Here is a 144,179-nt window from a genome sequence, read left to right on the forward strand (position 1 = left end):
CGAAGGCACGCCCAAGTACTTTGTCTACCACTGGTTGGTGTCCCTGAATGCAGCTACTTATGATACGATTTGCAGTGTAAATTGTGACAACATAAAAAATATAGGTGAAATGTACTAATTCCCACAAGCGCTTCACTATCTACTGCAGCAAGAGGTAGCCACAGCAACCGTACACCTGTTGTGAAGAAGTGATTAGTAGAATGTAAATATGGTATTATCTAGCGCTGTTTAAGCTCCCATATAAATTCACAACGTGTACGTGATAAGTAAAGAATTATACTTATATTAGTATATATAGGCTTGTCCTTTAACGTTGGATACAGTATTCAATCATAAAAGACAAAACAAAAGAATATACATAGTGTGATACTGTTATACCAATCTCTAGTCTAAAGAATAAAGCATTATCCATTACTCAAACAACTATTGTAACATTCTTCTCATTTTCAGAGGATTCCAAGTTCCTATGTAGACGCACTTACAATCAGAATAAATATTGTCAGCTTGTATAAAAATCAATCTTTAAGATGACCCCTTCTGGTAATCCACTTACAAGATATATTCCTGATTGTGAACCTCAAAAGGTATCTTTCAAAAATATTTACATAATTTTCCCACCCATCAGTAGAAAAAAAAATAATAACAAAAGTATGAATAACAAGAAAAAAATCCTTCTTTTTATAAAATGATAAAAGCATCTATTCATACATGATAAAGTCTGATTTCAATAAGATAAAAGGATAAGTAAAAATCCAATTCACTCCTACCAGACTTTATCTGCTAGGTGATCGCAGATAAAAAAGATCTTTTGCAGTCCGGACAAACTGGAATCAATCAGCCAAGTTAGATGTTCTTAGTAGGAGACAATGGATGTCTACTTGTCAGCTTGATGTAGCACTCGACCAACGTGTTTTGACCCGGTGGTCTTTCTAATAAGTAATAACAAGTGGAGCCCTGATATGTTTATAGTCTCCTAATCCCGATCACATGATCGGAACTAACCAATACAAATCTATCTCTCAACAATTCACATAAAATTATACATTCAAAATACACATTTCAAATAGAATATAAAAAATGTCTTTAGTCATGTAGTTACATATAGTAAGCCGTGCTGCCCTCCAATCTTAGGAACTCCCTACCCCATCTCACTCGAATCTCCCTCAACCCACAATCCTATAAACACTCACTCAAAACTCACCTTTACAAGCTCGCCTATCCTACCACTGTCACGGTTCTCAAACAGAAGTACAGCTAGGAGTCATGAATTCGGTGAAAACACTCTGTGTTTATTTGCAGAGAGGTGATAACAACAGGTAATAAGGAGCAGTGATAAATACCAGGTTCCAGCTGATGCAGCAAGTAGCATGAATGTCCAGAAACAATCAGGTAAGGACAACAGGAAATGACATCACAGGATGGGACAACAATAACCAGCAATGACTGCTGGGAGGATCAGGTATATATAAGGGGAATGAGACACACCCAGGTGCATGAGATAATTAGTGAACATACAGGTTAACTCCTTAAGCACAAGAATAATGCACGATAGCAGCACCTCTGGTGAAAAGAGGTACTGCTGGAACACAAAATAGAAATACAAATAATAGAATGACAAAAAGGCAGGAGCTGCCATGCAAGGCAGCATGTAATGCATACGCTGTAGGCAGATCATGACAGTACCCCCTCCCTTAAGGGCGGATTCCAGACGCCCAATTACCAAAAATGTCTGAAATCATCGGAATCATAGTCCAGAATTGGGGGGCCAGCAGAAAAGTCCTCGTCCATGGGTGGATGAGCAAAGGAGACTATGCCAGCTGCCAGTTCAAGCTCTGTAGACCTTGCTCTCTTCTTTCGCTTTTTCTTTTTTAGAGAATTCCCTGGAACAGCAGTTTGAACCAATTGGGTGGAGCACAAAGAAATCTCTAGGCCAGGTGAGATGGGTGGACCTGCTGACAATACAGAGGCCCCGTAACAAGGCATAGCGGGAGGTGTTGGTGAAAACTTGTTGATCACTGCCCCGACAAATAGTGGTAAGTCAGATAGGGTGGGGTGATTAGTCTCAATCAAAGGGTTCGCCCATTCCATAGCCTCTCCTCTAAAATTTGTTAATAAAAACAAAACTTGCCTCTTTGGGTCACTGACAAGGCTAGGTACTGAGGGGAAATAAGAAGCACCAAACCTCAGTAGAGCACTAAATTGAGAAAGGTGCCCCTCAAAGGTAGGTGGCAGCTCAGACTTGGAACCCTTGGCAACGGATGGTTCGGACTTGGCAGCAGGCTTGACAGGAGACCCGGACTGGGCGGCAGGCTTGGCAGCAGGCTTGACAGTGGGCCCGGACTGGGCGGCTGGCTTGGCAGCGGGCCCGGACTGGGCGGAAGGCTTGGCAGCGGGCCCGGACTGGGCGGAAGGCTTGGCAGCGGGCCCGGACTGGGCGGAAGGCTTGGGAGCTGGCCCGGACTGGGCGGAAGGCTTGGGAGCTGGCCCGGACTGGGCGGAAGGCTTGGGAGCTGGCCCGGACTGGGCGGCAGGCTTGGGAGCTGGCCCGGACTGGGCGGCAGGCTTGGGAGCTGGCCCGGACTGGGCGGCAGGCTTGGGAGCTGGCCCGGACTGGGCGGCAGGCTTGGGAGCTGGCCCGGACTGGGCGGCAGGCTTGGGAGCTGGCCCGGACTGGGCGGCAGGCTTGGGAGCTGGCCCGGACTGGGCGGCAGGCTTGGGAGCTGGCCCGGACTGGGCGGCAGGCTTGGGAGCTGGCCCGGACTGGGCGGCAGGCTTGGGAGCTGGCCCGGACTGGGCGGCAGGCTTGCCAGCACTTTGAGAAGCCTGAGGGCAGACAGCACTTTGAGAAGCCTGAGGGCAGACAGCACTTTGAGAAGCCTGAGGGCAGACAGCACTTTGAGAAGCCTGAGGGCAGACAGCACTTTGAGAAGCCTGAGGGCAGACAGCACTTTGAGAAGCCTGAGGGCAGACAGCACTTTGAGAAGCCTGAGGGCAGACAGCACTTTGAGAAGCCTGAGGGCAGACAGCACTTTGAGAAGCCTGAGGGCAGACAGAGTTGGCTGGGTCAAATCAACAGCATTAGATTTCAGTGAAACCATCTCTGATAGTCTCCTGAGTGGGTCCAAAAGCAAAGCGGAAAATCCGGCCAGCTGGGAGCGCAACAATATAATGTCCATTTGTAAGGTTTGTAGCAGGGGTAATTCCATGATAGGTAAAACAGACATGTTGCAAAAGACAAATGAAAACTTGATTGCAGCAAAAAGGTCCCAGAATAAAACAAAACTTTCACCTGACTCCAAAGCTGTTTTTTGGGCTGGTTATACTGTCACGGTTCTCAAACAGAAGTACAGCTAGGAGTCATGAATTCGGTGAAAACACTCTGTGTTTATTTGCAGAGAGGTGATAACAACAGGTAATAAGGAGCAGTGATAAATACCAGGTTCCAGCTGATGCAGCAAGTAGCATGAATGTCCAGAAACAATCAGGTAAGGACAACAGGAAATGACATCACAGGATGGGACAACAATAACCAGCAATGACTGCTGGGAGGATCAGGTATATATAAGGGGAATGAGACACACCCAGGTGCATGAGATAATTAGTGAACATACAGGTTAACTCCTTAAGCACAAGAATAATGCACGATAGCAGCACCTCTGGTGAAAAGAGGTACTGCTGGAACACAAAATAGAAATACAAATAATAGAATGACAAAAAGGCAGGAGCTGCCATGCAAGGCAGCATGTAATGCATACGCTGTAGGCAGATCATGACAACCACCTTCATGACCATCTTATTCATCACCTCCTCTTCCTCGCCTGCCATCTCCATCTTCTCCCAGTTGGTCCTACTGTCTCTCACACCCCCCCCCCTCCCTCTAGAATGTAAGCTCCCGCTGGCAGGGTCCTCTCTACCTATTGTCCCATGTGTGTCCACTGTCTGACTCCCTCCTACGTCCGGTCATGTATTTTGCTGAACTCCTTGTGAGTCCCCATAGCATTACTCACACTCATCTGTGCTACTTATGTGTATTACCTCATATATTTGTGACTTGCTTACTGTATTCGGCGCTACGGAATCTGTGGAAACAAATAAATCAAAATAGTATTAACAGAGGCTGTAAGCTTCTTGATTATCCACATCCTTCAGTTTTGCCCCCTCCCAATGTAGCAAATAGGTCCTTTTTCATTTATATTTTATTAAGTATGGACCCAGACTACATGGTTTATGGCAAAGAAGCCATAGCAAATTATATCATGAGACTCAATTCACCCAGCTCTGTTCAAAAGAACTTAAGATCAATACTAAACAGATTGTTCACTTTGAGCTGCAGTAGTTGATATGACACAGTGCTGTAAGGCTTCAGGTAACTGGGGGTCCCAGGTGAGTGAGGCAGGGAGGTGTCCAGAAGTGGACAAACCTTACAACTTTTTAAGGGTATTATTCGATAAAAGGGAAGGGAAATGTAACTAAATAATGTTTAGAAATATTTTAAATGAACCATATATTCCATAATATAATTCTATAATTTCAGTTTGGCAACACAAATTCCAGATGGTCTATTAATTAGTAACAGTGGGTTCTAAAATTAACATAACATCTGAACAGTTGTCAAACAAATATAAAACCAACAAGGGACAGCAAAATACAAATTCACTTATACATCAGTCTTTAGTAAACCTAAAAGTTAAACTGATGGTCTTTTAGCCTAAATATTATGTTTTCATTTACCTTTTTCACTCCTAAAACAAATTATTTACATCCATGTAATAAAGATATAACTTTGCGTAAACTTGCTCTGTTCATGCTCGGAAACAGACTATACGTCAGTGAATGCAAATCATCTTCAAATGACACTTCTGACAACCTATGACTTGAAGGGCAGAACGGGGGAGGGAAGGGGCACATAGTCAATGTTCAGTAAGTGTGTGCCATGGTTCAAAGCTCTAACATCCGTCTGATTCAGCTCTGGGCATCTCTCAGGGACGGGATTTTCAGCCGTATCACTTGCACCATCTAGAGGGCAGATGTAAGTGCCGATTACTAGTGATGATGGTCGCGCATGCATGCTAGAACATGTATTTTTATTAATGTTTATATTATTAACAGCTGTTAATGTATTTATTATTTATTTATTTTGGTGCGTTCTGATGGGACTTTATATATACATATACATATGCATTGTATATATGCTGCAGTGTGTTGTGTCTGTCTGCATATTGCCGTATAGACAAAGCGCACCCATATTCAACCAGGGCCATCTTAACAACATTATGGGCACCCGGGCAAAGCAGTGCACCGGGGCCCCTAGATATAGATATAGATATATAGAAATAGAGATAGATATATGTACTTGCTCAGTGACCCTTGTAGGTTTTTTTTTTGCAGGCTTTTTCTTTATTCTCATTAAGAGCCGTGCCTATGGGGCCCCCTTGCCCATGGGGCCCCCGGGCAGCTGCCCATCGTGCCCAATGGAAAAGATGGCCCTGTATTCAACTAGAAACTTTTCTTGAGGGACTCTTGAACTTGAATACGAGCGTACCTGTGTGCAATTTCCGTCCAATTTTAAAAAAAAACGCAAATTGCGTTTACTTTACTTTCGTTGATGAACCACTTTCTAGAATAAAGGTTACATTTACAAAAGTAAAGGAAACACCTGCTTTAAACAAAATCATAATTTTAACCTTTATAACTTAAAATATTGTGATAATTTTATACTACATAAATATTTGACCATAATTTAAATCCACTCATCAAATATTCTACATAGATACTTTGCTGCTTATGCGGATTTTTGGGCAAAATGGGTGTAAAGTTCTCTTAAAAAAAAAGAGCATGGAAAATAGCGTATTTCCGCCCAAATGCAAAGTCGTACAATCTCGAGATGCGTTCACCACTGCATCAGCAGCAAATGCACCTGGCTTATGACAAGTCATCAGCGTATACTTGTGGATGTTGTGTAGCAGGTGCAAAAGACATGCCTCCCGACAGTCGTATATGCGTGTTTCTGCAGTTCTACATGAGCCGCATTTGCACAAATACGCCTTAACTGTACTCAGCCAACAATAGTGCACCCCTATCATTCCCAGCCGCACCTCTCCAGGCACAGGCAGGAGTAAGTGCCAATATCACACAATGCTGCATAGGCGCATATGCAAGCTCCCATTCATGAGCATGCTCAGAGCGATTTCATGCAAGATATGCTACACAAACTGGCATACATTCCTCTCTCATAGGCAAACTGAGGGAGGGTTCCTAGTGCCTGGAAACTCCCCTCCAAGCCGGGGCACTGTATAATTGAGGTGCCTGGACCCTGCCCGCGCTTCACACGGCTCTGCTCGAAAAGAGAGAGCTGCATGCACCTGACAGTAGAGCATGCAGCATTACCCATGTATATTATGGGGATAGGAAGAGTTGGAGAGCAGCCAACCACTGTCTAATATTATAGCCACACCCCCATGCATGCTGGTCACGCCCACTGGCGGCGTAGTGTGGAAACCCCCCTCTACAAATCCTGCGTTTGCCCCTGCCTCTGTTTCAGCCCCATTATGACAAGGTTTCTCATGGAAATTAGCTATTTGTACGAGTTCAGATCATGAAGAACATGTCTACTTTGATATTACAGGGTTAAAATTAAAACCTTCTACATTACACTAGAAAACATGACATATAAGTGATTCATCTCTCTCAATAAATCATTGTAGGTTCATACATAAAATTTAGTCCGCAAAAAAAGTGTCTCAAAGATGAAAGTCTGACCTGTAGTATTAATGTAAATGTCACCTCCGGTTTTCAAACCTATTAAAATACTGTAAGATTTAAAATGCTAGTGAAAACAGCAAGCCATACAAAAAGCATTACAGAGGCAGAGGATGATGCACATGCATCTTCAATTAGAGTGGAGTTGCTTTTCTGTCTGACTTATTCTGTTTTTCTTCCTTTGAAAGCCACATAATATTACATAAGTCTCCAGCAGAGGAGCAGATCACCCACACGTTGACTGAGAAAAAATATTTAGATTAACTTTCAGCCTGTGGAGTGCCGACTATCCAAAATCCTTTGAGAAGACAAGACACTTGTAAGGTAACGTAGTGACTACTCTTGGAAATACTGTAGGCAGCTTGGCTTGTGCAACAGACCTTCTATAAAAATAAAGACTTATATATTATAGAGCCAGTGAAGCCACATTTTGAGAAATATATATACACACGCACACTCAGTATAAATAAATATATATATATATATATATATATATATATATATATATGCTGTGGATGTATATATATATATATATATATATATATATATATATATATATATTTATATATACACAGTGTTTAGATAGATAGATCGGTAGATAGATAGATAGATAGATAGATAGATAGATGGATGGATAGATAAATAGATTTTATTGTGTATTATAGAGCTAACTCACTAAATATATCTATTATGCTCTCCTTCACTCCCTTGTAAGCAGGTTGTCATATTAGAAGGGAGGGGCTTCTCTAATTAAACACGCAGACAGTGACTGACAGTTTGGCAGCCTTGCTTTGCAGATATGCACTTTATGGATGGCTTAATTCAAATAATTATAGTTGCAGTTTTTTGACCTGTATCAGATCCCATCAGGATATTGTCTTAAATATAGATGTTCAATGTAGATTTGTATTGGATTAAGGAGACAATAGATTATATTTTTAAATAGAAATGTAGTAGAATGTCAGGTTAATAGGGAACAATGTATTTTACCTTCATGGTTAATATCACACATGTCAAATTCTATTAGCTCCTTTCTGGGAGATCCAGGACTGGAGCTCCAGGGTCCAGGAGAGGGGAGGAGCCTGATGACACAAGCATGTCATCGTGGCTCCACCTTCTAGGGCAATGGGCACTGGGCAAGCTTTGAATGGGCCACGGTCTGTGAGGCAGAAGTGCTAACCACTAGGCCACTGTGCTGCCATATGTATATATATATATATACAAGATAACCCGTGCATGATACTCATGCATTCTAGTCAAATCAAGCTGCTTAAGGTGTTAAAAAGGTTCTTGTCATGCATTTGGGCCATAGCCCAGGCCTCAACCACCAACCACTCCCCACTGTCACCCCCGGCAACCACCAACCACTCCCAACTGTCACTTCTCCTTCAAGAAATATATATATATTTTTTTTAAATCTTTATAAACACTTTTAACAATTAACAAATTAAATCAACAAATTAAAAACATCTTAGTATACCAAATTTCAGCCCTTTCTGAATTTTGTTTTCCACACACACTAAGAATTTAGTAGGTCAGTGTATAACTCCGCCCAGTAGGTGGCGCTGCAGCTTGGTTTTATTTTTTCCACACTCAGACAGACTAACACACGCCACTAGACATTTATATTATAGATATATATATATATATATATATATATATATATATATATATATATATATATATATAATATATATATGACAGGCGCAACCTCTCTAACTAATTGGTGCTCCTGCCGACTTCCAAAATTAGGAGCAATCATACAAATCACCCAGAGACGGAAAATCACAGGACTATAACATTTTAGCTCATGAAAGAATTGAATATATCATACAACCACATTTTGGAGTCCATCTTTGTTTGTTTTTCAAGTGTAAAATTACTCTGCTCTTGCGTAAATACCAAACAAGTAGCACTTACATTCCTCAATTAATCAGACCCTGAATGCTTTACTCAAATATCGCCTGTAAGTACCTAGTGAAAAAAAATCTACAGAGACCACAATGGCAGAAGGTACAATCTTTTGCATTGCATTCAGACAAGTTGACATTATAAAGCATTATTCTATCACATCTGACATGTTGCATGCATGGCAAAAAATCACATTTTATCTTCATGACAGTTCAAACCTCTTCATCCACGTCTGAATAACATAGCTTATCAGGAAGGGCAGTATCGCCTCTCACCTTACGTAAGCAAGCAAAAATCCAAAAACCATTATCTTTATAAATAGGACAGCATTTCCTTAGACACCATAACGTTATTGAACCACAATACTTGTTGTCTTGTAACACCTTCTACCTCAACGGTTGTATTTACAATATCTGTAGCGTATGTAAATAATTGCTACTTGCCACATTCAATAAAACTGTTGTTTGATGCATACACATTGATGTTATTTAAATAGCAAGGACCATGCAAGATTACCTGTTTCTGACTATCGCAAGTTGTATTGCATAAGGAGGAGAAAGGCTATTAGAGTTGTGAGATGATATGTTACTTACCACTGTGGGTTAAGTCTGAAAGGAAGCAACCAATGGGGATGAGGTGGGAGTGTCCGTGGAAAATATATATCAATGAGGGGAAGAGGGAGAGAGCTTCCTGTTTCCTGGATCTGGATACCTACCCACTCACCCGGTTTTAGGCATGTTTATAAGATTTAATTTCCCTTACATGCAGAACGAGGTATCGACTAGTAGGAGGGCATTGCAGTCAGATTTTTGGTAAGCATACGGTACTTACGTGTTGGCACTGAGCATTGGTTCCCTCGAGGTCATCAGACTCGTTGATGCTCTTTTAAGGAGTATCAGGTTTTGCCTAGTAAGGGCATAATTGGTTGAGTCCAGAGGGTATATAGTTAACTTATGGTGCTGTAATAGTACCGGCCAATAGATAAGGTTTTAACCTGGGTCGGTGGAAATGAGACAATCTTCCACCTTATTGGTTGATGCGGGTTTAGCTGGCTGCCCTGCTCTTCGCCCCCTACTAAAGGTCCATTTTTAATATAAATAAAATAAAAGTAAAAAGTAATAATAAAAATAAAAAGGTGACTTTTTTCTTCCAAACTTAAGTTGGTATCCGTCTCTTTATTTATGGTTCATAAGTGGGGGACTTTAACGGGAAGGGTAGGTTGCATAGGAGGATTAATCAACTCTATGCATTTTACTGTATCTGTTTAAATTAAAATAAATGAAACATTCTTTTAAATTTAAAGCTGAAAATGAGCCTGATAAAATATGTAACATAAATGACGCTACAAATGCAGTCTTCATTTTCCATGTGTCCAAGCTAACTTGGCTTCTCAGTAACCCCTTGCCTTTTACAGATTTGGTTTACACCACACATAATGGTTTTTGGATTTATTTTTTTTCTAAAAAATGTGTGTTTGTAATGAAACCATTTAGCAGCCTGTTCTTTTCTTAGAACATGTCCAAGAAGCTTTTAACACTCAGCTTCTATCTGATCAAGTTCAGATTGTCAGAAGATGAACTCCATATGTAGACAGGATCTCAATAATTACACAGCATGTTGGCATCAACTAGGAAACACAGTCGTAGTTGTTTCTTTTCCAAACTGTTATTGTAGCAGTATCAGACTTCGGTCTTTGGTAATTAGGCATACCTGATAAAATATTACGATTTTATGGTTGCCGTTGCAAATCACAGGCAAGAAGCCCACAGTTTAATTTCAAAGAAAACTACATCCACAATATTAATATTATCTACAGAACATGTGCTTGTATTATCGTGCAGTATTCAACAATCTAATATAATCAACGTGCCAACATGAACATTTTTCACAGTGCAATTTCCATGGCTAAATAAGTGTGTTAAATTAGTGCAACAACAAGTTTATTTTAGCACACTGGTACAGAGCAGAGGGAATACTTAGCTCACTATTTGTGAGATTGAATATAAACACCATATAGATCCATGTGGCATTTTATCGCTCATAGGTCTTATTGATTTTACTAGTTACTAATGAAAAGATGGATTCTCAGAGTTATTGATCAAAGTGGTATCCTCCATTGTGTGTACATTTTTATCTTATCACTCAGTACGATGCTAGTATAAACAGGAACAGATTAAAGAGAAAAATTAACCCTGTATAACACAATCATTACTTAATAACTTCCTAGTTTTGAACCGAGACTCTGTCCCGCCAGACTGATGCGAAACAGACACAAACTCCACTTATCTGTATCCCATTGCCAGTAAATTAGGCAGACAATATAAATAATCAAACACATACAAATGTTACTCATACTCTTCTGAATGCAGAGGTGACTTTTCAAGACTAAAGTGTTCAACGCCCAAACATGTTTATAAGGAAAGCTTTTGGGAATTTCTCCAAGACTTTTATTGCTCAAAGTTCTTTGTTTTAAAATTTTAACGAGTCTGAGGAATTAGTGTGATTCATGCTTAATCATTAATCGCAAGTTCAGAATGGGGGAAACCAACTTGGTATGATAAAGACTGGTGTGATGAGGTTTGGTAGTGTATACAATGTGTTATGTGCAGGTCCAAAATAAATACTTAAAAAAGGCGTGTCAAATACTGTCGCCAATATTACAATTCAAATGTATTTGAAATGATTATGTTTGGAACCAATTTAAAGTTATGAAATCATAACATATCATAACAGTTTGTCTGAGAAGTCTAACTTAGATTAAAATTGCTCTTATGTGACATAAAATGTAATATAAATCCAAAGTAAACTGTAAGCATCATTTTTCAGGAAGAGCTCTGTAAATATTTGTAATTTCAATAGTACTGTAAATTAAATCATACTTGCCTGCCATCACTTATCCTACAGTAGTAAAACAGCAATTGAAATGTTTAGTTGTCAATAACGACACATGGGGAGAAGAAAGGGAAGAAGGGAAAGAAGGAGTATTTTTTACTATATACAATATATAACATAAAATGTTTTTATTTTAATTTAAACAGTTTTTTTAAAAAAAATTAAGTGTTATTTTGTTTTGGTAATTATATGGATTCCATTGTAGCTCATCTGCTGTTGCCTTATCTTCCACTGTCTGTCTAATATGATGACTTGGGCTGGGCACAGAGTACAGTGTTTTCAGATGATTATCGGGCCTGTCACCCAATAAATGACTGTTCGGACAGATATTGCATTATTGTGTGCACTGCAACGAAGAACGATTATTGTTAAAAAGCTCATTGTATCATTTAATTTGATCTTTAATCTGGACTAAAAGTCTCATTCAACGATGGAACATTCTTGTTTCAATCCTGCAGTGTGTATGCACTCATGATCAGGATCTCCATAGAGTTTACAGACTCATGATCTTTTCAGTCGATGGTTCTGACAGATGTAGAGCACAGATCTGAAGGTAAATCTTGATGTTACATATTATAGACAGTAAAACCTGTATGTGTATAGAACTGTTTTAAAGTATATATATATATATATATATATATATATATATATATATATATATACGTACATATCTATATATATATATATATATATATATATATATATATACACATATATATATATATATATATATATATATGCAAAGGTGGGTAAATTATCCACGGTGACATTTACAATACACATCTATACAATACACATCTATATACACACTTCTATATATATATATATATATATATATATATATATATACATATATAAATATATATGTATATATACGTACATATCTATATATATATATATATGCAAAGGTGGGTAAATTATCCACGGTGACATTTACAATACACATCTATACAATACACATCCATATACACACTTCTATATATATATATATATATATATATATATATATATACATACATATATAAATATATATATATATATACGTACATATATATATATATATATATATATATATATGTGTGTGTGTGTGTATATAGATGTGTATTGTATAGATGTGTATTGTATAGGTCACCGTGGATAATTTACCCACCTTTGCGTATCTCCTATAGACCATACATGTGTATTGAACAAGTTAATTTGTTTTTCCTTTATTCCAAGTCTATAATTCTTGAAAGTGCACCAAGTAAACCACACCTTTTGTATCAATAGTATTCATTTTTCAACAATATCCATAAAAATGGATGTAGAAAAAAAAGAGCAGCATAAATTCTTAATCAAGTCACATATTTAACATTTAACCTGGCTTCTGCATTCTGACATTACTTTTTCATATACTTGTTACAAATCATTTTTCTCCAGTTTCTTAATTTTTTTCATAACATCACTGATGTTTGCCCTTAATTCTGTAAAATACTCATCCAACTTTTCCATCTTTTCGACCACACCTTTTCCCATCACTGGAAGGACTACAAATATTACTGTGTGTTGCATCCTTCTCTCCTTGTGAACTTTCAGCAGATATGACAATGGTATCAATATGAGGAAAGGCAACACATATTTATTATATTGAACAAAGAAACTGAACACCAGTTCATTTCTACCAGAGGTCCAACTGTCATTTGCTCACTGCTTGAAATTACTTTATGTTGGGGTCCCTGTTGGCTTTTCTCCTGCATGCTCCCGTGCTGGTCCATAGCATCTGTAGGCGCCAATTTGTTATTATAACGGAACACGGTGCTCTTTACATTGTATAAAGGTTTTACAAGGATTTATTACCTTCTTTATGCTCCAATTTTCTTTCTCCAATTTCTACCTCTGTTATTTCTTGTTTTACATACACTACAGCTTCTTCCATTTTAACTTTATCAGTAGCTACGCAGAACACTTCATCGTGCATTCTTATTTCTGTAATTAGATGTAACAATTTATTAATCATACTAATCGTTACTTTTTACCCTAAATTATTAACACCGTTCACTAACGTGTTTCAAACATATGTAATAACCACTTGTAATACGCACTTTTTTTTATGTTTATTTCAGATTCTCAAAAACCTCCTTTGTTCTTTATTAAGTCACAACCAGCGTTTTTGTATTTGGAATTTTGTCCTTTTTGTCCAAAGTTTATTCCTTATTTGATTTAGGAGCTTTTGCATTATTACTTCTTTTCTTTCATTAACTTTTTTGGTATTTTCTCTTTTGAAAATCCTAGTCATACTGGTCCAGCATTCTCACCATCATCTCCATTTCTCTTGGGTTCATTGGCTTTGCTCTTTTTATGTCCGTTAATTGCATTTCTTCCTCTCCAACTCAATCCCCCTTCACTCCTTTATCACTTCAGTTAATTTTTTCCAGTACCTGTCCACCATCCGCCACCTTTCTTGTACCTCTGTCGCCAGACTGGCTCCTCTCTAAATTTTTAGAGACACAGACATGGGCATTCGCAGTTGGTATGGACCAATCTTGGCAGTTAAAGGTACTGAATGAAGCATTGTGGGTGAACCTTCATTCGTGTATAATAACCTCCTGTTTGCTGATATGTCAGAATAATTTACTCATAACTTTACGTAGAATACGAAGGGATACTATGAAGGTGTTACCTGCTTTCATAGCTATTACAGCAAGGTACATACTTTATAGCACAAGAATTTCTGTAATGTTCCTTGACTTGTGCGTATGTTAAATATGACTACATCATTTTTGTTCATGTTAACTGGAACGTTTGTATGCGTTTTTGTGGTATGTATGTTAATCAGCTGGTATAAGTGTGTTTATTATAGGGATGTGTGTTTTGGGTTTTGGGTTTTGGGTTCTGATTACCTTCAGGCTTTGGTTCTAATGGGTTTTGCCATGATTTTGTTTTTTTTTTTTTTAAAAGCATAAAAACTGCTAAAATCCAGATTTTTGGTTACAGCAGGATCAGTGGACTTAAACAGCAGTACCACTGGACTTATATGGCAGGATCAGTGAACTTATATAGCAGTACCACTGGACTTATACGGCAGGATCAGTGGACTTAAACAGCAGTACCACTGGACTTATACGACAGGATCAGTGAACTTATATAGCAGTACCACTGGACTTATACGGCAGGATCAGTGAACCTATATAGCAGTACCACTGGACTTATACGGCAGGATCAGTGGACTTAAACAGCAGTACCACTGGACTTATACGGCAGGATCAGTGGACTTATATAGCAGCACAGCACAGGACAGCACCACTGGATTTAAATGGCTGTACCACTGGACTGGACACAGGACAGCACCACTGGAATTATGGCAGCACCACCACTGGACTGAGCAGGACAGAGCACAGGACAGCACCACTGGACTGAGCAGGACAGCACCACTGGACTGAGCAGGACAGCACCACTGGACTGAGCAGGACAGAGCACAGGACACCACCACTGGACTGAGCAGGACAGAGCACTGGACAGCACCACTGGACTGAGCAAGACAGAGCACAGGACAGCACCACTAATGAGCAGGACAGAGGACATCACTAACACACCCTCCCTCTTCCCTCTCCAATGCCCGAGTGAAGATGGCGGCGGCAAGCGGGGGAATACTATGAATCCGGATCTCGCGAGATCCGACGGCGGGTTGATGACTTTTTTTCTCGTTCTGAGTTTTGCGATCGGCGGGAATACCCGAACAGTGCTCGGATCAGGCTCGGATCGGCACTGTTCGGGGGTGTTCGGATTTGACAAATCCGGACCCATTCATCTCTAGTTTATTATTGATAGACATTCATGTAGCCAACCTTTTTTTTTTTTAAATATGACAATATACTGTATATGTTTTTTCTTTGTAGAAAATATATTGCCAGTGCATCTGACCAAAATGTGGGAGAAACTTCATTGAGGCCTACAGATCCCAGTCCTGCCTGTAGAAAACTAAACTACTACTAAACTACTCAAGCAGGCAGAAGAGGAGTGTGGCTATGGAAGAACTTATGAAAGCATGCCTTCCACATTACCCCAGAGCAAATGTAGAGTGGACAAAGGGGAAGATACGGAACCTTAAGACTGTATTAAAAATAGAATTAAACAAGATAAAGGCCTCCAAAAAATCTGGGGCAGTGGCTGAGGATGTATATGTTCCAAAGCTGTGGTACTTTGACTCCTTCACTTCACTCGTGATGAGGAAATTGCTAGTCCGTCCACCTGCAAGAGGGAGATGGACAGCAGTTCACCATCTGAAGTACTGCAAACAGATATCATACCGCCAAGTGGAGCAGTAAGTGAAACATACAACATTTTAAATGCTTATAATTTTTATTCTCTTAAATGAACCTCACAATACAGTTTGCAAGCACACAATGCTAATGTCCATACATTACACAATGTCATTCTGCCATGGCACAGCACCCTCACCATTAAAATATTTTAAATGGGCCTCCCTGTTTAATTTTGCCATGTGACTAGCATTTCTCATCTAGCCTGACTCTAGTAGTGTCAACCCAACAACTAATGATAGCCAAAGTATGTCCTCCACATATGAATAAGGCCCAGAGCAAATACAGGGAAGTCTTTAAAATGCATTGTTTTCTCCTCCTCAGTCCCTCCGTTAGCATACACATGCAATAGAATAGAGAGAGAGAGAATCGCATATAGTGTAGTAGTTTTTAATACATCACACACTCACATTTTCGAAGGGCATAAAGTTCATGTAAAGGTTTCATTTGTATCCGTGCCACAATAGTCCTCTGTGCGCTGTGTGCGGAAACAATGATAGGCCTTTCCCCCGCAGATCGTTGGCTGCCTGTGAGACACACTGCTACTGATACAGCCATGAATAAAGAATGTACCAAAACATCCTCCAAGAGCAACTTCTCCCAGCCATCCAAGAACAGTTTGTTGACGAACAATGCCTTTACCAGTACCTTGCCATAAGGCAAAGTGATAACTAAGTGGCTCTGGGAAGAAAACTCCCCAGACCCTAATCACATTGAGAACTTGTGGTCAATCCTCAAGAGGCAGGTGGACAAACAAAACCCTACAAATTCTGACAAACTCCAAGCATTGATTAGGCAAGAAGGGGCAGCCATCAGTCAGTACGTGGTCCAGAAGTGGACTGACAGCTAGCAGGGTGAATTGCAGAGGTCTTCAAAAAGAAGGGTCAACAAATATTGACTCTTTGCATAAACATAATGTGTCAATAAAAGCCTTTGACACTTAAGAGATTAAGTAATTTTACTTCAGTATACCATAGCAACATCTGACAAAAAGGTCTAAAAACACTGAAGCAGCAAACTTTGTGAAAAGCAATATTTGTGTCATTCTCAAAACCTTTGGCCATGTCTGAATAATTAGAAATTGGTCCTTTTTTTTATTTTTTTTTACAAAGTTGGCAAACCACTGTACTGTGTGTGACCATATCCATTAGGACTAGATGATTATTATGTCATCTTTTATAGATGTTATTCAAAATTATTGTTGTTTTTTTATGTTTTCCATTCATGCAACAATAATATTTCTTGTGAACATTAACAGGATCAAAGCATGGCTTCTTCTTTGATCCAAATAACAGGAAGTGTTTGGGAAAGATTAAACATCATTCTTGTGTATTTTAGCCTTTCCAATAAAAATTACAATAGTACAGAAATTGTCTGGAATGTTGTTTTCTAAAAGAATTTGGGCTTTATCTTAAGGATAGAGGCAAAGGAATACATTTAAAATTATGAACAAGGACTCTCAAACTACATTATAAATAACTAAGACTTTGCAAGTTATCCAAAGTGAAGGAATACTCTTTGGTTGCTAAAAAAAAATGCGTTTGTAAAAGGGATCATAGTTTTCTAAACATTCCTAACCCACTAGTGAAACCATAAATTGATAGTCACTAATATTAGCTTAACTATTCCATAACTTATTTATTTAAATATAGCATTATTGATGTGAGCATTTATGCACTGAACATCTCCTTCATTGACAATTCCCTCCTTACTGGTCTTTCCCAAATCAGACTCTCATCCCTATCATCATCATCATCATCATCATCAGCTATTTATATAGCGCTACTAATTCCGCAGCGCTGTACAGAGAACTCACTCACATCAGTCCCTGCCCCATAGGAGCTTACAATCTAAATTCCCTAACATACACACACACACACACACACACACAGAGACTAGGGTCAATTTGAGCACTGCCTCTTTGAACTGTATTACTATTAACCATTATCTGCATCTGTGGCGTCCTGAGATATCCATGCTATAACTGCCATGCCCTGCTGATTTGTACTTGTTGCCTTACCATTTACTGCATCCTAAACCTATGTAACCTGTGTTATAAATAAACCACTTTGTTCCACTTACACCCACTCAGTGGTCTTCATATTGTGAATTCTGACAATAAGACTTTCCTCTGGTCTTCAACCCTTCAAGTGTTCTCTGAAAACCCACTTCTTCAGGCAAGCTTATATAATTCCTCAACCATCCTCTTAACCTCCATAGGTTACCCTATTACCACCCTTAACAGCGTTCACATAAGACAATAGCCCTCTGACTCATGACCACCATTGTGACTGGATCATATAGCCTTCTAAGCACTTTTACCTTTGCATTCTGGCTGGACCAATATGCAATATTTAGCACTTAAGCTCATGTATCAAACGCCCATTGTCCCATAGATTGCAATCTTGCAAGAAGGGCATTCTTATCTCTCTGTCTGTCTGTTTTATCCAGTATTGTTTGATTACTGTGATCGTTCCCAATTGTATAGTGCTACAGAATTTGCTGACGCTAAATAAATGTTGATGATTAAGATCTATTTTGGGTGATTAGGGGAGATTTCCCAAAACAAAAAATCTGCGAACCTGTAACTCCTTTTTATTTTTTATTTGCCCACCATGGTGCACAGCCACTTTGCCATCTTTGAAAATACCCCCTTTTTATGTAGGTTTGCAGACACACTTCAAAACAGTAAAACTGTCACATCAGAGTCCGGGCTTCGGCCATTTTATGACCACACCCATTATTCATCAAACATTTTCCGGTTTTGTGCTAAAATCCTGCTCTTCATTTATGGCTTATATTAATCATGAGAGTGAGAGGACATTAGGATTGTTTTGTCACTTATGTAACCTTTGTGAAGGTTTCTATTACATTGGTTGAAGTGCACCGACAAATGCGCTTTCTAGTGATCTGGAAGATGTACATTATGGGCCTGAGTCATTAAGGAAAGTAAGGCCAAAAAAGGAGTAAATGTTCTCCGGGACAAACCATGTTACAATGCAAGGGGTGCAAATTAGTTTATTATTTTACACATAAGATAAGTAGTGGCTGTTTTTTAATCTAGCACACAAATACTTGATAGCTTTATTTTTACACTGAAATTTAAACTGCCCTATCCTAACTATATATCTGCCCCCACATTTTAAATTTATCTCCCCCTCCAATGCAACATGGTTTTGCCCAGGTGTAAAGTTACTCCTTTTTTATGCTTTGCTCTACTTAATGACTCAGGCCCTATAAGTATAACTCCCAAACTCTGGACATCAGAGATAACTTTGAAGTTAAGTATTTTTGTAAATACTTAACTTCAAGGCTGAAAAAGCTGTCCTTCAGCAAATCAGAGAACAACCCGTAAAAAGTGCCTTCTCTACTCATTCATTTCATTTAAATAATGCAATCCCATCAATTGACATCTCACTTCTGCACTTCAGTGCAAAACTTGGCATAACCATGCCCCAAGGAATTTCCTTGATTTGACAAGTTTCTCCCATCAGGACTGTGAGGATACCACCCTTAACTGGGATGGCAGTTACCCTCTGTGGGATTCAACTCACTCGGATAGACCAGAATATATCCAAAAGAAGACTTCATTATGACAGCACAACACCACAAAACATTCACAAGTTACAGGGTAAATGGTAGCATGTATCCTCCAGCAGCCTCTTGCAGTCAGCACTCCAAAGTAATAATCTCTTTCTCTTTCAGGGTCTTATCCTCCCGCAATATTACCACTACCGATTAGCAAAACAGTTAGGGTGTCCCCCAGCCTGGGATTCTGGCTCACACCGCCCCTGTCCTTGTAGGGTTTCCTCCAGCGGCACCACGATGCCTGGCCCAGAGTCCTTTTCACTGATGTCTTGTACACCAGGATCCTTCAAACTAGAATAGTTCCCCTGGCATTCTCCTCGCCCTATATTATTTTCTGTATCCACAGGAAGTAGGGTCAAATGTCTCAAACCTCCTCTTTACAGAAGGGGTCTCCCAGTCAACACTTTAGCTGCTAGACATACTGTTCCTGTTATCTTGATTATACAATAGAATGGCTTGACTCAATTAGCTGTTTTGGCTGGATACACTACACATGGGGTTACAATAGTACATCAAGGAATGACACTGCACGCTTACATGGAACAATAAGACTTTTGACACATTATATCAGCAGTGTTACACAATATAAGTCTGTGATACCTTTTGATACAATTACATTTATATTGATACATATTGATACATTTCCCCATGCTATTTCAACCAATATATTACTGTGGAGGCACATTGCATATCATTAGAAGTTCTAACCTCATTACCTCTCAGGTTACCTGTTGACCTAGCTAATTAACATGGGCTGCCAACTAGTTAACTCAGACATTGTTCTGATTTCAAACCAAATCTCAGCTGCCCCTCATAACAATGGACATTGGAGACAAATGGTAATTACATTAGCTAGCACAAGCAAAATGACTGCTGCTGTTCGGTTATTTTCACACAGTATGGCAATATTCTTTATATTTATACTACATACAATATCGCAGGTAATAGTATGGGCAAAATGTACCTAATAACATGAAATCATAATACACATAATACACCGATGCTCTGGTGTATATACTTAGACTGGGCGAAGGATTAAAAAGTACATTAAACCGTGAGAAACGGGTGATGAATACAAAGTTCTCAGTCCAGTAGCAACCTGTTTCCTCACAAGGACTTTTGCACCCCAGCAGATGTCCCTATCTTGGTCCTCAAAACAATGTTCGTCGACATAAAACAGGATTAATCTACATAAAAAAAAAAGTGTTTTAACTTCTCAAAAGACTATTCTGAGTTTTTTCACTGTTGTGGTTTCTAAATGAGCCTTAATGACATTTTGCAAAGAAATTTAATACAACCAATCATTCCCTTCTTAAGCACCTCTCACCATCACCACCTCAAGCTTTTAAAAACAGCCTAAACTCTTGCTATTACCTTCTTGCTAGCCAATCCTATTACATTCTTTCTGACTTTATAAAGTCTGAGTCAACACCCATAACTATATAAGCCCACGCCTATAAAAGTGAAAATGTTCCTTAAAAAATGTATTTAATGTAATAATTAACAAGGAAAGAAAAAATTAATTTCTTTGTTAGATAGAAAAGTAATTTGTTTACTGAATTTTATGCAAACTGAATTTTGTCAGTTTCGTAGATGTGTAAGGTTCCAATGATACCCAATCTTTGAGTTCCACATTTGGTTTGCCATTGCAAGGGACTGCCACTACTCTATCCATGGGTACATTTTTATAGATAGAACTGAAACAAAGACTAGGGGCTAGATTTACTAAGCTGCGGGTTTGAAAAAGTGGGGATGTTGCCCATAGCAACCAATCAGATTCTAGCTTTCATTTATTTAGTACCTTCTACAAAATGATAGCTAGAATCTGATTGGTTGCTATAGGCAACATCCCCAATTTTTTAAAACCCGCAGCTTAGTAAATCTAGCCCTAGATATTTTAATACTTTTATAATATGGAGTGCTGATTTAGCAAAACCAAAATTCTCAAATAGTGACTGCATTACTTGCATTCTATAACACTGATGTTTTATTGTGGAGTTAGCTAACTTAAGAAGAGGTGGAAGTGGACAAGTTATGATGATATAACATTGGAGAATATGGTGTACAAAGACTGACAATCCTAATGAGTTACAGAAAAGATAAAGGAAATTCTCTTTTATTGAATTTCTCCTATCTGTTTTATTAGCATTTTTGTCTTGTGACTTTATGCTAAACTAGGATCTCTCATTTTTCTGTTATTAACAAGTCCTCTTAACATTCACCGGACTGCTACCTGTGAAAATGATGATGTTTGAGGGCTGGTTGTGGGTATGACTGGTCCCCTATAGAGAGTGTATTTATTTCAGCGGTGAAGTGATGAAGATCAGGGGGTAAATGTATCAATGCCCGGATTCTTCAACTCTGGCGAGATCGGCGTCTACAGCGCCTAAATTTAAAGTGGTGCTGCCTTGTAAAGGGAAGTTTCCCTTTACAAGGCAGCGCCGCTTTAAATTTAAGCGCTGAAGACGCCGATCTTGCCGGAGTTGAAGAATCCGGGCATTGATACATTTACCCCCAGAACTATTCTCTGGGCCAGTAATTTCTAGTTATTCAGCAACATATTAGGATCTGTTAAAAAAATATCACCTTTTTACCTACACCAATAAGCCGCAGCATAAAACCATAAAACCATCTGCCTAATACTGCGTAGATCCTCTTCGTTCCACCAAAACACCTCTGACCCAATGAGGCATGGTCTCTGAGGCTGTCCTATGGTATCTGGATGTTAGCAGCAGATCCTTTATGTCCTCCAAGTTGTTAGCCCCCTCCATGGCTCAGACTTGTTTTTCCAACACATAACCCAGATGCTCTATCGGATTGATATCTTGGGAACTTGGAGACCATTCCTGAACATTTTTTGCAGTGTGACAGGGCGCATTATCCTGCTGAAAGAGGCCACTGCCATCAGGGAATACCATTGCCATGGAGGGGTGTACTTGGTCTGCAACAACGTTTAGATAGGTGGTATCATCATAATCATCATCATCATCTATTTGTATAGCGCCACTAATTCCGCAGCACTGTATAGAGGACTTGCTCACATCAGACCCTGGCCCAATGAAGCTTACAGTCTGTATTCCCTAACACACACACAGACAGACCAAGAGAGACTAAACTCAATTAAATAGCAGCCAATTAACCTGCTAGTATGTTTTCGGAGTGTGGGAAGAAACAGGAGCACCCAAAGGAAACCCACAGGGAGAACATACAAACTCCACAAAGAAAAGGCCATGATCAGGAATCAAACTTATGACCCCAATGCTGTGAGGCAGAAGTGCTAACCACCAAGCCACTGTGCTGCCCCACCTATGATATGGGTTGTATGTCTCAAAGTAACATTCACATGAATGCCAGGACCCAAGGTTTCCCAGCAGAACATTGCCCAGAGCATCACACTGAATCTGCCGGATTAGCTTCTTCCTGTAGTGCATCCTGGTGCCATCTTTCACCCAGGTAAACAATGCACATGCACACGGCCGTCCACGTGATGTAAAAGAACATATGATTTTTCAGACCAGGCCACTTTCTTCCATTCCTTCATGGTCCAGTTGTGGTGCTCACGTGCCCATTGTAGATGCTTTCAATGGTGGACAGGGGTCAGCATGGGCACTGTGAAAGGTCTGCGGCTATGCAGCCCCAAGCTGCGATGCACTTTGTGTTGTGACACCTTTTTATCATAGCCATAACTTTTTCAACAATTTGTGCTTCAGTAGCTCCTCTGTGGGTTTGGACCAGACGGGATAGCCTTACTTTTGCCCATTTTTCCTGCTTCCAGCACATCAACCTCAAGAACTATCTGTTCACTTGCTGCCTAATATATCCCACCCCTTTACACGTGCCATTGTAACGAGATAACCAATGTTGTTCACTTAACTTGTCACTGGTATGTTATATATATATTGACATTAAATGTAATCTAAGAAGTTCATTGGTAAATTGTCTGATTTCCACAGTATCTAAAAACTAAACTGATCTAAAACAGTCAATAAATCTTTACTGCTTTACATGGTCTAGCTGAGACCTGAAAGATGACACAAATTAGCAGCAGAGAGGTAAAATGTTTATGCCCATGGGAAGACTTAGATTTGCTAAATTACATGAGGCTAGTGATGGCACCTGTTTATTTGGTAAAATAGCATGTAATGTTTTCTTCTTTCCACTATTTCAGCAGGAAATATGGTAGCAAGGGTCACTAACTAGAACAAATCACCATGTTAATTACATGGTCAGTAACCACTGAGACTCTAGGGAGCACAGCTCTGCAACCTCTTCTAATGTGTACTATAGAAGAGTGGATGTACAGTCATTATACATTATTTACACATGTAATGTAATGTCAATGTCTTGTAAAACTATATCAGTGAGGAGCTGCAAGTATTACTTATAATCAGAAACTTATAAACAGGATGGGGTTTATTGAAAGGAATAAGACGTGCTGGATAAAGAGCCATGTCTGCCTGTACCTGAAAATGATAATGGTTTATTTATTACTGTTGTTGTAATGCCAATCAAAACTTGTTTTGTTGTGATTGCCATTACTCTCACTTAATTAGTACAAAAATATGAATTGCTCTCTTCAAATCCATATCTTCATATAGCTTCAGTTTAGTATGCATGGTAGAGATGAGCAAAATATTTTGGTAAAAATGAAGTATCTCCAGGTACCAGTCTTTCGCAGCTACTGAATGTCATCCTAAAAAACTTTTGAATTTGAAATAGTTTTTTTTAAATGTTGTGGTTCAAATTGTATTTTTAAATATATACTTTTAAAATGCTTTTTTAAACATTTTATACCGTATTAAGATGAATTTTAAATTTTTTTAACCTACTAACTGAACTATTAAATTTCACATAGCTCAAACTGAATTTAGGGCTCTTGCTAATCTGTAATCCTCTTGTTTACCAGGAAGGAGGGGGGGGGGAATGCAGAGGCAGGCAGCTGAAAGTGTGAGAATCCAGGATCGAGGAGCTGAGGCAGGCAGCTGAAAGTGTGAGAGTCCAGGAAGAGGGAGCAGAGGCAGGCAGCTGAAAGTGTGAGAGTCCAGGAAGGGGGAGCAGAGGCAGGCAGCTGAAAGTGTGAGAGTCCAGGAAGGGGGAGCAGAGGCAGGCAGCTGAAAGTGTGAGAGTCCAGGAAGGGGGAGCAGAGGCAGACAGCTGAAAGTGTGGGAGTCCAGGAAGGAGGGGGGGAACAGAGGCAGGCAGCTGAAAGTGTGAGAGTCCAGGAAGGGGGAGCAGAGGCAGGCAGTTGAAAGTGTGGGAGTCCAGGAAGGAGGGGGGGGAGCAGAGGCAGGCAGCTGAAAGTGTGAGAGTCCAGGAAGGAGAGGGGGTGCAGAGGCAGGCAGCTGAAAGTGTTATAGTCCAGGAAGGAGGGGGGTACAGAGGCAGGCAGCTGAAAGTGTGAGAGTCCAGGAAGGAGGGGTTGGGAGTGCAGAGGCAGCAGCTGAAAGTGAGAGTCCAGGAAGGAGGAGCCAAGAAAGAACGGAGTGGCAGTTTGGATAGGTATCATCGAGAGAGTGGAGGAAATTGGGGAAACCAGTCTAACTGGGCCCTGCTATAGAGAGAGAGAGCTTCCAAAGCCCAGAGGATCCAGTAACAGAGTGTATCCAGTGCCACTGTCCAGAGTGTATCCTACTTCCAGATGATATCCAGAATACAGATCATGTCCAGCGTCTGTGGTATCCAGAAAGTGTCTACTTCCCAGGAGCACGACAGTCCCAGGAATAGAGAGTTGGTAAACCCCCTGTGACTATGTGAGTACCTGTATTCCTTACTATTGCTGCTGATATAGAGTTTCCTTTAGTTTATTTTAGTTTTTAGACAGCCTTACCCATCTGAACCCATCTTCCATTAAAGTTAGCCAAAATTATTAGCATACTTGGAGTTTTTAATACTAATACAGTGACCTAGCTATCTTGGGCTGGGTCACTAGGCCACCTGCATTTTTTTCCCTTTAAAATAGGCTGCTGAGTTGAGTCTTGCTACTTGATGGAAAGCTGCCTCTGTTCTTTCTTTGAGGTCTGGGAAAGATAAATGGCGTGTCAAAAAGAGAATAGCAAACACACTACAAACATGACTCATGGGCAAGAAGGGTGCATAACCTTCTAGGAAACAAAACAAGATTCTACAGAAGAATGTCTAACAAAGAAGACACTCATAAAGGAGTGAAGAGTTCAGAGACAATGTAACTCAGCATGTACCCAACAACCACCAGCAATTAGCATGAAAAATTACCTTAACATGTAAATGAGAAGATAGAATGCAAAAATTATTTACCAGCATTCATCAAACGAAAATCTAAAATTGTATGCATGATATACTGTGCATTTTTATTTCATAATCAGTATGTCAATGATGATAAATAATTGAATCTATATATACTCATGTTTAAAAAATGTAGTTGTATGAGAATGGGCGTAGTAGCGACCTGTGTGATGTCGCTAGTCAACCTATTCTCATTGATAACGAACTGATAGATCTTGAAGAGTCATGCCACAAGAAGCAAGTAGGGACATGAAAACGAGAGAAAGATATCTGGAGTAGAGATTGAACTGAGCGGTGTAATAAGGCTAAGGATTAAGCTGAAAATCCATGTAACCTTTTGACAGATATCTAATTTGTTAAGGTGGGGCTACCTTGTGATAAGTGAGGTAAGTGAAGAAAACAATCTGTGTCGTGGTGCATCATATATGTAGGATCAGTAGATACAAATGATTCCATTGGTGCCACTTATGTTCTTTATAAATACCTGCTTTTCATATAATTTATAAATTATCTCCTTATCAATACCATTAGAAAACATTTAGAGTACTTTAACTATAAATTGAAGTTAATTGAAGTAATGGAAAAAAAATATATGGAAAGGACATTAATTGTCCTAGCCAATATGATCAACAATAATGTATTCCTTTTCATTAATGTATTATTATTATTATTATTATTTTTATTATCATCATTTTAACCAGTGATGTCACACGTGAATTATTGAACAAGTAACATTAGAGGGCATATACACACAGATTAAGACATTAAGGCAAAGTGTGTATTGCAAGTAGTGTATGCAGTGCCTGAGCTGTTATTAGAGTATGAAAAAAATATATTTTCTGATTATGCTCAATGAGAACGCTTAGCTACTTTCAATTTGTGTAAGATAATAAATTCTTAGGGCTTGAGTCATTAATGAGAGCAAGGTGTAACATACATACAATATCTCTATTAGTGTTAGAGTATGTGGATGTAATCTCCCCTCCCCCCAAACCTGGCTGGCTCCCAAGGGTTGAGTGAGAGAGAAAGAGAATCCACCGTCAGAGGCGGACCATCCAACGCTGTCTTGGGTACTGGAGGATACCCAAGGAACAAGGACAGAGCAAGTGAGTGTGACCAGAAAGGAGGTAGGAATGGCCATTGTTGGGACCATTACCATACCTTGGGGAGCCAATGGGAGGTTGAAAGGAGGGCAACCACATCCACTGAACCAGCAAGTGAGAGGACAAGTCACTGTGAGGGCGAGTACAATGTGAACAAGTGCTACGGAGTCAGTCAGTGGCAAAGAAGGCAACCACAGCATAGAGAGATTATAGGAGATGAGAAGGACCACAAATCCCTTAGAACGTTTACTTCATGAAGAAAAGACTCTCTCTCTCTTAAGTATGCCACAGACCGTGACCAAGTTGTGGCATTAGCATTCTCTCTGAGGGGCCTAGTAAACACCAAGGATGAGAGTATCCAATTGCATAAACCTGAAGTTCCAATCCCCAAGGAGTTGTCCCCCAGTACTGTTCACCCAAGGTGTCTCCCAGCACTGTTCAACCCGAGGTATCTCCAAGCATTATTCAGCTTGAGGTATCTCCCAGCACTGTGTCTCTTAGCACTGTTTGGTTAGTTGTGCCATTTAGTGCTGTTTAGTCAGTGGTGCCTCATAGTGCTGCTCGGTCACTAATGCCTCATGGCGCTGGTTGGTCAGAGACGCTTTACAGTGCTACTACTAGTCGAAGTCCAGTTGTAAGGGTGTCTGACCGGAGGTGTTTCAAGTGGACACTTGCTCAGAATTAAAATGCGCTGCACACATGGGGTAACCAAGAGTTTGCAAAGGACTATTTGGCAATTAGACTCAGAGGCCAAACAGTGAAGGGAGTGGCTGCCATAGCGCTAAAGCTGCCAAATCCACTTATCCTGGGGTGAGACTTTCCACTCTTTAAAGAGGTTCTCTATAAACAAGTCCAGCCAAGCATGTCAGCAACTGAATCAATTGTAGGAAGTCTGGTCTTAAAAGAACTGCCCAAGAAGTCACAGGGCCTGGACCTAGATCATTGGAAACTGGCAACCCAGAATGAGATCTTGGGGGTCACATCCGTACTGCCACAAAAGTGTCACTGTTCACGGATGCCTGGATAGTTGGAGCTGGTGACGTTGAGCATGTGGCCGACTCGCCTATTGGTGAGGGTATAGACTGGTCTAATTATCCAGAACTGTTGAATGTGCCAGACTTTGCACATGACCAGAGAAAAGATGTAACTTTACAGCATGTCTTCAAGTTACCTAGTAATATTGGAGATATTGCAAGAACTGTCTACTTGGCAGGCTGCATGCCATCTTATGTGGTCAAAAATAAACTATTGTTTCGAGTTGCTGCTGTGAAGGGAAGAATGTATAACAATTGGTAGTTCCACAAGTCCATTTACTATTAGTGCTAGAAGCTGCAAACGCTCTTTATGTATCAACTGGCATGTAAACTTACCAAAATGAGAGCACAGAAACTGTTAATAACGTATGTTGATTTATTTTACGAACATGGTATAGCGTGGTATGTGACCTGAAATATGTGTTTTAGAGAATAGGCAGAACAAGTGATGTACACAACATAATTTGCAAGAAAGAAGAAAAATATGCTCCCATTAAAATGTAAATAGTGAATGTCCAACATTTTATTTGTTAATGTTGCATTCCAGGTGTTGACGTTTAATAATAGGATGAAGATGATAATCATTCATTTCCGCATACTACAGTCAGTTGGGATGCGATTAATACGAAACTGAATCATAATCTTAGCAATATGTAAATAAATGTAATTCATTTATTTTAGTTAATATAAAATATAATTAGGATAAAAAGGAAAGCGCTCTCTTAGATAAATGCAGCACCTCTTAGAACGATCAAATTACAATAATGGAGAGGGCGCAAATATACAGTGACTGAGTATGATGTTTATAGCTCTTTCATGAGCAGGTGATCCTACACGGAGGGAAGACTACATCGTTCACGGAGGACACAAATGCACCGAGTCCCGGGACTTCTCTAGGGTTTTGTAGGGTAAGAGAATATTATATAATTTATATTTTTTTTGTTTGGCTTATCGGCATTTGCAAACTGAAAACTGCCCTTGTGCATCCTGTATCACCTGCTCATGAAAGAGCTATAAACATCATACTCAGTCACTGTATATTTGCGCCCTCTCCATTATTGTAATAAAATATAATGTAGTAAAGAAGCTAATTAATGTTTTCAACATATTAATTATATCGAATTTGGTCTCATTCTGTTTGCAACTGAATGAGAACGTTTCCGGTAGTATTTATATCTAGTTATAACTGATATTACTTTTCATACACCAAACAGCAACTCCAGAGATATCATAAAAGAAACAGTTAATACAGGTCTTGAGGCACAAGCCTGAGGAATGACCTCTAGCCACGCATGGAAAGATGACCCCCAACTCAAGGAACAATGGCCAGAGGAAACAACCAATGGGGTAAGTTCTTAGGAGGTCATGGCCCATCGACCAATGAATGTGGACCTTAATACTTTAGCTGTGTATCTTTGTGATTTCACTGCTTTTTATAACTGCACAGTGTATAAATTGTTCACCTAGGGCTTTGGAATCCAGAGAGTTTTGATAGAAGCTTGTGTCAGTGCCGACTGCGCAAGCGTATGCATGCACTACTTTTCCTGAAATCTATTTTGCAAATAAAACTCTTGTGCTTTGGAACAGAAAGCGATCGCATCATAGAATCTTTATTGCATATAATTCATACAGATGTATCAGCGGTGTGACCTGTCTGCATGATTAGTTAAGGTTATACCGTAGAATAAACTTATGTTAAAACATTTCTGTCTTTAGAACTGACTTTGTCTTTTAATTGTTACATAGTGTATACTGAATGAGGAAGTAGTTTAATGTCTCATAAACCTTTTAAGTGGTACATAATTTGTACTTGTCAAGGCATGTAAGACAGCTCATGGCTGTGTTCTTGAGATGTGATTATTGAAAAAGTGAGCAAAGTAATCAGTATAACTGCCAGTGTTAGATATAAAACATAGATGCAAATTAGGCTAAATAAATATAAATTCCTAGCTATTCTACTATTCAGTGTGTCAGTGAGGTTGTCTCCATAGCAGCAGAAAACCCTATCCACTACTGATGAATTCCAGTAACAGTGAAACATTGTTTCAGTAAGATTCTCTAATGTTTTTTTTTTATAACAATGAGAAGGGTAAGGGAGATTTATAAGCTTATGTGTAGCTTCAGTGGAGGAAATATCAGAGGGTGAGGATTGATGCGAGGATAGACTATATAAATGATGAACCCTCCTTAGCTTATTTCAAACCACTTTCAATCAAAGAGGACTTTGCAGCCCTTAAAAGCTAGTGAAAGAGTTTGTTAAAGCAGTGAGGGCAAAAGTTAAAGCTGACTTGGTGCAATATGCCCAGCACTTGAGAAGAATCTCCGCAATCTAAGCTAACCAAACTTTACAATCATTGCACTATGGAAGACTCTCTTACTGACATGTGCATGCTTCTGAGAGATTCAACAGCCCATATAACATTGGATGGTGCCCACAGATTTCCATTTCTGATACACAACAAAAAACACAATATATAAAATGAATAATAATAATAAATATGATATAAAACACAATATATAAAACAAGAGTCTTACACTTAAGTGCAAAAGGTTTGGACTCTTCCACTCTCAAAATTACTCTGAATTACTCAGGATTCATTAAATAAAATGTGCATCAGTTAACAGTGATTAAATACTTAACATGTCTTGCTATTCATTATCAGCTGATTAAGCAAAAAAAAAAAACCCAAACATTGTGCTGCCTAAATATTGATGTTTTTGTTGAGACGTCTTAAGCAGTACCAGCATGTTCTTCCCACATTTTAGATAGGAGCATATTTCTATGGCATTCAGTGTGACAAGTTTTTCCCTCAGTTCCCACAGCTGGCTAGTGTTTGAAATTCCAGCCACATGAACTCATATCGGAATACATGGACAAATGTGCTTAGCATAACCTGAAGCTGATGTGTCTGATGACAGAGTAATGGGCAAAGCTCTCAGCTACTTTCTCTCTGTTTGTAAATGTTCTGCTACTTACATATTTCCTACAATATTCTGGTGATTAACTGACTATGACTATAGTCAAAATAATAGCCCATTATAGTTGCAAAATAATCTTTTTTAAAATAGGTTGACTTTCCTCTCATTGTATTGTTCCACATTTTTGTGACTGAAGTTCTTTATCACAAACAGGATATATTAAGTGACATTTATTGGTGTCTTGCGTTCGAGATTTATTGAATAAAATTTACCAACCAGCTATTGTCTGCTGTAATAGTTTGAGTGACCCGTTAATCCAACGGTTGTTTTATTGAAGCAAATAAGTGGCAATAAACTTTTTTTTCGTACAAAGACTATCTGCAATCATTGGCTACATACAATTTCTAGTAGAGGATAGATTTACCTGATACAAGCAAAAAAATATATGCGTTGCTCATTCATAGGTGTTGCATGGAGACAAACGGAACCCTCCCCCCATTTCCACATCACAGGCCAACATCAGCAGATTTATATTGTGCAGTGTGAATGACAAGAGAGGCCATAAGCTAAATGCACTTAAAACCATGTGTGTGTATGTCCTGTCATAGCCCCTTGGCCGGCCTCGTGGCAGCACAGTGGTTTAGTGTATAACTTGCTAGCATTAGAATTATTCCCTATAGTGGTAGCCATAGAGCTGTGGTCTCACCGCCTCCATGGCAGGGATGTTATGTTTTGGTGTGACAACCTCGGAGTGGTGCAGGCGATGAACCTCATTGCCCGCATTTAACTTTCTGCATAGACTGGTTCTACCTTGTCTAAAACACGATATCACATTCCTTGCACGACACGTTCACTGTAACGGTGTAGCCCAGTGGTTCCCAAAGTGTGCGCCATGGCTCCCAGGGGTGCTGCGGCTCTGTCATAGGGGTGTCGTGGCCAAGAAGAAAAGAAAAGAAAAAAACCTTACCAATCCAGCGGCACCTGGGACCCATCATCCTCCTCCCTCCTCGCTTCTCACTGAATGGCGAGCGTGACGTCATCACGTCCGACATATTCAGTGAGAAGCGGCGGGAGAGAGGAGGATGCTGGATCCCGGGAGCTGCCAGATTGGTAAGAAGACAGAAGAAATAGAAGAAAGAAGGCCAAGTATGGTAATTAAAGAAAGGGGCGGGGAAATGGTGATAGGATACCGCAATGAAGGAGCAAAAGAATGAAGGAGGGGGCAGAGTGAGAATGAAGAGGGGCAAAGTGAGGATGAAGAGGGGCAGAGTGAGGATAAAGAGGGGCAGAGTGACGATGAAAATGGGCAGAGTAAGGATGAAGTGGGCACAGAGTATGGGGATGAAGGAGGGCACAGAGTATATGGATTAAGGGGGCACAGAGTGTGGATGAAGGGGGCAAAGAGTGTGTGGATGAAGGAGGGGTGCTTTGAAAAAATTATGGAGAATCTAAGGGTGCCACAAACTGAAAAAGTTTGGGAACCACTGGTGTAACCAATGTACTCTCCAATTTAAATTTTTGGCCACTTTAGGGATTTAGCCCCTTGCGCAGACCTGATCAGTATCCCCTGCCATCCCCCTTATGTTTGGCAGATGGTTGAGCCAGCATAAGAGGACTTGCAGAGGAGTCATTGGCTATCCCCACCAGGAGGGCTTACCGAGCACCTGGCACCATTGGTTAAACTTCCTGGGATCCAGGTTTCCCAGTGCCTGAGACAGAAGAAATTACATGTCAGAATTCAGTTGGCTTTCATATCAAAGAGGGGCAACGGAAACTGCTATGACTGCCATACTTGCAGGCATCTCATTCATGTACCGCCTACAAGGTAGTGTGGATCCCACAAAGTCATTCCAGATAACAAAGGCCCTCAGAGGATGGGCTAAGATCCTCCCAACAGGGATGGATAAGAGGAGACCCATAGATAGAGACATCTTGACCCATCTGATTCGCGCTTTGCTAGCAACAGCAATGGATGAGTATTCATCATCATCATTATCATCATTTATTTATATAGCACCAACATATACCATAGCGCTTTACAATTGGGGACAAACACAGTAAACTAATAATTGAGTATTAATCACTTCTATTCAGCACTGCCTTTAACCTTATTTTTAATGGAGCGTTCCAGGTCAGCGAGTACAGTTGCGCTGCACTGTTAGCTAGGAACACAAGTATTTCCTCTTAAGAGAAGAATTAACTTTAGGGTGGAAATTTTATGGGACAAAATTAAATACCTGTGAGAATATGAACGACTATATAGACAAGATCTTGTCAATAGCTCAGCAATTAGTGTCTGTGGGAGCACCGGTGGATGAGGAGGAGGTTGCCTTGGCAATGTTGCAGAATTTAACGCCAGAAGTTAATTTCCTTGTAGTAGCTTTAGAGTCAAATTATACTACTCTGGCTACAGAAATGTAATGTAAGGGCTAAACTGCTGCAATTCCAACAACAAATTCCCGTCGACATTAATGCTAAAAGTTCTTCATTACTCACAAAAGGTACAAAGTCCAAAATGCCCAAGTACAAGTGCTTTACATTTCACAAAATGGGACACAAAGCACCAGAGTGCCGACTGAGAGGTGCAAACAGCGTGACAAGCCAAATGAGTCAGCATTAAACATTGAAGACAGTCACATAAAGGACTGCTGGTATATGGACTCAGGAGCTACTAAACACTTCAGCTGCAACCAAGAGCAGTTCACTTCAATAAAATCATGTGAACCCATATTTGTAAAAAGAATAGGAGACAAAGTCCTTACTGCCACAAATATTGGGACAATCACAGTGCACCTAAGCAGAAAAGATGACAAAGGTGACATCACAAACATCCAATATGTTCTATATGTACCAGATTTGGGAACCAACCTTATCGCCATAAGTGTTCTTGAGAGAAAAGATTACAAAGTCAAATTTGCAAAAGGCAAATGTGTGGTGAAAACCAAGAGGGGACTGTAATTGCAACAGCAACCAACTATATGTCCTAGACACCGGGCAGTGTTGTGCGATGGTGGCTTCAGACAACAACCGACCCATGGAACTGTGTCATAAGAGACTGTGTCATCTGGGATATAATAATATACAGAAACTAGCTGATGGGATGGTGACAAGGATCACTGTGAATAATCCTGAGAGACTGGCATGTGAGAGATGTGTATAGGGTAAACAATCCCGTTGTCCCTATCCAAAATCAGCAAATAGGGCTGAAGTACCACTAGCACTAGTGCATACAGACGTGTGTGGTCCAATGGAAGTAAAATCTGTTAGTGGCTTTAGGTATTTCATGACACTCATCGATGATGCCACAAGGATGACACATGTGTACTGCATTAAAGCTAAAAGTGAAGTTGCAAATAAAATTGAAGAATATAAGACCATAGTAGAGACTCAGACAATTCTAAAATTAAAAGTCTTAAGATCTGACAATGGAAGTGAATATGACAACGAGACCTTAGCTGGATTCTTTAAAAAATAGAGCATACAACATCAAGAAACAATTGGGATAAATATTTAAACACTTAACCTGCGGGGTCCCGACATTGTTGCTTTAAATGAACATTAATAGAAGTCGCAATGACACTAAACTGTAGTGCCAGACAGCTCTTCATTCGAAATCACTTGCGGTCATTATGCTGCTCCGTCGGTGATCTGCACAGTCAGTTTTCGGGTAAGTCTATTAATATTTACATTCATTTTTTATTTGTAGGTCTCGTGGGTGTCGGATTTTTCGTAAGGGAAAACCATACCCAAACCCCTCCTAGAAGATATTGCGAGGAATTTGCCAATATAGCCTTCTGTGAACCACAGAATATCCAGGATGCAAAATCAAGTAAATTGTTAGGCATAAAAATTAAACAAGATCTGTTGCAATAGACTTTTACTAACCTACAAGGCCATCAACAAAGCTGCACCAACATACATCTCCTCTCTTGTCTCAAAATATCTCCCAACTCGGCAACTCCGTTCTACAAAAGATCTGCGTCTCTCATCCACCCTCATTACATCCTCCCATTCCCGGTTACAGGACTTTTTTCGGGCTGCACCCACTCTATGGAATTCTCCCCCTCGCACAGTAAGAGACTCTTCTGGTCTACAAACTTTCAAGCGTTCTCTGAAAACCTACCTCTTCAGACAAGCTTATAATATTCCTCAGCCACCCTCTTAACCTTGCTACCTTTAGCCTGTTACACAATTTTACACAAGACAACTACCACTTGACCAACATTGTTGTGTGACGGGTTCATTTAGCTTATGAGTCACTTTTACCTTTGCAGTCTGGCTGGGCCAAAATGCAAAATGTAGACTTAACCTCATGTGTCAATCTCCCATTGTCCCATAGATTGTAAGCTTGCGAGCAGGGCCTTCTCACCTCTTTGTCTGTTTTACCCAGTTTGTTTATTAGTTTATTATGTTTGTCCCCAATTGTAAAGCGCTACGGAATATGTTGGCGCTATATAAATAAATGATGATGATGAATAGACAAAACCAACAGGCCTCTATTGAGACAATACTTTCAAAATATGATATGTCTGACGTGAAACTAATGAGTACTAATATAGACAAAAGCTTAAAAATGACAAATGAAATGTCACCAACAAGCAGCAAGAAAATGGAGGAGATGAAGCAGGTCCCCTACCAAAGCGCTTTTGGAAGCTTGATGTATGCTAGTGTTGGAACTTGCCCTGACATAAGACATGCAGAAAGCTGCATAAGTCAGTTTGCTATCAATCCTGGGAGACTACACTGTATTGCAATTAAAATAATACTAAGATACCTGAAAGGCACAAGTCATTTAAAGTTGAAATTTACAAAACCTAAAAATTTAACTTTAGGGATGTATGTGATGCCAATTGGGGATCAGATGAGGATGACCGTCACTCATACATGAGATACCTATTTGTACTAGAAGGTGCAGCCGCCAGCTTGGCAAGTAGAAAGCAACCCACTGGTGCCCTATCCACCATCGAGGCCGAATAGATGTCATTAACAGAAACGGCAAAGGAAGCTTTATGGCTGAAAGAGATTCTTCTTTGCCAAGATGAGACTATTAACATCTGTGTGAGTCATGTGGCAAGCAAGGATAATATAGCTGACATGTTAACGAAAAGACTGACATCACACTTAAACATATTCTTGTCGAGATGTGGACTAGAATGAATCATTTAATTAATGTTGATATATCTCATTTGTTAATAAGTTTTTGTTTGACTAACCCATTTTCTTGTTACAGGAATGAGACTTTATCACAAGATGTGTATAGTAAAGTATATATGTTTTTTCTTGTAACGGGAAACATTGATCAACATCTGGGGGGTGTTAATATGGAGCTCTACATTCCATCTCCTATCTTAGTAGTGGTGTCCCTTGTAGTCTAGTGAAGACAGGAAGTGGAGCAGCCTCCAGCCATCTGCATCACTCTACTGAACATGCACAGACAGGATGATAGGCTCTCAGCAGGTTCTTCCAAGTGACAACTGAAGCTACATCCTTTTTGTGTTCTCTTTCTTATATATAGATATACAAAGTGAACGGAGGCACAGAAATATATATGAGCAACTGGTTTCCCAACATTGCCCACATTATAAGCTTATTACCATCTGCACATATTGATGTACTATAAAGGTGTTAAGTACATTCACTGCATAAGCTTGTCATACTGCCTGCCTGCTACATTCAGTGTCAACTGTGAGCAACTATATATATATATATATATATATATATATATATATATAAAATCTGTTACAACAAATTCGGAAATATAATCGACAAATTGTTTGAGACTAAAAGCTTCTTGTGGTTTAACATTTACTACCAACGCCGCTGACACATATTACATATAACAGCACAAGTGCCCTGATAATAGGTTTCTGTCCATAGTCAAGAATGGTATTCTCCTCTCCTCCTCTCTTAGCAATTACTGAAATGATATATTTAACCATGCTGCCATAAAGCTTTCTTAGACAACTCTGAGTTCCTTTGCAAATCTGGGTATGACACTGTTTATAGAATAATACTTTGAAATGTATATTTTCTGACATACCACTAATTGGCCAGTATGGTTGAGTATTAAAGGGAACCCTTAACCTGCACATACTGGGATTTCACCTGGACACACTGCCAGCCATATTGTATATTGAACCATTATTCATGAGAATGCAACCTATTAATCACTAGGAATGAGTGATATCAATGGGACATATTGTTACTTTCTCTACACTCTATAGCTTTTTTGTATTTGGCACTTTAGGAGATAATAAAATCTCTCTGGAAGCTTGGTTCATTATATGTTTTCATGAACTATTATATTTCAGTCAGATTAGCTCCTCAGGATAGGGATACCTCCCCTGCTTCATTTAAAGGGGTATATGTATCACTGGTGTCAGTGGAGCTGCGGAAAGTATCATAATTCATAACTGCAGAACGCAGCGCTACATAATGGTTTTCCGCAGCTGTGTATCAATGTCCCCCGGGTATTTTATCTGCTATAAAAAAAAACCTCCTCCACGATAAAGGAGATTGACCAGACATACAGTGGCTGCAGCGATGACACAGAGAGGTGCACTTGGACCGGCAAAGGTCCTCTCATGCGCACAGTATTGCACACAGTATGATACATCCGGAGCTCATGAATTAGCAAGGGAAGTCCATCTGGACAGCAGTATGCGGGCTCGTCTTTTCTAGAGTAGAATTTTCCCATCACACAGGGCTCTTTCTACCCCCTCTGACAGCCCTAAAAACTTAATAACACCATATTGAGATGGTGTTAGTTTTTAAGGGTTTGCAGAGAAAAGCTGGGCTGTGGCAGTTTGACAAATAGACCCCAAAGATTGGTGTGTGTACTTTTGGTGTTGTTTACATTGCATGGCTAAATATACATGAAACTGCATTTATACAAACATGGCTACTTATATTTTGTATTTTTAAATAAAAAAAAGCAAAAAGTCATTTATTATAACACTAAAATAAAAGCAAAATACAATTCTGGCTCCAATAATTAGCAAATGTATGGTAAATTAAAATATACAATTCTAGCAAAGGGATTGTCTATATATAGTATTGTTTATCCTGTTATAAACTTAATAGGGTACGTCTTCCATTCTTATAGTCTTCATAAATCTATCATTTCATTTACAATGTGTCATGGGATGTGCAGTATGTTTAAATTTCCCTTTAACAATATGAATTGCAGCAACAATGCAACATCGCTGGATAATTTAAAACAGCCTTTTGACCGAACCCCAAAATATTTTTTCTTTAAAGCTGTCGTGTGGAAAGCTATAAAAAATGACAAACACATGACAATAAATATTTTTCATATGCTTGCAGTTCAAAATAACTTCATGATGTCATAAAGATAATTTGATTTTTGAGCAAAGTTGTGGTTTGTGGAAAAAAAAGAAGAGCCTCCATTTCAAGAGACTGATGAATATTGGTGCATTCTGTGCTGGTAAGACATTTAAAAAAGAAAAGAAACAAAAGTTAAAAAGCAAAAGTGTAGGATATCAAAAATCACGGACAATGACAAATCTGTGCTTAGCAGCAAATTGTAACATTGCCACACAGTCATAAACACATTACACACACAAAACAAAAGCAAAATGGATTTAAGATTTACAGAAAGAAGTGTTATATTTTACAGAAAAACGTGTTATATTCGATTAGCTTTTAGTTTGATGTAAACAACGCAGAACTGTACACACACAAACTTCTTGAACTGTATATATGCATATGTATATATATATATATATATATATATATGTGTGTGGCAATAGGGGCACTTTACTAATAGAGGAGATAACAGAACAGGAATACAGAAGGAGCACCTGTGCCTAATCAATTAAAGAATCAGACCAGGGTTGCAGACCGGTGCCAAAAAGTGTCCAGTGTCTAGTTAGAGATCTAACTGTTATAGGCAGCATTGGGTTGTGCCTTACGCAAAATACTGGGCCGCCACCAGCCCGCGTCCTCTAAAAACATTAGTTTAACATGCGTCATTAAAGGGGCACTGATCAGCAGGGCACATGATCCAATTTTCCTGGAGTTGGGGCAGAAGTCTGGACAGTCCCCTTAAATAGTTACTATCCCACATAAATTGAGCCAGTTGGGAGATAAACTCTCTATACATGAACATATACTGTGGAGGGAGATTTTCTCCTACACACACATAACTTCCTGTCCAGCATTCTCATTCAAGAACATTACAACCAGCCTCTTCCCAACCTGATAATTCACAACAGTTATTGTACTAAGCTACGCAGCACGTGTTGGAACAGTAAAAGTGTAGACAGCTTGAGGATTCCTTGCTAAGTGTAGTAATGAAGGAAAATATATTATTTTACGTGACAGGATTATTTAAATGAGATATAGGGCCGGAGAGTTGCATTAACAGAAGTGTTCTCTTTTTTGCATGAGGAATCACAGCTTTATCCACACCAAAATATTATTTGAATTCTCTGCCACTTGTGTGGCGCTGGAGATTGGGTTTTGTCCCTGTGCTGATAATTATAGGCAAGTGTAACTTCCAGTTGCACCTGGATAAAATTTAAGAAGCACACTAATGTGCAAAATAGCTGATTCATGTGCATATCAGGTGCCACCGAAAACCCACAAAGCTCCGTGTATACTGATTATCTGGACTCTGAAGTGGGCAGGCAGAATGAAACGCGCTAGTACACAAGTAGTGTAGCACTTCAGCAGATTAAAGAAGCACAGTGGGTCTGCACCTTCTGCAGTTTGTCAATGACCATTCTTGGCTTGCTTGGTATGAGCAGCATTTGGATTTCCCTGGATATCTGATCCTTGATGGCTGATAAATTGCACGTCACTGTAACACCTCTCTGCAAATGGGCTTTTTCCTCAAAATAATGCTCCATGCTACAAGGAGAGTGAAGTCCTGGAAAAGTCACAGAAACATGATAGTGACTTAAACTTATTTCAGTGACCTCCTTAGTTGACCAGCTCTCAATCTGATTGAGCATTTATAAGATGAGATTAAACAAACTATTAGAAAAGAGCACTTACAACACCTATGGTACAACATTGTATTTGACAAGAATTAGCGTTGTGGAGCCACACTTTTGACGTTTTGTTGAATCCATGTCCTGATTGGTTCAGTCTGTTCTGTGGCCAACTGAGGAGTATTTTGCTATTAGATAGATGATGATGATGATGATGTACATTATAAATTGGTCAATAAGGGCCTGATGCATCAAGAAACCTGAATGCCGATAAATGCTGTATTCTGTGCATGCCCAGAATTGGAGCCTACACCAGTGAATGTAGCAACATCAATTTATCTTCGAGCGTAAGGGACCCTCCCTTCAGCCTATGAATTCAGGGACCGACTGGGCAACATCCGATTCAACCTTTGGACATCTCAAAGGTACGTGTTTCTCAGTTCTATCACTTACACCAGCTACAGGTCTGGTGTAAGTGCAGACTACTAGTGATGACGGTCGTGTTTACATGCTAGAACATGTGTTTGCCATCAGGAACAACTGTTAAAATTGCATTTTATATACAGTAGACATTCATAACATACTAATAGATGTATTGAATGGGGACAAAAATTGAATTATTATTATTAATTGAAAAGTTTAATTTTTTTTCTGTGCATTATTTTGGGACTTTATATTACACATATGCATTGGACATAACCTGCAGGGTCTTGTCTGTCAGAGCAGAGCGTACCTAGATCCATATTAAACAAGAGACTTATCTTCAGATCCGCTCCTACAGATGTGCTATTGTCTGATTTACGTGCGTTTTTTTTAAAAAAAACGCAGTTTCCGTTTTGCGTACATTAATGAAGCAGCCCCCAGTGTATATCTCACAGATCTGGTAGAGAACACTATAATACCCACAATACACAATGAAGACTCCTTTCATATATGTAACTCCAGGAGATAAACAGGATGTTGGGTATAGGTGCTCTGGTATTGGAATATATTCTATGATACTGGCCGGGCTAGTATTATGGGGTATTTCTGATATTTAAGGGGTAACTTGATTGACTTATACTACCGATATACATGTGTAGTCACTGGCCAGCACTACTGGTGTATGTGGGGACACTGTCTGTTCTGCTTTGTGAGCGGTCTATCCTGGCATTTGTGAGGGTAGTTGCTTGGCTGGCATAATGTGTGGTGCTCTGCATGCTGAATACAATGTAATATTAAGATATGCGCTTGCTGTCTTAGCTTAAACCTTAAAGATCATCCACAGGCCCTGCATTTACCTTCCAGGGAGCCCCATGATTATTTCTGTCCTGGATCCATTTTTAGCTGAAGTGGGACCTGTAGAAAACAAGACAATTTAATACTCATACAAAAATATTTGAACCATTCTCACATTGCACATTTTTGAACGTTTAGTTATGCATTTCCGAACTTGAGAACTGGGTAATACCGTCAGGAGAAGATGGTATCCTCACCAACAATTCAGCTGCATATACCTACCTTGGCCACATACATTATTGTTTTATTCCTAAAATGTAGCAATAAATAGTACAAAAGATATGATCAAATAGCTGAAAGCTGCAAATAAATACTGTAAACACCTTAACCCCAATACGATCAGCTCTGAAATTGAAAGTCCCCCTATAACCATAACATACAGCGAACTTGTAGGGATAGACAAGTACAGTTTACAGGTGTCATGAGCCCCCTCTCTCTCTTTAAGACCACAAATATTGTTTAAAATATGGAGAAAAGTGTTAGCACTACCATTTCTAGCAACGCATAAGACTTGGATGGGCTCTAAGATTTGTAGACTTTACCCAAACTCGACATGTATAATACACGTTTGAATATTTATATTACCAATAGCTGTTTTTTTATACCAGAAATATTCTGGATATTTCGATTCATTACAAACTGTGTAGGTGCAGTACCATATGTTGGGTTTTATATTCTATGCTATTTTGCTTGTTAACTTTTTTCCCATAGCATATTCATATATTAACACCACTGCCGGTGTGTTGCTGTTTAGTGAGGAGAATAGAACGATTAGCCTATTCAGCCATCTGAGAACCATTAGCCATTTGAATCCTGAGAAACATTAATAGTGGTAAGTGCATTTGGGAAATGTTTCTGTAAATTCATTATCAGTGAAGGGAACAAACAGACTATTATCATATTTCATACTCTAGGTACTATTACATGTCTTCTCCTAGTTACACATTTAATGTTCCTCTGCTACACAACTTTAATTTTCCTTACTGATCATTAAACGGCATTTGAGTTAATCACCGAAACCAGATGCATTATTAGTTGACAATTAACCATGTGATAAAAGGAAATGTAGGTGGAAGGGAATGGGAAATAAGGGGCCTAATTTATTTTTTAAGATTAACTCTGGGGTTAAAATTAAAGCCAATCTATTGAGCTAAAAGTTGGCATTTGTCCTATTAAAATACCTTGGTAATGAATGCAAGATGTGAGATATGCATCAAGTATGCTGTAATTGAATGAGAATAAACCGCTCTGTTTAGCTTCTCTTTTGTCTGATATAAAGTTCTTTGTCTATCAAAATTGTTTATTGCTTTTAGAGAGTACACACCAAGTAATGTTAATTTACAATTATTTGTATGGGAGGGGTGTTACTAAAAAAAAATGCAAAGAGGACCATTATCCAGGGGGAAGATTTTTTAATTAACTACACAAAATGAAATGTTTTTCCTCCCCCTGTGATTGCCTTGGACAGGGTCCTTCCAGGCCTGGATTTGTGTAAGGGCCTGCAGTAGAAAGGCAGTAGGGTGGCACACTGAAAATGTGTTTATATTTTTATTTTGCACATTAATAATAATAATGAAACGTATCTATGATAGTGGAATGGTGGGGTATTAGTGCAACACAGGATTAATGTCCTAAAAGTGCAAATTAAAATGTAATCCAGCCTGACTATCATCAGTAAAACAACCAGACCAATTTGTATGCTAATCTCCTTTCCAGACAGTGCTCTCGTTCTCAACAGTTCCATATACCAGGGTTTCCCAAACCCAGTCTTCAGGTCTCCTAACAGTGCAGGTTTTCCAGGTCACAAGTGATATAATTATACCACCTGTGGATCTGTTACAATGTGTCAGTCAGTAATGAATACACCTGTGCTCCAGCAAGGAGATATGGAAAACATGCACTGTCCGGGGTACTTGAGGACAGGGTTTGGGAAACACTGCCCTATATGGTCACCACTTTATATTAAAGATCTCAGAGGTGTAGGCCATATGTTGACATATGGCCTACACCACATGAGTAGAGGTTGACACCTTTACTTATGTGACCCTCTTTAGGAAATATCCAAGGCCCATGATTACATAATTTTGAAATTACTTACCACTCTGTGATTCTGGCTATTTTGGGTGGTCTCAAATCAAATTAGAATCAAAACATTGAGTATAATGATTATCAAAGTTGAATTGCTGAAATTGACAATAAAGACTCACAGGGCGAATTTGATTAGCTGAGATGCTCCTTTGAACATAGCGGCTGCGCATTTAATCTGGAATTACGGTACCGCAACACAACAGATTTTTCCTCGCACCTCTATGGGGGCGGGGGCGAAGAGAAATCTACGATATTCTAGTAGGTAACACTGAGTGCCTTCAAGACCATTCCAGTGGCACTCAGCACATAATTGAATTCCCCCCACAATTTTGTTTTATTCTTTGGAATATCTTTTTATAATATAATTTTTATTTGAAACAAAAAAAGCTCCTGAATTTATTTAATGAAAATAGAAGCATTGGCCAATATTGTAAATGGTTCAGCAAACTGAACAGAGTGTACATTTCTTCTTCTATACTCAGAACTTTGATTAAATTCTCTTTTACAAATTTCCTTTGTCTAAATTTCCTTTGTCTCCATCTCCAATGCTTTCTGAACCAGAAAACAAATCATTGCAAAGTGCTACGGAATATGTTGGCGCTATATAAATAAATGATGATGATGATGATAGTTAGTAATGCCCTTCTTCAATTCCAGAACATTCTGTTATCCGTTTATAATTAATCTGGCTAGTGCTCTAATCCAGAAGTCCCCACAAAGGACCTCAATGAGATTTGTACGCAAGTTTGCAGCCCAAATGCACGTTCCAAATGCAGCCTGCAAAATTGTATACCTGCTTCCCCGAATAGAGTGCAAGAATGTGGTCACAACAAAATAGTCTTAAGGTGCATCAGGATACACTTTCAGCACACTACATAACATACTTGTCAACTCTCCCGGAATGTCCGGGAGACTCCAGAAATTCGGGTCAGTCTCACGGACTCCCGGGAGAGCTCGCAAATCTCCCGCATTCCGCTAGTGCCGTCACAAAATGACGCGATTCGCTGTGAATCACGTCATTTAGGCCAAAATGACGCGTTTGGCCGCGCCCCGCCCCCTCCCGGAAAGAACCAGGCTGTGACAGGCTGTTGTGGTCACACTATAACAGGGGACTCAGCACTATAATGGGACTCAGCAGGGGAATTATTGTGCATAAATATCTAGCCCCACCTCCACCCAGGGAAAATCAGTTATATCCTCCTATCAACATGCCTGCATGGTGGGTAATATGTGTAAAGTGTTTACAAATAGCATTTCAGTAGATGACACTACTGGTCTGAGTCATTAAGGAAAGCTATGCTTAAAAAAAGGGTAGCTTTGCACTTGGGCAAAACCATGTTGCATTGGAGGGGAGGTAAATTTAAAATATGGGGATAGATTTATAGTTGGGGTAGGGCATGTCCTAGATCAACTTTAATTTCAGTGTAAAACTAAGCTATCAAGTATTTGTGTGCCACATGAAAAATCAGCCAGTATTTAGCGTATGTGCAAAATAATAAACTAATTTGCACCCTTTGTATTATAACATGGTTTGTCCTGGTGAACATTTACTCCTTTATTTGCCTTAATGACTCAGAACCTACATGTCCCAGCACACCCTGGCAACCATTATCTGCTTGGGTACTGCAGAACTACAAGTATCAGCACACCCACTGGGACCTGTAATGCCACTTAATAAAGTTGTCATGCCTTTCACTAGGAATATCACTGACTGGTATTAGCACAACTAAACTGAGAGGCGCAGGGTCTAATACACCACCGGTATTCGCCAGGGACCCCCGCAAGGAGGTTTGGGCTTTGCTGCGTGTGATGCGCAGATCGCGGTTCTCCCAGATAGTTACCAGTGCAGTGAATGGAGAGTAGTCAAACAGGCCGAGTTGAGACCAGAGGAAGCGCAGTACAATGGAGAGAAGGCAAATCGTAGTCAGGAACAGTCCAAGGGTCAAAACCAGTGCGGGCAGCGAAGAACAAGGGATGATCCGGAAGAGAAGTCAAACTATAGCCAAGGAGTCAATACACAGGAGTAACACAGGAACAACAATGCTGGAGCTGGAAGAACCAATACTCTGGCACTAGACATGTGTCAGAGGCTGCTTTATATACCCTAAGGTGCCTCCTGATTGGGTTAGGGAGATTTTGGCGGTTTAGACATGCTGGCTGCAGACAGGTGAGCAGAGATATCGTTCTGCTGCTAGGCAACAGGACGTGGATTTCGGAAGGAAGGTGTCCGTCTCTGGCGCCTGTGGAGAGCGCGGAGACTGCACCTGACAAAAGTGCTATTAAATAAACCCACCAACACCAAAGTTCATTGAAATAAAGACGCTCTCTTCCCTTGTTGTCCTCTTTATTGCCCAATTAAATCCTCAGGCATAGCCTTACTTTTTTTTCTTTCTCTTCTTTTCCTTCTTTCCTTCTTTCTTCCTTCCTCTTTTCTTGTTTATCCATTGGATAATTTAACAAAAACTCTCATAGACAATGCAGTACTTGCATCACTAGGAGCCGAAACACTAATGACAGGCAACAAATAGCCAATCAAAGCCAATTTACTCTGATTGTCTTGAGTGTGAAAAGGTCCCTATGATTGGTTACTTGCTTTTAGACATCACATGGTGTATCAAAGACCTTCATTAATATATATGAGTGTTCCACAGTGTTCTCACATTTTAATTAAAGTGAGAAATAAAACAGGTCGGCTGTTTGGTGCTCTCGCTAAGCAACTCAATCACATGAGAGCCTATCGATGTGGTCAGCAGGTGGCCAAATCTATTTTTATTGAATAGTCTGAACTAACCATCCACTTTTAAGCTCAACTTGAGCTCTCTATTCCACTATGCAAATGAAAATAAATAAATAAATAATAAATGGCAGATATGATATAAAAATGTTATTATAGCTAACTCTTACACCTCCCAAAATATAATATCTATTATCTGGGGATGGAACAAAAGCCTGTAAGAAATTATTTATTGCAGCAATAAATATTTTTATTTCCAGTTTCTCATGAGATGACAGCGGTATAAGTATCTCCACAATTCTTGATAAATAGGGGAAAGCCGGTAATACCTACCCCTAGCAAGGTTATTCCTTTCGAGAGTGGTGATATCATCAGTGGTAACCTCTTATGTGTGTAAAATGAAGCAAAATAAAGCCCTATCAAGCTTCCCCTGGCATTATGGTTATTTGCCTTTGATAAATAAAGCCCAAAGCATCATGATAGTTCACTTTTAGGGGGAATACTTCTATTTATAGATAAAATCTCTTGTTCATTTAAAATTAATATTACAAGGAAATAAAATATAATACAATCTTGGGAGCAGTAGACATTAATTTAGAAGTTGTTATAAGTATTTTATGAGTTTGTATTTATATTGCGTGGATAAGTGTTTTCGCGTTTGGACACAAAGTTGGACGGTATCCAAACCTGTTGGATTACAAGGCTCATTGTTCTTTATCTCAGTAATTATCCCTTGTTTTTCTTGTACCCTGTCCTAGGCTTTATGGTTGTTGTGCAGATTCACTCCCTCTTAGCAACATGCAGTTGACCAAATCCATTTCACAGTTCTGCTATGTTAAAGTGTAATCTTCCCACGATCAGATGGGATAACCACTCCCTGCAGCTAGGTTTGTGAAATGTTATCCATAGCGGTTTTAGACTTGACGAGATTGTACATCATTATAATACATGCTTATTTCAGCTCTTTGCCGCTAATGGTTTTGGCAAGGGATTACATCAAACTGTGTTAAAACAATGCAGTATATACAGTTCTGTGTTACTAACCTATATGCATATAAGTGGCTAGTTTCAATAAGGTACATTAAGCTACTGCCCAAGTCCTCATTTAAAAGTTGAGCTTTTTTTTATTTAACTTTCTCTTTGGGGTTTTAAAAAGTTTGCCCAAACAACAAAGAGGGATGCGGTGCTTATTAGTATACAGACAAAAGGTTAAAATGGGTGGCTTAGTGGTTAGCACTTCTGCCTCACAGCACTGAGGTCATGAGTTCAATTCCCGACCATGGCCTTATCTGTGTGGAGTTTGTATGTTCTCCCCGTGTTTGCGTGGGATTCATCTGTGTGCTCTGGTTTCCTCCCACACTCCAAAAACATTCTAGTAGGTTAATTGGCTGCTATTAAATTGACCTTAGTCTCTCCTCTCCCAGTCTCTCTGCCTGTGTGTGTGTGTTAGGGAATTTAGACTGTAAGCTCCAATGGGGCAGGGACTGATGTGAGTGAGTTCTCTGTACAGCGCTGCAGAATTAGTGGCGCTATATAAATAAATGATGATGGGTGGGAGTTACAATTGCAAATTTTCCTTTGGTTTTCTTTCTTTCTCCTTCCATAAAACAAGCGAACGCTAAAGACATGAGCTCAATCTCAAGAACTAGAGCCCTATTTTGTTTTAAATTCGATAATATCCCAGTATGAAAAGTTCATAGCTATTCATAGTTACTCAAATATATCCTGAGCCTGAGCTGTCAAATTTAAACATTTAGTTAGTGGAATTGCTACAACATATTTCTTTACTTGATTGAACTGTAGATTATATGTTTGGTTCCACTGTAAAATCTTCCAGTTGTTGCCAGGCAATAATAAAATGACTAGTGTATAATGTACAACAGCCAATGTCTACTATGTAGTCCTATAATATTTCAAACAAATTCTGTACAATTGAGCTGCAAAATAAGGAATGTCTAGAAACCTCAAAGTCATAATGTACAGACACTGTTTCTCCATTATCCTAATTTATGAAGCCTGGGGAGAATCCAGTGTCAGCAATTTTACAATTATTTTGCAATTATACTTTTCAGTTTGCCCAACGCTTTGTCGCCAATGTACAATTTATTGTAACATATAACAGTTCTCTGTTCAAGATATCCTTCAGTTGCATTACTAGCAGATATGATGACTATATATGTAGTTGCATTATTCTTTTAACTCGTTGATATTTGCCCACTCTCTATAAATATGGCTGGCAGGCAGTGGCGGAACCAGGGGGGGGGGGGGGCGATCGGGGCGATTGCCCCCCATAGCAGGGGCTTGCTGCCGGAGGCTGCACGTTATGTGCAGGTCCATTCAGCAGTGACAGGCAGGGACAGTGTGCTGCCCGGCCGCTCTGATTGTGTTTTAAACACAATCAGAGCATCCGGGCAGCACACTCTCCCTGCCTGTCACTGCTGAACGAACCTGCACATAGTATGCAGCCGCCGGCAGCCTCAGATGTCAAAAAGAGGGCGGGGCCTAAATCCCCCCCCCCCCTTACATCGCCCCGGGTAGCAGTATTCTCTAGATCCGCCCCTGCTGGCAGACCCGGGCTTTAATCCTTGGTACCTTTTATAAACTGTGCCACCTGTAAGCCTGATGCCCGTTGTCATTGATTGCTGGGGGGTGGGACCAGGAATTAGAGTAATTTCCAGCTCCACTATCATGGCATACGCAATTGAAATTCCTCACTGTCAGTAAAAACATCAAGGTGCTATGGACATCAGGAAATACCTGTGACATAGTGACATCATTATATGATGTCACAGGTATTCCCTTACAAGAAAGAAAGGCCCTATTAAATGTAGGTTATACATAAACTAGGACAATACAAAATGATCAAAAGACCGATTACTACAATGAAAATTAATTCCAAATAGTCAATGGCAAACCGCAACGGACACAATATAAGCAATTAAAGATGGCAAGGAGAGTCACACAAGCTAAAGGGTTGGGAGTCTATGGAATCTGTTGCCTGGAGAAGCAGGGAACCCTCTCGGGCTGTAGCAAACTCATGACAATTCTGTCATTTAACCAGAGGGGACCTGCTGCCTTGAAATATGGGATCCCTGTCGTCTCCGTTACAAAACTAAACTGGATTTAAGTGACAATTTTGTGGATAGTGGGAGGGGAAGGGTTTTTCCATAGTTGTGCTATTGCTGCTCTGGCAGGGATTAAAATGTATCCCCATATGTACTTATAATGACTCGGGAGCTAGTCTGGGAATAAGTAGAAGAGTGCCACTAGTGGGGATGGGGTTAAAGAGATCTTGATGACTTTGTAAAACAAGATAAAGACCTCCGACCATAGTATTAGAGAACATGTCCAAAACATATCTCCCACTGCTCCACAGTTGTACCAGCAGATTGTGCAGGCCATATTTTGTGCAACTTATATGGTGTAAGAAATGTCTATATATAAACTTTAACATCATTTCCAGATGGTTTACACATTTGGACATTTTGTGGAGATTAATGTATATATCACTTCTCACCGTTCTGTGAATAAAGACTGTTGGAGACCCAATTCCCATTTAGATTGGGAGAATGTCCTGGTTGAGTCAAGTGTTGGTAACAGAAGGTTATATTGTAAATATATTGTAAATATTTAGAGAATTCTGCAGAAGGGAAAACAAATTCTCCTGTAATTGTACGAAGGAGCAAAGGCCATTAGGACATGAATATATTGTTAAGTAAAGAAATACCCTTGGCTATCCACAAGGATAAGTTGAAGTTGGGTATATGTTTATTTACTCCAGCTAATGAAAGGTTTCTAGTTTGGAGATGGAAGTCTTCAATTAGACCAAGGGTCCAATCCTAGACCCGTGAGGCGTCTATGGTAGAGGATGGGGTATGGGCATGATTCTAATATTAATTGCTGTACTAGTTACTGTTAGATGCAATTTGTATTGGATCTATTAGTGCTGAAATTATGGGAAATCAGTTTGAGTTTAAAGTGACTACTCAAAGTCTCCCATGGTTTAAGAATTTTTTTCTTCAACTATTTAGATGCTTTTTTTTGGGGTGTCAGCATTTGCCTTTTGGCCTTAGATTCAATCAGAGCATTATAAAGATCCCAGGACTATCCCAGTCAGTGACCAATCAGATCAATTGCCATGTACAGGGCTAAGGCTAGGTACACACTATAGTAAAACTAAACGCTTAGCAATTTACAAACGTCAGGGGAAAAAAATCCTGATCAGCAGGCTGATTCATGTGTACACACTGTACACGATTACCTTCAGATCTGTGCTGTTCATCTGTCATAACTATCGGCTGGCTGTCAGCAGAGATCCACCCCATGATCTCAGCCTGCATTCAAAGGTATGTGTGCCTGCCCCTCCCCTCCCATCTGTCGTTCCAATTCCGCAGAGTGCATACACACTGCTGAATTGGAACAACGTCATTCCATTGCTGAACAACATTTTCAAGTCAGTTTGAAAATCTCAATCAATGATTTCAGTGGCTTTGGAACGATCATCGGTAATCGTTTCACTGTACACACTAAGGGGATATCAGGGCGAACATCGTTTATCGTCTGATTGACCCAATCATCGGGTGAAAGCACTGTAGTGTGTACTTAGCCTAAAGCAATGTGTAGCCAATCAAAGCATTAGAATCATTACAGGGATAGAACAACTTGTAGCAAACCAGAGCAGTAGATTGTCCATAACACAAGTTAGGCAACTACAATAAAACAAAAATGTATGTGAAGCATATAAACAGAGTTCATACATCCATTTTGTGTAGTAGACCTGGTCATCAATGCACTATGTAGGTGAGTGCACAGTATTATTTTGTGGGCTAAATTCAGTAACGCAGATGTGTCATCTACTCTGTCTATGTTATTAATCTGTTTACTAACTTAATTCCAATTTATTTTGGTGTTTATTTGCTCTTCTCAAACCATTATATTAATGGTACAGTCATCATTTTGATGCCACATTTGTGAACCATTTACAGAAGTTCATCCTGACCTCATCATCAGCACATTGTGTTCTGTGAACTTTTCTCTCCAGTTCCCAAAAGAATATTTCCACCAAGAGAATTGCATACAATGTCCTTAGCTAAAAGGCATTGTCTGAGAAGGCTCGCAGCACTTTTCATTGTCACGCAGCTAATATTATTCATAACCTGTCAATATTTTTCTAGACAAATGTGATCATACTGGGACTGTTCACTACATTTCCTCTTACTACTCTCGTATGAGATAATGGCTATTGCATTTTATGATATCTACACATTTAATGGCTTATGAGCTCCTACAGACTAGTAACATCGGAAGTAAATCACACCAAAATGTAATTATATACAACTAAAACCCATTATCATCACTGTAGTGATATTGCCAGAGTAAATATGTAAAAGATTATTTAGATTTAGAAAGGATTTAATATTTAGCCCATGTTAAACAGGCAATATAGAAAAATGTTTAGGGTGTCAGCAAAAAATATTATTATTGCAGTTTAAACCACTTTTTCTGTATTGTAAAATTTGTGGTATTGCTAGATACTTGATGATAGATTAATGTACATATTGAGTAGAGATGGATTAAATTGCAAATCTGTTTTGCAAAATATTTTCCTTATTGAGCTCCTTGGTGCTAATTTCCTCATGTTTCTCTAGCGCCCGTAAGTGTTCCACACAGGACATTTTCTGTTCTGCCCTAACTTTTTATTTATTTATTGAATTTGTTCTGCATCTTAACATGAATTGTGAAACACATTATAAAAGGCTTAATTACACTAACAAAAGATACTCCATTGCTCTAAAAGCAATATATAAATAATTGTGTCAACATAAGTAGGAGAATTGTTTGCACAATATAGCTATATTGGAATAAGCTCACCTGCCAAAATCAAGGCATCTCCTGTAGGTGAGTCCCTAGCCTGTGTAACAAATGTACTCAGCATGTCATAGTTAAAACCTTCTTGAGTCTCCATTTTAAACGTATGCTCAGAACCGGCAGATACAGGAGTCATCTCAGGCTCAGAATATGCGCCCTAATGAGTCAGACCCAATATCTGCAAAAGCTTTCTCTCAAAGCAGAACTTCATTGGTAAATCTTGTACCTCTAATCATTTCCTCAAATATACTGCTATCACTCCTACCGAAATATTCTGGACACTGCCAAACAAACATACTTCCAATCTTTCAATTCTGCTCAGGCTTCTAACCTCAAATGCCTTTTTAATACATTTAAATCTCTTCTAAACCCTTTTTGTCCCAAACCCTCCAACTACTTTCAGTGCCCAAAAGATCTTGCTTCCCACTTCAAAGACAAGATTAATAAAATCCTAAATGAAATGGTATCCTCTTCCTCGACAAACAACCAGCTCAGCTCCTTCCCTTCACCCTCTGGCACCTTCACTTCATTTGATCCCACAACTGAAGATCAAGTATCTATTCCTTCTTTTCTTCCTACTCTTTTAGCTGTCCTCTTGATCCTATACACTCACAAATCAGTCGATCCTTATCTCCTGTGCTCACTCCAACTTTAACTAAAATCTGTAGTCTCTCACTCTTTCCCTACTGGTATTTTTTTGTCATTATTCAAGTATGCAGTGATATCTCCTATTTTGAAGAAACTTAAGACTATCCTTTTTTCCCCACAAATAATCTATATATAAATCTTGCTACATACATATAAAAAATATTTCCAGAATGTGCACATATTTCACACAAGATATTGCAAAAACGTTAACTCTAATCCACGCACTCATCTTCTCCAGCAATAGCATCCTTACTGGTCTTCCCTGAACCAGACCCTATTTGCATGCAGTGGCTAGATTGATTTTTATTGCAAATTGTTGTTTCACTGCTGATCCGCTCTGTCAGTCTCTACATTGATTCCCTGTTTTTTACTGCATCCAATCTAAAACACTTTCACTAACCTACAAGGCCATCAGCAAAACTGCACCAACATACATCTCCTCACTTGTCTCAAAATATCTCCCAAGACACCTCAGTTCTTCACAAGATCTGCATCTCTCATCCACACCCGTTACTTGCTTCCATTCCCGGTTACAGGACTTTTTTCGGGCTACAACCACTTTGTGGAATTCACTCCATCGCACATCAAGACTTTCCTCTGCTCTTCAAACCTTCAAGCGTACTCAAAAAAACCCTCTCTTCAGGTTAACGTATCAAATTCCTCTTTTTCTCTTGAATTTGTAGATTGGTTGTTTTAGATGTTCAAACTGTCTTTTATTTTCTCATACACAGTGTTCTTAATTGCCCTGGTAGCAAATTCTGAAATGATTTTATTCACGTTTGCACATTTCAATAATTTAAAGGAATGTACCTTGGCTTCACTAACTATTGCTATGAGAAGTCAGAATAATTAGTAGAGATGCTCGGGCTCGGTTTTCTAAAAATCAAGCCCACCTGAACTTAGGGGATCCGAGTAGGCTCGCGAGCCGGATTGGTACTTTCCTCGGATCTGAATCGAGGAAAAATGTCATTGTTGCGTTGTCGAATCTCGCGTGTTTTGGATTCCATAAGTACCTCTCTCCCCAGGAGATCCAGCGCTATTGCTCACACAGAAACAGGGGTAGCAGTGTTCTTGTCACTCTCCATTCTCCAGTGACATTGCTCAGAGCCATTGCTCACACAGAAACAGGAGGGGTAGCAGTGTTATTGTCATTTGACAAAAATTGACTGGAAATGATTGAAGACCAAGAAAAAAACAAAACACAAAGTTAATCCAGATGCAAAACCAAAACCAAATTACTGTGGTCAGTGAACATCTCTAATAATTAGAGAATGAGAAAAAGTGTAATAAGGAGAGTGAAAAGAAGACTTAAAGAGAGAGAAAAAGAATGAAAATGAGCGTAAAAGGAGACATAAAGGAATGGAGAAAAAGTGCGAAAAGGAATAGAGATAAAAAAGAAAGAAAAGTGTGAACAGGAGAGACACTACCAATTTTTGGCACAGTTATTTTCATTCTTTATCGCAATGATAAAGAATAAAAGATCGTGAGCATTTTTTAAAAGCGTTCTGCTGGGACAGCAGTCACGATAAATGGCTTACAATAAATGGCTGTCCCTGCAAACTCACATTTTAACTATGTCCTACCTATAGTGGCCCCGCTCTTATGTGTGAGATAAACAAGGCTAATGTGAGCTGCATTTTAGGAGAAAATGGAAACATTATATCAATAAATAAGGTGGTCTTAACATGATAGGTTGGCCTTTGATGACGTTTTTGAAGTTTTTAGTCTTTCCATCCCGTACATCTTCTGGAGCACCAAACAACTTGTCAAACTAGTCACAGATTGATCTTACAAGGGTGTTTCCAAAGAACATGAAATGGGCTTACATCTAGAAATGTGCTTAGCGTACCCATAGGTGATCCTGCACACATAAAGAAACATTGTGTGACCACAGATTTTTGAAGTCCGAGAATTGCCCCTATTGTCTAATATGCACAGATGAATAGTAAGTGTTTCATTGTTGCTATGGTTTTAGTGCTGATTTCAACAATACTGGTAAATAATCCTCATAGACAACCTAATGGTATGCAAATTTCACTGTTTTGGATGGTGAGTGGGGGGTGCTTTTCTGATTATTTGATTTGCAAAATAAAACAGCTATGGGAATACTGTCAGAAATTACTAAAAATGGAAATATGAGACTATACAGTAAATTGTTTATTATAGTTATGCAACTAATTTGAATACTAAATAAATTAGTAACACTATTGCATAATGGCATATGCAATGATTGAGACTTGTTTCTTTAACAGAGGTTTAAAAGTTTCTCTGCAGTGTCAGGGATCTATGTGTCTGTAAAATTTCTCATGCTTCGTACTTCCAGATTTAGACGATTCATTTCTTCCAGTGATCTCTGCAGGGAAAAGGAGGAGCACTGTTACGGCTGTGAAGTTCCTTCCTAGGTTTGACCTGTGGTCAGTGGTGGGTTATTCTAACAGCAATAAGTCTGACTCACAGGTTTTAGGAATCCCCCTAAACGTATTTGATTTTTTTTTCTCGCTTTTCACAATAAGACGATTATAATAAATCTGAAGTGCATCTGTATTTACTTTACCTTTCTTCACCCCTGAAAATCACTGTAATTGCAGAATATAATAGTCATTTAAGGGGATGTACGTTTCAGTCTGTGCCAACTTTTGATAGGCACTGGGGATGCTGTATGAGTCACATAGACCACCTGTATTTGTAAGACTTCTTATTTAGGGGCATAATGTGCTACAGACAGGGCCTGATTAAGGGTTCTTCGCTACACCCATAGCGCCCCCTCCCCCTCCTCAAAGGAAAATCAGGAGTATTCTCCAGCAAACAAATTTAGATAGATTCACTTATCTGTTCTTACTGTTCTTTCTTGCTTGTTCTTGCAGCTTTGTTATCATTTAGCTGTCTTATGGAAAATTGGGGTCCTGTTTTGAAAATGTGCAAACATCACAAATGATTAGGCTCTTTAGAGAGCATCCTCATGAACACCACACAATACAGAGATCATGCCCCCCACCAGCGGCCAATTCATGACCTCCCAGCCATTTCATCAGCCTTATCTCCCCCCCATATACCTTCCACTTGCCAATTTATAACATTAGTGAAAACGATGTATGCATAAATGTCTCTTAACCAGCATGAAGCCCAGTGGGTACATCTATGTACAAATAAGTGCTTGAAGTCACAACGCACCCATTATTACACTTTCGTAAATGACCCTTATTACGTATTACCAGTTGAGCCCTTTCCTGAGTAAACAGATATATTTTTCCATCCAATGAACTGTGTTGTTTGCCCTGTAGAATAATACAGGTCTATGAAAATGCTTTGTAATGTAACTCAGATGAGGTGTGCTGGTCTATAACAGAATTCTGCTTTAACATAACTTCACTGTAATAAGAAGTGTGGTAATTTACAAAAGGTAGCACGGTATGTCATAAAAGATCACTTTATACAATAGTAAGTCCATATTTTCCCATTTGAAATATTGCAACATTAAAATACTTCAAGCTCCTTTTGTATAAGTGATTCAGCTACTGATATCAAAGTCAATAAGGAGATAAGGGCAGGTGGATGTTACAGCCATTGGTTTAGTTACACTGCTGTCAAATAGAAATCAATAACCTTGAACACTTGTAAATACTGTATTATTATAACATACCATAGATTTATGATTTAGATGATTTGTCAATTGATAGTCTGACATACATTCAGAATTAGTAAGTCCCTGTTAGAGGCTGTGCAGGTGCTCTTGCAGTCCTACAAATGGGGAAATAGAGACAAGTGACCTAATAACTGTTCTATACAAGTGATGGCAATTTTGCAGCTTTCTCGTGGATGCAGGAATGTGATTGGAGCCTGTTAAGAGACTTTCTAATCCTAAAACTCTATGGCCTCTCAAAAATGCTACTTTGCACAGCTTGCACATTACACTCTCTCCCCCCTCATTACACTCTGCCCCCCTTCAGCACACTCTGTCCCCTCTCATTCCACTCTGTCCCCCCTCATTACACTTTGCCCCCCCTTCAGTACATGCTGTCCCCCTCAGAACTCTCTCGGTCCACCTTCTGCACACTGTCCCTCTGCATTAACACAAATCGCTTCTTACTAGGCTTCTGTCTTCTTTTCTTCTGTCGGCAGTCAGTTACCGCAGCTCCTCACTGACACCGTTGGGACGTGATGATGACATCATGCCCGACAACCAGTGAGGAGGGAGGAGGGGAAGAGGAGGAGAATAGGGGAGGGGCGAAAGTTGGCACAAGGGGTGGCTCCAGGTGCGCAGAATCAATAATAATAAAAAAAAAATGTAAAAAAAAATCTTAAAAGCTGTTGGCGCTGTACCCCCCAGGCCCCAGTGTCCTACGCTGCAGCCTGATCAGCCTATTGGTTGATCAGGCCCTGCTAATGCACCATCATATCTGTCCCATTCTCAACTGAGTCCCATTCACTTCTCTTTTCAGCTGTGCCCTCTTCCAATTAGAATGTAAGCTCTCTCTCATGAGCTCCCTACCCTTTGTTTTCTAGACTGAATTTATCGTCTACATTATATGCCTTTGTTTTATGTATGTCCTGCTTCCCATACTGTACGGTACTACAGAACACTGTGGCGCATTACAAATCTACAATAATGATAATAACCTAGGTTTTGTGCATTCATAGCTCAACAGTGTACACACATATTTCCATGACAGTTTGTGATTACCCTCATACAAACCTATTTATTCTTAACAGCAACACTTTTAACCAAGTTTACATATACAGGGCCTGTTTCATCGTCAGACGTAAGTCCCTTTGCCCACTGAATCTTGCGTACAATTTCTCTGCACATGCTCAGAAAGGGACTTTACACCAATGAACACAAGTGCATGCAATTCATGTGTGAACGCAAATGACACTTACTACTACCTACAACTTGAAGGGGGGGAGGGAAAAGGGCGGATGATCGTAGACAGTGTAAAGTAAGGGCGTTCCAACGCGGATGTGGTTGAGGTGAACTCTGGGCATCTTGTACATACATGTTTTTTAGCTATATCATTTGCAACAGCTAAAGGGCAGCTATTAGTGCCAACTGATAGTGATGACTACACGTATGAATGCCACAAGAATGCAAGAATGAAAGTAAAAAACGGATTATATGTTCAGTACGCATCCTGATATATGTATTTAATGTTGAAAAAAACACATTTTTATTAATGACTATCATGATTATTGAATATTATAAGTTGGTAATTTATTTTATAATCCTTTTTTTACATATAGCCAGAATGTACTTACACCCAGATTCAGATGGAAACATATAGTGAGATCCTCTTGTATTTGAATATGGGCGCACTCAAGTTTCGTTCACATTACTTTCAAAGCTGAATAATGCCCACAGTGATATACTCGTGTTCCTAACCTAAATAAACACACTATTATTAGCAACCCAGCTCATCATGTACCATAGTTGTTGTGTAGCAACTTATTATGTAGAATGTTTCGTATCTGTAACTTATTTCTGGATTTTACTGACCTATAATAAAAATGAAGTAGTGTGCAAATAGATAATGTGGCTATCCTGGTTTATTCTGACCCAGAAGGGTATGTCCAGAACAGGGGTTGGCAGCCTTTCTCTATCGGTGTGACAGAAAAAATGTAGTCGAGCCCAGGTGTGCCAGTTGTGTGTGTGTGTGTGTGTCTATATATATTTATATATACATATATACACATACATATACATACATATGTACATGTGGCCAACAAACAGACATTCAAATCATTGCACACAGTAGTACCCTGAATTTATATTATGCCACAGCAGTGCCCTGCAATCAGATTATAAGACAGTAGTGCACCCAATTCATATTATGCCAATTGGAAGAGCCCTCAGTTCATATTATGCCTCATAGTTGGGCCAGCAATGTATATCATGCCACATAGTAGAGACCCCAAGTTCATCTTCTGCCTCATAGATGAACCCCAGTTAATATTATGCCAAATAGTTGTGCCCCCTGTTCACATTATGTCACAGTAATACCCCAATTCATATTATACCATACATAAGTGCCCCAGTTCACATTATGCCTCACATAAGTGCCTCCAATTATTGTTAAGCCACACATATATGGCCCAAATTATTGATAAGCCTCACATATGTTCCCCTAATTATTGATAAGCCACATATATATGCCCCCAATTATTATTATTAAGTCACACATATATGCCCCTAATTATTATTAAGGCACACATATATGTCCCCAATTATTGATAAGTCACACATATATGTCCCCAATTATTGATAAGCCACATATATATGCCCCCAATTATTGATAAGCCACACATATATGTCCCCAATTATTATTATTAAGCCACATATATATGCCCCCAATTATTATTAAGTCACACATATATGTCCCCAATTATTGATAAGTCACACATATATGTCCCCAATTATTATTATTAAGCCACACATATATGCCCCCAATTATTATTAAGGCACACATATATGTCCCCAATTATTGTTAAGCCACACATGTATGCCCCCAATTATTGATAAGCCACACACATATATGTCCCCAATTATTATTAAGCCACACATAAGTCACACATATATGCCCCACACATAAATGCACAAAATTAATTTCATGCAACAGTAAATGTTTATGCAACTTACCGATTGCAGACACAGCGTGTATCCATTCCGCAATGGAGTTTGGCGCAGCAGTTCAGTGTCGGAAGGATGAACTGAACTGCACATGCGCAGCAGTTCAGTGTCGGTGAGCTAGGTTATTTTGACAGCCGGCCGTCCTGCCACAATGCAGAGAGCACGCGTGCCGGGCTTTGCGACCCCTGATCTAGAACAATCTGCTACTACTGCAGTGCCCTCTACCGAAACCTCCACAAACAACCAATGTTTTTAATTGTGTTTCACCAGCCAGGAATAAAACGTAAGGACTGAGCTTATTCACTGAAGCATTTTAAGATGATTTTACTTGCTATTTCCTAACCGTTAAACATGCATTTTTCGTGTACATGTAAATGACCACCTTAATTAATAAAAGATCACAGGAGACTAAACTCTGTTTGTTCTATTTATTTCTTACACGTATCCTACCTATCCTATCTTATTTATGTTTATTCTAGTTGTGAAGGATCATCCCCTAGTACAGGCATATATAGATAATAAAATATATGTAAATTATTTATAGTCATATACTAACATCTACCAACCCCTGACAGTCAGTTAATTAACACCCCACCTTAGCCAATTAATAATCTTGATCCCCCTGCAGCCAATTCCCCCCAGTCATGATCTCCTCTATAGCCAAAAAATAATCTTGATCCTCCTGCAGCCAATCCATCCCCAGTCAAGATCTCCCCCCATCCAATTAATAATCTTTATGCCCCTGCAGCCAATCCACCCCCCAGTCATGATCTCCCTCCCCATGGCCAGTTAATAATTTTGATGTCTCAGCAGCCAATCCATCCTTCCATCCCCCACACCCAGTCATGATCCCTCCACAGCACCAATTATCGCCTCCTCCTCTTGATTTTCTCTCTGAAATTTAACTTACCTTGTTGTCTTCTGGACTGGTCCTCTTCTCTCCCATGCCACGCACCGTGCCCGCACTGCCTGGCAGCTAAAAGCTTCAGATTTGCTGTTAGCTGCCGTCTCTCTGAATGGATAGGGTGAGTGACAGTCTGACTCAGGGCCATCCCCTTGATACCAGGTAGCCCTGATAAGTGAGAAGGCCGGCATTTTGAAAATAAAATGGTTAAAATGTGCCGGCGCTGTGCCCCCCAGGATCCACTGCCCCAGTCTGTAGTCTAATCAGCCTATTGGTTGATCAGGCCCTGGCTACAGATTATCATTGCCTACTATACTACATTATCCCATTAGTTTTTGCTATCAATGTTGTTATTATTACTAAGCATTATTATTATTCTCATCTCATCATCATTGTTTATTTAAGAGGTGATCCCATGATGCTCACATTTAATCACCTAATGCCATCTTCAGCCAGGAACTTCTGTTCTGTATTTCTTCAGCCCAACCCCTGTAATTAAGAGCGATTCTTCCAGTCTTCTTTTTTTTAACTTTGTAATTTCCTACTGATATATATTGTGTATACAGTGTGGTGCTTTAGTGCAAGTTGCTCACCTGTCAACAAACAGAAAATTTGCTGTGATATTCTCTACTTTGACCCAACATTACAATCCTAGAATTTGCAGATTATTTTATAAACAAAGTAGAATCAATTCGACCCTCAGTTCTCCTCTTTTGCCCCATTAAGAAATTCTATTCCAGATTATCTTTTGACATCAAGGTTTAAAACTGTATAACTTGTCCTCCCAATGCATTTAACCTATCTAATGTATCTGGTGTGCTTCATGAAACATTTAAGAGCACTACTGTCCTGCCAATTCTAACTTGCTCAGTCAAGATTTACTTTGTTATATTCCCGTCTCTTAATTTCTCCACAAACGCTACAACATTTGCCAGTTACACCACTGTTCAAAGTTCTGAACATCTATGCGATTCTGAATCCTTTCCAATTCCGTATTTTGCACACAACACTGCTCTACAATGATTTACAGAGCAGATCCAAATGGAATTATTCCAATGCTTAATCTTCTAGACGTGTGGTGATCTCCTGATGGTTTTCCATTTACTTGGCATCTATGTCACTGATCATTTTAATAGTTCATTTTCAACAATTTATCTTTAACTGGAATTGACCTTTTGATGTACCCAAAGGATCAGTTGTAACGCCGGTACTTTTCTACACCTATATGTTGTCTCTTGGCATCCACATGTGTTCCTTTGGATTCAGCTACTTTAACTCTATGCTGATGATACACAGCTAAATGTGTTTTCGACAAAATATACAAGACAAGTTTAATCACACCAATTGTCTGTCAGGAATAACTGTGGATTGTTCTTTATTGCCACAAGCTTAAGTTCCATATCCTTCCATGGCCTAATAGCCAGTGCAGTTACTTATAGTATGGTCAGGCCTAGCAGTCCCCTACTTGACTTAAGATAGAGCTGCCTTCCTTAACGGTAGCCAGAATCAATGTTCCAGCAACAAGTCCACTTTGTAGGACATAGCAGAAGGTCAAACACCAACAGTACAGGAAACAGCAAAATGCATGGTCAGGGTATCTCGTTTGTATGCATATGATATCAAATTAATTATTTGCATTTTTCCAGGCTTCATGCTGTTTTCATTTGTCAACACAACTGCTTGTATCCATTTGAAAGTTTTTACATTATTCACACCATATCTCTGAAATATTCACCCACTGACGAATGTCTCACAGGTACAAACTGGAGAATTTTATGACCAATCTGTTATCTACATCGATTGTAGCTACGAATGAAGGTCCGAGCGGTCGGGTGATTCATGCATACACACTGACACGATTTACCTTCAGATCTGTGCTCTTTATCTGGTCCTATAGTCATTTAGAAAAAGACAGCACAATATGCATTCATTCATTCTTTCCCGTCTCACTGCTTAACCGCCTTGTTATAGCTATCCACATGTCATATCAAATTTCGCTAGCTTCTGTGACTGAGACTGAACAAAATTCAGTCTCAGAACGAAGAAATTATTCCATCTATAGCGCTCTCTACATCAGGGCCATCTTAGCAACATTATGGGCCCCCGGGCAAAGCAGTGCACCGGGGCCCCTAGATATAGATATATAGATGTATACAGATACAGATATAGATATATAGAGATAGAGATAGATAGATGTACTTGCTCAGTGACCCTTGTAGGTGTTTTTTGCAGGTTTTTTCTTTTGCAGGATTATTTATTCTCATTAAGAGCTGTGCCTATGAGGCCCCCTTGCCCGTGGGGCCCCCGGGCAGCTGCCCATCGTGCCCAATGGAAAAGATGGCCCTGCTCTACATTTAGTCACCAGGACATGTTCATTGCCGGCATCGGCTGAAAAGACCATAACTCTGTACCTTCTATGGAGATCGTGACTGTGAATGCATACACACTACATGATCAGAAGGTGATTGGAACTAGATTATTAAACAGTACGACCAACCAAATGAAACGTCAACTGGCACTTTGGAACGACTGTCATTCATCGTTTAAGTATAAACACCAACGCGATATGTAGCCAAGCAGTAGTTTATCGGATGATTGGCCCAATAGTTCGCTGAAAAACCTCCAGTATGTACCTAGGCTAATCCATGGGACTCAGTGTTCAACTGCTGTATGTGCACTTGTCTTAAAAACTGAACTATTAATTTCTTTAAATATGTCCGTATTCTTCACCAGTTTGTACATCGCATGCTCTACCAGCAGGAAACTTCTATTTCCTCTTATTTTTACTGGCACAACAGCTACATGTGTCCCCTACACATATCCCCTTAACGACAGACACGCCATCTTGCTGTTTATCAAATAAAAACACGGTCTTTCTTTATGTTATTTTTAATGAGCCTTGACTAAATTGTTTGCAGGCAGCTGCAATTGTTACGTTTGAATGTTCCAGTTTAGAAGTCAGAACTGACTTGCAGCCTGTTTGCCCTGGTTTGCAGCACATTGAGTTAATGCCATGGTTTACTTTGGCTGGAAGTATTGTAGTGACAGAAGCAGTGGTGCATTAGAGAATAATAAATTGTGGCAACAGTATATTTAACCATGTTTTTCTAAGGGACAAATTATACTTGTATTGGAGATGTCCTTATAAGGAAAATAAAGTTTTTTGTGTTCTTTGCTGTTAATGCACATGTTTCACCTTAATAAACTTTTGCCCAGACATTAACTCTTACCTGCCTCATTTCACTTGTTAAAGATACCCACTAGTAGCTGTGACACCTCTCTGTTGGTAAATGGCTTACTCTGGTTGTCAATCACTGATGGCCCTGGCTTATTCCCATTACATCAGCACAAATACTACAGCTTGTCATCCTGGGACCTTGACTCATAAGTAGCTGTGATAGTTCTCTATCACTGTACCAGGGCCACCTTAACTACTTTATGGGCCCCCGGGCAATGCAGTGTACCGGGCCCCTAAAAAAATAATAATATATATAGATATATATATATATATATATAGTGTGTGTGTGTGTGTAAAAAAAATATATATGTATGTAAAAAAAACCGTGATTATATATATAATCACTTTTTTTTACATATATATATATATATATATATATATATATATAGGGGCCCCCTTAACTTACCTTAAGTCCGATCCTCTTCTTTTTTCCGCGCCGCTGAGTCTCTTCTGCCCTCTTCCGTGCTGTGGTTGCAGTGAATGCTGGGCGTGACATCATGGATTCGGACGGGCCCCCCTTGCCTGCAGGGCCCCCGGGCACCTGCCCATCGTGCCCAATGGAAGAGACGGCCCTGCACTGTACTAGCATGAATAGCTAGCCTCTATTAGTTTAGGACATTGCACAAATGATGTGGCAAGATATATTGATAAGTCCTGGGCTTTATCTGAAGCCAAAAATAATTTTACGGTGCGATCGCTGTGGTTTCAAAGCACAAGAGTTTTATTTGCAATATTATTTACAATGCAAAGTATCGCATGTATAAGCCTGCACGGTCAGTACCGACAACAAGCTTCTATATAAGACCGCTCTGGTTTTCAACGCCAGAGGTGAACAATTAATACAGTTTATAGTAGTAAAGAGTAGTAACATCACACAGATAAACAGATGCAATATTAAGGTCCACATCTATAGGTCGATGGGTCATGACCTCCCAAGAACTCAACGCTCCATTGGCTGATTCCTCTGGCTATTGTCCCTTGAGGTGGGGGTCATCTTTCGGGTGTACATCCTCAGGCTCCCACCCCTGGATATGTATAAACTGGTTTCTTTATAGCCTATATGGAATTACAGTTTGATGTATGAAAACTAAACTTAGTTATACCTATTCGCAATGTGTGAACGCTACATAAACACAACCAGAAATATTCTTATGCGATTGCGAGCAGAATGAGACCAAGCTTGATATGATTAGCAGATTGGAAACACTAAATACCTTCTTTACCACTTTGTATTTTTATATAAAATAAAAGATTTTTTTATTTTTAATATGCTGTTTGCTAATGATAATTATTCGATTGTATATTAATGGCATTGCAAACAATAATAGTGTACAGAAATTGCCAATAACTACCTTCATCCAACTATCAAGCTTTCACAATATGTTTGGGAGGCAGAAAGTTAGAACACAACCCTAGGAGCCCGAGAGCTATATGTGGACTTACATAGAGTCGCTTCTTCCTATGTCCCTACTGGAAGATGCCATCACTATATGTGCCTGCACGATAACATCACCCATCTGAGTGTACAAACTTGGTTGCGAGAATAACCCAAAGGTGAGATCACAATTATTCACAAACAAATAAAAATGTGTGTTAATGTGGATTTCTGCTTTGAAGGCTGTGTGGGTTTTCTTTGTCTTGTTTATCAATCAGATTTGCTACTTAGGGGGTCTGTGTCATTGTTTGAATCATTTGCTATGTCTATGTGCTGCGTGTCTGCATGTCTGTAACAAGCCTACGAATACTTTATTTGCTACACTTAAACCCGGCAACAGTATCAAGTGATATGGATAAATACAGCATAATCCACAGAGTCCTGGGGAAATAGTTGTATCAGGAAAAGTTTGCATTGTAAAGCTTGTTGAATCATGCAGATCATGTAGTCATGTATTTCTTAACTCTTCTGTTTAAAATGTAAAAATATACTTTACAATTGAATCTACCGAGACTGTGCTAGATCACATCCATAGTGCTCCTACAACACTCCTTCTCTTTTTTATATTCAGTAACTCTTTAAATAGCTATTAGCAATATATATGAAACCATAGAAAACCTGACAAATACATTATGAACTCTTAGTGACAAGGGGTCTGATTCAGTAAGGAAAGAAAAGCAAAAGAATGAGTAACTTTGAACCTTGGCAAAACCATGTTACAATGCAAGAGGTGCAAATTAATTTCTTATTTTGCACATAAGGAACATACTGGCTGCTTTTTCATGTATGACACAAATACTTGATAAATTTATTTACACTGATGTTTAAAGTTGATCTAGGATATGCCCTAACCATACTATAAATCTGTCCCCACATTTTAAATTTACCTCCCCCTCCAATGCAACATGGTTTTGCCAAGGTGCAAAGTTACAATTTTTTTATTTTTTTTGCTTTACTGTCATTAATGAATCAGGCCCAAGGTTATTCATTTTATTTGTTATTATTTGTACAGAGCCATCATATTATGCAGTGCTTTCCAATTATTTTAACTCTTGCTCCTTGCTCATTCATATTCACCCCTCCCCTGTGTGCATCCAGAGGATTGCAGTGAAGTCTTGCATAATGAAATAAGTGCACCCAAGGAGACACTTGCTTTAATTAGGCTACTAAGCACTATTTCAAACAATGCTAACTGCTAATTGATTACAATGAAGTTAATGATCTTAATCTCAGGTTTGGGTGATAGCCAAGCTGAGCTACATAGTACCTTCCAACATTACACTTTAGGTCTCAAACCTCCTGATCTCTGTAGATATGGAATACAATTCTTAGGCCACATACCCAAGTTGCTATGCCACACCTTTTTTATCCTGGATGGCTATCTGAAGCATTGGCACATGAAGTCTGTAAACTGAGGAAGCATTCAGCGATAGAGAGTCCTATTAATCAGCTTCCCTAGCTCGCCACAAATTCAGCTCTCTCCAGCTCTCAATACACCCAATTTTCCAACTGCTCCAAGACTGTTTACTGTCAAAAACAACAGTCAGCATTTAATGCAAGGGGAATATACCATCGCTTTAACACTTTCACTAGCAGGGGTCTACGCCAAAAATGCACCTCTGCAATTTTTCTCATTTTTTCACTGCATTGGGTTTGTCAGAATAACTTTTCTTCTAGAAAGCCTACAGTACATGCCGTCTGTCACACAAGAGCAAAACAGTTTTAAAACCACATAAAGGTGCACAAGAAAGCTATCTTCACTCCTTTTTCTGATGTTGGAAGGCTCTAGTGGGGCAAGGGTCTTCGGAATCCATTTTGATGCAAAAGATTAGGGGGCCTTTCAGCTGATGTCTGACAAAGCCTCACCCAGAGGTCCACAATCTTTAGTTCCCACAAAAGTGGAGCCTCTAAGAGAACAAGGAGCTGGATGCCTCAGGGACATAATTTCCTACCCCTCCCTAGATCTGGGAGATGGAGCCTGTAGGACTTTACCACAACCCTCATTCTGGAAAGAAACAATGCCGAAATAAGTACACAGTGACAAAAACAAGCGGGAAAATTAATAAATAAATCTGGGGTAAGTGCTATTTGCCATAATATACCCATGCAACATTCTATACCTTTCTGGTTTGCCACTTGCAGGGCCCAATACCCAAGCTTCCTGCTGCCAGTCACCTGGGCATTATTTCAGTGACTGGGGGGTTCTTAGCCATTAGAGGCTGCAAAATTATACTTATATATTTTGTACCTATAAAAACTACCTATTGTGTTTTGGGACAGATAGGGATTTTTGTTTCAGCACCATAGTCAAGTAAATTTATTATATATAGTATATATATATACACACACACACACACATATGTGTGTGTGTATGTATATATATATATATATATATATATATATATACTGCAAGCCCCAATGGGGCAGGGACTGTTGTGAGTGAGTTCTCTGTGCAGCGCTGCGGAATTAGTGGCGCTATATAAATAAATGGTGATGATGATATATATATGTATACATATATATATACCATATTTAACTTAGCCCTATGAAAGCACTCAAACATTCCTGCCTATGTCAAAGCATGCAAACACATGCTCTAACATTAGAGGCACTGTGGCAGAGATGATCTAGTTCTTACTTCATGCAGAGGCCACCAATAATACTGAGTTATGCATTGTTATACAAAGGGAATGCAATCTCTATGAGATCACTTTCTCATATGTCTAATTAGTGATTGGCAGGACACCTGATTACTATTTAATGCCAAAGTTTAGAATGTAAACGGACTCAATACTGTATTTACGGTGATGGCAGTGGTTAAGAAGCGTTAGCTGGTCAGACAGTTTCACATTTTCCAATTGAATTGTAGGTTTGCAAATTCTACTTTACAGAACAAAAATGTGATTTACAGCAAGTTTCAGGTAGACTACGGGTTCATTAGAATATTGCTTAATTACATTGTCACTTCCTATAGGACGGAGCATGAAATAATGATTTAGAAACTGAAACATAGTCAGCAGATATATATTATAATATAATATTACATAGAAATTATCAGCAGATTGAAGCATATCATACAAAATTGTACTGTTGAGTCAAAAACCCAAAGCTTACTGAAATGCTTAGTTGGGTTGTAAAATAATAAACCTCTAAAATAAATGTAATTGGTAGCTGTATCTGGTTTCTAAGTAGGAGACTATGGTGTCTAGTAATGTGTGTATAGAATATAGCTGTATTCTGCAGATCTCTAGAGTGCCTTGTGCACCAATAATCTGCACATTATTAATACAAAGTATAAATAGGTTAAAATGATCAGTTCCTTTAAGAAAATAAAATCTACATGCACCCTGCCAAATCTCATGTGAACTGATAGGCAGCAAACCTGGGAATGGATAAGCCAAATTAAATCTGAATTGTTCTCTATACCACACCCAAAACCTTTTGAACCTTTACACATTGAGTATCTGAGCAGCAATTAATCTACATCATGGTAGAGTTCCTATATGTGTTTTTCAGCAGTTTCCCATAATACAATATACGCCTAGTGCAAAGCAGATAACCTATCAGACTTGAGGTTTAGATTCACACAATTATGTGAAATTTCCAGTTTATTTCCAGTAAATGGTGCATGAATCTGTCTGTATATGCGAATTACTGATATTTCATGTCTGGAATTATTGGCACTGAGCGGTGAAAGAAAACAAATGTGTGTTTACTTGAGCACACGAGTGCAATGATATACACAGACTTATGTACCTGTCTACAATGTGCATATGCCCATACACTCACACCTGTACCTGTCTACAATGTGCATATGCCCATACACTCACACCTGCACCTGTCTACAATGTGCATATGCCCATACACTCATACCTGCACCTGTCTACAATGTGCATATGCCCATACACTCACACCTGCACCTGTCTACAATGTGCATATGCCCATACACTCACACCTGCACCTGTCTACAATGTGCATATGCCCATACACTCACACCTGCACCTGTCTACAATGTGCATATGCCCATACACTCACACCTGTACCTGTCTACAATGTGCATATGCCCATACACTCACACCTGCACCTGTCTACAATGTGCATATGCCCATACACTCATACCTGTACCTGTCTACAATGTGCATATGCCCAGCTCCTTATTTTTGCAATTGCGCCTGTTTTTTGGATATTTTTCATTAGAGAAGTAGTTGTATTCTTGAAGTGACTGATAGGGAACAGTTGTTACCATATGTCATGTATAGTGTATAAACCTGTATAAACCAACATTATAAAATGATTGAGGGTGATAAAGGGTGATAAAATTACCCACCAACCCCACATTACTGAAAAATGTTATGGACAGACATCGTTAGCAGCACGAATATAGGCAGCCACAGAGCTGGGGCCTATACCCGATAAGTGACTTTCACAGTCTACTGTACAAACTTATTAATAATTCTTGGGGGGGTGGGGACAGGCTGAAAATTAAAAGATAAAACAAAGACTTCCTCACTTGTTCCTTCTAAATTTACCCTGATGCCTAACTGTGCTGATGGCCCCACCTGTAGCTGGTGTGGTGTTCCTATTATAATACTGTCTTTTATGGTTGTCTCCTCCCAATTAATGTTGTTCACCGTGTTAGGCTTCTCCCTAATGTTCTGAATATGACTACAAATCTAGTATACTGTCCCATCTCTCTATCATAAGGCATGTTCTTAAATAGAGATCTATTATTCAGAAGCATGACTGTCTACATTATTACTTTGTCCCATCCCATCAGTGTATATTTTGGTGTAAGTTTGGAGATTTATTCATTCAATAGGCCATTGTTACACTCAACAGGACAATGGGACTTTCAGGACCCAGTACACTCCAGAGTCGTTGGTCCACTGTTAAATATTGCTGTCAGAGAAGTGTGTTCCATTATCTGTCTGTATTTCCTGTGGAACACGATAAGCAAGTGTCAGCTCCTGCAGTGTTTCTGTGGTTGATAGTTGGTTAGGATGCTTGCAGTGGTGATTTTGTGATACTCTGGAGAATGTGTCTACCACTGTACAGCAATATTGGACAAAGTCCCACCCTTTGGAAGTGGTTCAGCATTGACCATCTGCTAGACCTATCTGGGCTAGGTGCCTTTGTGAATGGCTTTATCTCCACTGACAATTGCCTGGTATCACCACAGGTGGGGCAATTTGCAGTTACAGGGCCTGATTCATTAAGGCATGCAAAATTAACATAATGTGCACTTTTGTAAAAAACGCACGTAAACGGGGCATATGCTTGTCTGTATTCAACTACAAGGAGATCTGTGAAAATCGTAGGCTGTCAGAAGTGTCACTCAAGTGAGAACATGAATTGCATTCTTTGGTGCATTTTTCGGCGTCGCACATGCGCAGAGTGAAACAATGCAAAATACGGCATGTACTGGCATTTACGTTCGATAATGAATCAGGCCCACAGTCTTTATCATGTCCATTACCACCAGTATCCCATATTGTTGTACCTACTTATTTGAGGCTTCTCTCCCCTATATCCAAATTGGTTGTGCGCCCAATGGGCTATATTGAACAACACCCGTTTCACCAATTCAGCCACAAACACTCTGCTCAGCTAGTTAGCTGTATGGTTTTGATTGTCAAAATCCATCATAAGGGGTAGGAGGTTGACCTGTAATTCCCTCTTCTGTGCAATTTTCCAACTGAAATACCATAGGTCTGGGTTATTGCAAATGAGCTTTCCATACACCATCCAGTTGACATTCTTCCAGGTTGGGATCCTGGCAGTAAGGCTTGGGAAACCCATTCTGACCATACTCATGTATCACAGTATCTGAGACCAGGTAGTCGGTGACAGCAATCCATTGCCAACTTCAGTGTGTCTGATGGACCACTGTGTCTGACCCATCCATGGACCACTGTGTCTGACCCATCCATGGACCACTGTGTCTGACCCATCCATGGACCACTTCTTTTGTTTCCTGTCATCCAGTTGTCCAAAAGCTATATAAGCATCAGACCTTTTTAAGGGTTGTGCCATTCCTCTGGGCTCCTGTTGGCTGTTATTAGTATAGCTCAATGGCCTTTAACTTCATTAAGCTGCTACAATCTACAGGAAATCAAATTATCCTTTAACATTACGTCCAGTTGAAAAGGAGTTCCAGGCTCACAGGCTGTAGTTATTCTGCTAATATTATAAATAGGACTCAATAGCAGTCTTAAATAGGGTAAGAAAGCTTTCCAGAATCCCACCACTCCAATGAACTTTTGCTCTTCACATTTTCGTCTTGGGGCATGTCTCTGCACAATTTGTATCGCTTACCCCAGAATTGTGTGCTGTGATTATGACTATATAATACCAGGAAATCTTGTTCATTGCCCATACTTTGGTTTCCATGTGAGGCTGGACTTCTTTAAGTCCCTAGCCATCACTCCATGGAATATGGTATGGGTGTGTAGGCAGCCTTGAGGTGTCAGGTTGAAAGTGTATTGGGATCCATCTTATGTGGAAGCAAACTGGCCTTGTGAGGCAGGTGCTCTATGGATTGAAATGAATACACTAGGTACATCGCCAGGAGCGGGCTGGGCTGGGGGGCAGGGGGGCATCGGCCCCCAGGCCACTCAGTGTAACCCCTGTTTGGGCCGGCCGGCCGCCCCCCATCTGTGGATGCAGGTGATTCATTTTTCCAGTGGCACACAGGCGGCCGCATCACATGACATGCGATGCGACCGCGTCATCATTGACGCGGCCGCATCGCGTGTCATGTGATGCGGCCGCCTGTGCGCCCCCTGGACTGGAACGTGCCAGCCCGCCCCTGTACATCAGTAATGATATTCCCTCACTTCTTTTGCTATTGTCTCCTTTCTGTTGACAGAACACTATCTGCCACTTCATCTCATAATCTCAGCACCCACATTATAGTGGCTCTGGTGCCCTCTGCTTATACTGCTGTGCTAAGTCTGCTAGTTTTGTTTGTGTTTACTTACGGGTTCCTCTACTTCTCTGTCCGCCAAATTGTAATACCAAATATCTCAGTCATCCTCATTGTCATATTGTCTTTTTCTATGTTCAGTGATAACAGGTCTGGCTCCTTGTTTGAGATCTGAGTCATTTCTGTCCATTCTTGACAGTCCTAGTCATTTGACAAATTTGTCTTTTTTGTATCGAGTCCTAGTCATTACTCAGAATTCCTTGTTTACTTTTCGACACTGTTACAACCAGGAGGGTTGTACATTTTTCTTCCAATTTCCCAACTCATTTCACTGTATTTCTTCTGCATTCTGTCATAGTTAAAAACTGATCTTACGCTACCAGCAGCTCTGCCTCAACTCCCTTTCTTTTATTGGTTTCTAACTGAAGATACTTCAAAAATATCCACCCCATTACAGCTGTGACTTTCTGCTTCCCCTTCTTTTATATAGAGAAGTCTGCCAAATGTTCTACCAAGTTTTCACTGATGTCACAGAAATGGGTGTGGAGTATCTAATTAACTTTTGAGCTACTGGTATTTAAGGTCCCACAAGGGGAGAAAAGTCAAAAGGGGAATTCAATTCCCAGTGGTGAATCACTGTACATAACGGCAATGTGTGCTCATTTTTGGGTTTCTACGGTACCCAAGCAGCACAGATATTTCTGCGCACCTCTACAGTCTGTACCAAAAATGCCATTAAGGGGGAAAAACTATTTTACTTATATTTGTTTTACAATCAAATAGGAATGGGAATCTTCTTTCCTGCAGTAGTCCAAATGAAAATGACGTGACTTTATACAATATAGCTACGATGGTAATGAATCAAGTAGAGTGGTCAATATGCAATCAACCAATAAGAAGCAGCCAGATAGTTCTGGTGAACGTCATTATCATCATTACATATTTATTCCTATAGCAGACGCAATAGATACACCCCCTAAAAGGGGCATCTGTGGAAGCATCTGGCCTGCACTTCCCCACCCATACCCACGCCCGTATCACCTGTGTAAGGAGATGCACAGCAACAATGTATAAGAAATGTATTTATCAATGTACGTTTATCTAATTTCGATGTACAGTACGGAAATGCAAAAGTTACGCTAAAAAAGCCATACAACTCTAAACCCTTATAGATTTCAATGCAATACTCAAATGTACATGTGATTTGTACCAGATTTTTTAAACTTTTTTGATGCGCTTTTCACAACTTATTGATGTCTTACATTTAAAAAAATGAAAAAGAAATAGTTTTACAGTGTCTTTCACAGAAAATATTAGATCTGCACTTAGGATTTTAAAATGCTTTGCAAATTTTTTTTCAATGCTCCAAGGCACATTCATTTTATAAGTAGAGATATAAAAAACATATTGAAAGCGCATGTAAAAAATATCAATGGTGTTTTAAATCAGTTATAATGCACTACTGATAAAGTATATCATCATCATCAGCTATTTATATAGCGTCACTAATTCTGCAGCGCTGTACAGAGAACTCACTCACATCAGTCCCTGCCCCATTGGAGCTTACAGTCTAAATTCCCTAATATATACACAAATAGTGAGACTATGGTCAATTTTGATAGCAGCCAATTAACCTACTGGTATGTTTTTAGAGTGTGGGAGGAAACCGGAGCACCTGGAAAAAACCCACGCAAACACGGGGAAAACATACAAACTCCTCACAGATAAAGCCGTGGTTGGGAATCAAACTCATGACCCCAGTGCTGAGAGACAGAATTGCTAACCACTAAGCCACCTTGCAGCCCAAGTATATAAATGTATTTTAAAAAGCATGTGACATTGCATGATATAAATCAAGTTAATATGTATTTATTTAAAACACGTAAAAAATGCAACAAGAAATATACAGCAAAGAGCATGTAGATTTGAATGTAATGTATTACAATGCATCAATGCCTACTGTGATTTAACCCCTACTCTTTAGAAAGGAAACTCTAACACTCCAAACCAAGAACACCATTCTTTTTGATAAAAAAAAAATCTCCAAACCCCACATGAAGGCCCGACTCTAACCCTAATGAAGTTATTTTAAAATAAGTGACTTTATTTGAAAATGACAAACAGCAGCTTCTATCTCCTTAGTATGCCTATGGTAGATCGAGGCTTAGGATACATGTAGATCTGGGGCTAGATTTAATAAACTGTGGGTTTGAAAAAGTGGAGATGTTCCCTATAGCAACCAATCAGATTCTAGTTATCATTTATCTATTGCTTTCTACAAAATGACAGCTAGAATCTGATTGGCTGCTATAGGCAACATCTCCACTGTTTCAAACCCGCAGTTTAGTAAATATACCCCGTGGTGTGGGGGCACATGCGCGGGGGTTTATTAAGTGGATGCCAGTTTTCATGGTCTATTTCATTCCTCCACTAAAGTCAATCCAGACATTATACAGAATGCCTGGATTCTATACTTTCCCTGTTCTATACATTTCATTTGTCATTAAAATATCTATTTGAAAACAACCTGTTTGACGGATGCATGAAAAAGACAGTCAATCTGTGTAGTTCTGTTTAGTTTTGCTTTGTTTTAAATATACCAGTAAACTTTGGGAAATGACATTCAAAATATGTCTTATGACTCAATCAGTATAGGAACATTCAGCACTGTGACTTGGCAGAACTTCAATGTCTACTGAAGTAAGCAGGCTACTCAAACATTGATTCTGCAACCTTGTGCTTCTCACTGGCTGCTTTTGGCAGGACATCAAGCAATGAAAATAGACTTGATCAGTGCAATCAGATATGATTATTATTATTATTATTATTATTATGATCACCCTTTATCTGCATTTAATCCTATGTATGTTTTGTAGCAAGTGACTAAATGTTAGTCCTATACAGTATATGCATCATGTAAGTTTCCAAACAAATTAAAACTAGTTACTATATATCAATTAAAGTGGATGTGTCATCTAAGCACATCTACAAATTAAACAGATATCAAAATACATATGATGTAACTAAACATGTAACATTTACTGAGTTTTTTGTATTCTTGTTTTTTTTTTGAAAGCCCGGGAACAGTGCTTTCGTGCCCTAGTGAATGAAAAAATAAGTGCAAAACTTAAAAAACGTGCAAAAGGGATGCGGTTCTTGGCCCTCCTCAAAAAAGGATAGGTCCTTGTCCCCTTTCACCGAAAGGCTAGGGGGGTCCCTTTAGCCCTGGGATCCACCGAGGCTTCACCCAGGGCTCAACAACTGGCTCACCCCCAGAAGGATGAGCAAACGATGGGTTCAGGGGGGCCGAAACCAAAAGGCCACACAGCTTCCCCTAGATTTTCGGGGACGCAGAGCCCAAAATGGCCTACTCGCACCCCTAAAATCCATGAAGCTAATTTACTAAGCGCTACAGCTTTATAGTGTCTTCTAATTTCACATATTACTTGTATGCGTGAAGTTAGTCATTTAACGGGCTGGTAGAGATATTCATAAGGATTAAAGAGAGAGACATAAGCACACTGTAGGATAACTTTCAGCTCGTCATTCAGCTCATTGGCTCTGATATGAGATCAGTGCCAGAGGCCAGCCTACAGCAACATCATATTTACGCAATGCTGAAATGTTTTAGCAGAAAGTGCTAGACAGAGAAGGAGGGGCATAGTTTCACATCCACTTTTATTTAAAAATGTTTTTTGGTTAATAACTACATATTGCAATTAGTCTTCTACTCAGGCTGTATTACTTATGGTATATTTTGCAGACTTTAAAGCATACTTGTCTACTTTGGAGATCTCCCGACTGACTTCAAGGGGCAAGGCCATGCGAATCGCATCTTTAGGCCCTGCCCATCTGCTGACCAATACCAATTTAGTCCTATTACAGCAGGGGGCAGGACCAGGAGGATGCAATTAGCCCCGCCCTACCCACTTCACCAACCAAGAGGGCAGGATGCGGGAGGTTGTCCTGCTCTCTTGGGAGTCCGGGAGAACTCCCAAAAATTCGGGAGTCCCTGGACATTCCGGGAGAGTTGGCAACTATGCTTTAAAGTTTGTATTATTTAATCCTATATAAACAAAGTATGTGTGTTACAGCTACAGTTATATGCAAAATTTTTGAAAGAGAAAAATTGCGCTTCTTTAAATGAATGAAACATGGTCAAGTGAATGAAATCTTTTGAGACAGCAGCCAAGGACAAATAAGACCAATGTGCAAGTGCAAATAAAAGTCAAAGGTTGTCCGGCACTCATAAACAAACAATATATAAAAATCACTGTGTCAGCATAAATATAAAGGAGAATTTTGTGCACAATCCAAAAGTTAATCTCTCATAGATTTAAGTATTTTTTTGGTTGATTTTCAGGTACAGTATGTTGTGGATCCTCTTGCCAGAATATATGCAGCTTTAATTTCTTTGCTGATTCTGGGACATTAGCTTAAAGGATTTGTAGGAATTTACTTGAATTCTTTTTTACTTCCACTTGGACAACTAATTCTGTGCCTTTGGATGTTACAACACTCCAAAGCATAAAAGATTCAGCCCATGCTGAAACAGTGCAGCACATTCTCTTCTTCAAATACCTGTTTTTCTCCAAGTGGTTGTTGCCAGAAAGTCTAATGTGAGTTTTATCAATTCGGAGTATTTTGCTCCAAAAGGTTTTTGGCTTATCTAAATTTAATTTTGCATATTTTAGATGCTCCTGTTTGTATTGATGTAAAAGGATATGCCTCCTTCTCATAAGTTTTCCATACAGATTATTTTTCTGTTATCAGGATAATTTCTTGAAAGGTCCTCAAATGATTAGAGAAAATATATACAATAGAGTGATATTGTTATATTATAGGTTCACAAGAGAAATGTATGCATTTTAATATCTTGCACATAAAAATAAAATATACAATTTAAAAGAACAATAAACTCCTTCACTAAACTGTGTTAGGACTCCTACCAGATCTACGATAGGAATCAGCATACAGATCTTCTCTTTTACGGATGTGTAGTTGTTAAGCAGCCCAGGTTTGCAAACACATCAAGATGTTTCGATTGAAAAGGAGAAGTCCAGCTGGAAGGAACTTCCAAAACCAACGCGTTTCACTACCATAGTATAATCCTCTCTGCCAGTATTTCATTCCTTCGAATTCTTAGTGACTTTTTCCCTTCATTACCATGTGTCACTTTAAGAGCTTCAGAACGCTGTGCTTTTCCAGCATTCTAAGTTACCCAAGTGAAACAAGTCTAAGGGATGAACGGAGCCATTATTGTACTGGCATGCAGTACTAAATGCCGTAGTTAGGCCACTGTCTCCTACACAACATTATACTCTCAAGCATTCTTGTGTAACAAAATTAGTAGAAACAACAGTAGCCTGTAAATTACTTTTTTTTTGTTTAATAATGCTGATGCAATAATTTTGAACAAAATCTTCTTTTTGTAAATACATGTTCCTTGGTACATACACAGACATAACCTTGTGCCATGAATAAACTAAGGAATATATACTAAGGGTCACATTATGAACAGTAACAGAAGACATCAGTGTTCTAACCAAATGTAATCTCTTCACTGAAGCATTGTGGTGTTGTCAATTATAAAGGGAGGGACAATGCCATAAATGTGTTGTGATATTTGTGACTATATTGTAAATGTTTAACAAATGGCACAATTTGTGACCTTCATACGTAATAGAGAACATAAAATGGAATGAATTATTAATAGTAACAATAGCATATGTGGTGGTGGGGGACATTAATGGGCAAAATTATCTTTGCATTATTCACAGATGAATCCCCCGACACCATTGCGAATAATGCTGGCAATCTAATCATATACATGTTCATACTTTTACATACATGGAAGGCCATCTGGCCAAATTATCACACTGGCTTCCATGCGCTGTGTTTCTTGTCCCTTGGTTTTCAGACTCACTTTGGAAAGTTAAACCACTGATTTATTTAGCAGATATGTTTGTTTCAGGCCTACAAAATTTCTGACGGTGGCTTAGTGTTTACCACTTCTGCCTTCTGCCTCACAGCACTGGGGTCATGAGTTCGATTCCCGACCATGACCTTATCTGTGTGGAGTTTGTATGTTCCCCCCATGTTTGCGTGGGTGGGTTTCCTCCGGGTGCTCTGGTTTCCTCCCACACTCCAAAAACATACTGGTAGGCTAATTGGCTGCTAACAAATTAATCTTAGTGTGTGGGTATGTTAGGGAAGTTAGATTGTAAGCTCCAATGGGGCAGGGACTGATGTGAGTTCTCTGTACAGCGCTGTGGAACTAGTGGCGCTATATAAATAGCTGCTGATGATGATGATAAAACAACCAAACTGGTTGATGGAATTTTAACATTAATAACCATGAGAGAATGAAGCCACTCAACAAGGACAAAGCTCAGCCTCCATGGCGGGGTACTTCTCTCTGCTAAATAAGACTGACAGACTGTGATTTTGAAACACTCCTACTGTCTCACATGTGCAGACAGTATCACTACACTCAAAGTCATTCATCCATCATGATAACTATGAGAAAAGTACAGGTGTGATCTTTAAGGATGAAAACCCCATTGTTAGCTTTTTAGGCATAAAAAGGGGCATAGTGTGGGCACAGCCGGTGGAGTAGGTACTTTGGGAATGGAGCACCAATAGAGAAGAAATGGTGGCCTTTTTCTTTTCTTAAATTAGTGAAAGAGCCCCACCCGCGTCATATAGATGCTGATGATGCAAGCGAGACCGCTCTTATTCTTTGGATTCTTATTCTAGCAGCATGTAAACTGTATTGAAGTGAATTTGGTACACTGGCTGCAGTTGCCTTAAATGTTGTTTATTGTTGCTTCAAACCATTGACCTTGTCAATAGTATAGGAGAGTGCTGACCTACATCATGATTGTAGTTGTTGAGCTCTAGCCAACAGAAAAGAAAGTTTGAGATCCAAGGGGGAGGTCCGGGCTCCAGTGAGTGCTATGCAGAGCTGAGAAGAGAACAAGAGTACTAGCAGGAATACTGCGACCTATTGTGTGCCAGGTCCAACTCTGTGGAGGCACCGATTTGCTGACATAGTACAGAGACAGGTTACTGGAGTAGAGTAACAAGGGACCAACCACTCATGAATCATGTTACCCACCAGAACATAGAGAGAGCAGATGACAGAGAGAGTGTGTAGAGGTTGAGTGACAAACCACAAGTGAGTATTAGCTCTAATGTGTGTAAGGATCTATGCAACTTTAACAAGGGCCAAATTGTGATGGCTAGACCATGTAGTGGTTAGTACCCACCAAAAGTGGTCCAAGGAACAAGAACAAGTGAACCGGCAGGGCCATGGGCACCTAAAACTCATTGATGCACGTGGGGAGAGAAGACTAGCCAATCTAGTCCAATACCACTTTAGAGGTGCTGTAGCACAAATTATTGAAAAAGTCAATGTCAGCTATGATTGAAAGGTGTCTGAACATACAGTTTATCGCAGCTTGCTGCATATAGGGCTGCATAGCAGCAGACCAGTCAAGAGTACCCACACCAGTCCACTGCAGAAAGTGCCAACAATGGGCAAGTGAGCGCCAGAACTGGACCATGGAGAAATGAAAGAAGGTGGCCTGGTCTGATGAATCGCATTTTCTTTTTACTTCTTTTTACTTCTATTTTTTAGCTCTTTATTTTTTTCATGCGGGCGGCCAGGTGTGTGTATGTCGTTTACCTGAGGAAGAGATGTACCAGGATGCACTACGGAAATAAGGTAAGCCGGCAGAGGCAGTGTGATGCTTCGGGTAATGTTCTGCTGGGAAACCTTGTGTCCTGGCATTCATGTAGATGTTACTTTGACATGTACCACCTACCTAAACATTGTTGCAGACCAAGCACACCCCTTCATGGCAATGGTATTCCCTGATGGCAGGGGCCTCTTTTTAGCAGGATAATGTGCCCAGCCACACTGCACAAATTGTTCAAGACCGGTTTGAGGAACATGACAAAGAGATCAAGGTATTGGCTTGGCCTTCAAATTCCCCAGAGCTCAATCCGATCGAGCATTTGTGGGATGTGCTGGAAAAAGGGGACCCCACCTTCCAACCTATATGATCTACTGCAAATGTCAGATTGATGCCCGATAGCATAGGATACTGTTGGAGGTCTTGTGGAGCCCAGGCCTCCACGGGCCAGAGCTATTTTGGTGGCAGCAGAGGGACCTACACAATATTAGACAGGTGGTTTTAATGTTGTGGCTGATCGGTAAATAATACAATATTATTTGTTATATGCAACAAAGTGAAGTGCTGGAGGGTTCAATAAAGGCATGTGATTTCATTAACAGATGGTGCCCATGCTTCTAAAGTTGGTGTTTGTACTGCACCACTACACCTACGTCAACTCAGCTGCTGAACTGGATACTATAATTTCATGGGGTCCTTTACACTTTAAATCCCACAGAGCACGAGAGAGGAAAAGAGAAAACTGCGCTTGCCCAGAAGGTAATGTGAGTAGCATCTATACCACACCAGTCCAGTGTAAGAGGATGTAATAATAAACCAGAATACATAGACCGGCCGCTCTGAGGGTGATGCCTTTGGTTATACGGGGTTTCTTATTTAGTACATTCAGGCCTCTGAAATAAAACAACCATTTAGCAGAAGGATGTGCTTAAAACTCAGCTGTAGATCTCCAGGCAAACTAATTAATTACCTTCTGCCATGTCTAAGAAAGAAGAAAGACGCGAACATGTTGGAAATTTCTAAAGATTACTTTTGTTTTTGTAATTCCCATGGATGTCCTTCAAATTATTCTTTCAAGATGCCATAATTCTTGCTTGTGGGTATATGAGACCACTTGACAAATGGAAAACATACTCAAAACAACTCACTCAATAAAGATTTAAAAAAAGTATGTTTGTGATTGCCGAAGACAACTAATTAAGTTAATCAGAAGGAAGAGAAATATTGCATAAAAAGCAAGGGACACTTCTTCATGAAGTCTTCTGGTACAATCTGGAGAGCAGATTCCCGCTCACTCTAAGTGCTTCAATATTGTCCGAAGGATATGTGTAGAAACAACTCAAGGCTTTCCACTGTATCTGTTTACAATGTCAAATGAAAAACACATTTATATATACTTAAATGAGATGTGTCTCTTTGACAGACAACCCCTGAGGGAGGGGCTTTAATTTTGATAGGTTAGCTTGAAGTCTGTTTTCTTTGGACAGTCAGTGAGCCTATGGGATTATATAAATAATTATATAAAAGATTGTTGCAATTAATAGGCTTTGGATTTGACTTTTTGCCTTTGACAAGGGTCAAAGCACCAATTGTAACCATTCTTCAAGATGTGCAAGAGATGACCAATAAAATGTTAACTGAATGACAGAGCCAACTCTTGCATGTCCATGTGTAAGCTTGTCTGAAGTAGGAAGGTTAGGGCATCATGTAGCCAATTTGTGCTGCAAAGGCTAATATCACATGGTTAAATGGTACACATAAGTGACAATAGAACAACAGCACGTAAATGATACTTTATTTTTCCCTGTATGTGAAAAGGTTTGCAACATTAATGCATACTTACCAACTTTGGAGATCTCGCCTCCGAGAAAGGAGATCTCGATGATGCGTCTTGGGGGAGTGACCACGTGATTCACGTCTTTAGGCCATGCCCCTCTGCTGACCCATACCAATTTAGTCCTATTACAGCAGGGGCCAAGGCTAGGATAATGTAACCTCACCTCCACCAACTTCACCAACGTGGGCAGGATGGGTGAGGTTGCCCTGCTCTCCCGGGAGTCCAGGAGAACTCCCAAAAATTCGGGGGTCTCCCGTTCATTCTAGACAACTATGCATTAATGACATCAATCTCATAGTTATTGATATGGGGCCTGATTCATTAAGGAAAATTAAGTAAAAAAAATTGAGTAAGTATATACTCAAATTGAGTAAGTAGTCTCCTGGACAAAACCATGTTACAATGCAAGGGGTGCAAATTAGTTTTCTGATTTGCACATATGTTAAATACTGTTAAATACTGTCTGTTTTTTCATGTAGCACACAAATACTCGATAGCTTATTTGTACACTGAAATTTAAAGTTGATAGGAGACTACATTTTTTTTACTTAACTTTCCTTTAATAGTAAATTAAAACAGTAATAAAAGCATTGAAAAAATGTAAATGGTAGGTACACAACCACATAAAAAACTATTAAAAATGTATTCAGGCATTCATGATAATAATAAAAGAAATATATATATATATATATATATATATATATATATATATATATATATATATATATATACCGCTTTGTATCCCAGCAAGATGTTCAAATGTTTTTTAATTTCTGAGACTTGCCTACCGGTTTCACATTTAGTACATTCCAACATTAAATCACATTGATGTCTGCGGTTTGGTAAAACCGCACCAAAGTAAATTTAGCCCGTAGACTGCAGAAAGGATGCAGAATAGCTGCACCTTAAATCTAATGGAGCCACAATCTAAGGGCAGGGTCAGATGAGCACTTTAGAATGCTCTGATTTTATGCCCAGGTGAGTATGTGTTCAGTTAACAATAAAATAAAAGGGGAATTCTATGTTTCTCCATAACATAGCGGGTCTACTGTCAAAGTGTTGAAAACAGCGATTTGACCACAGAATGGTTATGCAAAACTATAGAAATAAAAAGGAACTGACAAGCGCTTCTGGGCCAGCCCTTGCTAGATGTAAACCCCTCTACCTGGGAGGATAGACCCTCTGAGCAGAGGCAGCGGTGGGAGTGTTTGGTATCCGGACTCTGACTGCACAGTGGAAAAAGCTTTACTGATTAATCTATATGTATGGTGGAAAGGAGGAATCGATTTCAACTTGATTCTATCTGGCCTTTAGAAGTTCGTCCTCTAGTAATTACAATTACATGATATCGGGACTGGAAGAATCTCCCTATTTGAAGAACTTAACCTAAACTGTTTGATATGGTTATATGATTTGTATCCCTATAGTGGAACCACAAGCGCTTGTCATTTCCTTTTTATTTTTATAGTTTTGTATGATTTGGGCATTATAGGTGTATTGCACTTGAGGTAGCTGCTACCAGCGGCATCTGAGTGGAGCGCCTGTTGATTCTGTGCTTCATTGCTTGTTCTACAGAATAATTATGGTTTGACAGCAGGACAGCGGATCATCAGTTTAGTACAGCCTGGCATCCTGCTAAGGAAATCACAGTATTCTAAGACTGTGTGACACTGCTCTAAGGGGCACATTTATCAATCTTCTCATAAAGTGAAAAATTGTTTTCAATCCTTATCGCATTGATAAGGATTGAACTATTTGTCAAATTTATGAAGACCGCAACACAGAAACAGCAGCTCCGAAAAACTGCTGTTTCTGTGATAAAAAAATTACACTTACCCTGCCTCTTCGGAATGCGCTGTCTCCGGATCTCCTCCTGGTCGAAGAATTGCACAAGCGCACAAACATCTCCGCTCTGTCTCTGCAACTATAGTTGCAGAGACAGAGCGGTGAGTAACAGGGAGGGATCCTGTGATCCCATGCGCTGACCAGCTCTGCTCTTCGGAGCAGAGCTGACAGCACTGACATTTTTAATTTATGATAATGTATGCCAGCTTCAGCTGGCATACATTATCATGACAAGTTACCGGAAAAAAAAAAATTCGGAACTTGTTAGATTGCGGTAGGGAGCAGTCACCATACTGTTGTATGGTGACTGCTCCCCAAAACGAAACAGAATGCAGATATCCACGATATCTGCTGCGATGCACCGTTGTTAAATATGCGGGACACATAGACATGGCCGGATTAAGGGGGGGGCACAGGGGGCACGTGCCCCGGGCCCCCCTCTCTCTGAGGGCCCCCCGCCGCCGGCTGGTCGGATCACCTGTCAATTGGTGATCCGATTCTTTCGCGGCTGTGGGGCCCCCTGGCGCAGGCGCACACCCCCCCCCTCACAAAATGTGACAGCTTGCTTAATGTACAGCAGCACCGCGGCTGCTGTACATTCTAGGAGGCTGTAACGGAGCTGCTGCGCATGTGCAGCCGCAGCAGCTCCTAATCCCGGGACAGCTTCCTAGACCAGAGAGCTGGCGGTGCCCCAGGGGCTGATCAAAGCGGCAATGAAGAGTGTCCAGCTAAACCTGCCAGCCAGAGGCCTGACCAAAAGTGACTGAACACGGGGGGAGGGTCTGTGGGTGACAGGAGAGGGACTGGGTGTCTGTGGGTGACAGGAGAGGGACTGGGTGTCTGTGGGTGACAGGAGAGGGACTGGGTGTCTGTGGGTGACAGGAGAGGGACTGGGTGTCTGTGGGTGACAGGAGAGGGACTGGGTGTCTGTGGGTGTCAGAAGAGGTACTGGGTGTCTGTGGGTGACAGGAGAGGGACTGGGTGTCTGTGGGTGACAGGAGTGGGACTGGGTGTCTGTGGGTGACAGGAGTGGGACTGGCTGTTTGTAGGTGACAGGAGTGGTTATGGGTGTCTGTGGGTGACAGGAGAGGGACTGGGTGTCTGTGGGTGACAGGAGAGGGACTGGGTGACAGGAGAGGGACTGGGTGTCTGTGGGTGACAGGAGAGGGACTGGGTGTCTGTGGGTGACAGGAGAGGGACTGGGTATCTGTGGGTGACAGGAGAGGGACTGGGTATCTGTGGGTGACAGGAGTGGGCCTGAGTGTGACTGGGTGTCAGGAGTGGGTCTGGGTCATAATCATCTAATCATATATATATATATATATATATATATATATATATATATATATATTAGTCAAAACTGATGTCATTTTATCAGTGTTTCTGTATAAAATGATAACCATGTTACATCATAGGGGCCCCCCTGTCTAAAGTGCCCCGGGCCCCCCAGAGCCTTAATCCAGCTCTGCACACAGAGGGGCGTGTATTTTACGGTAAGTGCACGATAGTGCACTATCACTATTTGTTAAATATGCCCCTAAGTCCTAAAGAGGAGTGTGCCTGGGAACATTAAAATATATATGTTTGTAAGGACGCAAAAACGTCCTTTTTGTTCATTTAAGAATTGATTGTTTTTGTTTGTTATACAGAACATATAAATAAATACATAAATAGCCCATTTAGCTATATAAGAGGAAACCATAATCCACCTCTTGATATATTATATTATGACTCCAAAGACACGTATTAATGTCACTTTCAAAAGTGTTGAGCAAAATTTCCGGCCATTCCTCTGGCTTAAGTCTTTTACCTAAATCTAACTTTCATTTATGAATGAAGGAAGATTGTCCCTGAGGGAAGACAAATATATCATAAAGCATAGAGATGATAACTTTCCCTTAGAGGTGAGGTCATTGTAGTGATAACAGAACCACACCAAAACAAAGGTTTTTTAATTGTAAAAAGGCTGAGTTTAGTCAACTTAGAAAAAATGTATGTGAAGTTCTAACAGGGTGGGGAAATTTATAGAGGGAATACAGGAAGAGTGGAATAAACTAAAACAAAAATGCAATAGAAAGTATGATCGTAAAAGCAAAGGGAAAAGAAAGCCAATAAAGTTCTGGAAGTCCCAATCAGAGGATATGGAGCTAGTCTAAAAGATACTAAACACATAATAAAAGTGCAATCTTTTTTTGCATATATCAGCAAAAAAGGGGGACAAAGCATTCTTTAGATATATTAGTAAAAGCAAAAATAAAAAAAACAAAGGGAGATAATTTCATCTATAAGTACTGAAGGGGTGATACGTTGAAGGGGATAAAGAAACTCCAGACTATTATTTGCACTATATTGTTTGCCGATGAAAATTCAAATTGGTCACCTGGGAAATGCACCCTGCTGTGCTGTAGACTACAGTAGACACAAATATATTTAAGAAGAGATGTAACTTGAACTCTTAAAATTAAAAATAGATAAAGAATGGGTCTAGATGGTATACATCAAAGAGTATCAAAAGCACTATGAGTAGTACTTTCAGCACCATTAAACAATAACTGCTAACAAGTATAATTCCAGGTGACTGGAGAATGGCAAATGTAGTTCCACTACACTAGAAAAGCAGTAGGGGAGAATATGATATGATATCTATGCACATGTGACTCTCAAACCAATAGCAGAAACAGCAATGGAATAATTTTTTTAAGAAAAATATTGACTAATTAGTCAAATTACAGGGAAGTCTGGATTTGCTTTTTGGAGATCATGTCAAATGAATCAAGTGATTATTTACTTTGGTAACTGAAGTGATGGATCAGGGTCGATCACTGGATGTAGCTTATTTAAATTTCAGCAATGCATTTGATAAAGACACCCCACAATCATCATCATCATCATCATTTATTTATATAGCGCCAACATATACCGTAGTGCTAAATTAATAAATTAATTAATTAATTTAATTATCGTAATTTAATTATTTCATTAATAAATTAATTCAGAAACTGAAAATCCTTCGATTTGACTCTTAATTAGTGGAATGGATAAAGGTTTGCCTAAAGTACAGAAGACAAAGTGTTGTAGTTAATGGTAGAGATTATGGGCTGGTAACCTGTGAAGAACCAGGGTTGAGTCCTAAGTCCTTTTTATTTTCAATGTATTTGATAGTGATGGGAGGGTTGATACCCTGGACTTGATTCATCAAATGTGTGGTGATTTAGAGAAAACAGAACAATGGACTGAAGTTTGGAATCGTAAATTTAATACCTCAAAATGTAAAACAATATATGAGGGACACAAACTTCTGAATTCTAAATATAAATGAATGGTGATGTAATGTCACCAACATAGACAGACGAAATGGACCTTGGAATTATAGTTTTAGATGATACAAAATTAAACAAGCAGTGTAGATAAGCAGTAGGACAGGCCAGTAGAATACTTGGTTGTATAGATATATATATTGTTATATATATTGTTGTGTTATTAGCAGGATGAGAGAGATTATATAGCCATTTTATAGGTCACTGGTAAGACCTCACCGTGAGTCCTGTCTGCAGTTCTGGAGGCACAATCTCCAAAAAGACATTAAGAAAATAGAAAAAATTCAGAGAAAGACAGCTAATATGTGTTGTATAACAAAACTTATCAGGAACTTGTACAGTTTAGAGGAGGACAGGTACAGAGGTGATAAGAGAGTAACATTCAAATATAGCAAATGTATTAATACAGTTCAGGAAGGTAGATTTCTAAAACAAGGTGAAAGAAAAGCTAATAGATTCATGGAATAGTCTCCCAGTAGTTGTAGTGAAGAATTAAAGAATACTTGGGATAAACGTATGGCTATTGCTAAGACTGAGATAGAGAAATATTAAGAAACAAAATGGAAAAAATAAAACCAAAAACCTCACATCACCCCCCCCCCCTCCCAGCCCCCAGAAAAACATCAGGAACAATAAATGGGCAGACTAGAGTGACTTGTAGCTTATTTCTGAGAGGTAGCAGAAATAAGGAGTGGAGCAAATGGGTATCATTTAAGTAACCTGTCACACAGAACCAAAGATATGGAAAGGAAGAGATCCAAATAACTTTGGTGAAGGAGGAAATGTATTTACATAAAAAGTCAACCTACCAAGAAGTAAGAGAATTGGAGTTTATTGCTGAAAGTTGGGACTGTGTTGAGTAGAGTAGATTTATTGATCTAAAACCCTGATTGCCCCAAACGACAGATAGTATAATTTGTATTTATGTTTAAACCTAGATTTAAGAATAATATAGTTAAGATCTATATAAAAATTAAAATTTTTAACTTTTTGTTGAAAGAAATGTTCTTGCAAAATGGATCTGTGCAACATTGAGTTCTTGGCACGTACCATATCCGCCGCAGTCATATCACAGATACCCGGGTCCCTCCTTGTCTCCTGCAGCATTTCTGTCCATCACATCTTCGTTTGTAAACAAACACATACTGTTTGTGGTGCTGCATGGGCGCAGCCATCTTGGATGCAGTCAGGTGATTATTCCAGGCCAACCAGATTCAGCAATTGTGATCACATGAACTATGCAGCCAATAGGTATTTGGTACACCCTGCTGCTGCGATCTGTTCATTACCAGAAAAACACACCTCTTTCCTGAGGCTAGTTCTTGGATCTAGGTTCCAGAAGTTCCTGCACTGTTCCTGATTACCCAGTATTTACAAAGTAATCATCACTTTGCAAGTATACTGCATTTACAAGTGCACATCTTTCTACAAATACCTGCAATTCCAAAGTGCATATCTTTCTACAGGTATCCTGCATTGCCCATCACTCTGCAAGTACTCTGCACTTCCAAGCTGCTCATCTTCCTGCAAATATTCCGCATTCATCAAGAGTGCTTACCTCAGTAAGAACTTTGCACTATCTAGTGTTTATTCTGCAGTACCTGTGGTTTTACCGGTATCATCAACTCTGTTGCTGGGGCTGGTTCTAAGTCTCTAGGGCTTATTTCCAGTTCTGTGCATCTGTGTGGGTTCCAGGTCTGTGTCACAGTCCTGAATTTGCCATTCAGTGTCACGGTTCTGAGTTCTTAGTTCCTGTCATTTTGTCCTGAGTTTCTATGTGTTCACATTCTGAGTTTTTAATAGTGGGCTCCAGTCCCTTGTGCCTGGTTACAGGTGCCAGGACTGAGTTCCCACAAACAGTTCCAGAGTATTATTATGGTGGATTCCAGTTCCGTCATTCCACACTCCTATACTGCTAATGCTACTCTGAGTACTCTAGATGAGCAGAGAGTTCATCAAAGGTTCCGTTTCACTCCTGCTTCAGCCAGACCCAAGGTTCCCACATCGAACCAAGAAATACAGATGACCGTGACAACAGGCATCAGCTTACCGCCATCTCCAAGGACATGTAAATAGAAGTCCTTTTTGGGGATAAAGAAGCTGTTTGGGGGAGCATGACCTAGCAGCTAAACATGGCAGACATCTAATAGAGCAGCTCCACACAAATTCAAAGCACATCCATTGACATTGGGGGTCTATCCCCGAAATACCCATTGTGAGAGTTTAAGAGTTGGTTATGCCATTGCAAAACAGTGGTGAGCTCCATGAGTTGAGCCGAAAAGGCTCATGCAGGTGATTGCCCCTCATTAACATTGTGGCCTTTTCCAACCCAGAGAGCCCTCTGCAACTCTTCCACCACCACTGCGGGCTTCATATTTGGTGTGTGTGTGTGTGTGTGTGTGTGTATATATATATATATATATATATATATATATCTGAAGTACCAGCATTGCCCATGTTTAAATCTTCAAGCTATTGAGTTAACAATGATTTGGATGTAGCTGTCAACAGTTTAAAAATAATTACCACACCCATTAGGTGGCTGCCCAGTGTTGTTTTTGTTTTTATATTAAATGTTATCCAAATCCATCCACGGGAAAGCCCAGAACAGGCTCCCCATATTAATATCAATATTTTGGCCAGCGAACACCAACAGGAGGTCTGACCCAGACCACAACCCCCTAGTAGGTCATCTGGAATCAAATGTTACCAGTCTGTGAAGTTTTCGTCCGAATCCATCCAGTGGAAAGCTCAGAACAGGCTCCCCAGGTCAAAGTTCTGCCGAGCATAGACCACCAGGAGGTCCGACTGGGACCCTAACCCACTTAAAACCTGGCCAGGAGCCAAAATACAAGTTATGCATATGACTGAATTGTCACCTTTACTGTATCTAGCAAATGCCACTGTAAATGCACCTTCTCCAATAATCTTGTACTGAGATACTAAATCTCATTTTTGCATATGTGTGAATGACTATGCTCATCCAGGCACCAGGAAAGGGGCTTGTTTTCACTGTGCCCTAGATAGTAATGGGGTTACCAGCGATGATAACCCACAACCTATTTATTAAGCATTGGTAATGTTCTGGTAATGCCATTCTCTGATTTTTAATGCAGTAACGTTAAAGGAATGTGTTTATTATATGCTGTAATAGTGAATGACGGGGCTGCACAGGTCACAATGAAAACGGCCTAGTTTGCCCAAGGTAGTCAACAGGGCCTCGCTCCGAGAGACACATGCCCCTCTGTCCTTTAGGACTTTCCACCCTGCATCAAGAGCATTTGCACTAAAACAGGCACAAGGCATTTTAATTCCAGTGCGAGAAGTGCTTTATTACCCTTTCATAAATGACCGCTATTGTTGATAATATTTCAAATTATTTTCATACAAGCAGACAAAGCTGTTAATAAATTGGGATCGGTCCAAAGCAGAAAGTCTACATTAAATACAGAAGACAGAGGATACAATGACCAGAATATTGAGATTAGAAATGTAATGTTCTCTCTTCTCCTAAAAGAGCAATCTAAAGGTTATTAATAGCAGAAGGATCTTGGAAACGGCTGTATAAAAATTGATCCAAGAACTTTAGATCTTACAAACAAAGAATAAACAACTTCCAGGATCTGCCTTTGTGTGGTTTTACATGAGTCAGTTCATGCAGTTTAAAAACATATAGAGGTAACAGTCAGAAAACTATTTTACCATATAAGGGCCAATGATGACAATAAGAGATAAACAAAGCATTTCTTATCTACACTTTTCTGTATACAAGAGAATAGAGCAAGATATGATAGAGGCAGAATCTTTGCTGTAAACTTGCTCCACTTGCTAGCTGTCAAGGCTAGCTAACTGTGCACAGAATGTTCTATGACTTTTTAAATTCGTTTGCGAAAGGAAAATATAATATTAGAAGCAGGGGTTGCTTTACCCTACATTATCAGTTAAACATGTGGGCAATGTAGAGATGCGCAAAATCACAGTGAAATGTCTCACTAATTGGGCGAGATTCAATTTGGCGGTGATGTGGCACACGGACATCACCACAATCTCCGGCTGCGCACATTGTCGTACGGTAGAAATCTCTGCTTATTTTTCCCTGCACCTCTATCGGGATTCCAGCCATAATCTAGGTGCGAGGTGTCTACGTAGATGTTCTGGAGACACCTTGTGCCAAATTGAATTTTCCAAAATGAGTTTTTCAACCAAGCAAGCAGTTTCACAGAGGTGTGAAGTTTCAGTGATACAGTGTTCGAATCTCGCTTTTGCTCTGTCATTCTGCACTCTATTGTACTTGTAAACCTGGATTTCACTAAATTTACAGTCTATTAATAGACCTGAGATGACAATGGCTAATTTATTCTTCTGGGTCGAGTGATTGGGTAGGACTGGGACCACTTACGGCCATATTCCATTGCACAGGTGAACTATAGACAGCAATTGCAAAAGTGTCACTATCATGTTCAGGAAATAAATAATTCAAAATAGAAGATTCCCTCAATGTTTTTTTATGTAATGCACACAAACAGATATATAGAATAATGTCAATGTCTGAGCACATATAACATATATATTTATTGTCTTTCATATATAAGCAGAGCCACCAAGGAGACAGGGGAAGTAGGTACAAAGTACCGGGTCCTGGGCCTGCTTGGGGGTCTTGGCTTGCCTGTGTAGTGGGAGGAGCCACCGACCTTTGGCAGCTATAGAAGGGGCCCCAAGAAGTTGCTGTAACGGGCCCATAATAGCTCTTGTCGGCCCTGTATATAAGCAACTCCAAAGTTTATGTCTTTAAATATATCTCCTAGTATCTCATGCGGTCAAATGTGAAATCTTTAAATTGAGATAAGATGGATCCTTCTTGCATTCATGAGCAAGTATATGTAACTTGACCCTGAAACACAGTTAATTATATTCAAATATAGAGACTACAAAGCACCAACACACTATAACATTTAATAATATACAGGAAGGAAGCTTGTACACATTTGGAAGCCAATCATAGAGTTTTCCCATATCATACTCATCAGCTATTTATATAGTGAAACCAGAGCACTTGGAGGAAACCAATGTAAGGACAGGGACAACATACAAACTCCAGACAGATAAGGCCATGGTTGGGAATTGAACTCATGATCCCAATGCAGTGAGGCAGAAGTGCTAACCACTAAGCCACCATGCTGCCACAATATATATAGAACTGTACAGGGAGGCAGTGGTGGAACAATACATTGCTGGGTCCCATAGCAAAATTTGGAGTTCGGCAATTATGGCCCTCATATATAGCTGCTGCACCTCCTGTAGCAGTAGTAGTTATATACTAAAATTGCTCAAAATATAACCCATAAATCCATAGCAGACAATGAGACCTAACCTTTTATTGTCTAAACTGGACTAAACACATGGACACTACTTGCTGTGTTTAGTGCAGATTTGCACCTTTGAGAAGTTTTATTGTATAGCTCTCAATTGCTATTAAATTAGAAGAACGCAGGGGAATTCTTGCACAAAAGATGGACTGTTTCTCCAAAATAGGCACCACTGCAAGGTGTATATATTTAAGAAATTGATTTCCAAAGTGTCACAAATCTTATATTGAGGGAGAAACAGATATACCAATAAACATCTAGAAATTAGTAGAATTCTCATACATAGGTACAGTTGTGATAACCTGCACTGTCCTTCATGTGTTTATGAGACTCTTGCGGTATGAAACTACATCCTCACCAATATGTTGCATGTCGCACTTCAACTTTAAATACTTTAAGGCATAAGTGAGAGACAAATGGTTCTATGGTTGTAAAGTACATAGTTATTGCCAAAGAAGAGCGCTCGGGAAGTGTAATGTGTACTTTATAACTTCTCTTAATTTGAGCCTATTTATCATTTTTAAAAGGTGCCAAAATACAATCATAAGTCACATAAAAATTGTCACTTTTTGCAATTCACAAACAGACGATATGCATCTCCAGCATAGTACTGAACATTTAAGAAAGGAAATGTATTGGATTATTTGGCTGAGAGCTTGATGCATTCAGAGATGTTGCAATCATGTAGCCCCCTACACCTGTGTAACCTGTGTCAAACGGCCACTCTGGTAGACAAGGGCACTCTCACCACATAGGGTGTTGGAAGGAATTGAACAATTTCCCCTGCACATGTAGGTTTAGTACCAAGGGGTGGTACAGACATGATGTAACACATTACTGTACTGTCTCTAAATAAAAAGCAGTGGGTGCCAGACCGTCTGTTTATGATGATAAAGTTAGGCAATTTACCTTTTCCTCCTGCACATGTTTTAGTTGCAATTAACTACAGAGTAAAATCCAGCTCCTCTCTCCTCCAGCACAAGCTTGATTAGTCTACAGCAAACATAGTCAATTTACTCCGGCACAATAAGTGAAATGGTTTAGTATCACACACACAGTGGGGAGAGCTGATTGCCGGGCATCACTAATAAAGGTTGATTCTGCTTTGCATCCTCCTTTTTCCTATCATTTACCAATTCACTTTTTGTCTTCGTTGTGGCCATATTTTATTTTCTAGAAATATTTGTACACAGGTTTTATAGGAAATGTCAACATCAATGTTCAGCTCTGCCCATGAATTAGGGGTGTCAGACTTTCTAAAAATTGTGAAACAATAAGGAAAAAAATATATATTTTACAATTTTATATGAACTAAAAATTAAGGAACAAGTCCTTATAATATTCAAATGGGTTTATTTTTTTTGTGTAACCTATTGTCAATGTACCTTGTAGCTCCAAACCAAAAAGTTGTGGACCATGTAGAAGTCAATATGGAAAGTGATTGCAGGCTTCAGACTCAATGCTAGATGACTCCAGATGATGCAGAGACATTCAACTGTACACTAGTGAAGGGAAGCAATGAATGCAACACCTATCCAACTAGGTACTATATTCACTAAACACCTCCCCAGAGGTTTCATAGGTTCCGACAGTTGAAGTTTCTTAGTGTGAAAGAGTGTTCCCATTCCTATGACATACCCTCAGATAGATGGGGAATGCTCATTAATACACATACAGGCCTGACATCATTACACCTGGCCGATGCATAGGGACTGAGTGCACACACATGAGTGCTCAGCATACTGGGAGTACAAGTGAGCTTTATATATCAGACTATCCTCAATAGTGTTCTCTTCTTCTTTGCCATCCGAAATTCAGAGGTACAAGTATCTGTCCTGACTTCCCCACTCCCTTCTTCATCATCCCTCCCTCACCCTCTTCTCTCTACCTTCTACCCTACTAGATACATATGGGCTACTATAACTGTCAACGAGGCTAAATGCTGCACAAAGGGGTTAATTACTGAATAAAGGGGTTAATCTGGCTTTGCATATAGGGTTAAGGCTGCTGTATAAGTGGTTACAGGGCCGGTGCTGACATATCCAGCATACATCTACCCACCTCACCTGCTCCCACATAACCCCACACATTGCCCAGTACCTGCTCAGTTCAGAGCTTGGAATCTAAGGGGAAATGTCACGCACACTGAAAAACAATTCCGACTCAGGTGGGCTGGTGGAGCCTCCCAGTAATCACAATACCTTAGTAACATAGGAGTACATGGTTACACATTTGTGTTAATGATAGTGATACTGGGCTTATGTACTTGGAGCATATAATCAATGATGTTTGTGAGAAAATGTGAGACCATAAGGTTTACGTGGTGGGATGTAGTTTGTAATGATGAGAATTGTATTGAGAAATGTAATGGAATCTTGGATAAATATACACATACATATACATGATTAAGGTATTCTTACACATGAATATACCAAAAAAAGCAAATCAAAGAAAACTTGATATATTCTACTGTTATCTGTTTAACAAAGCTTTAAATTATGTGTAAGATTGGCATTGAACATTGTTAACAAGTATGTGTATATGTGTATATATATATATATATATATATATATATATATATATATATATATATATATATATAAGTTCACTGAGCCCTGTGTTCTGGTTTTGGCTTTGGATCTGGATTAACTTCGTGTTTTGGTATTGGTTGTGTCAAAACCGCCCTTGCATGTTTTGGTTTTGGGTCCCTATTTTTTTCTAAAATCCCTATTTTTTTTTTTGCTAAATTCACATAAGTTTGCTTTTTCCCCCCCTACATTATTATTAACCTCAATAACACTAATTTCAAGTCATTTGCAGTCAATTTTGACCATCTCACAGATCCCAATATTATTTTCATACACTTTCAAACAAAGACTGCAGCGACCTGGCTGGATGCTAAGCGACAGAGCAGAGAATTGACTGGAACACACAGCAGTTCCTAACACATCTAGGAAACAGCAGCGGCAGAAAAGAAAAGTGGTGCAAGATGGATCATGAAATCAGTTATGGTTCATTTGATCACTCCACCCATTTCGCGGATAACTGTGGTAATTCTACAACTCATACATGGCATCCCCCCAGGATGCGTGCTTTTATCAGACCCAGACCAATCCAAGGTGCCAGAGAATGCACTAAAAAGTGCAAGTTCATCACTGAGCTTCGAATCAGCCCCAATTCCCAAAAAATTATAATATAGTTAGGTACCTTTGACGTAAATTGCAGATTACAAACACTTTGTGCAATACTGATGAAACAGCAGCAAAGTGGAAGGTAATATATGTACACGTGTATTTAGACATCCATGCTTACATTACTGTGGCTTTACAAACACAAATAGCTAGACAACTGTTGCCAGGATTTGGGTAAAAATAATTCCACACATAAGAGGTGGATTTTTTGGTCTTATGCCCAGGCATGACAATGACCTTCTTCTTATCAAGAACTGCTTCCATTGGGGCAGGACTTACACAAACAACATCATCCTCATCAACATCCACATTAGCGCCCTCGTCAGCTACACAAATATGCCCCTCATCCTGTTGCAATTCCAAAGTGGCATCCTCAATTTGTGTATCACAGGCTACACTTGGGCTGTTCATGCACACATCTGCAGAAATGCTGAAAGGGGCCTTCTTTATGGGTATACTATCACACAGCTCAGGATTACACATAGCACTCGTGGATAGACTCTCCTCATTATTTCTGAATCTGAACATACCTTTTCCTCTAATGCCCTACTGTTTTCTTCCAGCTCTGCTTTTACACGTAAAAATATTTGGACACCACTTTTGGAGTCCGAATGACAAGGTTTTGCTTAGTCATGACTGACCTTACAAGAAGAGGCCTCAGTGACAGTTGCAGAACTAGCACTCATAGAGAAAAGCGAAGGCCTCATTCTTTCCTTGCCACTGTGTGTGTAGAATGACATGTTGGCAATTAAAATTTTTTTCTGCAGATAACTTTGCCTGGATTACAGGTCTTTCTTTTCTTGACCAAGGTAAAAGGTGTTATTTTACATTTTGACTGACTTAAAAACACTATGCACTTTAACATAGGCTTGAGCAGATGACATAGAGGGATTACTATCACCATGACTGGTGCCAGCAGCTGCTTGGTGCTCCTGCTCTTCTGTGCACTGCTGTGAATCCATTTTGATAACACATTACAATGTGACTGCAGATTAAGAACAACACTGCCAGCCCTATTATTTCGATTTCAGCAATGACAATTAGCAATGGAGCAATGGAGCTCTCCTAAATGTCACTGGAGACTTTTAAGAACACTGCTGGATCACCATGGAGAGCAGTACTTATAGAATCCAAAACTCACGAGATACGACGATGTAACAATGACGTTTTGCCTCGTTTTCAATTCCGAGGGCACGCGAAAGTACCAAACTCAGATCTGCTAAGTTTGGGTGCTATCAGTGGCAATATGAACTTGGACAGGTGAGGACCTACCATAGAGAGACCCCCAGAGTGTAAGGGAGAAGTCACACCTCCAACAGTAACTGATTCGATGATCACCCCCAGAGGTCAATAAAGCGACACAAAGGAACTAGAACCCAGAGGCAACATGCATATGAATGTACCAAGCTGGTAATAGGATGAAAATGATTACATGCAAATCATATGCAAATCCTAACAAAGGCAATAGATTATCCTAATTTGGGTAATACATAGAAAAGAGGCAGACAAAATAACAGTGCACTTTAAGATCACTTTTTGATGGTATTAAAATGACAGTAATATACCAATTGTTAGATAAAACTACTATATAGTGATCCTATCTTCTGCAAATTTTGTACCATTTTCCTGTAGCCACCATTACTTTTTTCTGGTGGAAATCACTGACGTAGGTCACAGAGCACCAGTGTTCTGCTAAGGCATAGTTCAGGAAACAATTCACTAGGATGTTAATACTATTTTAGATTTTATTTATTTTTACAAATAGTCTGTTCACACTGCCTATATAGTGATATGACGTAGTATGTATAAGTTAGGCTCCTAAAAATACAATCTCTTTAGCTTTCAAATTGTTCCAATTGTAATTCAAACCTATACCATTGTTAAAAGGTCAGAAGGATCACAAGTTTGCGCAAAATGTATAATTGTTTCTTAAAAATACTGTAAATATTATGAAACTGGTTTTAAGTTTAGGAAAAGTTGAGAGCGTTGTTCTATACTTTGTGGTGTACCTAAACCTTGTGTTGCTTGAGACAGAAACTGAAATGATTACTCGGTATTCAAACTATAAGAAACATTTGTATATGAGATGTGTGCACTTTAAAAATATATTGAACATATTAAGATATTTACTTTTTTAAGCATTATTAGATCTACCAACCATGTAAATACCACTACTTTAGACTTTTACTTAAAGAAAATTGGTATTTTTTAAATTATTTCCCTTAATTTTGCTGTCACACAAAACTTGCTGCCTGAGAAAACTGCTTCAGGTCCCCCAATCACATGTAAAACCTAGTATTAGAAGTTTGACAAAGACAATCTGCATCAATAACTTCTCATCTCTTTAAATCCTATGCATTTCTGTGTTCCTATGTTTAACGAATACACTGCTGCAAAGATTAAATAGTGAGTAATCACAGTTCATAAAACTAACGTGTTTTTCAGGCACCCTGAATTATACTGAAAAGTCACACGTTCCCATTGTCAACCACATCACACTAGACCACTGTGCTATTAATGTGTATGTATGATTGACATGTGAATTCCCAGATAGTGGTTTAAGACTTTTTTTGTACTATAATTAACCATGGCACATTGTGGCTCATGAGTATGTACCACTATAACATCTCTGAACTATAAACAAATAAATTGAAAAATTTGCAAGTCTACTTAAAACTATTTGCTTCATTCGTTGTTACGTATTTGGTGCCAGAAGTAGGATGGTTTGGATGAAAAAGAAGTGTGTGAAGATTAGATGGTCTTTGCATCTTTTAAGGACTGTTCTGCGTCCACTGTAATAATAGCTATTGTTTGTGTAAATAATATGTCAATTCTAAAACATACTGAATGATGGTAATGGTTTTTGCCTGTCTAATCTAACATTAACCTGTGATATTGTGTTTTTATATTTTTGGGGGGGGGGGGGGGGGTTCATTGTATGCTTCCATAGAAATAAAGAAAATTTTGCAGGTAGCAATTAATCAAAATGATTAATGTTAATTTGGAAATGTAGAAAGGCAGAAAGCTTTCATATCATGATGAAAAAATATGACATTACAGATCAAATATACATATTGATTACATATACATATAAACTTCACAGGTGTCACATATTAAGCCAGCTCCAATGCACTTGGATATACAAACACGTTCATATATGAAAACAATATGTGGCCAATTTGATTGAAAAGTTTCGTGAGAACCAATATACAATTATTTTGAAAATGAACGTCATCCATAAATCCAGTTTTGCATTGACGCATATAACCAACAGCGCAATGTTGTTTTGATTCTACAACTGGAATTCAGCAGCCAACTGACATTAATAGTGAAGCCAACAATAGCAAACCCTCACACCGCATTGAATAATGCATTGATTTCCTCTGTGATTTAGGACATTGAAAATTGCGAGACTCTCACAATAAGAATTTTTCTCAAAGGGCCGTAAACAGAATTATTTTAACTTTAAATGAAAAGACCAATGCTATGATTTGGAAGACTGTATGTGCGACTTATCCCTATTGTGATACAGATGCCTTAAGAATTTAATGGTCTCTTCACTTAAGGGAGGAATGTGTGTAATGTGTTGTGGCACACTAAGACTAGATACACACGGGAAGTTTTTCAACCAATCATCGGGCAAATCAGCTGACATGTGACCGTTTGGTCAGATATCGTGTTAGTGTATATACCTAAACGACAGTGATTCAAAGTGCCGATCGTCGTTTAACTCGGTTGGTTGTACTGCTTAATAATCTCTGTCCAATCTCCTTCCAATCATGTATTGTGTATGAATTAACGACCAATTCCACAACCAGCTGTGCCGATAATTCCTCAAACTGCAACTCCTTTTGGGGCGTGTTTATATAAATTTCAGATGTCTTCACCCCTCCCACGTGGTGCGGTGTCCACACGTCAGTCAAATGGCAATTATGTGCTTTTAATGGAAAAGCAATAGTAGCTGTGTACTGTATATATGTGTCTTTAGCAATTTTCTACTTGCATAATTATACACCTTTGTCCGCCCAGTCTAGAAGACAAATAGATGTGAAATACAAAAGATATGATAAGATAATAACTTTATGTTGGGGGCACTCTTGGTGGCCAGCATGTGAGGGAACAAACACAGGTATATTATAAAAACACAAATGTAAACATTGCCCCAAAACATTTATATGATTAAACTCTCCATATATTTATCCCCTAGTGCATATCCGCCCTAAACAGTTAGTGCATAGTGGTAGATAGCATTGTTATGTGTTAAAATATTGTTTTTGTTCCAATGTGGCTGCTGCTTCTGTGGATGCAGGGTCTGATTATCTAATATGCTGACAGGGCTGCAGCCTAGGACGTGAGGCTTTTGGTGAGTGCAAGAATTTTTGGGGTGACAAGGAGAGGTATAGACTGAAATTTATTTTGCAATAAAACAGAATAGTTGTTCTCCAAAGTAAAAAGGAAAAAAATTGAAGAAAATTGTAGTAGGGTTTTAATCGTGACGTATTCCCATGATGAAGGCACTTGAGGTTAAGCGAGTTGGTGAGACATGGATGGTGACAGCCCCCTCCCACTTGATATCTTCCCCCTTAGTAGCGCTAGTTCATTAATGAAAATTAAATGAGTGACAAAGATTGCCATGACATTTTCAAAATGCTAAAATTAATATTGAAAAAACAGTAACAAACATTGTTGGGGTTGATGAAGGAAGCCAGATTTTAAATTAAGGAGAACTTTGTTTGTACCTAGCGTACAATAGGCTGGCCTGGAAGACAAGGCGGTGCTACCAGTGTATTAGTCCCAGGGCAGCCTGAACACTTAATCAGGCCCTGTGTGGGTGTTACGGTGTTGTCATTCGGCATTGCTATCACTATCACATTGTATCACTCTATCACATACACAACCCTCTTTACCTTAACCTCAGAGGTTCTCCAGTTTTTTCAGTCCTGGGAGCTGAACAGAGCTGCCCCATGTGTAAAGCAAATCTTAGCGGTGCTACCACCACAGAACCTCCCCTGCCGGACTCCCAGCTTGCTGGATTGCTTCTGGGGCTGCAGCTGTAGCTTTCATGGCTCCACACATTGGCCTAACACACCATCAAGCTTCCTTCAGAATCTGCTTTTACAACTGTCTTTGACATAGCAGAAGCCCTAGATCCTGCCAGTAGAGGAAAGTCCCCCCTTCCCATCTCTGAATCACCTGGATGTTGAGACAGCACCTGCGCCCCCCAGAGGCTGAAGCCCGGAACGCATGCTCCATTTGCTCTACCCATGCTATACTCCTGTACATAGAAATATTGCAGAGTTTACTGTGAGCTTGAGAGTAGGGCTCTCTTACCTCTCTGTCTGTCTGTTTTATTAAGTATTGTTTTATTACTGTGTTTGTTCCCAATTGTACAGCCCTACGGAATACGCTGGCGCTATATAAATAAATAAATGATGATGATGATGATATATACATTTGCTAGTATAATTAGTATGCTTTTACTGTTTAAAGTGTGCTCCTGCAGCTTGGTTTATATGTCATAAAGCCAGTCCCAGCCATATAGCACCTTTCCATACATATCACGATATAGGGTGTGCGGATTTTTTATTTATATGACAACATAAATACAACACAAAAACGATAACCAGAATCAAGGGTGGGCTGGCAAATTCTAGCCCAGGGAAGAAAGACTCAACTCAGCAGCCCATTAGGAACATTTTAAAGGAAAAGATGCCCCCCAGCCCAGCCAGCCCCTGTCTGGAATCCTAATAAAAATATTCACTGATACCTAGCTTTATTTCTCGGGTTCAGATCACATTTGGGGGTAAATGTATCAAGCTGAGAGTTTTCCTGCGGGTTTGAAAAGTGTAGATGTTGCCTATAGCAACCAATCAGATTCTAGCTGTCATTTGGTAGAATGTGCTAAATATATGATAGCTAGAATCTGATTGGTTTATCAAACCCGCCGGAAAACTCTCAGCTTGATACATTTACCCCTTGATGTGTACCCCACCTACAAAGATAATCAAGACAAGAATATGTTTACAATGTACCATTTCATTTGACTAAGTTTATCTATGTATTTCTTATCTTTCAGCTTCTCTATTACAGTTTCTTCATAAGAAACTTTAACAAAGTAAGCTATTTAATGCAACAATATACCAAATAAATAAACACAGTCTAGCAACTTAGCAGAGTGTTCAAAGCTTTTTCAGTACATTTGTTCCCTCCAGCCTTTATTATTATTTTTTTTATTAAAACTATAAATACGTTCTCATGCTACAGCAATAAAGTACCATTTGTCTACAAAAAAAAAACCTGAAACGAGATAATCATTGCCATTCATTTCGTTAAACCCTTTATCTGCTTGCACAAAAGTATCATACAAGGCTTGGAAGGCAACCGATGGTTCTTTAAATGTGAGTGACTCTAGTAAATGAACTGCCTTTAGCCCTCATCTGGTCTCAATTTTAAAAACTCTCAAAGTTGGTCTTTTTAATACACTTTCACTGTATTGTGTTGTCTTTCAGCTGCACGGTGGGAGATTCTAAGTGACTTGGCAAACACAGAACAGGAAACAGTTAAACATGAAGATGACCAGATTCTCACTCAGAAATTTGTTGAGTTTTTTTACTGCTGTTTAACATACCAACATTATGTTTGCGAAAGGGAATATATTTCTTTTATATAATTTACAGTATTATAACATGTAAACATCTTATGTAGAGGCGTGTCCCTGGACCAGGGCCAAGTCCGTGGCTGGAGTTTCCTTTGTGTTTGGATCCTCTCCTCTGCAGGCCTCACTGACGACAGTTGGATATCAATTTTTCTTATTTGTGACCTACTTATATTGAAAGGGTATTCTGGTAACTCCACAGTGCATGCCTTATTCTTACCTTTTTACCAAAGACTCCAATGAATCTACATAGACATCAGGTTTATCTAGTGCTGGTACCCTCTAGGCTTCTTGTGTTCCAGTGACAGGAAGTCCCTTGGTCTGGGCAGGCTTCAATAACCAATATAAATCAGATCATGGAACAGGGAAAGTAGTCTGTAGAACATGCTCTACATATATTCCTCTAAACCCGCTCTGCCATTTGCCCTGCTAGACGGCTATGCCTGCTGCCCCAATGTCTCTGTCTATTTCTGTCCCCACTACAGTCAGCTGTCAAAAGCAGAACAAGAGAAAGTTGTTAACACCCACATAACACCCATGTGCACAAATCTCCCCTCTACAATCCCTCCTAAATGCTGCAGCGAGACTGATCGCCCTCTCTTGCTGATCCACATCCACGGCACCACACTGCACTGGCTGCCTATTACTAGACTCTCCCAAAAACTTACATTTTTCAAACGTCCTCTCAAAAACCACCCCTTGACTTTAGCCTAATCTTCCCCCACCAGATACTACTCACTCTGTGTGTTCTACCACATCTAGCACCATGCCTACTCCTCTCCCACTAGCCCCCGTGGTCCCCCGTGGTCTCAGTATTGCCCTCTAGACTGTAGAATGTCCACTCCCACGAGCAGGGTCCTCTCTACTCTTTGTCTCATGTCTGCACCTCCTTCATCACCCTCATCTGTGCTTATTCCTTATTTATGTGCAGTTGTATTCTATATGATTTGTAACTCTAACTGTCCGACACTGCAGAGGTCTGTGGCGCATTAGTAATGGACAATGATGATGATGATACTTTGCAGTCTGGAAAGTATTACATTGAATTGAACTGACAGTTGCTGGCACTTTTTGACTGACAGTTGCTGGCATTCTTTGGCTGACAGTTGCTAGCGCTCTTTGACTGACAGTTGCTGGCGCTCTTTGACTGACAGTTGCTGGCGTTCTTTGGCTGACAGTTGCTGGCACTCTTTGACTGACAGTTGCTTGCACTCTTTGACTGACAATTGCTGGCACTCTTTGACTGACAGTCGCTGGCGCTCTTTGGCTGAGAGTTGCTGGCGTTCTTTGGCTGACAGTTGCTGGCACTCTTTGACTGACAGTTGCTTGCACTCTTTGACTGACAGTTGCTGGCACTCTTTGACTGACAGTCGCAGGCGCTCTTTGGCTGAGAGTTGCTGGCGCTCTTTGACTGACAGTTGCTGGCGCTCTTTGACTGACAGTTGCTGGCACTCTTTGACTGACAATTGCTGACGTTCTTTGACTGACAGTTGCTGGCGCTCTCTGACTGAGAATGCATTAAGTTCACAGCAGACTAGTAGTCAATAATGTTTTATGGTTAACCAGAAAGAGTGATAAGTAAACATTCTCTGAAACAAAACTGAGCAGAGAGATGTATGATTTTTAAAAGTGTTATTGCATAAAGTCTGGGATAATAAATTGCTCTGCTACGATCTCTGCATTAGATAGAAGTGTCAGCTTTCTGATGAATCCCTGCAAGGACAATAAACAATTTTACTTGATGATATAAAGTTATGACTGAGGTACATATTTAATAAAAGTTTCAGGCCAGTAAGTTCAAGGCAATAAATTCAAGTCACCTGACAGTAGACTTCAAAGCCTTTAAATCAGTGACAACTTACATATTGCAGAATAATTGATAAGTGAAAAAAATGGCAAATAAATGACAAGTTGCAGACTGTCGCTTTGCCAAACAAATAAAAACGTCAAATAAAATGAAAGAGTATTCCAATATTGCCATTATATACTCTCATACTCACCAGCATCGTTAGATCATAAGACATAATCAATAGGTCTAAGTGCGTATTAATTAGTAATACGGGACACCATGTTGTATGTTAATGTAAGTGAAAGTGGTTTGTTGCTCTAGTACATCATCAGGAGTGACCTTATGGGTCTAAGCCAGACCTCCAGCTGTAGCTTTATCTAAGTATCAGTTCATTCCCCTAGGCCGATAGACTCACTACATGTGAGCGCATTTCTGGGTCAAGGGAGTGCCATGTCTGCACAGCGGGAGGTATGCTAGTACAAAATGCTTCTTTTGTGCAAATATTCTGGTAATGTTTTCTGACAGAAAGGGAGGGTGTAGAGAAATGAAAATGACTTTAACCCATTCCAAATGATTAGAGAGTACACAGACATTCTCAACATACATTGTGGATCTGCAGTTCTGGGGCCTGATTCATTAAGGATCTTAAATGAAGAGGATCCTTTTTTCAGTCTCCTGGACAAAACCATGTTACATTGCAAGGGGTGCAAATGAGTGTTCTGTTTTGCACATAAGTAAAATACTGACAGTTTGTTCATGTAACACACAAATATCAACTTTAAATTTCAGTGTACAAATAAGCTATCAAGTATTTGTGTGCTACATGAAAAAACAGTCAGTATTTAACTTATGTGCAAAACAGAACACTCATTTGCACCCCTTGCATTGTAACATGGTTTTGTCCAGGAGACTGAAATAAAGATCCTTAATGAATCAGGCCCCTGATGCTTAAAATTAAAATTAATTGTTTTAGAATCCCAGGATAAACTTTGAGCATGAATTTATAGATTTTTTTTTTTCAATATGAGTAGCCAAATTATTATTTAGCCAATATTAATTATTACGGTAGACTCATAAGGCGTCTTTGTTTATTTGTATATAATGTTTCCGCTTGTTTACTTTGCCAGAGGTGTTGGTACCAAAGTTCAGCAAAGTTCATTTAAATATATATTTTAAACATTTTACAACATTCTTCCAAAAGCTACATTCATGCATTTAATCCAACCCACAAACTATACCATGATTTTTTCCATGTTTTAATGGTTTATCAGAGTACTGTAATATGTGTATATTACTGAAGGTTTGTTCTACCTATGTCAGCCATCATAAAGTTTGTACATAATTGTTTATGTATGTATGTGCTTTATAATTATTTTTTATCACTATTTCTTTTTTAATCCCTAATCAAGTTTTTACTATGCTACGTCTAGAAACCCAATGGCATTTGAGATTATTATTTTTTTATATAAAAGTTAGTAAAAGTTAGTAAAATGCATATCAAATACAAAACTTGATCGCTATATCTGTCGTATAAGCCAGGGGAGCCTTCATAGATTGGAACAAGCTAGGAAGCTCCAGGATGTGAGCCAATCACATGATTCATAGCCTTTCATCCAAGTCTGTGTGTCTCCCAGCCCAACACCATGGTGGTAGATACAAGTCGTTTAACCACTTTTAAACACTTTTTAATCTCCTGCCATGTATAGACCATGTGCAGAATAAGCTGCTCCTGAACACATTTCTCATGTTAAACAGTAGTTTGCAAATAGAGAAACTGGAAGAAATAATTTGTGGGAGTTCCCTCAAGAACTGCAGATGTTCAGGAAGTAAGGGGTCAAACTAAATCCAGTTTGCCGGCTCTTTCTGGTTTTTAATTGAGATGGTCATTAATATATATACATATATGTATATATAGGGTCCATGGAGAGGACACACTCATAACCATTAAATATTAAACACAGTGTCCATTCACAGGTCCAAAATAAATAGATAAACTCACCCAGATGCTACAGAATGGACAGATCAGCGCTGGCTTGCAGAAAAACGAAGGTTATTTGAACATAGATATCCCAGCACATGGAACTCAATAGCCCAGATGACAGTCTATACTTACTGAAATGATCACTGGGTTCCAGGAGACATCTATGTTGAAATAAACTTTTATATAATTGGATCATGGGAAATTTCGTAAAAGTCAATGTTCTTTACAACTTTATTCGTAAAGTAATTATCTGCAAATACATTTGGAAAGCACTTTTAGTGGAGAGTTTTATCTTTTGAATAACTAATGAAACAACAACAGTCAGCTGTAGATCAGCAGTAGCAACATCTGACGTCTGGACACACTTTACTGTTAAGAAGGAAACACCTTTCCCAGGGAGACTTGTTTCAGCATCTTCTTACATGTTTGACGCTGTGATTTCATCCTTTCCACTCTGCATGTTAATATGATACAAACTGTGGGAGCTGAAAGTGACTCAGCGGACAGGAAAATGAGACACTCCCAGTGGTTGGTTATAGAAGTGATCTCAGTTCGATCTCTCATGTATAGTACTTTATTTACTGAGATGTTCAATGCTGTAAGAGGCAGTGGGCTAGGTGACTGTATAGTCTGTGTGAATCTTAAAACCACCGAAAAATCTTGATGTTTACTGTTAAGAAGCACAAAGTTACTAACTGTCCCTAATTTACATGGAAATGTCCCTGTTTCCCAGTAGTGGACAACTGCACAATACAACTTCTCTAATTCTGCCCAATAGGTATAATTCTGTCATCTATTTTTATACTCTAAGGCAGTGGTTCCCAAACTGTGCGCCTAGGCAACCACAGCAACCAATGAGATTCTAGCTGTTATTTTGTAGAATGAACTAAATAAATGATAACTAGAATCTGATTGGTTGCTATAGGCAACATCTCCACTTTTTCAAACCCGCAGTTTAGTAAATATACCCTTAGGAGTTAATATTTAGTGATGATCAGTGGTTAAAATGTAAAAACATACATAATAAACCAGTTCGTTTAACATGACTTGATGGGAATTGTAGTGATTCAGAGATTAATATGAATGTGTTGCACACACTGGGCCCGATTCATTAAGGAAATGAAAGCCAAAAAAAAGAGTAACTATGCATCTTGGCAAAACCATGTTGCATTGGAGAGGGAGATAAAATTTAAAATGTGCGGACAGATTTATAGTTGGGGTGGGACATGTACTAGATCAACTTTAAATTTCAGTGTAAAAATAAAGCATCAAGTATTTGTGTGCTACATGAAAAAACAGTTGGTATTTAACTTATGTGCAAAACAGAATACTAATTTGCACCCCTTGCATTGTAACATGGTTTTGTCCAAGAGACTTAAATAAGAAGTTTCTTAAGTTAAGATCCTTAATGACTCAGGCCCACTGTGCGTAGATGTACAGTCTGAACAGCCAAGTGCCCATAGACTTTATATTAAAAATTGGCAACTATGGAAGTACATCAGAGCTGTTAAGCTGATGTCAATCAACAACGAGGGGTAGTTTTAGGGGTGGAAAATGGGCACATTCTTGTCATTATAGAGGTGGTCAAAGTAGTGTGTGCATATAGGTCACTCTCTCGAAAAATGTGCATTTGAGATACCGCAAGGGTAAAAGGGTATTTTCAATCACACATCTCATGAGCATGTGCCACCACTCTGCCAAGTGGATTGAATGAGCACTCACAGGGCTGGCACCGGTAGTCTGGCATATTGTACACCCAAGTTATGGATGATGTAAAAAGAAAGCTCATTCATAATTTACTGACACAGATCACATATACAGTATGATTCAGATGAGGCAAGGGGTGTTTTAGGAATTTAGTTGGCCGGTGTATAAGAGTAGTGCTTTGGCTCTCCGCTTTATGTGACAAGAGGAGAATGGTGGCATAACAAATGCAACAAAGGGAGAGTTTGGAAGGTATATGTCACTCTCCCCTTGTCACATATGATCCCCACTATTCTTAGAACAGAAAGAAAATTCCCCCATCATTCTCCCCATCACAGGTTTCTGGCTGCTGTGGTGTCCATTGAGAAGGGTTCTGGTCACCACAGCAGCTCCCACCTCTGCTGCTCCCTGTGGGAAATAAAACTGCCACTGGTGATGTCACTGGTGCTCTGGACAGACCACCCACCTTATAGAGCAGTAGCACAAGCAGTCTGGCCCCCACCTCCACCTGACACCACAGCTCTTGGAAAAGGCATATTGGAAGCATACATCTTAAAATACTATGTTTGATTTAACTTGAATAATTCTAGACAGCATATATTGGGTTAAATGTATCAAACCTCCTAAAATGGAAAAGTGGCCAATATCAACCAATCATTATTATTTTCTAGAGTGTACTAGATAAATAAATGCTAGAATCTGATTGGTCGCTATAGGCAACACCTCCACTTGTCCTCTTAAGAAGGTTTGATACCTTGAATCCATTGTCTTTAGAATATGTATTGTTTCAATATGATGTAGCCATACAACAGGTGGGAATGGAAGGGTGTCCTCTATCTGTTATGCAATAATGTAGTCACTGTGAAATACAGAAAAAATCCACAAGTTGTTTTGGCAATTGTCTTTTCTTGAATCTGTATTCATTAATAAACACTCTAAATTGATGCACTTGAAACTGATCAACAAGCTATACTATGCTTGCAACATAGAGGACTGAAATCAGATGAAGGGTGGGATAATTCCAAAGTGTCTTTGCAACCTATTCTTATTGCTACATACACTCAGTGGCCACTTTATTCGGTATACCTGGACACCTGCTTGTTAAAGCAAATATCTAATCAGTCAATCATGTGGCAGGAACTCAATACATAAAAGCATGCAGACATGGTCAAGAGGTTCAGTTGTTGTTTGGACCAAACACCAGAATGGGAAAGAAATGTGATCTAAGTGACTTTTGACCATGAAATGATTGTTTATGACAGTATCAGTATCTTAGAAACTGCTGATCCTCTAGGGTTTTCACATATAGCGACCTCTAGAGTTTACAGAGAATGGTGCACAACACAAAACACATCAAGTGAGTGGTAGTTCTGTGTGTGAAAATGATGTGTTAATTAGAGAGGTGACAGGAGAATGGTCAGACTGCTGACAGGAAGGTGACAGTAACTCAAATAACCATACAGTGGTATGCAGAAGACCCTCACAGAACACAAAGCATATTAAACCCTGAAGTGGGTGGGCTACATGAGTGGAAGAACACCCTGGGTTTGACTCCATTCAGTAATTCAGAATCTCTAAGTAATGTATCCAGCACCTTGATGAGTCCAAAACACAAATAATTTAGTCTGTTCTGGAAGCCAAATGGGGTCCTACCCAGTAATGAAAAGATATATTTAATAAAGTGGACACTTAGGGCTAGATTTACTAAGCTGCGTGTTTGAAAAAGTGGGGATGTTGCCTATAGCAACCAATCAGATTCTAGCTATCATTTTGTAGAGGGTACTAAATAAATGAAAGCTAGAATCTGATTGGTTGCTATAGGCAACATCCCCACTTTTTCAAACCCGCAGCTTAGTAAATCTAGCCCTTAGGGGTATATTTACTAAACTGCAGGTTTCAAAAACTGGAGATGTTGCCTATAGCAACCAATCAGATTCTAGCTGTCATTTTGTAGAATGTACTAAATAAATGATAACTAGAATCTGATTGGTTGGTCCACTTTTTTCAAATCTGCAGTTTAGTAAATCCTCCCCTTAGGGGGAAATTCAATTAGCCGCAATGTTTTCTTACCGTTACTACTGTAAAATCTCTGCTCATTTTTCCTCGCACGGAAAAAATCAGCTGAGATTTCTGTAAAAATCCTACAACCACTATGTTCTGAGGAACATCGCAGCTAATTGAATTCCCCCTTAGCATCTGATTAATGTTTAGACATAAGTCTGTTTGCTTGCCGTATCTTGCATGAAATAGCTCTGTGCATGGTTATAAATGAACCTCACGCCAATGAAGGCAATTGCATGCAATTCATTGTGTGACAAAACCAGAGAAGAAATAAGCAGCTATTCATGTCCAAGCACAGATTACACTTACGTCAGACTACAACTTGTGGTGGGAAGGGGCAGACGGATGTAAGCTATGTACAGTAAGGGCATCTCAAGGGCGTTCCAACGCAGATGCAGACAAGTCAAGTCCTGTGCTTCTCGTAGTACACTTGTTGCAGCCGCATCATTTGCACCAGCTACAGGGCAGTGTAAGTGTGATAGTCAGATAGTGATGACTGGCACGGCATAGTCTTTGTTTGGAAAAGTACCCAAATCGTGCCACTAGCTATCACAATATGTGTATGCAACTAAGACAGACCATTAACACACACTGTAAGTACAGGTACGCATTTACATTTATGTATTTTCTGTAAAATAAAATAATCTATATTTATTTTACCAACCATATTTGTAGTAATGATACAATGTTTAGCATTGTTCATTTATTTTATAAAAAAAATTCAGTGCGTTCTGATTGGACCTTATATTTCACATATGCTGGTGCATATACTGCACTCTGTTCTGTCTGCTAACATGCGACACACAACATTTACACAGAGTGTACTTACACCCAGATTCAAATGGAAGCACGTCTGGAGATCAGTTTGCATTTGACTCTGGGTGGAAATATGTTCAAGTTCTGTGCTCCTTTTTTAAACGTAAGTTGCATGCAAGTGGCATTTGGACTTAAATCAGGCCCTGAGTGTATATCTGGGTCTTATCTATGGTGAGGCAAGTTCTACTGTACTTACGGTTCCCTCACAAGCAGTCTGCCACAGATGATTCCTTCTTCCGCTCACCAGAAGTTGTAGATACTTGAGGCTAGATTTACTAAACTGCGGGTTTGCAAAAGTGGAGATGTTGCCTATGGCAACCAATCAGATTCTAGCTTTCATTTATTTAGTGCATTCTACAGAATGACAGCTAGAATCTGATTGGTTGCTATAGGCAACATCTCCACTTTTTCAAACCCGCAGTTTAGTAAATATACCCCTTGGTCTCCCTCTCGTGTACACTTGTGATTGGTGCACAATTTCGTCTCTGCACAGATATACAACCTCTACATCCAAGAGAGGCTCCATCTCTTTGAAACTTAAAGTCCTGCTGATGTCATTATTTTGAACCTTGGTTATAACAATGTGTCATAGTAAATGTGGTAAACCAATCCCACTGTTGTTATGACACAATTGGGAAACATTTCTCAGTGGAGAGTAAATTGTATTCCGAGGATTGCTCAGTTGGGGGGAAAAAATGCAGTACATCCAAACTATGCCCCTGAATCATAGGAGCCAGCTGTGTGGTGCTCACCTCTATTTTGCAGTGCCACAAAACACTGACCTTTTGGAGGGAGTGATATCATCATCATCATCATTTATTTATATAGCACCACTGATTCCGCAGCGCTGTACAGAGAACTCACTCACATCACTCCCTGCCCCATTGGAGCTTACAGTCTAAATTCTCTAACATATACACACACAGACAGAGAGAGAGAGACTAGGGTCAATTTTGATAGCAGTAAATTAACCTACCAGTATGTTTTTGGAGTGTGGGAGGAAACTGGAGCACCCGGAGGAAACCCACGCAAACACGGGGAGAACATACAAACTCCACACAGATAAGGCCATGGTCTGGAATTAAACTCATGACCCCAGCGCTGTGAGGCAGAAGTGCTAACCACTAGGCCACCGTGCTGCCGAAGTGAGTGATATGAATTGTTTGCAAGGGGCAGGTTCAGCAGGTATTTCAGTAAAAAAAATTGTGTGGGCATAAAGGTGTAACATATTTCATGAGCAGAAAAGAGTTTCTGCTAAAATAATAACATAACATTGTGCATTGTTATAGATAATTGGAAGTACCACATTTTGTTAAAATAGTCTTTTATTATACAAATTTTCAAAATTAAAACAGAAAAAACCGCCAGAGGGAGGGAAAATATGAAAATCAGCTTCACTTCCAAATGTCTGTAATTACTAGGAAAAATAATTTCACTATTATAAATAATTAGCACCTATCCCAGGGGATGCCGATTATATTAAATATTATGAACAAGACTCTCCATGTAGGAACTATTAACAAGGAAACATACTCAACAAAGTACAGGTTTTTGTGATTTGTAAATATGGCTAAAGGCTGCAACTCCACCAAATTCCTACCATTGTGTTTATGGTAACTTCAATATTGTAAAATAGTTTAGATTTTATATTTGTTATATTGTATTTTCCTTTCCTGCCTCAATAAAAAATATTACAAAAATTTGTTTAGATTTAAACATCCTTGTCTATGATTTATATATATAGCTAGCTAGCTATCTAATTTCCATCATGATCTAAAATCCTGCAAAAGGTTGTACAGAGCATTTTTAAAGGGCAGTTTCCAACAGCAGAAAACTCAGTGGTCAAAAGGATGCATTTGAACAAACTTAAATGTAAGTCCACAAGTTCTGCAGTTAGTAAATAAGCTTTGTTGTCTGTACTGAGCTAAGAGAATCAAAATGAATGAGAACAGAAAATGTAAGGTAGCAATACTAACAAGCAATTAGTAAAAATATTAACTATTTATTAAAAAAAATAAAGATTTAGGGGTCTATTAAAGAGAAAGAAATCCTATCTCCGGCATAGACTGGTGTTTTGGCTGGAGATAGGGCTTTGCCCTATACATTAAGGGGTCACCACTGGAGATAGCAGTGCTATTGCTGATGGTAGAACCCACTTTCAGTAAAATATGCTTGGTCTAGCAGTATGAGCTAATTTTGGGCCTTCAGTTCCACAGTGCATGTGTGAACGGGCTAGGCTGGTCGCAGGCGCAGATCCCCCTTAGACAGGTCTGTCAAAACAATAAGTTAACCCTGACAGCTCAGGGCCAGTATCTCTGAGACGATAAGTGATTTTTAATAGTCTCTTTATATTAATCATACTTGGATACTCTCCCGGACTCGGAAGAGTAGACATCCTCCCGGAGATAATGGAGGCAGGGCTAAATGACACGATTTCGCATCACTAAGCCTCGTACCCTGCTATGAGATGCCATGAGTTTTGGCTTCTCCTAGCAGGGATTAGGGCTACGGTGACGCAATGGCGTCACCATGCCCCCTCCCACCCCCTGTAACATGACGTCTCCTCCAGCATCTCCTGGAGGAGAAGTTTAAAAAATAGGCAAGAATGAGATTAATATATTGGCCTTTCTTCTTTCAAGTAGACAGACGGCTGTTTTGTAATCAATTTAGAATTTTAGAACGATAAACACTATTTAAGGGTTAGTTTGAACAGAAATATGAAGCCACTTGTATGAAATCTTTGAGGTCCTGAAGATGTATTTAACTAGGAGTTATTATATTTGTTACATATTGAGCATTAGTAGTGGGCAGGAAACCTGAAACTTTAGCAACCATGGTATATTCTATTATATAATCCATAGTCTTGTTCCAAAACCTTACGACTCTGTAAACACATGAGTGAACCATATATATTTGGTAGACTATTAAACAAAAAGTGTATTTAAAGCTGCATTATCACCTAGGAAAATATTTTACTAACGTGCCCCTTCCCCTAGCTGGAACCTTTGGTTCGTGCAGTCCTTTTTTCCCAAAACTGCTCCATTTTCTCCCAACCATGGCCAAAGAGTGGCTATGAGGAAGGGATATGAGTGGATGGACCAATCATAAGCTACAATCAACAGACACACCACCCTCCACTGTCATTTAAAGATGGTTAGCTTAATTGATTCTAGCCCAGTGAAAACCAGCTGCATGTAACAGCTCCCTTTTCAAACCATTCAAATTTTGCCCTTGCAAAATCTTTTGATTTCCAAGGATTGGATGCATAGTCATTGCACCGTTCCTGTTGTACGGATCTGACAAAGCATGAATGGTGATAAAGAAAATGTTTATTAACCGTGTTTGATATAACAGAAGGTATAGACTTAAATAGTAAGTTGATACAAATGAAAACATAATGCAAAAAAGTATGTAAAAAGAAGCACAAAGGAATATAACAGCTATAACAGGGAAATTCAAAAGGAAGTCCAGCAATGCAATATCCACACATTATAGGTGGTTCAGGCATCAGGGCAATTTAGGCATCCAAATGGCAGGAGCAAAATCAGAGAATTCAGCATGAGTATACAGACAGACAGGGTGCATGACCATAGTAGAACCAGGAGGAACCTCTCTCCAACACAGCAGTCATCTTGTAGACCTCATGATACAATGCTATAGTTTCTGGAAGCTCAGAACATAAGGCTGTCATCTCTGGAACCTCGGAACAGGCTGTAATCTTTGGGACTTTGGGACACGTTATCAGCTCTGAAACCTCAAGCAATGCAGAAACTGGAGCCTTTGACAAGCCAGTCATCTCTGAGAGCTTTGGTAAGGCAGTTACTAGAACCTTTGGCCAGACTGTCATCTCTGAAACCGCACGCAAGGCAGTGACTGAAACCTCTGGCAGGGCAGTCATCTCTGAGACCTTGGGCAAGGTGGTCATCTCTGAGACCTTGAGCAAGGCAGTCATCTCTGAGACCATGGGCAAGGTGGTCATCTCTGAGACCTTGAGCAAGGCAGTCACCCTGGGCAAAACAATGAATGGAATTACGGGAAAAGCAGTCATCTCTGAGACTTTGAGCGAGGCAGTGACTGGAATCTCTTTGTCTGGACAGTCATCTCTCAAACCTTGGGCAAGGTAGCGACTGGAACCTCAGACAATTCAGCAACTGGACTCTCAGCCAAGACAACTACTGGAACCTCAGGCAAGGCAGGCATCTCTGAGACTTTTGACAGAGTGCATAGCAAATAAACAGCTGGATCCAAAAGGCCTGTACTGTAGGTGAGGGCAGCAGCCCTCAGGCCCATAGATCAGGGAAGTAGGTTTATACTCAGATTGAATGGCCAGGGGAGATTTTTCAGGACAGAAGGCAAAAGCTGGAACCTCAGTACAGGAGGTAAAAAACAAAGATGCAGCATAGACCTTTGCAGGCACAGAGGCCAGGGCAGAAGTTTTATTTTCACACCTGGAGACAAATGGTTTGTCCTCAGGTCCAAAGGCCACGGCTACTGGGTTGTCCTCAGATCTGGATGCAAGGCAGAAATTTCTGGACAGACAGCAAAAACTGGAACTTCAGGCCTGTAGGACAGGGCAGCAATATTGCCCTCCAGGCCATAGTCCAGGGCAGAAGGTCTATTCTCAGGTTCAGTGGCCACAGCAGATATTTCAGAACAGAAGGCAAAACCTGGAGCTTCAGGACAGGAGGTAAAAAAACAAAGATGCAACATAGACCACTGCAGGCATCTGCAGCTCTGGAAGCTGGACCCTTACTGTTATAGGCAAGAAAAGCTACTCTGATTACCAAAGACACATTAATGGCTTTGCAAAGTCCTGGAGTGATCACACGCTGATAGATGTTGTAGTGAGGAATGCACAGACTGGCATGGACTGGAACATGAATCAGAACTAAGCAGGACTGAAATGAACTATCAGAGACCAGGCCGGTTGAATGTGAAGCAGACAGACAGATTATGAAATGAGTCCGAAACTGTAGCTTCTGGTGGCATAAAGTCAGATGTATTGAGTGAAAATCTTTGATTTATTAAGTCAAATAGTAAATTGGTACAAATCAAAACATAATGCACAAAGGTATGTAAGGACGCACAAGCACAAAGAAAAATAACAGCTACTTGCTGAAGAGATACTGGGAAAAATGAAAAGGAACATCCAATAATGCAATATCACCTTTCCAGATGGAGCATTCAACAGTTATGTGACTGAAGTAGAGGTGAGTGAAGTAGGGAAGGAATTTTGTGTAATTTAAATTTTGCAGTCGAACAGGCCAACCGACGGAGGTGCGAAGTTTCACCAGCATAATTTTTGTATTCCGCTTTTGCTTTGCCATTCCATGTAATGTCATTCTGCACTGTATGTCTAAATTAGGCATTGAACTTTTGACGTAATTTTTAGTCTATAAATAGGATGGTGTCAACTCATTCTGCAGTGTGATGCGGTTGGAGTATAATAAGGAAGAAATACAGGTGAGATAGATATAAGGAAGAATTCTAGGTGCATTAAAATAATTTATAGGAGAATTCTACGTGGAACACTTAAGACCAAATTCTGACAGTGAAATGTTCAAATTTACTCATATGCAGAACATTGCAAATATTCCATGGAACAGTTATAATATTTTGCTCATCTCTAATTGCAAGGTATAGCTGTCACGTAACAAATAAGTTGGATAAAGAAATAAATGAGTGGTGCCATTCTGAATGTGTTTCCCTGTACACCATGGGCCTGAGTCATTAAGGAGAAAAAGGCAAAAGAGGAGTAAATTTGATCCTGGGCAAACCATGTTACAATGCAAGGGGTGCAAATTAGTTTATTATTTTGCACATAAGGAAAATACTGGCTGCTTTTTCGTGTAGCACACAAATACTTGATAGCTTTATTTTTACACTGAAATTTAAAGTTGATCTAAGACATGCCCTACCCCAACTATAAATCTGCCATCACATTTTAAATTTACCTTCCCCTCAAATGCAACATGGTTTTGCCCAGGTGTAAAGTTACTCCTTTATTATGCTTTGCTCCCCTTAATGACTCAGGCCCGATCTGTCCAATCTGATTCAATACTGATCTATTGTATTTTATTACACTGTGCTGGGTGGACGGAGACCTAATGCCTGTAGATACACTTTGCTGTAGCTGGCTTTAGGCATTGAAAGGGATATGGGAATAGGGGTAAGCTGGGTTGATCCCACCTATTTGCTAAATGAAAGCGGCATAACAAAAATGGGGGAGGGTTATTCAAAGATCGGCAACACCTGAAAAAAGCTGAAAATTAAACAATGTAATTAATATAGAAATAAATACAATTCCTTGGAGGAGATAATATCTTCTTCTTCTCCTTCTCGTTCTTCTTCTCCTTCTTCTTCTTCTTCTTCTTCTTCTTCTCCATCTTCTTCTTCTTCTTCTTCTTCTTCTCCATCTTCTTCTTCTTCTTCTTCTTCTTCTTCTTCTCCTCCTTCTTCTTCTTCTTCTTCTCCTCCTTCTTCTTCTTCTTCTTCTTCTTCTCCTCCTTCTTCTTCTTCTTCTTCTTCTCCTCCTTCTTCTTCTTCTCCTTCTTCTTCTTCTTCTTCTTCTTCTTCTTGTTCTCCTCTTTCTTCTTCTCCTTCTTCTTCTTCTTGTTCTCCTCCTTCTTCTTCTCCTTCTTCTTCTCATTCTGAATGTGTTTCCCTGTACACCATGGGCCTGAGTCATTAAGGAGAACAAGGCAAAAGAGGAGTAAATTTGATCCTGGGCAAACCATGTTACAATGCAAGGGGTGCAAATTAGTTTATTATTTTGCACAGAAGGAAAATACTGGCTGCTTTTTCATGTTGTACACAAATATTTGATAGCTTTATTTTTACACTGACATTTAAAGTTGATCTAGGACATGCCCTACCCCAACTATAAATCTGTCCCCACATTTTAAATTTACTTCCCCCACCAATGCAACATGGTTTTTCCCAGGTGCAAATTTAGGGCGTGATTCATTAAGGATCTTAACTTAAGAAACTTCTTATTTAAGTCTCCTGGACAACACCATGTTACAACGCAAGGGGTGCAAATTAGTATTCTGTTTTGCACATAAGTTAAATACTGACTGTTTCTTCATGTAGCACACAAATATCAACTTTAAATTTCAGTGTACAAATAAGCTATCAAGTATTTGTGTGCTACATGAAAAAACAGTCAGTATTTAACTTATGTGCAAAACAGAATACTCATTTGCAATTTGCACCCTTTGCATTGTAACATGGTTTTGTCCAGGAGACTTAAATAAGAAGTTTCTTAAGTTAAGATCCTTAATGAATCAGGCCCTTACTCTGTTTTTTTTTTTGCTTTGTTCTCCTTAATGACTCAGGCCCCATGACTCCAGACGTTGGTTATCCAGAATTACCCCTCTTAGCATTATTACTAATATTATACTCCTTATTTTGTCTATGCTTTTTATGTACTCCAATAGAATCCAATTATTTTATTCTTTGAAATCCATCTTCAGTGAACACTTGCACTGTGAGCATAAATATAAACACTAAGTAGAACTATTTAGCAGATGTACTTCAGAGACAGTTAATCACAGGCATTGAATTTATGTCAAAGATCTACTCGCTGTTTAGCTTAGTCCCTAGTGCAGCTGAGAAAACAAATAAGGTAAAATATGCAAACTGAAATGCACACTCATATGTAGTGCCCAAGGATCTTACATTGTTATCCAAAATTATGTTGTACTTTCTTTGGCTTTAAAAACAGAAAGCATATTTCTCATTAAGGGTTTGGTTTGTAAAAAGAAATGTATGGCATTTCAGCGTTTATTAGAAACAGCTGACATTTTTGCTGCAAAAGTGATTTTTTTAATAGAAAATGGCAGATAATTATTTTAGGCTTCATACAAAGTCTATTCAAAAATGGCTGTGTGCGCCTTTGGCGGCTCGCCAGCGAGTTCATCTAATAGTATAGTCTCTCCAAAATGAAAAGGGCTGTTGTGTAATACAATAGTTCTAGTGGTTTGTGTTGTGAGGTTTTTTTTTATTTCTTATGAGTCTTTGTTCTTAAGCCCTTTTTTTTTAGCAGAACAAAATCAAAGATTGGCATTGTCACAAAACAAAAACACGTGGGTAAATTAATAAACAATAATGCTATACTTTTTTAGCACACAAGCCAGGTCTAGATATAAAGTGTTGTCCCTAAACACGAGTGCAAGTAGGTTGCTCAGGGGCATCCATTGTTCAATTTGGGATGTATTCTACTCATTAACTTTATTATAACCAGGACTAGAAGGTGTTGTCAAGTCCAAGGGCTGGCTGGGCTGGGGGCCAGGGGGGCGTCTGCCCCCCGGACTGGTACCATAGTGGGCTACCTTGGGCTGTGTTACTGGATTTACCTGCATTTTTTCCCTTTAAAATAGGCTGCTGAGTGGAGTCTTGCCCTGCGGGCTAAAACTTGCCAACCTTCTCCTGGTCAAGTCCTCTGTGATATTCAGAAAAAACTTGAATGGTACAGCATCATCAAAGAATCAAAAGGAGCATGGTGGCACTGTGGTTAGCATTGCTGTATCACAGTGCTGGGGTCATGAGCTTAATTCTTGACCAGGGTTCTATCTGTATAGAGTTTGTATGTTCTACCTGTGTTTGCTGGGTTTGCTTTGGTTTCCTTCCAAACATACATGGTAGGTTTATTGGCTGCTGACTAAAATGGACGCTTGAGTCTTAGGAAATTTAGACTGTAAACTGCAACGGGACAGGGACTGATGTGAGTAGCAAATATTATCTGCACAGCGCTGAGTGATATGGTGGCGCTATATAAATAAACCATAATAATAATGGCCTATTTATATGTTAAAGGGTTCACCACATATCCCATTGTAAAGCTTGATCGCTGTCAGTATGCATTTATCATTGGGACAGTCCCAATTTTAGGACTCTGTCCCACCCGGAGATATGATTGTCCCGCGGGTAGGAATGTTGGTGGGAAGGGAGATATCTAATGGTCATCTTAGTGCTTTACTGCACTAGGCAGCCTACTGGAGGCGTGGCTACCCCCCTCCCCAACGGGATAGGGGCCACGGCTCCTATCCCGCTGCCAAGGAATGGCATGTTGGGAGTTATGGTTTTACCACCAAGGTTAAATACCCTTAAAATGTATTACTGTTGGCCAATAAGCTTAATAATCTATTATTTATGGGAGGGTGGTTTTAGCAGATTCCATGACCACCATCATTTTTAAATGAAAAACTGGTGCACCTACACAACCTGAGGTTTGCACAGACTATATAACACACAATATACTATTGATCCAAATAAAGTAAAACAGATGCCCTGGATGCACCCCGACATCTCCCTGGTCCGCCAAAATCACACCCCTAAGCACCAATACCCTGTCCTAAACTATGAAGCCTCACCCCCTTTCAGCCATGGAAATTGGAACTGTCCACCTAACCCAATACTTTCGGTGGATATGCAGTGTGAGAGACTTATTCCCACTTATCATGTTATCTGGGTGCATCAAGTTTGATTACTGAAATGTGGACATTTCTTGTGTGAGGATTTCCTTATGGTAACATATTTAGTATCTTCAGTATCTAGCAAAAAAGACTAAATATATCATGTGGGCATTTGATTTTCGGTACTGGAGGAAACTGTGGAATACAAACAACATAACACTGAGGATGATCAGTAGATCATGCTGGCAAAACATATGCAGTAATGAAAACATTATAATAAATATTTTGGCTTGACATTTCCTCTTGCAGTGAAAGAAAACAACGGACTTTACAATAAAGCTAAACAAAGATAATGGGCTGCAAATACCTAAGTGACATTCACATCTAAAAAGCTTTGCAGTACACTATTATCTTCATGTGCACACCACAAGGATTAAATAAAACAAGAATCCATATAGCTACAATGTATCTCAAGTCATGTAATTATAGTTATAGAAGACACTTAAGTTGAGGATAATATTGCACTGTAGGAGAAGAAAACCCCGTAACCTCTCTCTCTCTCTCTCTCTCTCTCTCTCTCTCTCTCTCTCTCTCTCTCTTTGTCTTTCTTTTAGGGAAATGCCTTTCCGGTTAGCTGGTCAAAATTGCAATAAAAACAAAAATATATTGTAAATATTTGGTGAAATTGAAATGTTATTGCAAGATAATGTAAGATGAAATGTTAATGTTTATTTGTTGAAGGAAATGTACAGGAAAATGGATGTAGATAAAGTAATTTGTAAAAACTGAGCAAATTAAGAAGCTGAATGAAGGGGCTAAGTTGCATTGTTCTTTGGAATTTTAAGTTGAACCATTTGCTATAATGTTCAACCTTCAAGGTGGAGAAAAATAATAATTAATGACCTATAATGATTTGTGTACAATAAAACCCGGCCTGTGCAATTATGATTGTATAGATTTAAACATAATATAACAGTGGACATTCTTTGCATGTGTAAGTAATAAACTCCAAAGGGGAAACACAAATGGTTATGTAGTTAACACAACCGATTCCGAGACATTTCACCCCTTCTTGACCAGAACAGTTGTTGTCTGTATTGACGCAGGCTCAGTTATTCATGGGAATAACTTTTTATGACTTTCTCTGCCTAAACTAATATTATATTGTTTTGGGGGTTTTAATATGGCTTTCATTTATTAATATGTTAGAATAAATTATTTAGTTGGATTTTACAGGGACAAAAGTGAGAGAGGGAATTATAGCTCAGTTAGTACTATCCTAGAAATATAACTCCACTTACTGTATTATTTGAGGATGCGCTTAACATGGAATAACTTATGTTTACATTTAAGTGGTATCTAAGCTCACATTAGAGCACATTAGCCCATGCTGGAAAAGTTGGACATGTGTAGGGGAACTGATCTGGGTCTTATTATACCTAGATATCATTGAAGTTCCCATGTGAGGAAAATCTGCATCTGCACGTGGTTAGTACCAGGTCAGAACAAAGCACCATAGCAAACTTGGGTCAGAGCTGACATTGCCTCTGTAGCTTTCCTGGTCCCCAGCTCTGCTCCACAAAGGAGAGAGTGGGAGCCTAGGGGTTGCAGGGGCCTCGGATGGAGAGGAACTCAGCATTGTCAGGCCTCCCTCACGTCCGGGCTCAGTAGCACCCACCGTAGTTCCTCCACTGCTTAGTACCCTATGCAAAATGCTCTGTACTGTGGGTCTACAGGTCAGGAACAACTCCAATTTTATTGCCTAACACAGGGACATTTGTAGTATTTCTTTATAAATGTCCTCCCTCATAGCAATAATGGGTCAGAATTTAGATTACCTGCAAAGGTCAATATTTCTGTTGAAGATCATGAGGAGATAATATTCATTGGTATTATACCAACACAATAATTATAATCAGCAAAATGCATTTTCTTTAATAAAATGAATCTATTGTAGTTATACATCATTTTACACAACATAGTGAAATCATAAGTATACTGGTTTATAATGGTAAATGGTGAAGTTAAATTTGTTTGAGGGCCTGAAAAACGGAGTGTTTTTCTTTTGTTTTTCTTTTGTTTTTTTTTATATATATTTTTTGTTTTGCTTTTGCTTTTTTCATGCTATTTTAGTTTTTTTCTGGAGTTTTTTCACCTAGCTTGTTTTAAGATTAAAAGTAAACGAACAACAAAACAGTAAAACAAACATAAGATAAACATGACAGCTTGTTATTGAAAAAGTGTGATGCCCAAAAGCACAAACATACATATCAGTGTTTACTACAGCATAGTCTATGTATGGCAAAGTCTGGGGGGGAGCCTCTGGAGAAATTGGGAGTATAGGGCATTCCTAGCTAGATGCGGACTGGGCACAGCCACACGTATATGCATCTCAGACTGCTCCTGCGCACAGAAACTTAGAGTTTATTTTATGCTACACAATATTTAAATAAAATGAAAGGGGTGGAGAGGGCACAGTAGTGGGGAGTGTTCCCTAGTTAGTGGGTGGCAGTAGAGCCAATTTCTTATCGCAAAATGAGTGTTTTATTACACATGCTCAATAAGTGCTGGCAATCGGTAGTCTGCTTTCACAGAGATGGCTTCTGTAGTATAAAGGCACATTCAATGTGAGAGTGTTTATATCCACTTAATACCTATTAAATAAAAATATTGAAACACACAGAAGTGGCACCAGTAATAACAAGCAGTATTTTATGTGGAAAATATAAGTTAACACTTAAAGAAGGGGTTGGTTCTGTGACATGTGCCATTCCAGCAAGACCTTCAAACCTACAAAGGATGCATTTACGGGGGAGTTCCGGAAGCAGAATTGGGTGAACACCTCTTTACGTATCAAGCGGATATTGTCACATAAAACACACTTGCCTACTCTCCCGGAATGTATGGGAGATTCACACATTTTGGGGGGTCCTCCCAGATTCCCAAGAGAGAAGGCAACCCTCCTGGATCCCCTACTGAAAATGATGAGAGCTACGATGATGCTATTAACGGTGAATAGTGTCAGCATGCCCACGCGACCATTGCGCAATGCTGCTAATTATGCCATTGCGCAGCTGGAACAGGGCAGTGATAACCCCTTCTGAAAGGGAGATCAAAATAGTTGTCAAGTATGACATTAAAAATACATTGCACAGGCACTTTCTTGCACTTTTGTAAATTGCCTTTATTGTGGGGGTTTTATTTTGGAAGAACTAAAAATATTTTAAAAAAAAAAAAGCACCTGTGTGCCCAGGCCAAGCTGATCAATTGATCAATCCTGTAAGACGCGAAGGAGGTTTTAATTGTTACACCTAAATATCAAGCTTTGATGATATAATGAGTCTGCTCAGAAGAAGAATGAGCTTGGGTCAGGTCACAGAATAAGAAGGATGTAGGAGGGGTATTGGTGTGTAGCAGAATGGTAATTAGAGTTTTCCGCATAAAGCACAGGTGTGAGAGCTTGCATGATAATATGTTATAATACTGGGACAGGAAATAAACAAATAAACTGATGAACCAGGAAATATTCTGGCAGGATACAAAGTCCGGTTAGCAAATTAAGTGGAAGGATTTCATATGATGTGTTTCCAGAAGAATTTATTGCTAGTAAATGAGTGTACGATGTAATGATGAGTTCAACAGTATCAAGAGGAGCGACAAAGATCAAACAGGATAGCGTTCTGGAAATACTACATTGAGAACGTGAGTCCTGGAAGTCATTAGCTACTGTTTCACTTGAATGAAAACCAGATTGTTGATGTTCTGAGGGGAAGAAAATTGACCATCCAGGAGAAGACCTGGCTTACAATGACTGAGGAATGAAATGTGAAGTGATGGATACTAAGACAGGGGGGGGCTGGAGGGCAGTGGAAGGCTAATAAAATGCAATGGAATAGCAGATAGTAAATTAGGGAAAGTGAAAATAACAGGAAAGGTTGTACAGAAAATGAGGAAGGAAGGACTAAAGTTGTCTCTTAGGTGGACTACTGCTAGCTCACCTTATTTTTATTTTGTGAGTGGGTTTTGTCACCTATTATACAGGAATAGCGGATTACGTATACAGATAGAGCAGGGTTTGATGGACAGTTTTGCACTGTACATGTCACAACATTGCCATTAATTAATTAACCCAGGGTTTCCCAAACCCAGTCCTCAGGGCTCCCTAACAGTGCAGGTTTTCCATATCTCCTTGCTGGAGCACAGGTGTATTCATTACTGACTGACACATTGTAGCAGATCCACAGATGGTCCTAATTATGTCACATGTGATCCGGAAAACCTGCACTGTTAGGGAGCCCTGAGGATTGGGTTTGGGAAACCCTGAATTAACTCAGAGTTAGTCAAATGAATTGTCTGTACCATTAGGACCTGGGCAATTGCCCTGTTTGCTGCAGATATCCCCCGGTATCTCCCTATCCTTGCAGCATGTACATTCAGGGCAGTATGTTTTCTTGAGTAGATCTCAATATTGGTGCTGGGCAACTTTCTATTGTCAATCTTTTCCCACTTTGTGGTGATAGGTCCCAGGGAAAGATCCTCTTTATGCCCAAAGTGGAACCAGAAATTAACTCAGCTCTTACACAAACAACCATAGCAGGGGCAAACGCAGGATTTGTAGAGGGGGGTTTCCACACCACTCCACCAGTGGGCGTGACCAGCATGCATGGGGGTGTGGCTATAATTGTAGACAGTGCTTAGCTGCTCTCCAACTCTTCCTATCCCTATAACATACATGGGCAATGCTGTGTGCACTACTGTTAGGTGCGCGCAGCTCTACCTTTTCAAGCAGAGCCGTGTGAAGCGGGAGCAGAGTCCAGCCACCTCAATTATACAGTGCCCCAGGCTGAGAGGGGGTTTCCAGGCACTAGGAAACCCCCCATCAGTTTGCCTATGCGTCGACATTTGTATTACACATAAAAAGACAAACATTAGTGTCCACATGTTTGTGTCCACATGATAATTATTAGATCTACAAGGTAAATAATTATATTATTATTATTAGATCTACAAGGTAAATAATTATAGCCGTTTCCATCAATATAGTTGTCATTTTGAAATCACCTTAATTTCCCTGCATGACTTAATTTGCCTTATTAAACGCACAAACCTGCATGGTAGTGTGTGAGACGGAGTTATGGAAAATGTGTAGCACTGTGTACTTTTTTATTATACTTTTGTAGTAGCACAGTGCAATAAATTATCTTTTACACTCAAGTATTATTCTATGGCTTATTCTAACTTTAAGTTACAATCTGCTTAGCCCGTTCGATAATGTGCTTTATAATTGTTTTGTATTTAAACATTTCGTATTTGTTTCCTGCAAGCAATTGTGTAGCTCACGCAATCAAACTGATTTCAGTTAAACAAATAAATCAAACAACCTGAAGTATACATACGGATAAGAGTCATTTCTTAGAGATTATGTAATATTTAAAAGCATTTCAGCTATAGTTTAACCTCCAAAGGCATAGAGCTTCGAAAGCAGTTCCTTCTTTGTTTCCTTTGCAACTCTGCCAGGGCTGAAACATTAGAATGTTTGGGTGATAGGCTCACTTGCCGACATATAAAACTGTCAAGTAAACCAAGGTTACCATAGCAACAAAAAAAGATCTGAATTTGCAATAGCACGTGTTCACAGACCTACAAATTTAGTCTTTATTGCTAAAGGGGCCACCAAGCTGTTTTATTTGTCATTACCATCCACCTCATGCTATGAGGTCAAAAAGCCATAAAATAAATATGTGCAATGGTTTGAGAACACAGTTAAATCATGTGTAAGGGCTTAGCTTACAGTAGTTCCAGACTGTAAACTATGCATCAGATAGTAGCCATGAAATGTATCTTTTCTGTGTGAATGTGGTCTGGTGAGCTATCTGCCCTACAAATCAAGCTCTATTCTGGGTGGCTCAGTGCAAACCATATTACAATGGAAACACCCATGAATTTACTGCCATTTCTAATACTTTCCAGTATTAAAGCACAAAAAAAAATAAAAAATATGTACCAATGTTTGCCAAGAAAATTATGTATTTGTTCCAAATCAGAGACGAAGAATGTGTTTCACTTTCAGTGTGAGCTCTGCTGTTTATTTAGAAGCAGACCAAAGCTAATAATTAGAACAATGCAAGGTAATAATTGGAATGTCATGCTTGTTCCTGAATGCCATCACACCTGATAAAAATCTCTTGGAAAGTTTTAAACAAAGAGCCATTAGGTTGAGGTGATTTGACAGCATAAGAAACAAATGTTGGAAATAGAAAGGTTATCAAGCACGGAATGGTGACAGGTTTTCCGTTTGTCACATAATGAGTGTAGTTAATCTGTAGTGCAGAAGTGTGTTATCAGAAACTCTTCCTTGTACCCAGAACCATCATCTCCAACTGCATAGAATATTATGTCACACTTTTAGCTCTACTATTCTATATGTTAAGTTAGGAACTCTATGGGTCAAATTTATCAGGATTCTCTGCAATTTTGCCACCCATATTTAAAACGACAAACTCGCCAGGCTTCAGTTTTGTCAAATCGGCTACTTGACGAAACCAGAGTTTGATATATTTAACCCCATGTGGTAGATTTATCAAACCTTTTAAAATGTAAAAGTAGAGGTGTTGCTCATAGCAACCAATAGCATTGTAGCTATCAGAATGTATTAGATAAAGGATTGCTAGAATTGTATTAGTTGCTATGGGCAACACTGCCACTTTTCCTTTTTAGTACGTTTGATAAATCTACCGCCATATATTATTTGTAACAAGCTCTGGGTTGGAAAAAGTGCAGATGTTGCCTATGGCAACCAATCAGAGTCTAGCTGTCATTTTGCAGAATGTACTAAGTAAATTATAACTAGAATTTGATTGGTTGCCATAGGCAACATGTACACTTTTTTTAACTTGGAAACCATCGAAGTGTTTTTGAAAAATCAGAGGGGGGGTTAGTTTATGGCCATGAACCGTACACCATAGTCAATGATGGTCACAGCTGTGCCAGAATTACATATAACATAAGCAACTCACCAGATGATTCCCAAATGAGCATGATACCCAAATATGATCACATTGATACTGAGGGAATCGCTTTAGGGAATGTTCATAAATCCGTACAGAGGATTTTTTTTTTGTTGCCTTTCTGCAAAGGGATGGGACAGACAGGATTATGGATATTGTGGGGTCCATATAATATATACAAATAACTGCGTCCACATATAGACCAAAGAAATAGAATTTGAATTATTATCTGTTTCTCTAAAGCACAAAATCTGTAAACAATTTTGACTTTTTTTTATATAATGTTATTATGAATTTATATTGCAGAACATGTTCTTTGTTATGACTTCAATGTTTCTTTGGAAATGAAAAACATCTTACTTCTCACATAACATATTTCTTGTGATTTTTGTGTCTTGTTCCTGAACAAAAAAAAATTATATTTGCAGATCGATTTAAGCTTTTTAAATCCGGTGCCAATAATTCTTGAATCATATATAAAGTCTAAGGAATTTTGCTAAAGTTTTTCTTAATGTGCCAAGAAAGTGAACATAGGCCAAATTGTACCGCTTTCTCTTAACCCTGTGTTCTACCAGACAAAAGACAATAGTAAAGTCAGTTAAAAGAATGAAATTGGATAGCCGAATGTATTGTATATCTTCATGTACAATCCACTAAATATACAACATATATGCCTTGGTATGTATATATTCAGATCCAGAATTTGTCAGGTGCAATTTCTAGGTTCTGTACCTGAACAACCCAAGGTGCGATGCAAGGAACGTTAATGTAATTGTTTTGCATGCAGGGAAGATACTTCTGCTTTTGCATGTAGCACACAACTACTGGGCAGTTTATTTTTACACTGTGATTTAGAATTGAACTAGGATGCCCTCCCACCTCTAACTTTCTCCGTACATTTTAAGTTTGCCCCCCTGCAGTGCAAGTGGTTTATCCCAAGGTGCCAAATTTTAAAGCTGGATTTAATCCAAGCTCTAAATGAGGCCCTGAATTATTAGTTCAAGATCACAAGAAGCTGGCACGCTGGGGTTTAAAGCATGTTCTCCTTGACAATATCTCTAACCACTGAGATACATCTCCTCCCTATATAATGTATATAGTAATTTTTTATCGCTATGACTACTCCAAAACAGAAATCAGCAACTTAAGTCACCAAAACAACATTAACAATAATGTGGAACTATGAATTGGCATCACATTTTACGCACACCTTTCAATATTTGGGTACCGACATCGGGACATGGGCGTGGCCATGTCACAAAGGGGGCATTGTCACTTCACCAAATGGGCATGGCCCTTTCCCAGACAGCTGCAAAGCACTAGGCTGCCCCTTCAGAATCCGCCAAACACGGCAGCACGCACCAGTAGCAGCTATGCGGAGCAGCTGGGAACGGAGTATACCTCCCAACATTCCATGGGTGGAACAGCAGGACAGAGCCCTAATATTGTGACTGCCCCTCCACAATCGGGAAAGTTGGGAGGTATGGTTTGCAGGTTACCTATATAAACCAGCAATGAAGGGGGAATATTCCTGCTCACATTGCTGTGATTGGTTTTAATTTGATATTTTGCTTATTATTACAGGGTAATTCTACTTTTAGGCAAATTGCCTAATCAATGACTCTTATACCCCAAAGACCATTTTATTTTAAAACACCCACCTGGCTGCTTTAGTTAAAACTGGATTAAACTACAATGGATCACTGGCTGATCACAGTTTCCCCACCTTTTTATCCAGGTGTCTTTTATAGACCCTAGGGGGTCTGCACCATTACATATATGTTGGCATTTAATATTGGTAATTTATATACATTTTTCTAAAAAGACCATGTTCAGCCCACTCACTAGTAAAATCATGAAACCAAACTTTAAACTTTCCCTTTATAATGGAACTATTCCCTACTCCCAAAAAATTTAAAATATCCAAAAATGAATTTGTAATATTTCCCTATGTCATGTGCCTCATGTGTTACTGACACAATCACCACCCTTACTTACACCTCCCATACAGGTATTCTGGGGATAATCCTTTACTCTGACTTATTCTTCCACCTTCACATCCAGTCACTAAATAAATGTCAGCATTATCCTTAACCTATAAAGCCATCAACAGTTTTGCCCCATCCTTAATATGTTACCTCATAACTCAGTGTTCTCCCAGTCACTCACTGTGCTCATCCCGAGACTTGTTGCTCGCCACCTCTCCTGCTACTTCCTCATGCGCACATCTACAGGACTCTCCAGAGCGGCTCCTCTTCTCTGCTATGCTCTATCTACATTAGACCGCCCTTTAGTGACCAACCTTCAACCTACCACCCCTTGCCCCCACTTGTCTCACTTGTTCTCCTTCTTATAGATATTAAGCTGTCACAGTGCCCTCATTACCCTTTTGTATCAGTTTGTTTTAGAATACAATGTCTATATAACTGTTGTACAAAGAAAGAAGAAGTAGAAGAAGAAGGAGAAGAAGAAGAAGAAGAAGGATAAGAAGGAGAAGAAGAAGAAGAAGAAGAAGAAGAAGGAGGTGGATGAGAAGAAGAAGAAGGAGGAGAAGAAGAAAGAGAAGAAGAAGAAGGAGGAAAAGAAGAAGAAGAAGAAGGAGAAGAAGATATTATCTCCTCCAAGGAATTGTATTTATTTCTATATTAATTACATTGTTTAATTTCCACCTTTTTTCAGGTGTTGAATAACCCTCCCCGATTTTTGTCATGCCACTTTCATTTAGCAAATAGGTGGGGTCAACCCAGCCTACCCCTATTCCCATATCCCTTTCAATGCCTAAAACCAGCTACAGCATAGTGTATCTACAGGCAGGAGGTCTCCGTCCACCCAGCACAGTGTAATAAAATACAATAGATCAGTATTGAATAAGACTGGACAGATCGAGCCTGAGTCATTAAGGAGAGCAAAGCATAAAAAAAGGAGTAACTTTACACCTGGGCAAAACCATGTTGCATTGGAGGGGAGGTAAATTTAAAATGTGATGGCAGATTTATAGTTGGGAGAAGGTATGTTTTAGATCAACTTTAAATTTCAGTGTAAAAATAAAGCTATCAAGTATTTGTGTGCTACATGAAAAGGCAGACAGTATTTTCCTTATGTGCAAAATAATAAACTAATTTGCACCCCTTGCATTGTAACATGGTTTGTCCCTGAGAATAGTTACTCAGTTTTTTGCCTTGCTTTCCTTAATGACTCAGGGCCATTGAGCCATCTTACTATGAAATACCGTTTCTTCCTTCAGGTAAGTTGCATGGTCCCCTATTTGCTCCATGAGAATGCAGGAAGTTGGTTGTGTAAAATCGGACAACCCTTTAATATAACATTATACATTACTGAAAATATAATTGTATATTTTTCATATTGTAAGCCTCCTAAACACAAGCATTGCATTTAAGCATTTAAATGTATTGTTAAATCCTATTAAATGTGTTTTGATGCTGAAAGTATTAAAATAATGCAAGCGAGTATCTAGCTTCTTAGTTTTGCATCAATTCTGATATTTACCTGTAGAGTTTAAAAGAGGTAATACTCAGCAAAATACAACGGAGTTCTACGGGATCACTCATTAAGTACATAGAACACCTTGCTGCAGGGAAGCTTTGAGAACGCGCTTCTAAAACTCTGTTAAGAGCAAGGGCAAAGTACAAGGTTCTGTTTTCACACAATCATGTGAACGAGCTAATATGGTACTGAACCTAACAATCTATTCGTTTGTTCAAAGGTCTGCAGAACATTGCAGCGTCCAGCTATTCCTCAACAGACATGCATTAATATATTTTCCATAATATACTTACTTTGTAACTGGAGATAGACAAATCTATTCTTCCGATTCCGATGTGATACGTAAAATATTTAGAGCACCATAATAGGTGTAAGATTATATTGATTTGGATCAAATCAATATTCTGTGACAAGCTGGACTTCAAAAGATATTAAAGTGGAAATAAAATATTTGTGTCACAATTGTTTCATTTTTCAGCAGAACCTTTTTTACATTTTTTGCCTATTTGTGTCTAATCAATTTTGTAATCAAAATTGATTAGACACAGTGAAAATTCCTCTTTGTGTGATCAGGTGCCTCAATTTGCTTTGCGGGGCAAGATGGTGCCATTGGCACTAGACAATGGGATGAGTGGAGAGAGGGAGGGAGCTGTCATTGCTTAGAGAAGATACACAGATGCACCTAGTTTTGTGGACCCATGAAAAAGCAAAACTTTGGTTTGCAGAGCAGGAATGTTGAAATAAGACAAAGAATGCACATTTTAAGTGCCTTATTTTGTGAAAGGTTGCACAACAGGCAAAATACATGCATTTTGAAAACTACACAATTATCAAAATGATGCAAGATTCATGAACTTTGCATAACATAACATTTGTATAATTGGCTGCTATACCAAATGTACATCTACTAGCATGCAGATTGGTGGATGGCTCTGGCCAATCGCCAGTCAGTGTGTTGGGAGGCTTCCACACACAGATTGCTGAATGCATGAAAGTGTCCACCAATCAGAGTGTTGAGTGCTGACTACTGGGTATAATGGCATTCCAGCACAGCCAAACTTCTACAGTGCACAGAGAGAGAGAGAGAGAGAGAGAGAGAGAGAGAGAGAGTGTGAGACCACAAGAAGTGTAAGCAAATCATGTAGGTTCCTCCGGGGATCTGGGATCTGCATTTTGCTACCAACAGAGATTAGAAGAGAGTCTGCATTATAAAGCCACTATAGATCTGGGATCTGTATAGTAAAGTGATCAAAGACCAGGTGATCTGCTTTTATAAAGCTATCAGAGTTCTCGGGTCTGTATAGTAAAACAAACAGAAATTAGAATGATTCAGAGATTAGAAAGAAACGGAAATTGAAAGGTATATGCATTATAAAGCCATCAGAGATCTGGTATAAATATAGTACAGCCACCATAGGTCTGGGGTCTCTATAGTAAAGTTAACTGAAGTTTTTGTGGCCGCCTACACTTTAAACTTGCCAGTGATTTTAGGGGTCTACCCTGTAATGCCACCAGAGATTTAAGGAACCTGCATTGTAAAGCCACAAGAGATTTTGGGGTATTCTATTGTAAAACTTCATGAGATTTCAAGTTCTGTATCTTATAGTGGCCTCCAGAACAGAGTTTGTGTTGAACAATAGTCACTATTATGTATTGAATGTCGTCTAGTGGTCACAAGAATGTTTTTTCCCATAGATTGTAAGCTTGCGAGCAGGGTTCTCTTACCTCGCTGTCTGTCTGTATTACTCAGTATTGTTTTATTAATGTTTCTTCCCAATTGTAAAGCGCTACGAAATTTGCTGTCGCTATATAAATAAATATTGCTGATGATGATAATATTGTATAGAGGCCAGTATATAGCACTAATTAGTGGTCAAAGTGGGGGTGTATACAGTGGTATGCTATACATCTACTCTTCCTGCTTTGATCGTATAACTATCATATTCCAATCACTTACATTTTTCATACCGCCACTTCTAAACTTACATACAGACCTTTCTAAATTTCCACTGTGACCACTGGCACCAATTATATTATGAAGCACTTTACAGAGAATATGTAGTCATTCACATCAGTCCCTGACCCATTTAAAGGAATCCCCTTACATAAATGTATGTGTTAGGACCTAGATTAAATCTTAGAGCTGGCTTTAAGATCTATGCTAGATCTTAAAGCCAATGATCTATTTCCAGTTAATTCATTCACTGTTGACTATCATTTAAAAATGTATTTTTTTTATTAAAGTATCATTTGTAGAAAGGGACGAAATTGCAAAAAAAAATATTGCACCTTCATTGCATAGAGTGTCTCTCCTCCCTACAGTGACACAGTGACCAAGTTTTTGGGAATACATACAAATGCACACTTTCTGGTTTAAAGTGGTTTTATTAGGTTATGATAGCATATGGCAGTAGTCACGGTCGGTCACAGCCAAATCTAACATATAAGCCCTGTACACGGTTACCCTACCCTGCTGGACATTTCAAATTGAATCTTTTGATCACTTGTGATGATACCACGGATAGGGATACATTGTGTTTTATCTGCCAATCTGAAACAGGTTCTCTTAGAAACATATGATCAGATTATAAGTAGGTTCCATTTAATCAAAGACACCTGCTCCATCCAGATCCATTTCACGCTTGTCACATTTCCTGCCTGTACCTTAAATCGCTTACACCCCATCCTCAGTCTCAGAGCAATCTCAAAGCACTCAACAAACATCAATGAGAGAAACACAAACCACTGTGCGCTTATCTCTGTATGCCGACATTAATGTTTGTCTAATACAAGAACACAAGCTCTAATGAAGACTCTTATAACACTTGTATATTCTTGTGCCAGAGAGAGGCACCTGCCAGCTTCCAGCTCTCTATGTCATTGTGCTTGTATCAGGATGATAATGGCATGCTTTAATAAGATTATGAATGTAAAGGAGGAACCTTGGCAGCTGGTGCTCCATACGGATCAGCGGAACAATGGCATTGACGAATGGAATGAATAGCAAAGAAATATTGTTCGGTGCTTTAGACATTTATGAATTACAGGATTAGGGAGCCTGCTTGAAAGTAGATGAGACCGCGTTTGTGTCTTCGCGTTGCTAAATAGTTCTAAGCATGTACTAGATGTGATGACCCACTGCGGCTTTCAGGGAGCAAGCTAACCCCTGGATGGATTTACATATTCATTTTATTAGGTATTTATGTATTCATGCACAGTTGTTTAGTCAAATACATTTAAAAAAAAAAAAAAAAAAAATAATTATTATTGTCATTATCATCAACATGCTATACAATATCTTTTTACTTTAAATTACTGTTGCTTTCTTCAATTAAAAAATATGTGCTTCATAATAGTTTTCTATTTCGCTACATCATCATCATCTATTTATATAACGCCACTAATTCTGCAGCGCTGTACAGAGAACTCACATCAGTCCCTGCCCCATTGGAGCTTACAATCTAAATCCCCTAATATATACACACATAGACCGAGAGAGACTAAGGGCAATTTAATAGCAGCCTATTAACCTATCAGTATGGTTTTTTGTTTGGAGTGTGGGAGGAAACCGGAGCACCCAGAGGAAACCCACGCAAACACAGGGAGAACATACAAACGCCTCACAGATAAGGCTATGGTTGAGAATTGAACTCATGACCCCAGTGCTGTAAGGTTGAAGTGCTAACCACTTAGCCACCATGCTGCTTCAATTGTCAGTGTATCATTGTTCTTGGACTTAAGTGTCATTGTGCCATTGTTCTGGGACCCCAAAAATGAGGATCCCAAAAACAGATTCTGGGACTGCATTTGGGATCCCGACCCACAGGATGGGCAATTAAGCTCTAGAAGATGGTGTTAACCAATACTTCATAATGTGCCAAAGTCTTGCTATCTTGCTAGTGAAAGTAACAGTGGGAGGAAACCGGAGCACCCAGAGGAAACCCACGCAAATATGGGGAGAACATACAAACTCCTCACAGATAAGGCCATGGTCGGGAATCAAACTTATGACCCCAGTGCTGTGAGACACAAGTGCTAACCACTAAGCCACCGTGCTACATATAACAATTTATGCGTGTAAGACATTTTCCTATATTTATTATGTGTATATCCTCAGCCCTCAGGAGAACTCCAGTGTGTATTAATTACTGAAAACAATAAGCGATAGGTGTGTGTTTCTAAAGTATCTGTTCTGCTGGTCACAAACACACATAAATATTGGTGGTGATATCAGCAAATTGGCCTGATACCACCATGTGGACTCCAAATGATTGCAATGGTCCCCAACAAAAATGATAATGAAATTGGTCATTCCCATTTGGGGCTTGTAAACACATTGTTCAGATAATCAATATCTGCCTATGAGTATGGTCACCTGTCGATTAATATCTAATCACAAGGTACCGGCCCCATCTGCAGGATCTGTCCCATTTGATTGCCCACGTTAGTGGACAACTTGGAAGTAAATCATATAATTCAGCTGCTGTATATTGTCCACTCATCCACATCAACAACATTCAGCGCTGCTCATGTACTTTCAAACTCTTTAAGGACAAGGGATGTTGGTCCTACATGGTCCCATACATTACCAGCAATATCATGCCGTCTTGATTCAAAATGACAAAAGTCCAGCTGAATTATAGTGTCCTGTCTGTATGTGCCTATTACACGGTATGCAGCATATTGTGTGCTGTATTGTGTTAGTTACTAGGTTAGCTAAGGGTATTGTTGAATTTGTTGTATGCTAATTAGCTTCTGGCTATTATCTGGTTTTATGTATTATGTATTATTATTGTATTAATGTGTTATTACTGTGTGTATTTGTTTTGCATTGATGCACCCTTGCTAGACAGAGCTGCAGAATCTATGGTATATTATAAATACACATTAATGATGATGATGCTAACTAATGAGATTACAGTAGGACAGTTGAGGCTACAGAACATGGTTGTAGGAAGTCCAAAGCTTCTGTGGCAAGATGTGTCCTGGATTACTGCTTCTGGAAGAGATTGATGGTCCAGGCAGTGCAGTTTGAACCTATGTGACTGGGTCTGTTTGACATTTCCGACATAGACCACTGGTTGATCATGGGATGGATCTACATAAAAACATGTCACTGCCACTCCATAATGAAGTTGGAAGAAATATGAGTTTAGCAGTAGATGATCAAGCATAGAACATAATAACATGTATATAGGCCTAAGATGTACAAAATGTTATCTCATACCTCCCAACATCTGGGAAGACGGTATCGGGACAGGGGGCATGGCCGTGTCATGATAGGGGAGTGACCACAGCAAAATGTGGGCATAGCCACACCCAGGGACTGGCCTAGCACTTTTGAAGTACTAGGCTGCCCCGTTCTCTCCTCTCCTCTCCTCCAAACATGCACTGTGCGTACGGCACCCGGTCACCACTGCGACGCATAACAGCAGTCAACAGACATAACTTCACGACTTCCCCACCGATCGAGGACACAACTGTCCCAATTGGGATAGCGGGACAGAGCCCTCAAATCCAGACTGTCCTGCATATATCAGGATGGCTGGGAGGTATCTTATAGACACATTTATTTTCTAATGCTTCTAAATGGTGCATGCTTTACAGAGTAAAGGGAACCCGCAGCCATAAAAAGAATTTCACTGGGAGGAGAGAGCAACTTGAATGATGTTCGTTAATAGTGGAAACTAAAAAAAAAAAAAAAAGTCTATTTTGTCTCTTAGGACTTTGTAAATGTTATAACTTGGTTGGATTGTAAGAAGTGTCAGAAGCTGTGTTATTTTCCTTTTTGGCAAAACACAATTAGACTGCGGTGAACGTCAGCATAAAACATACTTAGGAAAGTTACAAGGGGTGGACCACCAAGGAGGAAAAAATGTCTAACCTGCCTAAAATGACATTCCGCATTAAGAAGTTATAAAGAAACCAATTTTACATACTAGCAGAGATACTAAATCCAACTTACAAGGAGAAAGTAACTGGCTACATAGAAACAAATCTCAACATCATTTTCTAGTAACTTTAAGAGGGACATCAATCAGTTCCTCGATCTAAGTGAAGTTATTACTTGAAATGGCTGGAACCAATCTGCATGCTGTCAACTTGTGTCTAGACTTTAATAAGGGTTTTAAGGCAATTCAATGCCAGTATCAAACTAAATCCAATTCAGAAAGTGAAATTGGTACAATTGTTCTTTTTCTTACACATATTTAAAATATATGAAAAGGTGACAATTGGACAGCAGTAGCTAAATGTTTCTGCAAAGTCTAAAGTAAAAACAAACATTCTGTGCAATCATCTTTGCAGTACAACAACAATGTACATTTTAAGTTCTGTATTAAATTAAATATAAATCAGTTTTGCAATGTATTCCATTTGGATGTACTGATGAGTTTGTCATGATACTTTTCACCTCTTGGGGGTAAATGTATCAAGCTGAGAGTTTTCCGGCAGGTTTGAAAAGTGGTGATGTTGCCTATAGCAACCAATCAGATTCTAGCTATCATTTTGTAGAATGTACTAAATAAATGATAGCTAGAATCTGATTGGTTTTTCAAACCCGCCGGAAAACTCTCAGCTTGATACATTTACCCCCAAGAGGTGAAAAGTATCATGACAAACTCATCAGTACATCCAAATGGAATACATTGCAAAAAAACATTTACCTATAGGGGTCTATTTAACAAGCAGTGAAGAGCCAAAACCAAATGCCATAAAAAGGATCTTTCACCGCTTTTTTGCTATTTAAAAAAGGGTTAACCCTGGTGAAATCAGAGATTTCTGTGGCCTTAACCCCATTAATGGAGCTTACCACTGTCCTCATAGTCCTCTACTGGGACAACACCACTAGTTAATTTATTAAGCTGCAAAAAGTATTTTGCAGCAAAGTAACACCATCTCAGGATGTGTCTTACGATGGGATCCAGCTGATGTGTCTCCGCCTTCGCTGGATCCCAGTCCTGTAAAGGTGCTATCCATTCAACGGCAGCGCTATTCTGATGGTGAATAGCAGAAAATCTTCCTGGAGGAGGAGGGTCTCAGCCGGGGCTCCCAGAGAAGCCCCAACATGATAAATTACAGTGGAATTTCATTTATCAATCCAGCGATTTACAGCTATGTATATTTATTGTCACTACAGACTATTAATAAAGGACCCCATAGTATGATAGTGTTTAGAGAGGACTTTTAGTGATTAGGGCTCATTCACTTTTGCAGAATTTGTACAAAAATCATGCAGTGATTCATTTCACTTACACCAGATAACAAAATGAAATTCCTAATTGGTTTCTGTGTTTCAGTATAAAATATGCACTTAAATGCAATGTTAGTAAATAAACATTACTGATTAAGCCTCTTCATAACAGCAATAACATCTGCAGGTAATAAGAATAAAGAAAATACCTGTATACTGCAAAGGCGTGAAACATACATTAGACAGTATGTAGTAACAATTGCAGGAGCGTATGTACAAACTAACAGATCAAAGTTGCCTGACGGTATGAAATCCCTTTAAACTATTACATATATCACACACCTGTAAACATCAGAACAGTATTTTTATTTCTAAAACTCTCAATGGTTATAGAAGCCACAATTGTAGCAATATACATATATATATATATATATATATATATATATATATATATATATATATATATATATATATATATATATACACGTACATATACATACACACACACACACACACATATATATTATATATATATATATATATATATATATATTTATATATATATATATGTATATATAAATATATGTGTGTATATATATATATATATATATATATATATATATATATATATATATATATATATAATGTAATGTAACCCTTACTTTCTGCTTAACCCTATACGGAAATTGAAATACTTAAAAACCACAAGAGCCACCTTTCCCGATTCAGCCAAAACTCATCACAATTTGTGCTACTTGCTTTAAGTTAATAATTTGCACACTGTTTGTTTGGGTCTTTTAACCCAGTTATTGGGCACTAATGTTAGTAGATTAATATGACAACTGAGAGCGTGTTACTGGTTCTATATTTATGCAGGGCTGTAAACCATCACAATAGTTAGTCACACCATAGCACCTTACACAATTAGTGCCACCTGGACATAGCATTGTTTTCAAGGTGTATGTGTGATTGCAGCTCATTGTATGTTTATTGGTTACTATATATTTTTTTCTTTTCAGAGAGCCAGTCCTTTTGATCCACGCTGGGGGTCCATTAACGTGCAGCAAAGTATTCCCTTCCTGGTTCTGAAAATATAATTGTTTGCAAGTTTCCTGCTTTAGGTAATATGTTCATTGACACCAAGCAATTAATATCATTGCCGGGCTGTTAAAGGGACATGACACAGGAGATTAACAGAAACCTTTAGGATGACCTCTTAACGAAACTCCCTTGGCCGATATCAAGTAACACACACGTACTGCTCTCTCAATCAGTGAATCTGACTGCGTTAAAAAGTGGACATATATTAAGAATGCATAGTGACTAAGGCCATGAAGTGTCTAATGTTTTGTATTTTCAAAAGTGTTCAATCGGATAACTCGTAATTATTACTGTAATGATAATACTAAGTTCTAATATTGTAATCAAATGAGTGGTTACTTGTATCTGCATAGAGTATTGTGAGTGGGGACTGTGTGGATGTACATTTACAAACAACATTTTAAAATATTTATCATATATATGTATAAATTAAACATATTTCTTATACATCTGTGCAGAGCTTAGGTTGTCTATAGTGAAACTGTAGTGGAATGTGAGATTAACTCATACTCGCCAACTTTCTTTAGTTGGCCTCCAAGAGATCCTGGAGAGGGGGTGCAGTGGGAGAGTGGAAGGGGACGGGGCCCAGTGAATCGCGTCATTTTTCCCCCGCCATGCGACAAAAGCATCATCAGGTTGCATGGTTGGAGCAAAAATGGCGCAATTCCCCGAGAATCACATCATTTTGGCTACCAATTTGCAGGATGCGAGAGACTTGCCTGCTCTACCCGGAACTCGGGAGTCTCCCGGACATTTCGGGAGAGTGGGCAAGTATGGATTAACACTCAACAGTGTATTTTACCATTTTGGTTTATATCTGAAATTTCCAGTTATGGGCTTAGTGGTCCTTTCAGACATGACATAAGTAAAAACAAATAACATTTTTAGACCATAATGAAAAAGTTAAAATTAATGAAGGGGTGGTCCTAAATTTAAAGTAGGTTGGATGTTTTATCACTGTTTCCACCATGCACATTTTTCAGGGTAGGCCTATCCTCCTGTTTCTAAGGGGTCTATTAACAAAGATGCAATGAGCCATACCAATAGAGAAAACCACAGTGCTGAACACAGACACAATACATTAATATGGGGACTGAGAAGTTAAGCAATTTACCAAGCTGCGAAAAGTTTTTGGCAGCTAGGCTTAAAATCCTAACATTATCTCAGGATGGTGTTAGGCACCCGATTATGCAGAAACCCTTATATGTTTACCTTTATCCAGCTGGAGTTTTTCGCATATATACGGATATTTTACCGGCACACGCACAGAGGATCGACAAGTCAGAAGAAAGAAGAACTATCGGGTAGGACCATAGCGCCTGTGTAAGGAGCAATGCGAAGCCCCATCCTCTATCACAGAGAATGGGGAACTTTTGCATTGCAAACAAGGTAAGTGTTGGTGAATAGCTGTAACACAACATTATCAGTGACAGCGATATGCTGCAATCTATAATGTTAGCTATCGCAGTCCACTGACCACCAATAGTAAATAGACCCCTATGACTGTATACTGGGCGCACACCATGAAATGTTCTTAGTGAAAAACCAGGCGCACTAATGGGAATAAGGAAGCAGCGCTGAGCCCCATTTTTTGAGTGTTTTTAAACTGTGCCTTAAAAACTTTTTTGGGCATTATATGTCAGGTAATAAGTAAGAATTATTTAGCATTAATAGAGATTAAATATTACACACAAATGCGTTCCTTGATTAGGTGTAGAGATTTAAACTATACCTGGTGCTATTGTGTTCCTAAAATGTCCATGCTGACATTCAACTTTTTTTTTCCAAGCAATTCCCATTTTCCAGCATTATTGACGACTGAAATGGATGGTCAATAGTTTAAGGGATATCAGTTACTAAAACTGAAAGTAACAGATTTGTTTTAAATAAGTACTTTTCAATTTGAAATTCTGCAGATCAATGACACTTGAGACTATATAAAGCTGTCAGCCGGAGAATATATAATGCTGCCAGCTGGAGATATAATTAATAATTCTGTCAAGAACACTCTATTTAATCCAGCAAAGCTCATGTTTTACCTAATAGATGATTGCAACAATATTTTTGTTTAATTTAAAATGTTTATTTAAATAAAATTCCAGCTACTACTGAAACCATGAAAATCCCCAATGTACAGCACTACAGAATATGTTGGTGCTCTATAGATAAAAGATAATATTAATATACAAGCAGTGGTGAAGGTGGCTGGTCAGGGGAGGGCTGGCAGACTTTGGCCCGGGGGGGGCAAGCACACAGCACTGGCCCATAAGTAGCGGCCCATCCTTAAAGGGTGGTTTTTGGTACAATATATATTTATCTATATAAAAAGAGGCTATTTTAGTGTTGCCTAATCCATATATATATTTTTATGCCCAGGTCCAGAGCTGAATTAAGGCTCTGGGGGGCCTGGGGCACTTTAGACAGGGTAACCTTCTATGATGTAGCATGGTTATCATTTTAGACAAATACACAGGCAATACTGTGTGCACTACTGTTAGGTGCACACAGTTCTGCCTTCATGAGCAGTACACAGTGAAGCGGGACATACCTCCCAACTGTCCTAAGTGAGACAGTCACCCAAATTCAGGACTGTCCCAGCAGATTCAGCACAGTTGGCAGACTGTCCTGCTCTCTCCTACCTGTTCTTGTCAGTATCAACACTTGTGTCTGCTGGTTTCTTTAGCTCATTTGCCGCTTGTCAGGATCCTGGAATATTGGAGGCCCTATTTGGAGAAAAAAATGGGTACATGAAATTAAGAAAACTTCAACCAATAACAGTATTCACATTTGATAAATAGACCTATTTCTCTCCAACTAACCCTGACATTAAATTTAATAGTATTCCCATTTAATAAATAAACCTATATCCCTCCCTCCAAACAGACCCAGCAATAATTGAAATAGCATTTATGTTTAATAAATATAACCATTTCCCACAACCAGGCATTAAATAATTCATAACCACTTTTAATAAATAGACCTAATTGTCCCCAAACAGCGCCACATTCAATTAATAGATCCCAAACCACCCCAGCATTAAATTAAAGGTCCAATCAACCCATCTTAATTTCATAGGCCCCACTATTAAATTAAATTGCCCCATCATCACAACACAAATAAAATAGCACACACACACACACAATACACTGGCCCCTCACATACACACACAATAAACTGGCCCCTCACATACACACAAAATACACTGGCCCCTCACATACACACAAAATACACTGGCCCCTCACATACACACAAAATACACTGGCCCCTTCACTCACACAAAATACACTGGCCCCTTCACTCATCCAAAATACACTGGCCCCTTCACTCACACAAAATACACTGGCCCCTTCACTCACACAAAATACTCTGGCCCCTTCACTCACACAAAATACACTGGCCCCCACTCTCACTCACCAACACACACAAACACACACACACACACACATACTATATTAACACACTGATCCCCACTCTTAGACACACATGCTATGTTAGCACACTGGCACACACACTATAGCCTCCAGCACACACACTATAGCCTCCAGCACACACACAATATTGACCTTTCCCCATAACTTACCTTATTCCCTCCACGCGCGATGTCTTCGGCACTTCTCACATGGGATGGCACCTGTCATGTGGTGCACGTCCCATGTGATAGCTAGGTCCTCACAGATAGGCGGGGGGATGGACAGATCAGGAGGATCCGCAGCCAGTATGAAAGGTGGCTGGTCCCGGAGGCGGGGCCAGCCACCGCTCAGTCCACCGACCACCGGCCCTAAATAGATATTTTCTCTCCAGCCCGGGGGACATCTGCCTCCCTACCCCCAGCCCAGCCCACCCCTGTGGCTGGTATACGGTGGTATGCCATACCGCCACTTCTCCTAATGCTCCCATGTTAAAACTATCAAATTCCATTCACTTACATTTTCTATATCGCCACTTTGACCTCTGTATACAATTATATACCTTTTGGTAAGAACCTGGTATGATCATGGCACTGTAGGAGCAGGGCCTGATTATCCAATAGGCTGACTAGGCTGCAGCCTGGGGTGCAAGACTTTGGGGGAGTTTGTCAAAACTTTTGGGGGTGAAATGCATGCGCTTGAGGATAATCGAGTAGGAGAGATAAGAATGGCGAGAGGAGTGGGCTTGACAGCCTCCTCCACCTCCACACCTTCACCCTCAGTAGTGCTCATCCATGCCTCCGCTATAGAGTTTTAATTTTAAGGAAAGGGAAATGAGTGACAAAATTTGCTGTGACCCTTTTAAAAAGTCAAGTGGGGCTGAGATTCAAAAACATGGAAACATAGATATTGGTGGAGGGGTGAAGGAAGCTGGATTTTAAATTATGAACTAATTCCTTTATACCTACAGTGTATTATCCTGTCATGGAAAGGGAGGGGGGCTACGAGTGCATTAGCCTGGGGTGACCTGGACTCTTAATCAGACCATGTGTGGGAAGAAAGTGATCTGGGGGTAAATGTATCAAGCTGAGAGTTTTCCGGCGGGTTTGAAAAACCAATCAGATTATAGTTATCATTTATTTAGTACATTCTACAAAATGACAGCTAGAATCTGATTGGTTGCTATAGGCAACATCTCCACTTTTCAAACCCGCCAGAAAACTCTCAGCTTGATACATTTACCCCCTGGAGTTTTAGAGAAATGATCATATGGCCTTATTGATGGACCACTAAACCCAAAAATTTAATTTTTCTGATGTGAACCATGAAGATAAAATCATATTGCCCAACATTCAAATGTTCTGAATTGGGACATGGGTGACCATGTGGTGTGTCGACCCCAGGTTACAGTTATGGACTCATCACGATGGGCATGGTCACGTCGCCACTGGATTCCCTCCCTGGAGACACCTGTCTATTGCTGCCGACACACGTTCACCACTTCTCTGTACTGCTATCCTAGCTGCTGAGACATCACATCATCATCACCATCATCATCATCATCTATTTATATGGAGAAACAAATTCTGCAGAGCTGTACAGAATATTTGTCACTCACATCACAAGCGGCAATGTTGGGACCCCGCAGGTTAAGTGTTTAAACACTTAACCCGACATTGCCGCTTTAAATTAACATTATTCCAAGTCGCAATGATGTCACAGTGTAGTGCCGGCCACCTCTTCATTCGGAATCAGTTGCGGTCAGTATGCTGGGGCCATCGGAGATGTGCAGCGTCAGTTTTCATGTAAATCTATTTAGATTGAAATCGGTTTTTACTACATTCGATTTTTATTTGTAGGTCTCCTCCCCGTTGGAATTGTGGTAATCGCTTTAACAATTACCACCGATTTCATGTACAACATTCAGCTCAGTAATAAACAGCCTTTCACATATACTCAATATCAAACAATGCGTTTATGTTCCTTTTAAGTACTATGTAAATAAAAACAAACATGGTCAACACTTCACTCTCCACTATTACATACAGAAAATAACTGTTGTAGGCATAGTGACTTCTATCGCCATATCGCCTCATTTCACATGCTGAGTTATAAAAGTCAACAGAAATACACATTTTCTAGGTGTAAATATGTAGAAACCCAAAAACCCATAGTAACCAATCAGACATTAGGTTTCATTCACTTATTGCAAGTAAGAGAGAAAGCTAGTGTCTGATTGGTTGTTTTGTGTCTTGTATATTTGTATATTTGCACTTTGTTATTAAATAAAACTCATAGATATAATAGTATTAAAATGTAGCACAATTGTTCCAAGTAGGACGTTTTTAAGGTACAGGTATTGAAGAAACATTTTCTGTTGGTTTAATAAACAGTGTGTCCTAAGAAACACACATTCTCTTAAACCTGTATTGACCACAACAGTCAAGTGAATGCTAAAATTACAGGACATTATTTTTGTAGGAAAAACTACTAACTTTACTTTATTAATGATCTGAAAAGAAAATTGTATTTTTATTCTTTACTATTTCCCAGGACATGTATAAACAACTGAGCAGGATTCTGGGGGTGAGATGGATATGGACAGCAGTGGAAGAGTGACACGCAGACTATCTAATTATGTAGATTCCAAGGAGTGTATGGAGGGATATTTAGCTAACCTTGGGTCAAGGTAGATTCAGCATCAACAGACAACATTCTCATGGTTTATTATGTTGGGTACATTGGTGTGAATTTGGTCACTTTGTCTGCACTGCAAACAAACCTGCAGTTAGTGAATGGCCCCATGAAAGGAGTAATGACTTGTTTTA

This window comes from Mixophyes fleayi, chromosome 3, assembly GCF_038048845.1.
Source record: "Mixophyes fleayi isolate aMixFle1 chromosome 3, aMixFle1.hap1, whole genome shotgun sequence".
In the NCBI taxonomy this organism is placed as follows: Eukaryota; Metazoa; Chordata; class Amphibia; order Anura; family Limnodynastidae; genus Mixophyes; species Mixophyes fleayi.